Raw genomic sequence first — 142,969 nt, 5'->3', positions numbered from 1 at the left:
CGGGCGACGGGCGGGCGGACGTCCGCCATTGTGGAGTGGGTCGGACGTCCGGTAATTATGTATTTTTTTTTTGTTTTATTACTATGTAATTTTTTTTCAAATCATGTATGTTTTTTTTAAATGAAGTTGTTAATTTTTCCCGTTCGTATTCGTGTTGAAATTTTATTTCCGTAAACGTAAATTGTTTTATTTGTGAATTTGTGATTTTTTTTATTGCGGGAAGTCCTAGTGGGAAGGGCGGATTGTGAAGGGGATGTCCTAGTGACGTGGCAGTGGGATGAGAAGTCCTAGTGACGTGGCGGGAGGTGTTTTCGGGATGTCCTAGTGGATGCCCGAGTGGGACATCCGCCCACTGGAGATGCTCTAACTCCCTGCTACTAAAATAATCTCACAACTCAAGCCTAGATTATATATTGAAACTATTTTATCTAGGAAAGCGAACATAATCTTAGAACTGATACTAACATAGTTGACCAATTATTCAATTAGTAGTAGAATTTAAATAAAATGTATATTTACAAATGCTTACATAACCAAAGTGGCTTCGTCCCCATTTGGCATTTGTAATAACTTGAGGTCTGGGAAACAACAACGCGCAATATAACAATGTAACCGATTTTGTTGATTACTACTTAACTTTAATGTTTATAATAACAAAATGTCTAATTTAACATTTATCTCCAATCCATTCAAACTCTGATTACTCATTTCATATGAAGCAATCCATTCAAACTCTGATTACTCATTTCATATGCTTCATAGTTCATACAATATTATGTATTCCCACCGTACCAGTTAAGAAGATCCATTTCCGTCCCAGTTAAGAAGATCCATTTCGTTTTGACACGTGTTTTGAAAAATAATAGTACTGCCTCTGTTCTACAATAGGAGTCCATATTTGACTCGACAGATTTTAAGAAATGTAAAGGAAAGTGAGTTGGAAAATTAGTAGAGTAAGGGTCTCACTTTATTTATTAGTTTTATAATTATATGTGAGTGGAATGAGTTAGTGGAACGTGATGCCTACTTATCATTTATAGTAAAAGTGAAAGTGGACTCTTATTGTGGGACGAACTAAAATGACAAAAATAGACTTTTATTGTGAGACGGAGATAGTAATAAATAGTTAAAATGAAGAGAAAGTAAATTAAGAGAGAATAATATAGAGAAGAGTGTCTTCTATATTAATTATATCTCTTACCTTAATTTCTCTCCACTTTAAATAGTTATTGTCATTTTTTCAAAACACATGCAAAAAAGAAATGGGTCATCTTAACCGGGACAAAGGAAGTATTAACTTAAAATTTGGAGTCACTTTTAAATTCTTTCAAATTAATTACTCTCAAAAAAACCCAACACAAGACATGGAAATCACATGTACACATACCAAGTGGAAAACAACACAAACAAGCATATACACAAGAAACGATGAACCGCAGCTTAGTTGGCAAGACATTTCTCCTCCAATCAATTTCGACTCAGTCTCCTTCTAACGAACAACCGTCAATATTTTCTACAAATTCACCAAATTAAACAATTTACGAAATTAAATAAAAAAAATAAAAAAAGTACATTTCAACAAAAAAAATCTAAACAAATTACATTCTAAATATCAACGACTACCCATCCGCGTCCATATCTCTTTAATAATATCGTTCTGGAGTCGAATATGGGCTTTTCGTTGGCACATGTTGTTGAAATGAAGTTCAACGAGCCGTATTTATAAAGTTTTTTAATTAAAAAAAATGAAAAATCGGGACGTCCATCGGGAACCTGCAATGGCGGACGTCCCGACGGACGTCGTCGAAATGCCGCGGAACTCCGGTGTCCGCAGCGGACGTCTGTATCTGTCCCTCCCGCGCCTAATGGGGGCTGTCCCGAATGGACGTCCGGCACGCCGGTCGGACGTCCGCCGGTACGGCCGCCGTTGTGGATGCTCTTAGAGTGTCCACAATAGGGAGTCGGCGGCGCCGTGGCTCCCTATAGCGGAGGACGAGGGCGGATGGGCCGGGTGGGGGTGGACGGCCATGCGCCGCCTCCTCGGCGCGGATGTGGCAGTGGGACCTACAGCGACACCCTATTGCACGGCACGGTGCGACGGCTGCCGGTGAAAATGTTTTTTTAATTTTGTTTAGTTTCTTCTTTATTTTTATAAAGATACCCATTCCTCTCATTATTTTTATACCATTCCAATCTCCACTCTTCTAAATTTTTTTCTATTCCACTTTCAAAAAATAGATAACGACGATTATCAACAATTGTTCGATGAGACGTCTACTATTGAATTAAAATATGTCAATAATTGATAAAATAATGTAATTTGTGGATATGGACACGTCCACTATTGGGCTGGACAAGTTTTTTTTTTTTGTCGTGGACATGGTTTTGTGACCCGTGGAAGAATTTTTTGTGGCTGTGCCTGAACATGTCCACGTTATTGTGTAAGAGTACGTTTAGATAAGAGTGGTTTTCAAGAAATTTTCCCTCTCATTTTTTGTTCTTTTTCCATCTTCTGTTTCGAGGAAACTTACATCTACAATTTCCACAAAATTTTGGGAGTTCCATTTCAAACGGTGAACCACAAAGTCAGAGCTGTGTGCATCAGCTTCAGCTCTACCATTCGTTCTAACATAGCTAATAACCACATGATCACTATCTCCACTGATCACACCACCTAAATAAATTCAATTCCTATCTCCCATAGCCATAGATGAATCAAATATGGACTGCTACAGCCGGGAAAGTGAAGTAAAAGCTTTCGATGATGCCAAAACCGGCGTTAAAGGCTTACTCGAAAGCGGCATAACTAAAGTTCCTAAATTCTTCATAAACCCCCAAATTGATCCACAACAAACCCTCATCACCTCAGCCAACGCGCAATTCGAGTTCCCATTGATTGACCTAGATGGCGTCGCCGATGATCCGATCAAGCGCGAGGCCGTCGTCGACGCCGTTCGCGAAGCTTCCGAGACTTGGGGATTTTTCCAAGTGATCAACCATGGGATTCCGGAGGCTGTATTGGAGGATATGATCGATGGAGTGCGCCGCTTCTTCGGTCAAGATGATGAAGAGAAGAAGAAGTGGTATACGAGGGATTTGAAAGCGAGGGTTGTTTACAACACCAATTTTGATCTGTATAGCTCGCCGTCGGCTAATTGGAGAGACACTGTTTTCTGTGAAATGGCTCCGGATCTTCCTCAACCCGAGCAATTGCCCTCTGTTTGCAGGTAATTTGTCCATTGATTGTTGCAGATTTCCAATAATTGGTCTAATTTGATGGTGGTGATGATGATTGATGATGAAATTTCAGTGTTATTGTGCAGTCTATGCATGGTTTTAAGGACTGATTATCTTTTTGATGTTTCAATTGTAAAGTTTTGATGTGAATTTGAAACAATGACATATTTTTAGGGAAATGAATTGGAAATTTATATCAAGCTAGATATTGTGTTGAATAGTTTTGTGTGGATTTATGCAGTGATATAATGATTGAATACACAAAACAAGTGATGAAGCTAGGAAGAAGTTTGTTCCAAATATTATCCGAGTCACTCGGTCTCAAGGCCAATCACCTTCTTGACATGAAATGCGCGGCCGGGCTTACCATGTTGCTGCATTACTACCCGGAATGCCCTCAGCCAGAGCTAACACTAGGCACGAGCAAGCACTCAGACAGCGACTTCCTAACGGTGCTTCTGACCGACCAACTACAAGGCCTGCAAGTGCTCTACCAGAACCAGTGGGTTGATGTGCCCTTTGTGCCAGGAGCTCTTGTGGTAAATATTGGTGATCTTCTTCAGGTAGTTAAGTTAACCATTTTTTCTTCTCCACAATGCTTATGTGCAGAGTTGTATGGAAATATGTTATTTACATTTTCTTGGTTGGTGCAGCTTGTATCAAATGACAGATTTGCTAGTGCTGAGCACAGAGTAGTAGTGAATAGCTCGAGTCCGAGAGTTTCAGTCGCCTGTTTCATGAACAACACTGAAAAGTCCACAGAGATCTATTTGCCGATTGAAGAGCTGGTATCAGAAGATAATCCGGCCAGATATAGGGCAACTACTGCGGAAGAGTATGCTTCCCACTACAGGTCCAAGGGACTGGATGGGACTTCTGCTTTGTCGCATTTTCGAGTTTGAACTTAAGTTACTGCATTTTGATGGGGTTGGAGATGGTGGAAATGTTATAAAGATGAGGTAGAGTTCATGTTAATCAATGGTTTGGATAGGCTAACGTGCTTGCTTGGACAAAATATTGAGGATATCTGTAATGAAGAATAGTTAGTTTAACACAAAATGCGAAAAAACTTGGTGAGGTGTTAATAGTATATTTTAGAAATAGTCCACATTTTCATAATCAAATGCTAATATTTCTTGTAATGATATGCATATATATACATAGTGAAAGGCTCAGTTAATTATGGGACAAAATTTTCTAATTACTATTGTTATTAGATAAATATCAAATGATAAACTAAAATAGGTATACAACTGACATTATCAAAGCGATACAATACAACACAACTGACATTATTAAATAATTGACACCTATAATATATACAGATTGATATAGAGTAAAGATAAATTGAAACCTACAAATATTATCACAACGCTTATCAATATCAATATATTGATAAACCATTTTTAAACATGAACTCTACCTTGTCTTCATAACATTCCCACCTTCTCCAACCCCATCAAAATGGGGTAAATCAAGTTCAAACTCGAAAATGTGACAAAGCAGAAGTTCCATGCTGCCTCTTGAAGATGTAGTGGGTAATATACTCATCCAGAGTAGTTGCCCTATATCTCGGTGGATCATCTTCGGATACGAGCTCTTCAATCGGCCTGTAGAGCTCCGTGGACCTAATAGCATCGTTTCTGAAGAAACACGCGACTGCAACTCTAGAGCTCGAGCTATTCACCAATACTCTGTGGTCAGCACTCACAAACCTGTCATTTGTCACAAGCTGCAGCAACCAACAAAATGGAGTATAAATTAATAACTCTACATATATACATTGTGGAGAAGAAATATGGTTAACTTAACTACCTGAAGAAGATCACCAATATTTACCACCAGAGCTCCTGCCACAAAGGGCACATCAACCCACCGGTTCTGATAAGGACTTGCAGGCCTCGTACTTGGTCGGTCAGAAGCACCGTTAGGAAGTTGCTGTCAGCGTGCTTGCTCACACCTAGAGTTAGCTCCGGTTGAGGGCATTCCGGGTAGTAATGCAACAACATACCTAACCCATCCGCGCATTTCATGTCTACGAGGTGATTGGCCTTGAGACCGAGTGCCTCGGATAATATTTGAAACAAACTTCTTCCTAGCTTCATCACTTGTTTTGTGTATTCAACCATTATATCACTACAGAAATCCACACACAACTATTAAACAAAATACATGATCATATATGGTTTTATTGTATTATGCTTCCCCTAAAATATTCATTGTCTCACTTCACTATTTTCATTTCTGCCATAAAGCCCTCTTCCAATTCTTAAAAATATATGTAGGAGTGTTTGGGCCATGAAATTTGGGATGTGTAGATTTGGAATTGAATATAGATAATTTTTATTACAAATCCTCTCAATTCAACGATTAATTATATAACCAAAGTAGATATGTTTAATTTCAGATAGTTGTAAAATTGAGCACATCTCAAAATAATGATTTATTAGAGAGACAGCACGATGTGTAAAAATAAAAAATAAATCAATTAGTAAAATTCAATGTTAACTTTAGATAATGTTTTGACTTACCAAATAAAAAATAGAATTAAAATATAATTTATTCGGTTACTTAAGTCTACCAAATTAAATAAATAAATTTATTTGTTTACTTAAGACTATGTTTGGTAACCTTAAATTGGAATTGGAATTGGAATTGCTACAAATATTTTGGCTGGTAAAATAAAGTGAATTTAAATGAATGGTGCACACACATAATACACATGATGAGACGTAAAAATCATTGACTTATTCTTTGTAGTGAATTTTTCATGAAAATTAGTTTTTCCCAACCCCGTGGAAAATTCACTATAAATGGCAGCTTCATGATTTTTGGCAGTACTACTAAATATGTAGTTTACAGAAATACCAAATTTTGTCCTAAAAAAATAAAAATCATACATATATGACTAAATTTCGGAGTAATTACATTTTTCATACAAAATATTTTACTTTTATTTCAATTTAGTATAAAAAGTATTAAGTTTATATATTTTATACAAAAAGTTACATTAGTGTTTAAAATTAATATATTCCGTTAAATATTTTAAACACCGTTAGTTAGTTTATAATTTGTCAAACTTATCATCATAATAAGAGAATAATTAGAGATTTAATCACTCTAAAATATCAATTCTTCCGGGAATTGATCGTGGTTTAAAAAAAATCTGTCTCTCAATATATTCTTTCTTTTTATTGTATTCTTTATAGAACACAGTATAAAATAAGTCCATATTCCATCTTTACAAAATGGCTAATTTGAGCTTCAAACAGTCAATAAGTCGATGTTTTATTTTTACAAAAAAGATTCAATATCTTTTTAGTTGCATGTATTCTCCATTGTTACATGAGAAAGCTTCGACAATAAAATGCAATTCACTAATTTGATGGTGAAGAGTGGTGATTTTTTTCTGTGTATTTCATTTTTGTGAGTAATAAAAATAACTGTGTTTGAAATAATTAATGAAAAATTTTAATTTAAACTTTTTGTACAAATTTGAAATATTGATGAAACTTTTTGTATGTATGATGTAATTGGAAGTAACGGTGTTAGTAGGGACTTAACGGCATGTATTATTTTGAAACACTGAGTAATTTTTTTGTATGAAATATGTAAACTTAATATTTTTTGTATTAAATTGAAACCAAGATAAAATATTTTGTATGAAAATGTAATTACCCCTAAATTTCATCATCACCACCAACAAGTAATTACCCCTAAATTTCATCATCACCACCAACAAATTAAACCAATTCTAGAAACTCTGCAACAATGAATAGCCAAAATACCTGCAAACCGCGGGCAATTCCTCGGGCTGAGGAAGATCCGGCGCCATTTCACATTCAACCGTGTCTCTCCAATTAGCCGACGGCGCGATATACAGATCAAAGTTGCTGTTGTAAACAACCCTCGCCTTCGAATCCCTCGTGTACCACTTCTTCCTCTCTTCAACGTCTTGCGCGAAGAAACGCCGCGCTCCGTCGATCATTTCCTCCAATACAGCCTCTGGAATCCCATGGTTGATCACTTGGAAGAATCCCCAGGACTCCAGAGCCTCGCGAGCGGCGTCGACGACGGCATTGCGCTTGATCGGATCGTCGCCGACGCCTTCTAGGTCGAGCAATGGGAACTCCAATTGCGCGTTGTCTGAGCTGATCAGAGCCTGTTGTGGATCAATTTGGGGGTTTATGAAGATTTTAGGAACTTGTGTTATGCCGCTTTGGACTAAACCTTGAACGCCGGTTTTGGCATCGTCGAAGGCTTTTACTTCAGTTTCCCTGGTCTTGCTCGCCATGTTTGATTGGAAATTGATTCCTATGGCTATGGGGGATAGGATTTGAATTTTATAGTACTATGTTTGTGGGTGTGTGCAGTGAAGATAAGAGGGTGATTATGTGGTTATGAGCAATGGATGAACCGGTGAGGCTACTGGTTTATGGTTTAATCGGTCCGACCGGTTGAACCACTGGCCGAACCGTTTCACTATTGTAAATACATATAATTAAATATTCCCTCCTTCCCTCATCTGTAGTTGAGTCATATTCCTTTTTTGGTTGTCCCACATTAGCTGAATCATTTCCTATTTTGGTAAAAAACACCAACTTTTCTTCTCACTTACTTTACTCTCTCTCTTACTTTATTCTCTTTTCATCTCTCCACATTTTTCCTTTCCTACTTCATTCTTCGTTCACTTATCTCATTTTTAACACAATTTCTTCAATCTCGTGCCGAAAAGAAATGTCTCTACTACAGAGGGATGGAGGGAGTATATAAATACATCATCGAAGGATTTTACTTGAGTTTCCGTGGTGTTGCAGATTGGGCTTACCATATTTGGTTGGAAATTGATACATCTATTGGGATAGGATTTGAATTTATTTAGGTGAAGAAGGAAGTTGTGGTAGTAGGATTGTGATAAGACATTGGTGATATCGTGGATGAAGTATGAGCGCATAGAATAAATGGAGATGCTGATGCTGATGCTTCGCAGCTGGCGAATGATTGGAGGTGGTTATTATAGAGGAGTCTGGATCATCAATTTGTTGAGGTAGGACAAGAAAGGGTTTCAATATCGGCTATCTTATGCTAGAAAGTCCAAGCTTTTGGGATTTGGTGGCAGTGGGATCTTCATCAATGTCGACATAGAATTCAAAGACCACTAGAGTTCCTTTCGCCGAGCACCTGATTTTGTCAAAGTTAAGGGTGTTAAGATTGACCCTAAGAGCAACAGCAACACTGCCCGATCAGACGGGCTGTCTCGTCCCGTCGGAATTGCATTGCAGGTTACTCGCTGGGATGAGATGCCCGCCTGCGCGATCACCGCGCGATGCATCGGGACGATGCGCTCTGGGTCGTTCCTTGACGCCCACTCCTCCCCCGCGAGTGGGCGTCCTTTTGGAACATTGAAATTTAATTTTTTTTTTAAATAAATCAGAAAATTTTGAAAAAATATATTTTAAGAAATAATCTCACCTCCTCAAATATTGCCGCTTTTTAAAATTTTTTGTTTTTAAAATTTTTTTCACTCCTAATCCATCCATAAATCATCTATAAATACCCATTCATCACCATTTTTTTTACATCAAATAAAACTAGCACTCACTCGTACTTCTTTCTAAACATATTGCTTTGCATTCTCAATTGAAGAAATGGATTCGAATGAAATTGGTCGGTTGATTGCGCAAGCAGAGCAAGAACAACAAGATTATTATCAACATTGCATGTACTAAAGTTATTTTAAAATATTGCTTCTAAATTTATACAATGATATTTCTTTTATGATAATGATGTTTATTTTAGAAATTACAAATATACCAATAATATTACAAGTATATAAATATGGTTTACTACCACCCCGCCCAAGATTTTCTGCTTTTCTAAACCATTAAATAACATGAACTCTAACTCATCTTCATCACATTTCCAAATTCAACCTTCTCCAACAACATCAAGATGCAGTGAATCATCAAGTTTAAACACGAAACTGTGACAAAGCAGAAGTTCCATCCAGCCCCTTGGAGCGTACGTGGGTGATATACTCTTCCAAAGTAGTTGCCCTATATCTCGGTGGATCATCTTCAGATACGAGCTCTTCAATCGGCCAGTAGAGCTCCGTGGACCTAGTAGTGGCGTTTCTGAAGAAACACGCGACTGAAACTCTCGAGCTCGAGCTATTCACCAATACTCTGTGATCAGCACTAACAAACCTATCATTTGTTACAAGCTGCAGCAACCAACAAAATATAAATAACTCTCCATATAAGCATTGTGGAGAAGAAAAAGTGGTTAACTTAACTACCTGAAGAAGATCACCAATATTTACCACCAGAGCTCCTGGCACGAAGGGCACATCAACCCACTGGTTCTGGTACAGGACTTGTAGGCCTCGTACTTGGTCGGTCAGCAGCACCGTTAGGAAGTCGCTGTCAGCGTGCTTGCTCGCACCTAGAGTTAGCTCCGGCTGAGGGCATTTCGGGTAGTAATGCATCAACATAGCAACCCCATCCGCGCATTTCATGTCCACGAGGTGATCGGCCTTGAGACCGAGTGCCTCAGATAATAGTTGAAACAGACTTCTTCCAAGCTTCAAAACTTGTTTTGTGTATTCAATCATTATATCACTGCAAAAATCCACACACTCCACTACTTTCATCTCTACCATAAGACTCTCTTCTATTCAAAGAAAACTCAATACAAGGGACATGAAATTTCCAATTCATTAAATCTCATACTCTCCTATTACTATAGTTTCAAATTCACATCAAAACTTTAGATTTGAACTTTAAAATCATTCATAGACTAGAAAATAACACTAAATTTTTCAACAAATTAAACCAATTATAGAAAATCAATGGCCAAATATTACCTGCAAACCGCGGGCAATTCCTCGGGTTGAGGAAGATTCGGAGCCATTTTACAGAAAACAGTGTCTCTCCAATTAGCCGACGGCGCGGTATACAAATCAAAATTGCTGTTGTAAGCAACCCTTGATTTTTTCAAATCCCTCGTATACCACTTCTTCCTCTCTTCATCATCTTGACCGAAGAAACGGCGCACTCCATCGATCATATCCTCCAATACAGCCTCCGGAATCCCATGGTTGATCACTTGGAAGAATCCCCACGTTTCCGAAGCTTCGCGAACGGCGTCGACGACGGCATTGCGCTTGATCGGATCATCGCTGACGCCTTCTAGGTCGAGCAATGGGAACTCCAATTGCGCGTTGGCTGAGCTGATCAGAGCCTGTTGTGGATCTATTTGGGGGTTGATGAAGATTCTAGGAACTTGAGTTATGCCGCTATCGATTAAACCTTTAACGCCGGTTTTGGTTTCATCGAAGGCTTTTAATTCAGTTTCCCTTGTGTTGTAGATTGAGCTCGCCATGTTTGATTGGAAATTGATACCTCTATGGCTATGGGGGATAGGATTTGAATTTTATACTATGATTGTGGGTGTGTTTAGTCAAGATAAGAGGGTGACCATGTGGAATAATGGGTGTGTTTAGTCAAGATAAGGTGCTGATTATGTGGTTATTAGAGCATCTATAGGCGTCCTTCCCCAATAGCCACGGCCCCTTTTTTTTCACAGTACCAATTTTTTTGTCCATAGCCTCAAATTTTATAACCAATTTTCATTTAAATTTTTTCGTTTCGTTTTTAACTCAGCTGAATTGAAATAATTATAAAACGAGGTAATTGTGACCGAATATTCGTTGTATTGGCAAAGGTAAAATTATACAATGAACGTCCAAAAACAAATACAAATAAAAACGCCGCCACCGTCTAATCGGTGGCGAAGTCCGATTCCTCCTCCTCTTCTTCATCTCCTTCTCTGTCTCCCTCGCTGCCGCCGCTGCCCCAGGACCCTCATCAGCCAAGCGCAGACGGCGCTGGATCCGACGTATGAGGTCGGAGTATATATTCTTGATGTACAGGTCGGTTGCGGCCTCGTATTTACTGCAGACTTCATGCAATTCGTGCGTCAGCTGCACATATACGTTATCCCTCAAGACCTCGCCGGTATAGGGGCCCTTGACGCCGGTATAGGCGCAGGCTGCGGGGCGCGCGATCCAGACGCTGCCGACGATCGGCGGGAGGAACCACCAACTTCTCTAGTTCGTCGGATAGAGGCATGTTTTCTCGGAGGGCGGGCGCGCCTAGAGTGTGTAGCGGAGGGCTCTTCGGCTTGTTCTTCGTTCAGGTCGAACGATTGTGAGCCGCTGCCGCTGATGTAGTCCTCGGCAATGTTGTGTCTTGTCCGCTTCGGCACCGGAGCCTGCTCTTGCGCACAGATGGCCTTGAATTTCGGGCAGTCCTCGAGAACTAGATACTCCTCCCACATTGTGAACTTGGGATGGCCCAGCGTGTTGTATTGGCTCATCGAAAGTGCTTTCACGCCAGCCTCGGTTCGGCCACTCTCCGCATGGAGCAGGTTGTTCTGGTATATGCCCGCGAACTGCCGGGTGGCCGGCAGAATCCTAGACCACTTCTTGCGGAGCTGTTCCGCGTCACGCGGTTTAGCGCCGCGAGGTTTGAACTCGTTGTACGCCATCACGACGCGCTTCCAAAAGCTCAACTCATTCTGATCGGTGCCCACTATGGGGTCGGATGTGGCGGCATCCCACGCCCTCGCCGCAGCAACGGACTCCTCTTTGGTGTAGTGCGTGGCCTTTTGCCATCCGGCTTGAACTGATCCGCTGGCCGAACCGCCACCACAGGAGCCGACGCCGCTGCCCGATCTGCCACCCCCACCGCGACGGCCGCGGCCACCGCGTTCGGACCCCCCGACTCTCGTCGCAACGGGCGTATCCGGTACGCCGGAACTAAGCAGATTGAACATAGTATCCAATGCGTCTTGATCTGCCTCAGTGAAAGGAGAGCTGCTGGATTGGAAAGGGGTCTCCGGACGCGGATGGTGCAGGGCGTCGAGGTTGGGTCTGTAATCTCCAAACGCCGAGCGGCTCAGATTCCTCGGCAAAGGTTGGGGCGTGGGAGAAGACCTCCACGGCAGAGATGGTGGAGGAGTTGGACTCGATGCCCACGGCGGGGGAGATTGATTCCAACTCCATGGCTGGGACGGAGAGCCGCCATATCCCGACTGCTGAGAAGGATAGCCGCCATATCCCGACGGCTGAGACGAATAGCCGCCATATCCCGCCGGTTGGGAAAAATCCCCGCCACATCCCGATTCGTGCGAGCCGGGTGATTCGTCGTCTCCACCGTGCATTTTTAGAGAATGAAAGTGTAGATAGTGAATGAAGGGAGAGTGTGTGAAAATGATGTAAATGGATGGGGGAGGAGTGGTATTTATAGGATTAATTTTCGAAAAAATAAAATAAAATAAAATTCGAGGGGGCTATAGGCGCGCCGACCGCCGCCCCACTATAGACTGGCGCGCCTATCCCCCACCGCCCCGTCCTCGCCCCCTATCCGCCGGTACCTCGTCCGCCCCACTTTGATTCATCCGTCCCGGGGCGGATGTCCCTGCCACTATAGGCCACCCCGGAGTCGCCCCCTCCGGGGCTGTCGGCGCACCTTATGTCTAGTGGATGCTCTTAGCAATGGATTATTACAGCAAAATGGTTGCACTTGCACATATCAGACTTTGGGGATTTCAATCGTGTTCCGCGGCAATTTAGCTAAAATTCCTCCTTTTTCTCGATTAATTACTATTATTTTATCATACATTCATAATTGTCCAGTTGAACTTATAATCGATTTGAGAAAAAGATAAATGTAAATAGATTGCACATGTACATAATATCATTAAATTTTATTGAATTTAATTAAAAATTAGTTTTGTTATTTGTTGTATTATAATGTAGCATTAAAAAGAAGTGATATAGAAATTTTATGTCAAAGTGTAACATGATTTCAAGCTTGATTCAAATTAATTATATATTATATATTTAGTACTAAAATATACATATTTTTTTTCGTAAATATACAAATATTTAAGTTAAAAATTTAATTTTTTTGGAAGCGTTGCAAAATGATAAATATGAAATTTATTTCAAATCAATTAATGTTTATGAATCGATTTTCAAGGTTAAATGTTTAAAAAAGTTCGATTATGTACGTACAATTGCATACGTTTATCACTACTCAGAATGATGTTTATACATGTTAGAGCATCTCCAATGGCGGACGTCTGGTCGGACATCCGGTCGGACGTCGCGACGGGCGACCGGGACGTCCGCCATTGTGGCGTTTAGGTCGGATACGGACGTCCCGTGAGGACGTCGGGTGTCCTCGGACGTCCCGGCGACGGGCGGGCGGACGTCCGCCACTGTGGCAAGGGTCGGACGTCCCGGTCGGACGTCCGGAAATTATTATTTTTAAAAAAAAAAACTCTATATATACGGCTCGTTGAACTTCATTTCAACGCGGAGTGGGCCGGGGATGTTGGATTATGTAGAGGTTTAGGATGAAGCGTTGCATCCCTTCATTTCACAACCGAAAATAACTGATTGTTGGCGGGTTATAAAATTGCAATTTGGTCCTTCAATTATCAAAAATTTCATTTCCGGATGAAGATTTCTGCACAGTAACTTTAATGGAAATCCCAGCCAGGGGCTCTGCCCCTTGGACCCCGCTCTCGGGGGCGCTGCCCCCGAACCCCCGTCTAATCATAACGAATTCAAATAAGTGTGCACTCCGCACTTCCAACTTATTTGATGTCTCGTTATAATTATATTGATCAATCAAGTTAATCCAATTACACTAAAATATCCAACAGATTATGTATTTTTCTTTTTTCGAATGACTATGTATTTTGCTTTTTTCTAACTATATTTTTTTTATGTTTTATGAATATGTATTTTTGCCCGTATTTTGCTTTCCCGTATTCCGTGCAAAATTATATTTCCGTTTTTACGTAATTAAATTATTGTGATTTTTTTTATTGCCGGATGTCCTAGTGGGAAGGGCGATGGGAAGGGCGGATTGTGCAGGGGATGTCCTAGTGACGTGGCAGTGGGATGGGAAGTCCTAGCGACGTGACAGGAGGTGTTTTTGGGATTTCCTAGTGGATGTCCTAGTGGGATGTCCGCCCACTGGAGATGCTCTTAGAAATTACTACAAATGTACCAATAAAATTACAAGTATATAAATATGGTTTTGAACCAACTATTACCACCTCACCCAAGATTTTCTGGTTTTTGTGGTAATCAGATATTTTGTCCAAGCAAGCCAGCCTATCCAAACCATACCTCATTTTCACCACATTTCCACCTTCTCAAACCCAATCAAGATGAAGTGAATTAAGTTCAAACTCGAAAATGTGACAAGGTAGAAGTTCCATCCAGCCCCTTGGAGTGTAAGTAGGCGAGATACTCTTCAAAAGTAGTTGCCCTATACCTCGCCGGGTTATCTTCCGATACGAGCTCTTCAATAGGCCGGTAGAGCTCCGTGGACCTAATAGTGCCTTCTCTGAAGAAACACGCGACTTAAACTCTCGAGCACGAGCTATTCACTAACACTCTGTGCTCAGCACTAACAAACCTGTCATTTGTTACAAGCTGCAGCAACCAAGAAAACATAAATTAACATCAAATTGTATATGATACACCATTACATACATTGTAGAGAAGAAAATATTGTCAATTACCTGAAGAAGATCACCAATATTTACCACTAGAGCTCCTGGCACAAAGGGCACATCAACTTAAAATGGCCGGCCATCCATAAACTTAAAATATTAATTAATTAATACTAATTCAACAAAATCGATACACCTCAAAAAGAATAAATATACTGTGACTGTGCCCTTTAGTTGAAATATACAACTCCTATTACTATCTTTTATACAAATATAATTATAACCCATGTAGCTGTATATATTTTTTATATTTTTAATTTATTATACTTCGTAGTTCATAAATGCATCGGTTTTCATTTTCTTTTTTTAATTTTCAATTTTTAACCATATTATAGTTTGATTCCATATTGATTTATAAAATATGATACAAGTATATATAGTTCAACAAATATTATTTTTTTATTATTGCATCATAGTAACTTTATTTATGGAGTAATAATTAATTATAGGCATTATCTTAAAATTATTAATAATAAACTATTGCATTTTAATACATTTTTTATATTTGAATGATTGTGAATATTAATAATAAGGCTCAATTGCTCTCCGACTCAGTTTAGTTTAATATAATGATCATATATGAAATTAATCTTAATAATCATAGGTTTATAGTCATCTATCATCGGCTAGCTCATTTTGAGTATAGGTAATTAATTTATATTATCACTACTTATTTATAACATCGGCTAGATCTGTTTACATTCCCCAACTTTGTTGTTTTGGCTGAAATAACTTAGACATGTCATCAAAATATTGTCCTTATGGACTGCATAGCAATTCATACAGATGCCGGATATCTCTATATTCAACTAGATCGAAAGCAATAACAGATCGAGTTCTAACTAATTCGATGAATAGATATATGGTGTTTGTCTTGAAAATGAAAAAGGAAATTAATTTACAGATGACTATATAAATCATCTAAGAAGTTTCGGTGTAATTGAAACTTAAGAATTTAACGTAGCATTGTTCAGTTAATCTAGCTGGAAAATAAAGACGTGAAAACAAAATATCGAACTGATGTAGACATGATAATCCTACAAAAAAAGATAAGGTAAATTGCAACAAACCAAGTAAAGCTGATTATCCATTCATCCTAATTGGTTTTTGCTTTAGTGGCCACCTTCCTCTTTGATGATCGCCTTGGCAATGAGTTCTTCATCCCAATGAAGTAGAGAAGAGCTCCGAGCAATGCCAAACCCTAGAGAAAAGCATATGTACGTGTCACGACTCCACGAATAATTCAAATATCTTAAAAATTCAACGGTTTCAAAGCATACCTGTGTAAACTTGACAAAGAGCTGATTAAACTCTCTCTTGTCAGCTTCATAGTTGTAGAAGTCATACAGGATGGGAGTTGCAATTGCTTGATGCAGCAGCTGTTACGAGAATTGTAACCCATCAGAAACGAGGATGAAGCCCACGAGACCAGAAAATACGCATAGAGTGGATAGTTACACGTACCAGGATCACAGCTCCAAAAGTGCTGTCAAAGACAAATAGGAGGCTTCCAAGAGAATTCAAGACGATAGCCCCCAGTATCAAATGTTTCATCTGTAGTCATGATTGCCCATGTCAGTATGCGGCACAATGAGGTTTTTCTACACTGGATGAAGTAAATATAAGGTGCTTACATCTACGTGAGGGATTTGAATTCCAGTTTGGGTCGCGACATGCTTGGAGAAAACATCATATTTCGGCTTCAAACTCTTCGCAGCAGGACCACCATCAACTCCAAATTCGCTGAACCTGCAATCATGGGCCGCATAAGAAAAGTGTTTTGCATATGTATAGCTTACGATGATATCACAACTGCAACGGGCTAAACAAAAAGAGGGTTCAGAGGTTCAAGAACTTTACTATTTTTGTAGTACAATCAGCATACACAAATAAAGTGTATATATCATGGCACAAGTTCCACATCCTAATTACTTTCTTAAACTCCAATCACCTCATCTAAAGAGAAGTTGACTAGTCATTATTTGTCACAATCACCGCAGTCACTAAAATTCCCACGTAAAAATATTCAACAGACAAAACAAAGCGTGCGAGATATTAACACTTAATGTTAGATTCATGATCTACAGCTCAATAACAGCCAATACACCATAAATCTCAGTTCTAATCCTTCAAGCATGGACATCCAAGCTACAAAGCAATTTGAGCCAAGAATGGTAAATGAGAAAATGAACAGACTAGTTCTTTTTCTTAGTTCATACACAACATCTAAAACACATAATGAGAATACAAGTTGCTATACTGGTTGAAAAATGTTGGCAAATATACTAGTAAAAGTTTACTAGCTAAAGTGGCTGCCACAAATCCTTCAACAAAATAGGTTGGATATTAGCAGCATGCATATCTCTCCTCTTGTTAGGTACAGTGAAGAAACATGGATCAATAAGCATAACTCAAATTCGTACAGGGTGAACTAATTTATCCATTTTGTGATCCTAAGGCTGAAACATTCCATGGAATCCCAAACAACCAAGAAACAGTTTCAGGATTCAGCCGGCTCATGGTTCAATTTCATTGGACAGATAAATCCTGAAAATGTAGCTCAAACCACGAAATAAAAATCAAAGAGCCACAATCAACGGAATCATATCCGTATTCAGCAGCAACGGAGATTCTTATCTCACAAATCGATAGTGATATTTCAAATGCACGTGACGCAAAATGAAAAAAAATGAGACTCAAATCTACTAGTAAAATTGTACTACCACATAATCCACATCTATGTATAATATATAGAGAGCTGTAAAATGACAGAAGCCATTCCATTCCTAGTGTAAAACGTAAGAACATGCTTGTTTACATATCAAAAAATGTTTTTTAATACTAATAAATCTTCTACATTCATACAATAATGATTCTTTCACAACAATGGTTTGTATTATGCTACAATCATGCTTCTTTCATAAGAACCATAAGACATCAATTAAAACACAAATATCAACATTTTTTACTCATGAATAGCAAATCCAGTTCACAAAATAACTCTACACAAGCAAAATACTCCAAACCTAATTACTAACACGCAATAGTCAGACCGGAAAATCAACAATTGCGACAAAAAAGGGCATAATTACAGTGGATCGAGAGAAGAAACACAAATCGGGAGAGCAGATCTGAGTGAGAAAAAGAGCGGCAGGTCTTACTCTTGATAGGCGGAGAGAACGAAGAGGGAGACAAAAAGCAGTCTACCGAGGAAAGATGTGAACGCCATTGCAGCAAGGAACAGCTTCAGAAATGGAGGCGTCTCTCTCTCCGAAAATGGAGTTTGGTTTCTCTGTCTAGATTTGAGGAATTCAGACAGAGATTCAAATGGGGAAGGCGAGAGTGTACAGTGTCATTTGAGTTGCAAAATTGCAGTGCATTTATAGTTTTATTTTATACCTTAAGCTGCCCTTCATAAATTGAACACCCAAATAAAATTAAATAAAACGATGGATGATTTTGCTTTTTCTTCTTGGTTAATTTGCCTATAAATTTTTTAAGTTTTTTTACCAAATTCAAAATTTGCATAGTAACTTTAAAATTCATTTATAAATTATCAAGTACTTATTAATTTATTTTAATTTTGCAAATGGTACTAATATAGTCTAATGAATTACTTAAATCAATCAAAACGACGTCATATTTTAGACAATAATGAAACAACATCGTATTATATATTCAGTATTTAGAGTAGTAGTTGATCCTACATTATGATAGCTCTACTTTAATCTTTTGAGTTTGGAGTTTACTAGGAATTTTTATTGCATCTTACTACGAAAGATGGAAAACCGTAAGTTTTCATTTACTGAATCTGTTATTGCATCTTTACAATGGTCTTATTTTATTGTTATATTCTAAGCTTCCTTTCACCACGAGTCCACGACCAACTCTAATAAAATATACGAAGATATAGCAAAAACGAAATAAACATTTTTTATAATATCATCTTATTTTTAAACTCATACTAAAAATTATAAGTCAATGAAAGTGGATGCCTCATTTCCACTTGGTGAATTGCCATGCGCATGCGCTTAAGTATTCAGTCAATGCAAATGTGACTTCGAATTAATCGTAATCTTATTGCATTTGTATAATAATATCTCTTTTGTATTTTACGTTAGATACACAATAAAATTAATACGTCACTTCGTGTTAGACATATTAGTGACCCGTTTGACATATAAGTGCAAAGTATAAAATTTTCCAAGTAATTCATTAAATGATTTAAAAATTTTCATTTTACAATTTCCTTGGCATGATAAAATTATGGCTGCTAATTTTTGACATGATAAAAAATTATAATATGAATCCCCACAAAATTAATGGATTTATATCAAGCTTTGTTAGGTCATATTCTTATCAGATCGACTTGTTAAAATTTTCATAATTTCGAGTTTTAGCTCGATTAACCAATTAAAAATTAATATTATTATTTTACTTTACTTTTATATTTTTAAAAAATATATCTTTAGATTTATCCTATATGTATGTGTAAAAATTAAGTTATAAATTAGGTGTAATTGTGTGTTATTTTGTTTTAATCTTGTAATCAAGTTCGTATCATTATTGTATTGTTATGATCATACCGTGTCAACCTAGATTCTATGGGGCCACTAACGGGTTCGTATCGTGTGAGGATTTTAAGTAACAAATCAAGTTCGTGTTCAAATTGAAAGTTTTCTTAACATATCGAATTTAGATTATGCCTCATTGAATTAAATCAATATCAGGTTTTCGATAACGATCAAACCAGCATGCATACATAATCTACGATCACGAGATTATACATTCATGCAAGTTTCGAGCACTAGTTTTGGCAACTCAGACTCAATGATTAAGCGATAAATTGTCACGATCCTCTATAATTATCACAAGTTTTAAGTAAAGAATATGAACAAAGCCATGTGACCCACACTAGCTAGAGGTAATGAGACAGATCATAGATCTTGATACGGTCTCAATAATTAAGTATACGTTACAATGAACGTATGCAATCCAGATGCACGTTCTAATTGGATACCATTTGTCTTAATTTACTGATTATTAATTCAATATTTAATGAAATAAATGTTGGCCTACTACGACCTGAATGTGACATTTTTATAAAGCAAATATTAATAGCTAACTATATAGTATTCATTAATAAAGGGAGCCGCACATAGAGTTGTTCTTTCAATGGGATCGAATGCGATATCCATTATTTTCCAAAGATCGTACTTCATTCGGTTAGAGTACCGCCCTATTTAGACTATTAAAGTTGAAGTTGTGGGTTCGAACTTTATTTGTTTCGATGATCTAATAAATGTAAGAATCAAATTTTCATTTATATGCGTTAGAGCATCTACAACCGTGCTATTGCGAACGAGCACAGTTGTGGGCCCGGCCCCACTTTTTCTGCCTGCTCTTAGGCAAGAGCACAACATCCACAGCCGTGCTATTCCGCAATGACGAGCACAAGGGTCCCACCATTCCATTATTCAATTTAAATAAAAACATTTCCACAAAATTAAAATACATTAAACATACCCGGAATAATATTACAAAATACATTAAAAATTACATAATTAAAATCCTAAAAAATAAAAATTACATAATTAAAATCCTAAAAATTAAAAATTAAAATTTTCATAATTAAACTCCTAAAAATTAAAAATTACATAATTAAATTTGTAAAATTAAAAAAAACCCACTACTCGTTGCCGAATTTCGCCCACATGTGAGTGATTAGATCTTCTTGTAGCTCAACGTGGGTTCGGGTATCGCGCATTGTGTGTCTTGTTTCGATCCTCCCACCCACCGTCGTATGCACACCTCAGCGTGGGGGAGATGAATGAGAGAAGATTTGATGTGAAAAATGGATGATGAATGTGTGTATTTATAGATGATTTTGGGGGGGGGGGGAAATAAAAAAAATACAGAAAAATGGGGGGAAAACGACCATTTTTTTGGATTGGGATTTTTTTTATTTTTTGATATTATTTTCGATTTTTTTAAAAAAATAAAAAAATGAATTTTCAACGGATAAGCCGTTGGCCAATCAGACGCTGCCACGTCGCCTGCTCGCTGGCACGGACAGCGTCTCCGTGCCGCTGGCACAGACGGACAGACGCGGCGGTGCTCACCATTGCAGATGCTAGTAGCAATGAATATGAGGGAATATATTTGCAATCCTAATAACTCTAGCTAGCTCTACATTAAGATCACGATGAATGTTGTCACTAACATCAATATTATCATAAACTACAAAGAATTGAGTCAATTATTCAATCAAATAATATTGAGCATATATGTTGCTAAATGAGGTACACAATATCAAAGCAAATAAGTAAATCACAAGTCATTATGCGCTCGGATAGTGCTAAATTGCTAATGATAGACATTAGACACTAGACACATTCTCTCACCAAAATAAAACAACTTTCGTTTCATTGGGATGTTTCTCATTGGAATAAACATCGCAAACCAAATAAATTTTGTGAACTAAACCAGAGTGATGATGAAGCCCAAATTAAATGTTATCCCAAAGACTCACTACCTTGTGCACATGGTAATGGCCAACAAATTTCTTTTCATATGATCAATTTAATTAACATCGTTTCATGTGCTTAATATTTAAAAATATATCAAACAATTCTTTGTCGCACGAAAATTAATCAAAGTACACAAAAGAAAACACTCATTATAAAGGGACAATATTCACACATTCAAATTGAAATGATTAACATTAAACATCAAATTGAATCTATACATTTTAGATTTATGTTAGCATGCCCGCCAATTTTATGGTTAAATCGAAATCGCCGGTTTTTCTCAGACACTAGATCACTTGATTTAAGTTTTAGAATCATAATCTGCTCTAGTTATGATTGCAATTTTTTAAACCAAAGCTAATGATTCTTAAAGCGGCGACATCCCTACCCACGACAAAGAAAATAAATGTTTCTTTGATTATTAGTAATGAGATAATGATTCAATAATATTATAAATATTAGTACTATTTTTTTCAATCAAGAATAGTATTTAGGTCTTTGACATTATAGATTGAACTATTTTTGGTCCTAAATGCGACGATGCTGTTAAATTTGACAGTAAAAATGATTTTGTACTGATTAGTAACTTCAACAATGTCAATTAAAGACCTCAACATTAAATTAAAGTTCATTTTTGTTATACATATATCAGCTTTTTACGTCTGTTTGTCCTAAACATATGAATATTTGTGCGATTTTATTATAGTACAATGGGTTCGATCCATTCACGATGTGTATCGATGATTTTGCCAAAAATTGAGTTCTAAACATATTATGAATTTGCTCGAATTTTGCCAAGAAATGATAGAACCAATAAATTTTTACGCTTTCAGGTTTCCATTCATGATGCGTGACCATTTTAGCTCATAGTTTGGCAGATACAAGAAGGGTGCCAAACATTAGGTGTTCTAAAGTCCATTATCCCATCTTCGAAATATCGTGTAATGCTCAGTCATTAAATTTTTAGTCGACAAAAATTTCAAAGGTGAAGCTAATAACAAATTGGACAAAAAATCGTAAGATACTCACATGTATATGATGAACATAGTATAATGTTTTAGTATTGTAGGGATCAGACAATTCCGGATTCACTAATTACCGAGACCTCTTTGGTCTTGTTACAAGATGGCTCAGTCAAACCATCAACCAAACGACTGATCTAATACAAGAATTTAGCTATTACAGATAAAATCACAATAGCTATTACAGATAAAATCACAATAGCTATTACATAAGTAATCATTGGGCTAACTAACACCAAGATCAGCTTCAAGATACCTGCACACTTAATATACTCGTTACAACCACAAGTAAACTGATCCAACCGGATCAAGTGCAAAACAATGAAGGAATACAGATATAGTATGTAACGAACAATAGGTCGAAGAAATTGGCTCAGACACCCGCCAATAACAGAGATCTATTCACAAGAACACAGATCCAAGGGAGCACTGAAGGTTTCAACTGTGAATCACCTCACAAACCAGAAACCAACCACCAGCTTCTCCTATCACACCGGATCTATCAGTTCTACCAAAAGGAATCACCCAGAAACCCTCACACACCGAAACCCTAGCTCTCCAGAAAACAGGAAACCGAAGTGGTTACCCTTCACACCTTCCACTCAAGATTCAACACCACTAAACACAAAGAATCTCACAGTAGAACTCAAGAAATCATCACAAAGATGAAGAGAGAACTCAGAGGAAGAGAGATCGTCAGAGCGAAGAGAGAGAGAGAGAGAGAGAGTAAAGTGAGAAGTGAAACGGCGCAAGAGAGAGAGAGAGAGAGTATATATCTTCACAGAATTGGGCTAGGGCAAAGCATAAGCCCAAAAAACTCACCTGTGCCTAAATATAATAAAGCCCAAATGATGTCCACCAACTAACAGCCCATAATAACCAACATGCTCCACCTTGGACATTATTCAAGGAAACCAATCTCACTATTAGCTCAGGTTAAAATTCATCATAGCCTACAAGGTAGTTCCCACAGCACCAAGAACAAAGTTCACAAGCTATAGGGACACCACCAGGTCTGCCAAATAGGCTCCAGAGGGGCTGACACCCATTAGCCTATAGGACTTAGTGCTTGCAATCACTAGTCACCCTTACCACAGTAGACTAAGTGATTGAGGTCTTTTTACCCCGGGACATGCACTTATCCAAAATCAAAATGTAAAAACTTAATGCAGAAAATTAGTTTTTCAAGGGGTAAGCATTTAGTACCCATGTCAGCTGGGTTCTTATCTGTATGCACTTTAGAGAGAAAAACTTCATCTTTTTCTACAATATCTCTAATGTAATGAAACCTTACATCAATATGCTTAGTTCTATCATGGAAAACATGATTTTTACACAGTTGTATAGCAGACTGAGAGTTAGAGAATACAACAGGATGAGTTTTCACAAAATTGAGTTCAGAAAGCACTCCCTTTAACCACACAGCCTCTTTCATGGCTTCAGTGATAGCAATGTACTCAGACTCAGTAGTAGACAGAGCTACTATGTGCTGCAGCTGTGACTTCCAACTAATGCAAGATCTACACACAGTAAAAACATAAGAAGTGGTGGACTTCCTCTTATCCCTGTCATTAGCATAGTTAGAATCAACATATCCAGCAAGTTTAACACCTTCTTCACACTTAGAATAGCACAAACCATACTTTGCAGTATGCTTAAGGTATCTCAATAACCATTTCAAAGCTTCCCAATGCACAGGACCAGGATTAGACATATATCTACTCAAGCAAGACACAGCATAAGCAATATCAGGTCTAGTACTAACCATCAAGTACATCACAGATCCAATAGCATTAGCATAGGGAACTTTCTTCATGGAATTGATATCAAGTCCAGTTTGAGGGCAGAGGTCTTTACTCAACACAAAGTGACCAGCAAGAGGAACTGAAACATATTTAGCTTCATGCATGTTAAATTTTTTCAGAATTTTGTAAACATAGGGTTCCTGATGCAAGACAAGAGTATATGCCTTTCTATCCCTGAACATATTAATTCCCAGAATTTTCTGAGCATCCCCTAAGTCTTTCATGTCAAAATTCTTGCTCAAAGCAGCTTGCACAGCACTTATGGTTTTCAGACAAGGACTCATGATCAGCATGTCATCAACATACAACAACAGAAACACAGGAACAATACCTAGGTTCTTCACATACAAGCAAGCATCAAAAGTACTTCTCACAAAGCCCAAATTGTGCATACAAGTATTAAACTTAATGTTCCACTGCCTAGGAGACTGTTTTAGACCATATATGGCCTTTTTCAGCAAGCACACATGATTAGGAAACTTTAGATCTACAAAACCTTCAGGCTATCTCATGTATATAGGTTTATCAAGATCACCATGCAAGAAAGCAGTTTTAACATCCATTTGTTTTAATTCCCAATCAAAATGAGCACACAAAACAAGCATTAACCTCACAGTAGTAAACTTAACAACAAGAGCAAATATTTCAGTATAATCTACCCCCTCTTGTTGAGTAAAACCTTTAGCCACCAATCTGGCCTTATACCTCAGCTCCTCCACCCCATTCTTTAGCTTATACAACCACCTACAGTCAACTACAGAGGCACCAAGAGGCAGGGGTACAAGGATCCAGGTCAGATTTACTTTCAAAGAATTCATTTCCTCAATCATTGCATGATGCCACTTATCCCAGAATTTAGACTTGGTAGCCTGCTTGTAAGTTTGAGGCTCATCCCCATCAGATTCATGTACATTGAAAGCCAAGTTTATTAGAACAATTAGCCCTACATACCTAGCAGGTTTATTTACATTCACCCTTCTTGATCTATCCCTAGCTAGCACATAATTGTTCAAAGTAGAGGCATCAATAACATTTTGAACTCCAGAAGGACTGTTCAACAAGTTCTGAGCAGGCACATGAGCATTCCCCCTAATAGGACTAGCATGCACATCATCATGAGGTAAAGACACATTATTCACATCATTATCATGTAAGTTTCCCTCAAGGGGTGTATCACTAGGAGTAGAAACTGGCACAGAGTTCCAAAATGGTTGTTCCACCTCACTTGAAGCATCCACAGGATGCTTCACAACAGTGGGTATTTCTGTGGACTCCATCTCACTAGGAGGATCACTGTCCACATTCTCTAGAGCTAGGCTTTCAGTCATCCTCAGACATGGGAATTCAATCTCATTAAAGATTACATCCCTGCTGATTATGACCTTAAAACCAGGCTCATCTCTAAGCCAGATTCTATATCCTTTAACACCCTCAGGATAACCCAAGAAAATACCATTTCTAGACCTAGGTTCAAGCTTATCAGTTTTAGTATGCACAAAAGCAGAGCAGCCAAACACCCTAAGGTGAGAAAGATTCAAGGATTTTCCAGTAAACACATATTCAGGGCACTGCCCCAATAAAGGCACAGAGGGAGACCTATTTATCAGATAAGTAGCAGTTAATAATGCTTCACCTCAAAACTTCTTTGATAAACCAGATTTTGATAGCAAGCATCTAACTTTTTCAAGTAAAGTCCTATTCATCCTCTCAGCAACTCCATTTTGTTGAGGGGAATAAGGGACAGTTTTGTGTCTTTTAATACCATGCTCAGCACACAAGTCATCCATTTGTTGATTGCAAAATTCAAGACCATTGTCAGTTGTGATTCCTTTAATTTTCTTTCCAGTTTGGTTTTCAATCAAGGTTTTCCAAGTAGTAAATTTTCCAAACACATCATACTTATGTTTCATCAGAAAACACCACACTTTTCTTGAGAAATCATCAATAACAGAAAGGAAATAGACAGAACCAGAGTGAGATGACACGGGAGCAGGTCCCCAGACATCCATATGCAGATATTCAAGCACATTCTTACTAACATTAGCAGGAACAGGTGTAGTAAAAGTCACTCTATGTTGTTTGCCAAGCACACATGTGTTACAAAAAGGCAATTCACCACAAACATCAGAGTCAGACAATATGGCATGTTTTTTCAGAATATTTATCCCTTTTTCACTCATGTGACCTAGCCTATTATGCCACAACAATAATTTGTCAGATTTTACAACATTGGCAGAGGCTTTATCACAAGTAAGAGGGACAGCATTACAGACATACAGACCACACATTTTTTGAGCCTTAAACAAGCACATAGAACCTTTACAGATTTTCATACAACCTTCTCCCCACTTACCACTCAATCCAGAACTTTCAATAGCATTAGAGCATCCACAACCGTGCTCTTGCCAGCGGCACGGTTGTGGGCCCGGGCGGTACTATTCATGCCTGCTCTCTGGCAAGAGCACAACACCCACAGCTGTGCTCTTCCGCAAGGACGAGCACAATTAATTTAATATTCAATTAAACATAAACATTTCCATAATACTAAAATTCATTAAAAAAACATAAATAATATTACAAATGACAAATAAAATAAAAAACGACATAATTAAAATCCTAAAAATTACATAATTAAAATACTAAAAATTAAAAAAACCACTACTCGTTGCCGAATTTCGCCCACATGTGTTTGATCAGGTCTTCTTGTAGCTGAATGTGGGTTCGGGTATCGCGCATTGTGTGCCTTGTCTCGATCCTCTGGCCAACCGTCGTATGCTCACCTCGGCGTGGGGGAGACCTCGCTGTTGAGCTTCCGGCTTCATCCTCGTCGTAGAAGCTAGCCGCCCTTGGCCCTTCGTCGGCTATAATCATGTTGTGTAAGATAATACACGTAAACATGATGTCGGTGATATTATTCACGTACCACAGCCGAGCCGGGGCCTTCACAATGTTAAATCGGGCTTGAAGGACCCCGAAGGCTCTTTCAACGTCTTTCCGCGCGGACTCTTGACGCTGCGCAAAAAGAACCCGCCTCGGGTCGTGCGGGTTGTGGAGCGTCTTCACGAACGTCGACCACCTTGGGTAGATACCATCGGCGAGATAGTAACCCATGTGGTATGTATTTCCGTTGATGGTGAAGTCGATCACCGGTGCTACACCATTCATCACATCATTGAAGAGTGGTGAAGAATAGAGCACGTTCAAGTCGTTGTTAGCTCCGGCAACGCCGAAATATGCATGCCAAATCCATAGGCGGTAGTCGGCGACCGCCTCAAGGATAAGTGTTGGGCCGCCGCCTTTGTGACCGCTTAAGTGTTGCCCCCTCCAAGCATTCGGGCAATTCTTCCACCTCCAATGCATGCAGTCAATGCTGCCAAGCATTCCGGGGAAGCCATAGACTGATTCGTGAAGACGCAGCAACCGTTGGCAATCATCGGTGTTGGGTGCCCGAAGGAATTCATCCCCGAAAGCTGAACGAACGCCCTCGCAAAAATTCTTTAGACAAAGGATTCCAGTGGACTCACCGATATGCAAATACTCGTCGAAGATGTCGGCCGTTTGCCCAGTAGCGAGTTGTCGGATGGCACAGTACACTTCTGCAACGGCGTGATACTTTGCCGGCCGGCTGCATCTTGACCTGTTTGGAAGAATTCAACACGCGCGGACAATGTGTTGACAATTCGCATGAACAAGAGCTTTGACATGCGAAAACGGCACCTGAAGTAATCTGCCGGAAACCGCGGCTGGTCGGCAAAGTAGTCGGCAACGAGCCTTTCGTGGGCTCCCTCCCGGTCACAATGGATGTAGCGCCGATTTGATCTGGTTCGTTGAGGAGGAGGAGGAGCGGGAGTATTCGCCGCGACATATGCTTCGTAAGCGGCACGATGTTGTTCGTAGTATTCTTGTTCTTCGCGTTCCGCTTCCGCCATAATATGGGTGAAATCCATTTGAGGTTTTGAGTGAGGGATGAATGTGTTAATAGTTTGTATGAGAATTTTAAGAATGAGAGATGAATGGGAGATGGATTGATGTGATAAATGGATGATGAATGTGTGTATTTATAGATGATTTTGGGGGGAAAAAATAAAAAAAAAACTCAAAAAAATTCATAAAAAAACGTGAAAAACGGCCATATTTTTTGGATTTGGAAAATTTTTTTTTAATCATTTTATATAATTTAAAAATGATTTTTAAAATAAAAAAATAATAATAATTCAAAGGCAACGGCTATGCCGTTGCCCAATCATAAGCCGCCACGTCGCCTGCTCGCTGGCACGGCGCTGCTCGATGCATCGAGCAGCGCCGTGCCAGCGGCGGCGGTCCTCGTCCTCGCTACTGGCACGGACGACGGCGTTCACTCCCACCACCGTTGTGGATGCTCTTACATGACATCAAGTTATAGCACAGATCTGGAACATATCTAACATCGTTCAAATTCAGCACATAGCCATTGTTAAATTTTAAACACACAGTGCCAATTTCAAGAATTTCACACTTCTTGTCATCAGCCATTGACACATAAGTATTTGAAACATGCTTCATATCAGAAAACACTTCCTTGAAGGGGCTCATATGAAAAGTACATCCAGAATCACCTAACCAGTCATTTGAAGTATAAGGACACATATGGGAGGCATTGATATTCAACAAATCATGCACCATAAACACAGATTCATTGTCAGTTTCATACTTAACCATACTAGCAATGTTTTCAATCTGAGAATTGTGATTATTATGGTGAGGAGGCTTATTCTTCTTAGGCTTGGTACATTCCTTTTTATAATGCCCAGTTTCTCCACAATTATAACATTTTCTGAAAGAATTAGGGTCCCTACTGCTAGACCTAGACCTGTTATTCCTCTTTTTAGAATTAGATCTAGTATTTGAACCCCCACAAGACTCAGAACACCCTCTAGAATTAGGTCTGCCCCTAACATTGAAAACTTTATTAGCAGCTTTTTCTCCAGCCCTTTCCCTTAACTCAAGTTCCTTAGACTTAAGAGAGCTTATAATCAGATCTAGAGGAGCTTCATCTCTACCATACTTAATGGCAGCCTTAACATCACTATAAGTATCCGGAATGGCATTCATTAGGGCAATGTTAGTATATTCATCAATAGTCTTATCCCCAGATCTTTTAATATCTTGAACTAGCTTATGAAATCTATCCACATTATCATCTATATCCTTAGACAAATCCAGCTTAAATTTGAACAACTTTTCAAGCAAATACATTCTGGATGACATAGAAGTTTCTGTAAACAGAGTATCAAGTAGTTTCCACATTTCATAGACAGATTCAACATGATCAACTTTCCTAATCACAGAGTCAGATAAATTGAGAATAATAGTGGCTCTAGCCAACTCATTCATTTCATCTTGTTTTTCAGGAGAAACATCATCAGATAAAGTACCATCAACAGCTTTGAAAACCTTTTGTTGAATCAAAATGCACTTCAATTTTTGTTTCCAGATCATAAAATCATTTTTTCCATTAAAAGGGACCAAACCACTAGGTTGAGACATTTTTTAGACAAGTTCAGCAAGAACACAGTGAGCAAGGTAAGAACACACAACTTTGCACACAATAGAAGACAGAGACATGCAGGCAAGGACCAAACCACAAAATTTCACAAGAGGAGCACTCAAGAACACAGAGACAAGTACCTAGAAGGCAGAAACAGCTATCTCCACAGAGAATTTTTCCAAGAACACACAGTAAATACACCATACACACAGGTCAAGCCCAAATCCCTGACTGTCACGAGCATCACTGGCTAAGGCTATCCCAGTTCGCAAGCACTCACTCTTGGAGGGCGCAGGGGGTCACTTAGGCAGTATGTGTGCTTGGTGGCCAGGTAATAAGGGATCAGAGAGACAGAAAAAACAACAAACAAACACGGAAGCGAGGAAAACACAGAGAAAAAACACATAGAGAAGCCTAAAACCTTGCCAAGGTCAACTACCAGCAGCAAAAGCCCAAACCTAGGGTGGCTCTAAACAGAAAACTCAAAAAAATAAGGAAGTTATAGCCAATTTACCTGAGCAAACCCCCACTCGAAGGAGGGTTCCACTTGCCCACCTCCTTATAGCGACTCGGCGTGCCGGAATCGTCCCCCCTGGCTCTGATACCACTGTAGGGATCAGACAATTCCGGATTCACTAATTACCGAGACCTCTTTGGTCTTGTTACAAGATGGCTCAGTCAAACCATCAACCAAGCGACTGATCTAATACAAGAATTTAGCTATTACAGATAAAATCACAATAGCTATTACAGAAGTAATCCTTGGGCTAACTAACACCAAGATCAGCTTCAAGATACATGCACACTTAATATACTCGTTACAACCATAAGTAAACTGATCCAACCGGATCAAGTGCAAAACAATGAAGGAATACAGATATAGTATGTAACGAACAATAGGTCGAAGAAATTGGCTCAGACACCCGCCAATAACAGAGATCTATTCACAAGAACACAGATCCAAGGGAGCACTGAAGGTTTCAACTGTGAATCACCTCACAAACCAGAAACCAACCACTAGCTTCTCCTATCACACCGGATCTATCAGTTCTACCAAAAGGAATCACCCAGAAACCCTCACACACCGAAACCCTAGCTCTCCAGAAAACAGGAAACCGAAGTGGTTACCCTTCACACCTTCCACTCAAGATTCAACACCACTAAACACGAAGAATCTCACAGTAGAACTCAATAAATCATCACAAAGATGAAGAGAGAACTCAGAGGAAGAGAGATCGTCAGAGCGAAGAGAGAGAGAGTAAAGTGAGAAGTGAAACGGCGCAAGAGAGAGAGAGTATATATCTTCACAGAATTTGGCTAGGGCAAAGCATAAGCCCAAAAAACTCACATGGGCCTAAATATAATAAAGCTCAAATGATGTCCACCAACTAACAACCCATAATAACTGGGACGTCCGCGGAGACGTCAGTCGTGGCACTGCAATGGCCAACGGCGGACGTCGCCGGAAGGCCGCAGATACCTCACATCCGTCGGGGACGTCCGCGTCCGCCTCTCCCGATCCAATGGCGGACGTCCCGCGCGGACATCCGGCACGCCGGTCCGACGTCCGGCGGGAAGTCCGCCATTGCGGATGCTCTAAGCTGTAACCATAATACTGGGAACAAAAGCATAAAATGACATATATTTAATAAATTTTAGTCTAAAATTACCAAAAGCATAAAATGACATATATTTAATAAATTTTAGTTAAAATTTTTCAATAATTGGCACAATTAGTAAAGAATATACAACAACTGTAGAGGCAACATCAATTAAAATAAACTACCGTAAACATTAATTCAACCAAATCAATGAATGAAAATGTGAAAACCATTATTTAAAGAAGACTAGTGAATGAATTAAATAACAACTGCTTCAAATCAAAGCCCATCCATTCTTCGCAGAGCGAGAAGAAACACGCATTACACACACTGAAACGCGAAGGGCCGGAGAAATGGGTTTCTTTTCGTTCCTTGGACGTCTGCTCTTCGCTTCCATCTTCATTCTCTCTGCATGGCAAATGTAATCAATCCACAATCACTCTCTCATTTTATGCTTGCTGCGTCTGCTTTTTGGTCAGATCTGTTTTTCTATTTGATTTTGCTTGTGGAAATGTTTTGATTGCGCGGAGCATTTCTTAGATCTGGATGCGCCTTTTTTTTACTCGGATTTTGAATTTTCTGTTCTCGCGTGAACTTGAAGAGGTTGAATTTGTTGTTTTATTTGAATACGTTGTTTTTGTTTATGTATCTTGTGTTTTGATCTGCACTGAAGTGGTTTCATAATTCATGTGATATTCTAATTAGCGTGTTTAATTTTTAATTTTCCTCGGTTTACTGCGATTTTATGTTTTGTTTGCTGGATCTTATTAATTTTGCACTTTAGGCACGTAATTAATCATTTTGCTCCTGGAAATTTGATTTCTGTCTATGCTTTTGAACTCGAATTATTGGTTGAGGGCTTTTTACATGACAAAAAATGGTTATAAAATCGTTCAGACTCATTAATATGGATTTAATTTTCACTGTACTGATTAACTTTTTTAGAGGAGATTTTACTTTTAGGTAAGCATTGGTAGCTCTGTTTAGATTGTATAAGTGAGTGCATGGTCAAGTCCAACTTACTGAAACGGATAGATATGTTCTAGCAATTATTGCATCCGGTGCCTGTTCAGTTGTTCATGTCGTGGTTAATTTTGACTTGCTTTCCATTCACGTTGGAAGAATTACTTGCTTTATTTTCCTTGAGATAAGTAGAAAGATTCTAGGCATGTATTTTGTTCTGAGATGAATTTCTGTAAAAGGCTAATTAGAAAATTACTTAATCCGCAGTGCCTCCTGGATTTTGTTGTTTACATTGATGAGATTGGAAGATAGATATGCAAGAAAATTACTTAATCTGCGGTGATTCCTGGATTTTGTTGAGTTCAGAAGACATATGTGCAAATGATTATAGAATTAATGTTGTTACTAATTAACCATGGCTGATCTCCTGAAATTTTATCCTACTTCTAGGGTTGGGTGAGAGTTGATACTAAGCTGCTAGTCTGTACAGTGTAGACAAACGGAGGTGGTTGGGTTGGGGGTTTCAGTGCCATGTGTGTCAAAATACTTATATATCACATCACATGGAAACATACTTGTGACTTTTGAATTTACTTTATTTATGGCTCTTCATGTATGGCCTCTGGATAGTAGATGGCCTACCTTGGATATTTGCTAGGCCTTGCTTGTTGTATCCTCAACTGCCTAGTTTTTCAGCCACTTTTTCCTTATTTCGTTTAGCATCTATACTCGGTGTAATTGCCTGATATGTTTTCTATACTAGAGATGTTGGTTGCCATTATGTAAAGAAAATCACTGGATTTATGCCCGCACCCCATCAGCATGAGGGGGTTTGATTTGAGAGACCTAATGTCATACCCTCAAGTCCTATTCTGTAATTGTCTTTCTGAGCAGATTAATTAATTTGTTGCCGCATACCATACACGTATGACATAGCTCTTTGGTGGAAGTTTAGAAGTTTTCCTTAACATTTCATATTGCTATTAAAATTAAACTTGTAAGTAGATATGCAAGACAAACCCCTGCTATTTAATCCCCAGTTATTTTGGGGATCATAGTAATTTTCCTGACATATTACTTGCTCTTTTTAAGGTACAATGAATTTGGAGACAATGGTGGACCTGCAGCGGAAATGTGGGCTCCCAAATTGGCTCAGGTCAAGAAGCATATTGATGGAATAATTGGGAGAAACAATTTGCACATTGATGTAAGCCTCCAATGAAATTTGTATTGTTCTATTTTCCTCGATTACACGAGGTGTTCTAATTCCATATGATGTCTGGCTGATGAACTTACAGGCCAGGACTTTCGTTGCTGCATCCATCTTCTTGAATGGGTTTGGTGGACTTCTATTTGTCCTTGGCAGCAGTTTTGGTGCTTATCTTCTGGTGAGAAACCCTATCGTGTCTTGCTCTCTAATAATTGCCACTCATTCAATCTCTTAAAAGCAACGCAACAAAAAAGCTCACCTTCCCTGCGCATTTCCTTGCCACAGATGTATTACTTGATATTGACAACTCCTTTGATGTATGACTTCTACAACTACAAAGCCGGGAGGCCAGAGTTTTTCAGAGTTCTGTCCGGGTTCCTTCAGGTAAAACCAATACGAAAAAAAACTCAACGCTGCATGTAAAGTCCAGCTTGTGTAGCATTTTTCATGAATTCCCTGCAGTGTGCAGCGCTTGTTGGCGCATTGCTGTTCTTCCTTGGAATGAAGAACTCGATTACAAGGAAGCAACCCAAGAAAAAGATCATCAAATCGAAAGCTGCTTAAGTTCAACGACATGAGGCCCTGGGAAATTGTTTAGAGGAGGTTGGATTCAAAGAGAGAGGATTTAAATTAGGCAGAATTGATAAACTATTTAATGTCAGCTCCTATTTGCTAAGCCAACATTTGGTGCTGCATTATGTTTCCTTTTAAGTTAATTTTTGGATTGGAACTTTTTGGAGGTGTTTAGATGATTTTTGTCGCTGAGCAATCTGATGTGTTCATGCTCATTTATTCACATTGTAAGGCTCTCTGTGGAAAAAATTTCACATTTGGATCTTTTTTATTATAGTCATTCTAGCATAATAATTCGGTATCCTCCGTTGTCACTTGTAGTTCTATCTTATTCAAATCGATCATGATATGACCTTTAAAAATGTTGTCTATCTAGTGAACGGAGACTATAATTTAAGAATAACCATTTTTTTATGAAAATTATAAAAGTTAGTATTAATATCGGTGGATTGTCGTCTTCTAATGAGTTTATCACATTAATCTCAAATTAAGACCGAATATGGACCATTTGATCCAAAAATCAAAGGCTGTGATTGAATAAAAAAATTATCAATAAATAGTAGACAAAATATCAACAAAAGGGTAATATCGTCATTATTTTATCATATGATAATTTTCGTGGGTTATTTTTTATATCAACATGGTGTATTACAAATATCAACAATATGACATGAGAATATCAACACAAGTACCAGAAAATATCAACACAATTGTATTGATATTTTACCTACATTATATTGAGATTTTACACACACTATATTGAGATTTTTTTTGCATTTGTTGATAAAATCTATTTATCAACATGTACGAAAATTTAAATACTCCCTCCGTTCCATCTCATGTGATGGATTTCTTTTCGGCACGTGAATTAAGAAAATGATATGTATTGAGTTAAAGCAGAGAGAGTAAAGTAGAGGAAAAAATAAGAGAGATAAAGAGAGAATAAAATAAGAAAGAGAGAATAAAGTAAGAGAGAATAAAATAAGAGATGATTTCCTTTTTAACTAAAAAAGGAAATCAATCACTTGATATGGAACAACCCAAAATGGAAAGTGATCACTTGAGTTGGGATGGAAGGAGTATAATTTATCAAATTTCACCATCCGAACATCGTCAGAACATATGCAATGAGATCTCGTTGGAATCCTTATAAAATTATATTTAATCTGATATATTTTTTGCGAAAAATAATTTAAATCGAGAGAGCTACGTAAATTTAAAGTGTTAAAATGATTTTGATGAGAGAGAATTGACATTAATACCCTTTAAGTTTATTTAATAATTTTTTTAATTCCATGTGACATTATTTCAACCACTAGATCTCTTAATCTAATGATTAAGATTTAATCTTAATTTAAGATTGCTAATTAGTTATCAGTCCCCTAATATTGATAATTCAATTGTTTGATATAAATTGACAATGTCCAAAAGATTAGGTATTGAGTATTTTGCGAGCAAACATTTTTAATACAAAATTACAAAAATACTATATCATTGAGTTTCAATCTTTAATAAAAATAATGACTCGAATCCCGATCTATTTAACTTCAAGCGAATCAAATCCCAACCTATTGATTAGTGTCATTTTGTCTATCATATTAGTTTAAGGAGAACCGTGTTAATAACTAAATTGGCTTCCAAAGATAAAATTGCGAGTTGCAGATAGCCGTTTTATGCAATTTGAAAAAGAAAATCAAGAAATCGTGTTTGAAGGAATACACGATTTACAGTCGCAAAAGCGCGACGAGAATACTACAAAGAACAAATTCATCTTTTATCTAAATAATCTCAACAGCTGCTTCTCAGAGCTTTTCCAGCTCTGTTAACCATGGTGAGCACATTTATTTCACACACAACACGCACTAATGTACACCAATGTATTTTTCCCCCTAACAAAATTATCTATCAAGCTCCTTGATTTCGGGTTGTAATTTGATTCACGCAGGATTACCTTAAAACAGTAGTCCCCTCTCAACTCCTCGCTGAACGCGGCTCCAACCTAGTCATCATCAATCCAGGTTTTCAGTTACACGCAGAATCAGTTCCTTCTTTTTTCTTCTCAATTTAAGTTTTGGTTCATAAAATTCGTATGTTTTTGGGGGTTAATTTAGGGTCAGCAAATTTAAGAATAGGACTAGCGCAGCAGGATGCCCCGATTACTGTTCCGCATTGCATTGCTCGACGCACATCGCAAATGCCAAAAAGGAATGTTCAGGATCAGGTTAATGCCTTTTTCATGTTGAGTAGAGTTTCTTAACTGTGTGACTTTGGTTTTCATTTGAATTGAATTCAAGGTCTTTGAGCTTATCTTTGCGATTTTCTCTGCAGTTGCTTAATTCTCAGGTGACGACAGCACAGCATATGGAGCGAGAAAGGGCTTATGACATTGTTAGTTTAGTTTATTTGAACTTAAGCTGATTTATACTGTATTTGTTTGAACATTGAATGCATAGTGCATGCTATGTTATGCGTCCGAACCTAATCATTTGTGATTTATGTATATGTTGGAAATCAGATTGCTTCGCTGTTGAAAATACGATTTTTGGACGAGGAGGTGACAAACAATCAATTTTCACAAAAGGTATGTTTTGGGTTGTGAGTGGAGGACTGTTGTGGGATTGGAATTGGAAAGATCATCCATAGTTTAGCATTCTTGAAGATTCTTATGTTCACAACTTGATTGTGGAAATATTTATTTTTCCTTTTTGTAGATGGGTCGTGTGGATGCACTTCCTCCTCAAAACAATAATAAAAAGGAGACAATTATTCCATGGACAGATGTATTCGAGAAACAAACATCATCTTCGCCTTCATCTTCATCTTCAGAACATGGTATTTGCAATTTTAGGGCACTCCATTCGCATTTTTATGTTTGTCCGATCCTCTGTCATAGTAATCAATCACATTTCGTGGTGCATCTTCACTCCTAAGATTGGCAGCAGCCTTATCTGTTGTCTGTACCTACCTGTTGAGTGCTTTAGTGTACTGCAGCTACTGCCTCAGATAGAGTTGGTCTGTGTGTCAATAGTTATTTTTGAGTAGTTCATTTTGGTACCAAAGGATACCAATCCAGATTCATTAAATAATCAAATATCTCATGAAATTCTAAGCATGATTTGTTTTTTCTCTTATGTAGGATTTTAGTTTCTAGCTTATCATGGTTTACTATGAGTATTTACATGTGTGTAGTTCTCTTCCCAGGAAGCTTAGTTCATTGACTTCATTCCTTATTCTGCAGCATAATCGTTAGTTGTTTCTTCTCTTTATCTCATTTGATTATAGAAAGTTAGTTCATCTCTTAGAATGTGTAGAGCTAAGCTTGTTTATTTTGTTCTCTACATGTGTGCTTCTGTCCGGAGTTGTGCACCAGTTCTGGTCATTCATATTTGTGTTTATATATCTCCCAGATCATTTGACCTTGTTGTTACAGGAAGTTCACAGAGATCTGAAGAGCCTTCAACCGTGAAGGAAGGTAATAACAATGAGGAACCAAGTTCAATTGAACGTAGATATAAGGAGTACATATGTGGCGATGAAGCTCTCAGAATATCTGCAACTGAACCATATAGTGTGCGCCGGCCTATTCGGAGAGGTCACCTCAATATTTCTTTGTATTATCCTATGCAGCAGGTACTATTTATCATTTCATTGTCCTGATTTTGTTTGATATACGATACATCTGCTAATTTACAAACGTCTTTTGGGATCTATGACCTATCTTATCTCAGCAAGTCATCGATTTATGAAGGAGATTGGTTAAGTGTTGCCAGATATTCAAGCTCTCTTATACTTTTGACTTGCAGTTTAGCCCTTAGAAAATTAAGTTTCCATAGTCATGCTTAAGAATAGTTATAAAGATGATATAATTTTGGGAGAGCATTGAATGAGTTGTTCATAATTTACTAGATTTTATAGTCCCTAATAATTTTAATACATATTATCATCATTATTATTTTATTTCAGGTGATTGAAGACATTCATGCTATTTGGGAGTGGGTTTTGATTGAAAAACTACACATCCCTCGCAGTGAAAGGCATATGTATTCCGCTGTTCTTGTCTTACCAGAGACTTTTGATAATCGCGGTATAATAGCTTTTACAGTTTTCCAAATCCGTAAGGAATATATCTTCTGTTTTTGTCTTACCTGAGACTTTTGATTACTGCAATAGCTTTCACAGCTTAATCCACTTCGCCATTCGCTAAGTCCTTACATGGGGCATCTAGACATACTTATGGGCATAACAGATAGAATTTACCTTCCTCTAGTTATTACATTCATCCCGACATGTGTGAGCACACTCCTCGATTAAATTCAAAAGCTTTTAGTCCATTTTCTTTTGTACAACTTAAGTACTTAAGATACATCTTGATACATCTCCTGTGCCAGAGTGCAGGGATGTCTTGTTATATGCTCCTAAAAGTTTGCTTCTTGTCATTATTGAAGGAGGTGAGTTGACCTCAGTTTTTGGAATATGACATAGTCACATAGGTTTGAATCACCAATTAGAGCAGCAAGGAACCCTATTGGTATGCCCTTATCTTAGGAGAACCCTTAACCCCATAAGTGATGCTATATTTGTCATAGATACAAAAACACCCAAAAATCTCCTTATGGCTGATTTTTTAAATTTCTTATTCTTATACACTATATATTGTTCTACATTGGCTACTTGCATTTTTACATCAATACTCCAGCCTCACTGATTATATTTCATGAACTATCTCCCTTAGAACAAAAAAAAAGTAGTGGGATGAATATCAAAGAAAAAGGCCATTTCTGTCTAAATGAGCTGGCAACAAGCTCAGTTCATATTGTTATTCAGAATTTGAAGGGGCTTCTTTGTTCGTGAATATTTTTAAGTTTGGTATTTGTTTTTTGTTTAGTTTCATCCAAGGAGCTTTTACTTTCCTCTTATTTGTGTTGATAATGTTTGACATCTTCTATACCAGAAACTTGATATGCATATATGTACAAACACCAATGTCCCATATCTAATCTATATGCTAGGTAAAATGTATTGAGATCAAAGGATTAATATGGTTGACCTTGTGACTATTCCTTCAGCTTTGCAGTTCGTTTTTTCTGTGGTTACTGCTGTGAGCAATATTTTCTCAATTCATGAACTTGACAATTTTTTCATTTTGTGAATTTTTTGTAGAAATAAAAGAACTTCTATCCATTGTACTTCGAGACTTGTGTTTTAGTACAGCAGTAGTCCACCAGGTAGTACTTTCCCTCATCTCCTTAATCAAAACCTATATAATATTTTGGATGATGTTGATGTTACCAATTTTACAAAGGAACTTGCCTCTCTAGCAACCACCACATAAAAATGCTATTGACTCTTGGCTTTGTGTATAGAGACATAGTATTAGATATCACACGAGCTCTCACAAAGCTGAGTTGGTATTTGCTTTGCATTTTTTGTTTTCTTACATGGATTCTACTTAAGAAACTTCCTCCCCTTTTGATGCATTACACAGGAAGGTCTTGCTGCAGTTTTTGGAAATGGCTTGTCAACAGCATGTGTTGTGAACATTGGTGCTCAAGTGACATCAGTTATTTGCATTGAGGTGTTGTTTCTTTATCATCAGTTCTGCAGTTTAGTACTGCCTACCTAATTAATACTGATGTGCAGATAGACTTTATTATTTATACACAAGCAGTCTTTATTCAGTTGTGCAACTTGTGCTCCATCTATGCCACGACCCTCATGTGTGTGGTCAGGCTGTAAAATATTTCCCTTTTCCTGCATGTGAAAGAATAACTTATGTTGGTCTTTTTTTCTCTCTCTAAAGATTTTCTATTAATTATTGTCCGCAATTTTCTTCTGTATTGCCTGTGAAGACTCAGGGCATGCATGTTCGAAACTGTTTGATACTCCCTCCGTTCCTTGTTAATAGAGTCAGTTTTCTATTTTTGGAAGTTCCAAGTTAATTGAGTCATTTCTACTTTTAGCAAAAAGTAACTCTATCTTTTACTTTATTCTGTCTTCATCTCTCTTACCATATTATCTCTTACTTTATTCACCAACCATTTAACACACTATTCTTAAACTCCGTGCCGAAAAGAAATGCCTCTATTAACAAGGAACGGAGGGAGTACAATATTACATTCTCTATAACTTCTCTTGAGTCCTGACTACCTTCACTTGATGTTAGGATGGAGGTGCTCTACCAACCACTCAGATTTCTTTGCGATACGGTGGAGAGGTGAGGAATGTAGAATCTCAGTTACAGATTGTAATGAATGGAAAGACGGGAAAGACATATCCATCATACTAAGAATTGATTAAACTGTTACTTCATGAATATGCATGATTTCTCGAATAAAAGCTAACTTACTAATCAGTAGGCACATCATTCTTGGTTGCTTTCTTTTGTTTCCTGTTTTGTCTATCTCTCCCCTTGGTCTTGAGGTTCCATATTCTAGATACTTCTTGATAATTCACCCTAGATACTAGTACTCTGATTGATTAGATGTCTACGTTTTGTCGTCCTCCTCTCTGTTTTAAGCTTGCAATGCTTGCAACTCTTTCAGGATGTATCAAGGTGTCTTCTTTGGACTCAACGACATCATCAAACATGGCCTCCTATCCGTACTGATGCTCTGACGAAACCCATAGACTTGTTAATGCTGAATAGGCTTAAAGAGTCTCGCTGCCAGATTAGAGTAAGTTGATCAATTAGATATTGTTTTTGGAGTCCATTAATTTGATGTTAACAGGTACAGTTTGATATAATTAAATTGAAGTTATTATTAATATTGTTGTTGTTATTAAAGTGCACCTTGTCTCTTGGTCATATAAACTTCCAAAAGCTAATCAAGTTTTGGAAAGAAAGAGACTTATTTGATAACTCAGTGTAATTTAAAAAGTACCCAAGTAACAAAAACCATCTGCCGTTTGGCCCCATTTGGGACTCAGAGCTCATCATCCATGTAAATTTGCTGTTCCAATGCACTACTGGCCACTAAGCTCTTATGTTGTACTACTATTACTACTACTACATAAGTATTTCCTTTATGAACTTGGGAAGGAAATCCTTTGGTTTTTCAACCACAAAACTGTGAGAATGCTATAGAAAATATTTCCACACTTTGTATCCATGAGTTTTGTCTGACTACTTGCATTTACAGGAAATTTGATGATTATTACATTCTCGCTTTGTAATGCTCTATACAGCTTTGTTCAAGTGGAGCCTGCCTAATGCTTTAAACTCCTTCCCCGACCATGCTAGTTATTTTGCTTGTTCATCATGTTGCTAATATGCCTAAAATAATAGATTATGCGTTCTTGGTAGTTAAGCAATGGAAGTTATCTTCTGTTTTATTGAAGCAAATAATTTGTCATGTTCTATCTTCAGGAAGGAGAAGTTGAAGCTGTTGCTTTAGTTCACTCATATGAAGAAGGGGGCCCACCTGGTTCTCACAAGACAAGACTGACTGCTCTGAATGTATGCGAGTCAAAACTTATGTTTTATGGGATGACTATTGAACATTGCTTTAATCAATTGTCATGCCTATTTGAATAAACTATAGAGTACCTCTCCTGAACATTAAAATTTTTGTTGTCATTATAGATTGTATTTGAATAGTTGCAATTTTTGGTTATAGTAATTATAGATTGTGTTTCTGATAGTACTTTTATGTTAATGCTATGCATTTTAGGCAGTATTTATTAAGTTTTGTTACCAGCATCATGCATAATGAGTGCTTATGTGATTAAGTCGCTAATTGCTTCCAAATGTTGATTAACTTAAGTAGCAGTCTGTGTTATGTCTTGTTAAAATCTCACTCTGTGAATATGCTTATTAGGAGTAACTTTGATTCAGAACAATTTACTTATACTTAATGAGACACTAGTTCTATAATTTTGATTGCTTTTTTTTATGTGGAAGCAGGTTCCTCCTATGGGTTTGTTCTATCCTATGCTCCTGGTTCCAGATGTTTACCCTCCACCACCTAGGAATTGGTTTGTAGAATTTTTCTAGTTTTACATGTTTGGTATTGCTAGATCAGTTAATATATTCTTTCCTATTAATGAAATAAGTATGCACCCACAGGTTCAGTGACAATGAGGATATGCTGGAAGATACTTGGGACTTCCCCAGGAGACCAGACATGTCAGATGGTTACTTCCCTGGTAGTGGTGGATATTATCCTATGTGGGAAAATTACCCTGTATTTCAATCGAAACCTAAGAAACAGGACACTATTGGTCTTGCCGATGCGATTACTAAAAGTATTCTTTCTACAGGTATACATTATATCATCCTGCTAATATGATACTCCCTCCGTCCCACAATAATTGTCACTCTCATTGTGGGCACGGGTTTTAAGAAATGTAAAGAAAAGTTTGTTGGAAAAGTTAGTGGAATGTGGGACCCACTTTTTTATATTGGTTTTATAATAAAATGTGAGTGAAGTGAGTTAGTGGAATGTGAGACCTACTTACCATTTATGGTAAAAATGAAGTGTAACAATTATTGTGGGACGAACCGAAATGGAAAAGAGTGACAATTATTGTGGGACGGAGGGAGTAGTACTATACACAATGGATTTGCTTCTGCCTTATGTTTATATTTTTTTTCAGGCCGTATAGACCTTCAGAGAAAGTTGTTCTGTAGCATGCAACTGGTGAGTTCTATTTCCACCTTAGTAATTGTGATTAGTTCTTTTGTACCAGTCGGAGTTTACACCACTCTGTTCTTCAGATAGGTGGAGGGGCTTTGACTGAGGGTTTGGTTTCTGTAGTGGAAGAGAGGTTTGTTACTTTATATCTTGTATATAGCATTTTCCATTAATTTTTAAATGAGTACGCATAAAACAAAAAAAACTGCGAGTAGTATTTAATCGATTTCAGTTCCCCTGGCGGCCTGGCCTATGGATTTTAAGAGCTCATCCTGGAGCTTGTGCAAGGCCATATTCCATAACCAAACCAGTTGAGTTCCATGAATTTGACTTTTCCTCCTCTATTGCAGAGTATTGCACGCAATTCCTTCTCACGAGGCCATAGATACAGTGGAGGTCAGATTCTCCTGCTTCATGTAACTTTATAGCAAGTGTCTTTTCTGTTTACAAAATTGTGAATATTATAATCATGCTCGCAATGTTCTATAGAGACAACATCTTCAAGATCTCCCTGAAAGTCTGGAGTTTCTTATAATAATAAACAAATGTTGATCGGTAGCTGTTTCTGCCACTAATAATGTGTATTGTATGCTACTCTTCTACATCAAATTTTCACTATAAAAGGTGCAAAACAAGCACCTAAAAAGTTGACAATTTATTTACATTTCAATGGCTGGATCACCTATGGGAATATAGAAAGGAAAGGCTTCTATAAGTTTTTTTTTTGGCAATTTTGTACTCAAGGCGATTTCTTTTCAGTTACCAAAACTGGTTTGTGGTTTGGATTTTAAAGTAATCTGAAAGGCTTCCATCTCTATTCTCAACATTACGTTCAATTACTTATTATGTCTACTTTATTGCTATACTCTGTGCCATGCTGTTCTTCAAGTTTACGATCTTATTCTCGCTGTTACTTTGTTCTCATTGTTGGCTGTTGTTGGTTGATTCTCACTGCTATGTGTTTTTTGTTGGGCTAAATGTTCCTGTAATTTTGATGCACTGTGTGTTATCTCACTGGCTCCATTGCCTCAGAAATTGAACAAATTTCCAAGTATTTTGATGGTGATTGTTTGCTTGACATTATGTACTGCCATGGGTATGATGAGAGGAATGGAAGTGATTGATACTGGATCTCCTCTAAGTGTGACTTATTTTGTCTAACCTTACAGGTCTTGCAATCCAGAACAAGTCCCGCTTCTGTACCATGGAAAGGTGGAGCTGTAAGTATTTTCAATATGACGCTACTTCATTTAAATTTTTTCTATTCTCTAGAGAGGAGAGTAGTGTCTTTAAACCCCTTGCAAATTGAAGATAATATATGACATGAAAAGATAAAATGCACTATAGTGGTGGGAGTCATTACCAAGTATGAAATTTGAATGGGCTGATGTCTCTTGCTTTTCTGCTTCTTTTATATATGGAATGTGGATAACACGATAAAAGAAATTCCAAGTGACTTGCTCGAAATGTAGATTAGCAACAATCTATGTTGGTTAAACTTCTACTACATTTTCAATGCTGGCGTCATAATTCAAAACTACATGCTAGCTTCGTTATGTTTATGGACTCTCAAGGACTAGTAATCTTTAGTTTCTAACAAATCTTGCTGCAGATACTGGGTATTCTTGATTTTACACACGATGCATGGATAAATCGCGAGGACTGGATCAGAAATGGGATTTATCTTGGTAGTGGCAGAAAGTACAGGGACTCGTATTTTCTTCAAGCACAAACAATGTGTTACATAAACTCCTAGGTAAGAAGAAGCTGTACCGCACTTTTCTTATTGTTTATGTGATGTTACTAGTGTTTGTTAAAGTTCCAAATTGCCATTCAAGTTCTTGTCAAATTCATTACCATCTTTCCACAAGCTGCAAGTTCTGTCTATCGGCTTCAAGCCTATGGTTTGAAGTTTGAATCACGTTGATGATCAATAGAAAATAGTTTCACTCTTAGGCTTCTTCTCGCAGCGATACATAATTTCTGTTACGCACTTGGTTTTCCAAGTGCGGTTTACCCCTGGTTTATAGGCTCTAGCACGTAACGGGGTCTATCCAGAACTCACCTCGGTAGCAGCTGTGGGTTTCTGTCATTGTGGAAAAAAATGAAAAATGGAAACTGTGGTTGTTTCTTTTATTTGAAGTGATAAGTTACCTGTCTTCTTTATTTTCCTTGTAGGTTGGAGTTCCATCATTTTTGTGTCATGTGGCAGATAACAGTGCAGAGAAATCCAAAGATTGGAAAGAAGATTTCAATTAAATGACATATTATTAGTGTAATTTTATGAGTAAATGTGAAATATTTTGTCATGTTATTGAAAATGATGTTTGAATGGGAAAAAGACTTACTCGGACTGAATATGACTATATGTTCTATCAAATACTAACTAATGATGTTTGATTGGAAAGAAGATTTCAATCAAATACTAACTAATTTTGTTTGATTGGAAAGAAGATTTCAATCAAATACTAACTAAATTTGAGGTAATAACTAATAACTAATTTTAATTTTGTATGTTAAAAGTATCAATGACTTCTTCAGTCGGGGAACGCATTAGATATTTACCTAAGCCAGTAGGTCCTTGAGCAGATCCTACATTAGCCCCAAGACGTTGATCTCTAACTAGGAAAGTAAATGCTTGAGCCTGAGAAGCTTCTGGTCCAAACTACAATCCTCTCAGAAAGATCTAATGGAAAAGAAAAAAGAAAAAGATGATTTTTGTTTTTTAACAATTTGAGGAATGGAAGCGGAACTTCACATAACTTTATTAACCTTCTTGTATTGATAAACTTATGTATTTGTGTTGATATTTAAATTTACATGTTGTATTGATAAAATTATGTTTTTAGGTTGATAATTTTAATACTACATAAAATTGAAAGTTATTAATTATTACGGTAGATTAGTTAGTATTTTAAATTTCTTTTTACGTTTTTGACTAGATAAAGACGTAGGTGAAAAGAATTTGTAGTTATTTGTTAGTATTAATTTCATAGATGAATACTGGATATAATCAAATGCAAACTCTATATATTGTACAAAATTCAAATTACTGTTAGAAAATGTTGACAAATGAAAAAATAACATTAACAAAAAATATCAATATAGTATCAACTGTTGACATCGTGTTGACATTGTATCAATATTGTGTTGACATTAAAATTTTGAAATTTTATTCTGTGTTGACGTCGTGTTAACACTATATTGAAAAATTTAGAGTTTGTACAATATATAGAGTTTGCATTTTATGGAGGGATTATTCTGAACTCAAATTTCGGTTTAACATCCCTGATCTATGGCCCATCAGATCAGAGTCCCGAAAAAAGTTGCCAAATTCAGTAATGTAAAGATTCAATTTGCAATTAATTCTACAAATCATAACCTTAATAACTACATAAATATAAGCCCATCATTGAATATTAATTATTACAAACAAGTCATAGGTTTATTTACTTATGTTTATTGGTGAGAACTATTAATATGTTGATTTGATTTTGCGTATAATTTCCAAAGTTTCTCCCAATTTAAAATTGAACAAATTACCCTATTTTGGTAAGACACGTTAAGCCTAAATTAACATGATTTTTTGATACGAGTGGATATTAATTTTAATTTTGCAATACTAACACATGGGCACAGCCCGTTCCTGCATCCGCAGTTTGGGCTCAAAATTCCATACTCCACGAAACGACGTCGTTACCTCGCAAAGTATTAACCGCGGATAATTACACAGTTTAAACTCCTACCCGCCAAAAAAGGATAAAAATGGAGGTAAAAAATCATTAAACCGCGAAACTTTTTTCACCTTCAAATGCATTGCCGCCATTTTACACCGCTCTTCTTCCTCCAATATATACCCAGTTTTGCTTCTCTCCATTACTTAATTTCAAGCTGCCTTTCGCTTTCGCTCATTAACACTCTTTTTCCCTTTTCAAATCATAAAAAAATCCAATCTTTACATTTGCTGCGGCTTTTTTCTTTCGCTTTTGAGAGAAGCAGCCATGGATACAGCATTGACGGGGCCAGAGCCCATGGAGGCGAAGGTAAAGATGGTGAAATCGATGGTCGGCTCTGACGTGTCGGAACCCGACGTTCTCAAAGCTCTGTCGCTCTCCGACAACAATGTGCGCGAAGCCGTCGATGTCATTCTCGGTTCGCTGCATCCGCATTTAGCAGCGCGGGAAACTCTCACTTCCACCGGCGGGAGAAGAGTTCAGGTAAATTCATCCCGGGATTTCGGGGAAGGGGTTTCTGTGAATGGTTTGAATGTGGAAAAGAGGGATTGTGGCGTTGTTGAAAAATGTGATGCGGGTATTGTGAGGGTGAAAGAGGAAATTGATGTGGGGTTTGCAGTGGAAAAGAGGGATTTGAGTGAGGAGAAAAGGGAGGAGATTGGGAATGGGGCTGTGGCTGAAATTAGGGTTAAAGAGGAGCCTAATGTGGCCATAGATGATAGTATCGGGAGGGGTAAAAGGGAAGGGAGTGTTTTGAAAAAATGTGATGCAGGTGTTGGGGCGATGAAGGTTTTGAAAGTGAAGGAAGAACCAGAAATGGGTTTCGGAGACGAGAAGAAAGGTCAAAGTTGCGATGAAAAATCATTGATTTTGGTGGGAAAAGTTGAAGAAGAGGCTAGACACGAGCCCAGTTCGGTGATGGCTGCGATTAGAGTGAAGGAGGAGGTGGAGGCGGAGGCGGAAGTAACTGTAACGAGCCGGTTGAGACCGGAGTGGGAAGTGAAGCAGTTGGTCAGTGTTCAGCCACTTAGTGCAAGAAAATTGTCCGATGACGAATATAGAAAGATGCAACCGGGTTGTAACGGCCACACAGCTAAAAAGGCGAGGACTCAGGAGAATGCCTTGAGTTCTGTGGTGATTGAGGATGGTGATTTTCCAGAGGAGCTGGGGTGGTTGTTGGTTGAGAGGACGGTGGTCATGGGGTTGTCAACGACAAAGGGCAGGAAATTGGAGAATAATGAGATTGTGCATTTTATGTTTCCTGGACCTACCACAAAAACCAAGCTTAGCACCCATTTTATGAGTTCAAAGGCTGCTCATGCTGTCTCCAGCATTGTTCGTTTCTCGACAAAGAGATATGGAGAGGTACATAAGTGCATAACATGCATATCTAGTACTTCTGATTTATGAATTTGCTTGTTGGTATGGAAATAATCATGAAATTTATGCTGCATTATTGGTTAGCCTCATTACTTGATTGGTTACTTGAACATTTTGATATATGTGGAGTGACAATTTAGTGTGATTCTTCTGTTTTTGCTTGTATGATCAGATTGGTCGTTTGCCAATGGAATGGGCAAAGTGCCTTATTCCGCTTGTAAATTCATCAAAGGTGAAGGTTCTTGGCCGTTGCGTTGCTGCTCCAGTTAATCTTTGCATGATGCAAGAGATAATGTTGTATGTGAGGTAAAGCTATAATCTCTGCATGTTTCTTCTTACTATAATTGTCTATCTTTTCCATTTGACCAAGCAAATAGCTAACATTACATCTGCTCTTCCTTTTTTGGCTCTCAGCTTTTATATTCATGAATCTGTCTTTTCGGAAGTTGATAAGTCATGGAAGCTTGAGGCTACAAACATTGACACCACCATATATCCTCTCTTGAAGTTGTTTCAACTTCTAAAAGTCAGGCCATTTCAAAAGGTACCAGCTACCTATAAAAAGATGGCCCTTAATCAAGTGCCAAGCATTTTTTGTCTTCCCTGATTTGATATACGCTTGTTTTTTCATCGGCAGGCACAGTTCACACCAGAAGAACTTGACTCCAGAAAGCGCTTACTACAATTAGATGTACGTTGCATGTGCACCTAACTGTCATTCTTATCATTGAAGCTTTGCTTCATATTAATATGGATTATTTTCTCATAAAAAATTACCTTCTTTTTCTAAGAAGTTAGATTTGCTATTAGATCCTGCTGCATTAATTATGTTGTTCCTCACAACAGCTACCAATTGTTTCTGTTTTTGATGTGTTCATAATTGTGTTCCACTTTGTAAATTAGTAGGATGAAATCTTTTATACGTATGCATTAAATAAACTAAAAGCAGCTTGTTGATAATTGGTATCTCTTTCAGGATGATCCAGATAATACTGCATCTCTGTTGCCTTCATTGAAGACAAGAAAGGGCTCTCAAGATCAAAAGATCCACGAAAATCATGAGCAAGTTATTACAGAGGCATCCTTGAATAGGCTTGTTGGTGCTGTAGATACCTATAACTTACAGGTATACTAAAGAACTTTATCTTGGAGTGCATATAACTATAAAAACCAGCATGCCTTCTTCTTACATTATTTTGACATCGTAGGAGATGGAGCCTGCTGAGACTCTTGCTTGTGATTTGAGGCCGTACCAGAAGCAGGCTCTTTATTGGATGTCTGAATTGGAGAAAGGTGTGAATAGTGAGGAATCAGAGAAGACCCTTCATCCATGCTGGGCAGCTTATCGTGTGTGTGATGAGTACGTATTTCACTTCCCCCTCAGTTGTAACTTTAAACTACTAAAAATGAACAGAACATCTAATGTTTCCACCTCAACTGTTCTTCATAGGAGAGCTCCGGAGATTTACGTGAACCAATTTTCTGGGGAAGCAACCACAGAATTTCCAACTGCCATGCAGATGGCCAGAGGAGGGGTGAGTCTGACATCTTTTCATCCTCTGCTAGTTCACAATCTTGATAGTTAGGAAGCATCAGTTTTGTGCATTTGGACAAAGATGTATTCCGTTTATCTTATTTCCCAATTTGTGAGTGTCTGCAGATTTTGGCAGATGCAATGGGACTTGGGAAGACTGTAATGACAATTGCTCTGATACTATCAAGAAGAGGCCATGGCATCCCAGATAATCAAATGGTTGTAGCTGAACGGGGTTCAAATGATATCAATAATAGCCAGAGTTCTAACAGCCTGAGGAGAAAGAGAGGTGGCACCCTAATTGTTTGTCCGATGGCTTTACTTAGCCAATGGAAGGTGAACCCTCAACTAAAGAAACTCAATTTATGTGGTTGCAGTTATTGTTTTTATAAGCATAATGTAATTATTGTTTTCATGTTACGTTCACTAGGATGAGCTTGAAGCCCATTCGAAACCAGATAGCATCACAGTCTTCATTCATTATGGTGGGGACAGAACTAGTGACCCCAGGGTGATAGCAGAAGCTGATGTTGTCTTGACAACATATGGTGTACTGACTGCTGCGTATAAAAGTGTAAGCAATCCTTACAACTCCTAAAGTTGATCGATTGTTAATGTCTCTATTGGTTCTGTACTCGATTTTGCTCTTTTCTGAAACAATATCTTTCATTTCATGACACAGGAAAATACGAACAGCATTTACCACAGAGTAGAATGGCATCGTGTGGTTCTAGATGAAGCTCATACAATCAAATCATCAAAGACTATAGCTGCTAAGGCTGCATTTGCATTGACCTCATATTGCCGCTGGTGTCTTACTGGCACTCCACTTCAGGTAACTCTCCATAGCTACTGCTTAACTACATATTCCTTTCCCCCGTAAATTGGGTAATTTTGAATTGAAAATTACTATGCTACTGATTTCAGTATGTTTAATTCAGCTTTTCTTCAAGTATGTAACTTTATTGAACTCTTCTTGTTCATCTTTGCTTTTTGCTAACACATTCTATGTTTATTCACTGGATTAATGAGTGTTAATATTGGTGCAGAACAATTTGGAAGACTTGTTCAGTCTTTTGTGCTTCTTACATGTTGAACCATGGTGCAACTGGGCCTGGTATGAATGCTCGAAAATAGTTAAATTACATTCATCCCATGCATAAATCACCTAGAACTGCAATAACCCATCTCTTAATAATCAATGATGCACTATGCAGACTTTTGGTAAATTCTTCATGATTTCAAAGGCATGATGGGCTTACAGCACCCTCGATCTAATTTCTAACTCTTGTAGGTGGAACAAGCTGATTCAGAAGCCTTATGATAATGGTGACATGAGAGGGTTGCAATTGGTGAAAGCAATCCTCAAACCCCTTATGTTGAGGAGAACAAAGGAGTCTAAGGATAAACATGGAAGGTGATCATCAATCTCCTCAATATTGCCTTTTCTTGCATTTCTGGTTCACATTTGACAAGTTTTGATCACTATTATGTTACTAATGCGTGCGTGAAATGTAGGCTCATACTTGTTCTACCACCTACTGATGTCCAAACCATTGAGTGTGAACAATCTGAAGCTGAGCAGGACTTTTATGATGCTCTTTACAAGAGATCTAAAGTAAGTGCTTGTCGCATGAAATTTACGTTGCAAATGGCAACTGATTGCTGCTATACATGGTGACAATTGTTCATACATGGTTTATGAATTGTATCTATTTGTGTGAACAAACAGGTACAATTCGACCAATTTGTTGCTCAAGGAAAGGTTCTCCATAACTTCGCAAATATTCTCGAGCTGCTACTTCGACTGAGGCAATGTTGCAACCACCCTTTCCTAGTTATGAGGTAAATACACCGAGTTATGTCAGTGCTCCTCTATATTCTCTCTCATACTAAGGATTATTGTTTGCTCTTACTTGTCTGCAGTCGAGGTGATACAGAAGCATATGCAGACTTGAACAAACTGGCAAGGAGGTTCCTCCAGTCTCAGTCTGACGGAGGCTCCGGAACTGGTCCTTCTCGAGCTTATGTTGAAGAAGTTGTGGAGGGTATTCGCAATGGTGAAAATACTGAATGCCCCATTTGCCTAGAGTCTTCAGATGACCCGGTGTTAACCCCCTGCGCGCATAGGATGTGTAGAGAGTGCCTTCTCTCTAGCTGGAGGACTCCAGCTGCCGGGCTCTGCCCCATTTGCAGGCAGGTGATCAGTAAACCTGATCTGATCACATGCCCATCTGGAAACAAATTCAGAGTTGATGTTGAGAAGAACTGGAAGGAATCTTCAAAGATAACCAAACTCTTGGAGTGCTTAGAAGATATACGCAGCTCGGGTTCTGGTGAAAAGAGCATAGTTTTCAGCCAGTGGACTTCGTTCTTGGATCTCTTGGAAATTCCACTCAAGAGAAAGAATATCAAATTCTTGAGGTTTGATGGCAAGTTGGCGCAGAAACAACGAGCGAAGGTCCTCCATGAGTTTGCAGAGACTACTGAAAAAACAGTAAGCAGTCTTTATTCTCTAGTTCAACAACCTCTATGAAAACAGTTGTTTTGTCGATTATAAACATCAATTCCATCGATGTTTAGGTACTGTTGATGTCGCTTAAAGCAGGTGGTGTGGGTCTGAATCTGACCGCAGCTTCAAATGTATTCCTAATGGTATGCATCTTTGTTGAAACTTTTATGTCCCATTTTTGGGGTTTGTTTGAGGCTGAATCTTGGCATGATGCAGGATCCATGGTGGAATCCTGCAGTAGAGGAGCAAGCAATCATGCGAATTCATCGGATTGGTCAAAAGCTGACTGTTCGTGTTAGAAGATTCATTGTCAAGGTAGCATCTGCACTTCTATGTCTTCATTGAAATCTATTTCTTTGGTAGAGATTATACTATGAATTAGGAAAGTAGTTTTATCAGAAGCAATAGTACAAAAACAGATACTGATGAAACATTCAGTTTGCAACTGATAAATGTAAACTTAGCTGAATTTTTACAATTTGACAGGACACTGTGGAGCAGAGATTGCAGCAAGTTCAAGCAAGAAAGCAACGGATGATCGCTGGAGCACTGACCGATGAAGAAGTCCGATCGGCCAGGATTGAGGAACTTAAGATGCTCTTTAGATAGACTTAGTTAAGTCATATATGTGTATCCCTGTAGTTCCTCCATTAAGTTAGTTTTGGATCTTTGAGGGAAACATGTGATTTTGTAGAGGGTACACAATTTCTCTAGCATGTTTTGTATAGCATCTGCCATCTATCTATCAAATTTAATGTTAGCATCGTCAATTATTCCATTGTTAAATGGAAACAAGTGAGAGTATTTTAGATTTTGACAAAAGTATGACTATAAATTTAAGTATAATTATCCCCATTTATTCCTGAAACATTTATAAGTTATGAGGCTTGTTTGATTAATATTTACCTTAATTATATATACACGCTACAGATTAAGGGCACAACTAGTTGGCATTTACATTCATTAACAGATTTTAGGCAATGTTTCATCATCTCATCTTTCTCAGTATCATGGGGCTGCATACGGCTTCGAGAGGTACTGCTTCCACTCCTCCGGCAACCCCTTTCGTTTCATCATCTTTATTGCATAGTGTGTTAGGGGTATGGCCAGTAGCTCATAATCCTTGGGGGCCTGCCAATATTGAGAGAGAGAGAGACAGGGAGGTTAACTAGAGCTTTCTGGAAATTTCAGTTCCAAGATGCCTAAATTAATTACACTTTCATCTCTGCTCTTTCTGGCCGTTCAGTTATTAGACACATAAGAGTACCTTAGGGACCTTCAGCAATTTCATACTAGATTCCTCCAATGTTTTCTGACCTTTCCTCGAGTTACATCTCGCACACGCAGCTACCTGTTTCGAACATAAGTGAACTTATGGTACAAAAAAACTATGGCTAAAACCTGTAACTTTTTTCACTACGGAAAAAGAGAGAAATATCTGTCAGGCTGCTGTTTTTGATAATCTCTACTTAGTAATAATGTTTAATTCTAGCATACTAATTAAATTTATAATTGAGCCATGCACAAACTTTGATTCTGATGCTGTAATATTTTTGGGAAGAAGGCCTATTATCCCTGGGGGCCTATAATATTACTTGAGAACATTTACAAATTTTTGAATAATTCTCATTATTATAGGTGAAGTAACCATTAGGCTGGAATGAGATAACGAATTCTCATCCTTTAAATGTTATCTTACCAGATTTTCCCATGTCCACTTCCCCCCTCTTGCAATAGGGAAAACATGATCAATGGTCAGGTTCTCAGTAGAAGAACAATATCTGTCAAGTGGGGAGATAACGAGTCAAGTTACGGGACTCACTTAGTGCTAAATGTTAACAAGAGAAGTTGGCCACAAGCATCATTCAGTTATAAAATGAATTAGAGCATACAATCAAAAGATTACAGAGAAGATTTATGTTAGGTGAGTCTGTAATAGATGTTTAGTGATTAGTATCTAGTCCAACTTCAACCTACATAGGAGTAAATATTTTTCCAATTGAAGAGGCAGTTTGAAGAGGGAATTCATAGTGTATTTTCTCTTAAAATGTTAGTAAATAAGATCTTAGCTACTGCAACTACTAAAATGAACTTGAGAAAGACCATGATTTATTTTTTTAGAAAAAAAAAACTTAATGCGGAGATTTTCTGCAACAATGTGATTTGAAACAAATGGATTACAAAAACCAAAGCATAAGAGAAAAAAATGAGAAATGTGTTTAGAACTCACTGACAAGTGTAGTTATCACGTTGAAAAATATTTTTTCGACTTAGGCCTCTTTTCACCTTTCTTCTTTTGACTATTTGCAGTAAATGTGGAACCTGAGAGAGTAATGCACAATTATCAAAAAAAGTTAAAAAGAGAACTAAACATTGCAAAAGGAAAATGTGCTGCCACCTGAAATAGTTAAATCACCAACGATATCCCCCACCCCCCATCCGTAATTGTATATGGAAGAGGGAGGGGGGAATTTTTGGGTAACTTAGCTCTTTCAAATGAGAGGTAATTATTCTTATATGATAGATAGAATTGGAAAAGCAATATGAAAAAGCGTTATTACGGCACTTAATCAGTGGCTCATACCCTCAACACAGCAGGAATATAGAAGGAACCACTAGGAGAGTTTATAGTTTGGTCATAATATTCTAAAACATCAGCCTGCAATTTAAGAGGAAAAGAATGAAATCAAATGGTTACAATTCAGTGATAAAAAAAATCAATTTACTAATGCAATGAACTACAAATCAAAACCAAATTTCGCACTACAGTTAAAGTCAAAGTTTCATAGCTAAATTCCTTACAACCTAAATTTTTATAGCAGTATTTTCTTTTGATAATGGGTCCAACAAAATATTTGAAGAGTTTAAATATGTTCTTGAAGTAATGGAAACTAGCCACTGTAAGAAACCAGGAAGAGGTCCGACCTTATCCATGAACTCCAAACATATGGCACGTTTCCAGCAGACGACATTAACAGGCCTGGCATGACCAAAATAATCATTCAAATAGTTTTCAAAGTAATTTCATAATGCTTGTCAATTTAACCCAGGCCTAAACTAATTTTCAGCAAACATGACAAGGAAAAAACTGCAATAGAAACAGAAAGATAGATAATGAGTACTAGTACTTGTAAATAAATGACTTCGTGAATTAGATATGATTAACTTAGCTTTAACAGGATGAAATATCAGAGTGGTATTTTAATGAGGTCACAAAAGCTAAAAGCCAGTGAGATCCTGAAATAGTTCTCTACTCAGATTGTTGCAGATCCATGCCAAAGTTTTCATAATAATGTGATTTAATGTCAGAGAACCCCTTATCAATTCAAGCAACTTGAGACCTTTTGCAGTGTAAAACCATTCAAGCCTGCTTATTGATCAAGAACATTCCAACAAACACCTGAGAGGCTTCTTTGGAATAGGCATTTTACCCCTAATTTCACAGGCTTCAAAACTAAAGCAAATAATTAACCAGAATAAAGCCACTTAATACAAATCAACAGCTCAAAATTCAGCGATTCACAATGCGTAATCAGTGTGTTGATTTTGAAAATTGAGGGCATACCTGTAAGAAATGTCCAATACTAAGCCTCTAAATCCAGACAGCTCATCAATCTCAAACTCTGCATCATCCTCCAACACTTCATCAAACACTCCACCACCATCACTCTTCGCCGGCGGCGACGATCTGGAGGCGTGCGCCGTAGAAACGCAGAGCTTGCGCCTGTGATCTCCCGAAATCGAGCAGCTGAAACCTCCGCTGCCGAAATACTTAACTCTACAGCGGCGGTGAAATGCGTCGAACCCCACCGACAACCCGTTTCCCGCAACGAAGGGTTTCAGACGATCGCCGGCGATAAATCGCGCCATCAATCCACCGCTCAATTCGCGTCCAGTATAGCAGATTCAAACACGATCACGCACCTAGGCTGCAGTAATAGGTGGATTTTTCGAAAGCGGGATCGGAGATAATAGTAGGAAGATTGAATAGGAAAAGGAATATCCTTTGCATTTGCGTTGCTTGTATTCCAACAATTGTGAATTTGATCACGTAAATCTGGTGCCACATATTCTGATCTGGGGTCTCCACCATCTCTAAATATCTCCTGCTAAACGACGAATCTGCGCCACCAATATCTTCTGAAACCATGAATTAGTCAAAAATTCGGAGCTTAATTCAATTTAATCAGAGTTTCAAACCTTGAATTATAATTAGTTAGAAGGATTTTGGTGGCCACTGTGAATGAGGTAATTTTTTTTATCATTCGTGGATGATCTTCTTTATATATTGAAGAAACGAATTGGGGGATCTAATTGTTGTAATATTATTGCTTGAATATTGACTACAGCCTCGTATGGTAACACAATTAAGGAGATCCTATTCTATTTACGGAGAATGATAATTAGAATAAATCACATCAATGCTATGATTCTTTTCAACATTCCCCTCAAGTTAAGTAACATGATTCCCAATACTTAACTTACCCAATACTTCTCTGAACGATATCGAGTTCACTGCTTTAGTCAGAATATCTGTCAGCTGATCTTCTGACTTAACAAACGACAACTCAACAATCTTAGCTTCAATTTTCTCCTTGATAAAGTGCCTATCTACCTCCACATGCTTAGTTCTGTCATGCTGGACTGGGTTCTCGGAGATGTTGATGGCAGCCTTATTGTCACAAAATAGCTTGCACGGCTTGGGTACGTCAAGATCAAGTTCTATCATGAGCCTTCTTAGCCATAGTATCTCAGTGAGACCACTCCTGATTCCTCGGAATTCTGCTTCAGCACTTGAGAGTACAACCACCATCTGTTTCTTGCTTCTCCAAGTGACAAGATTGCCTCCAACAAAAGTAAAGTACCCGGCAGTGGATTTTCTATCATTTGGGTTTCCTACCCAATCTGCATCAGTGAAACCATTAATCTCCAAATGCCCATGTTTCTCGAACAATACTCCATGTTCGGCAGTTCCATTTAAGTACCGAACGATCCTCAGTGCAGCTTCCCAATGGTCTTTCTGTGGTGAGTGCATAAACTGACTTACTACACCTACATCATATGCTATATCTGGCCTAGTATGAGAGAGATAGATAAGCTTCCCTACTAGTCTCTGATATCTCCCTCTGTCGGCGAGTCTTGCTCTTTCTAGTATCTGTAGTCCATAATTCTGTATCATTGGAGTGTCTGTTGACTTGCGATCTATCATCCCAACTTCAGCTAGAAGATCAAGAATATACTTTCTTTGGTTGATGAAGATTTCCCGATCTGATCCCAGAACTTCAATCCCCAAGAAATATTTGAGGAGTCCAAGGTCCTTCATTTCAAACTTCTTGAACAAATTCTTCCTTAGTTCACCGATCTCTTCTTCATCATCCCCTGTGATGATCATGTCGTCAACATAGATGATAAGACATGTGATCTTCCCATTCTTCTTCTTGATGAACAATGTATGGTCCGAGTTACTCTGTTTGTAGTCATACTTCTTCATTACTTCAGTGAATCTACCAAACCAGGCCCTCGGAGACTGCTTCAATCCATACAATGTCTTCTTGAGTTGACATACTTCCCCGGGCTGGAACTCCTTAGTGAACCTAGGGGGGACCATGAATACTGGCTTTGGCAGCTCACCGTGCAGAAACGCGTTTGTCACATAAACTGGTGGAGGGGCCAATATTTTTTTTCGCAATGGAGAAGAGAACTCTCACTGTATTGATCTTAGCTACTGGCGAAAAGGTCTCTGCATAGTTAACTTCATACGTCTGAGTATACCCTTTTGCCACGAGTCGTGCCCTGTATCTTTCAATCGAACCATCTGGTCTTCGTTTGATTGTAAACACCCATCTACATCCAACGACTTTGACTCCTTCTGGCAGCTTTCCCTCCACCCATGTATTATTCTTCATTAATGCTTTCATTTCAGTGAACATAGCCTCTCTCCAATGTTTATGTTTCATTGCCTCTTCTGCGATTTGTGGAATTTCCTCTTCCTCATACAGTGCCGCTTCAAAGGCTCGTGCCATCTTGGTCAGATTTCCCTGCACAAAGTTTGTCACTCCATATTTTCTCTTTGCACAATCTTCTAAGGAGAATATCTCTTCGGGGGAATGCCTCGAGTGCTTCTAGATGGAAGAATGTATCTCACAGTGTCACTATCCACAGTGTTATCCTCACTCTCTACACTGTTAGTAACAACTGTAGTAATCTCCTCAGTTTCAGATTCAGGGTTTACCTCGGATATTGGTGGAGAAAGATCGGGAGGCAATGGTTGAGGAGACTCTTGTGGAGAGGCTTGCTCGGCGGCAGTGACAACTGACTCTGTTTGATCCTCAATCAAAGGACTTGGAGGTAGCACAAACCAACTTAGACCGTCCCTGTAATTATTTTTAGGATTTTGCTCCCCCTGACTGCTAAGGTGGTGAGGATAAAAGAATTCGGTTTCTAAGAAATGGCAATTTATGGTGGTGACAATTTTCTTAGTGGACGGATCAAAGCATCTGTACCCTTTCTGATTTATCCCATGCCCGACAAAAAATACATTTGGTTGCACAAGGTGAGAATTTGGTTGTCTCGTGTTTAGGAATGTGGACATTGATTGTACACCAAAAAACTTTTGGTGTCATGCTAAGAGATTAGGGTATTATGGATTGCGTGGAGAGAATATCGAGGGAAGTTTTCTTGTTCAGGATTTTTGTGGGCAATCTGTTGATAAGGTAGACAGAGGCAGCTATAGCTTCAGGCCAAAAGAAAGTTAGGACTTTAGATTCAATCATAAGGACACGAGTAACCTCTAATATGGTTATGCCTTTTCTTTCAGCCACCCCATTCTGTTCGGGTGTATAAGCACACGAGGTTTGGTGAACAAGACCTTTTTCTCTAAAAAATTCAGACATGGTGTTGTTGACAAATTCCCTCTCATTATCAGACTGAAGGATTTTTATGGTGGTTTGGAACTGAGTTCGAATCACATGGAAGAAAAGGATAAATTTATTGGTGACTTCAGATTTGTGTTTCAAAAAATAAATCCAAGTCATCCTAGTGCAATCATCAATAAAGGTAACAAAATATTTGTAACCATTCCCCCCAATAACAGGTGCAGGACCTCAAACATCAGCATGTACTAGATCAAACATAAATTTCATACGAGTATCTAAAGGTTTAAAAGATTGTCTGTGGCTCTTGGCCAAAATACATGTTGAATGGGTTGGCAGCGGAGCGTGCTTACGAATAAATCAGATAATGAAAGCGATCTATTTAGCAGATTATTTAGACAAATTCTATTTGCGCAATTATCACATGTATCATGCTCATAACTCAAATACATCATGCTTTAAGAATAATTGAAACCTAAAACATGCTTTTCTACGGATTATCCATTTTACCTTGATGATTCTCCAAAGAATCGAAGATAGCTAGCGCATTCTCCACGTGAAGATCTTGAGTACTAAACCACGGATCTTCTGACTGGTTCCCGGACTGTAAACTGATATCAGGGTAGGCTGATCTCACCAGAATACTAGGACTTAAATAAAGAAGACAGAAACTGATCTCACGGAGGAAAGCTGAGAGGAAATTTTCGTCCTCTTCAGAGAATGAGAGGGGGACGAAATTTTATGAAGAAAATTAAGTGTGTTTTCTGTCTCATTTATTCTCCTATTTATATTAAGTCACATATTGGGCCCAAACAGGGATCTTTGGAAGGTTTTGGATATAGGCTCCCCCAATTAGCTTTTTCTTAATTAAATTGAACACACAATTTAATATAAACTTTAATTGGAATATTACGAGCATCCACTACAGAAGTAATATTGAACTCCCCATCCAAATCCGAAATTATAAGTAATCCGGGTATCCATTGTTTGTCATTTATTTCTCGCGCTTAAGATAGAAATATCTATTAATTAATTAGTGTCTGCTATAGACTTAATTAATTAACATCTTATTAATTCCAAGAGTGTACTCAACAAGAAACACTTATTTATTATTCATAGAGTAATCAAACTCCAACTAGCTAGGTTCCGAATAATAAAGCCTTATTTCGAGATCCTCTTGAGGACGTTATCAAACGAGACTCACTTCGCGCACGATTCAACATAATAGCAATCCTAGCACCGCTAGATATAAATCACCACTACCCAATATACCGGGACTATTGGGTTGCGAAAAATCCGCACCATTTGGTAAGTCAAAGTAGTGCATAATCAATACCGTGTGTTCAATGCTAACGTACATTGATTAAGAAATAAATAATTATCAAGACCTCGTCTTTCAGTAGATAGCATAAAGACTTGTCTTGCTGTTAGATCCAATTCAGTGCTCTACCACACCAATGTCATCTTATTTCAGTAAGGCTTAGAAACACGCGGACTGACATTGCAACCTTTCACGATAGGTAGTCTAAGCCTATCTGGGTTGTGAAATTCTTATTTTTTCTTTGTTCAGAATTGACGGTGTTATCTTAAAGTGGACGACGCCTACAACCGGTCTACTAAAACAAAGACTTAGACTTTGTTAAGTTACTTATACATTTAAACATGCAATAAACATCCATTAAATGTAAAACATAACAACATTATGACAAAAATAATCTGTTTTATTCCTTGGAAAATAAAATAAGAGTTTTTACAGTGTTCAATCACTCGAAAGGTGATTTCTAGTATACAAACTCTAACACATGTCTCGTCCGTCGGATATGGCGCTAGTCTGCCTCCCGACGGACTAGCGCACGGACTAGTGATTTTTTTATTTTTTATTTTTTATGTAAAATGGTTGCATTTTCCCTGTATTCGTATCGAGATTTAATTCCGTATGTGTGAATTTGTGAATTTGTGATTTTGTTTGTTGGGATGTCCTAGTGCTAGTTCTAGTGTTAGTCTACTATTGTACAGTGAGATGTCCTAGTGATGTGGCAATGCAGTGGCTAGTCCTAATGACGTGACATGCACTGGCGGATTCAATTAAGAACAAGGGAGTACCATTGTACCCGCAAATTATGGAAGTAGCCTAGTGGTAATAGCATCATCTTTCTACAACATTAACTCCGGATCAAGTCCTCCATGGTGCGATTTTTGGCTATTTCTCATTTCTGTCTATTTATACTTATAGTTTCTAATAATGTTTGACTAAATACAATTATTTATTAATTGTTTGCTCATTTACTTCGTAAAGTTCATAATAAAGCATGTATGGTTGAATATAATCTTTAGTATTCATAATTTCTATTATGCTCATATTTTTAGATTATATAGAAAATATAATGCATTTTATTTTTAGTTTAAATATTTTGAACTTTCTATAAACTAAAATAAATTCTTGATTATATAAATATCTAAGACTTTTTTGGCTATTTCTCATTTCTGTCTATTTATACATATAGTTTCTAATATTGTTTGATTAAATACAATTATTTATTAATTGTTTGCTCATTTACTTCGTAAAGTACATAATAAAGAATGTATGGTTAAATATAATCCTTATTATTCATAATTTCTATTATGCTCATATTTTTAGATTATATAGAAAATATAATGCATTTTATTTTTATTTTAAATATTTTGAACTTTCTATAAACTAAAATAAATTCTTGATTATATAAATATCTAAGACTCCCCAATTTAATGGTGAAAATTTTCCAGTAATAACACTAAAAATAATTTTTTTTATTTAATGAAATGACTTAATAGAAAATTTGAGATAATAAAAGAAAAAAGATCGATTGGATTTTACATTTTTAAGTCAATATAATTATTTATCGTACCCCCAATATGAAATGTCTGGATCCGTCACTGGTGACAGGAGGTGTTTTTAGCTTAGTCCTAGTGCTAGTCCGCCTGTAGTCCGTTCTATTGTGGATGCTTTTATAGTCTCCACTTAGAGTTTAGTCTTTCCTGCAAAATGAACTGATCATAGTTGTGCTCATAATGCGACAATATTTTTTCATGCTATCTTTCAGTCATGGTGTTCGTTGCTCTCTCTTTCCAGGATGAGTATTGCAAACATAAAAATCAGAAACAATTAACAAACTTGATTGATAAAAAGCCCAATCCTAGTATCTCAACCACAACTCTTACTCCCAAGCAAAAAATTCCTTTCTACCCAAAATCCTAATACTCCTATATATCAATATTGTAATCCAAAATTGTAAATTAATTAAAAGTTTTATAAATTGATTACTAATAACAAAAATGCTGGTTTTCTTGATGTTGATCTATTAATGTTGCGTTGGGAAGTACAATTATTTTTTGTATGATTTGGAGTATCTTATGATACTGGTGTTCAATAAAATATGCTATAGGTTAGATACTGGTATTCAATAAAATATGCTATAGGTTTAATAATGTAAAAAACCATATAATTTATGTGATTTAAACAACATTGTTTTAATTGATCTTTTGAAAAACAAGAAAAATAAAATTTTAAAAATATAGTACTATATAAAATGATTTTTCTTCCGTTCCAAGATAGTTGAGTCGTCTTTTTACAAAAAAAAATTGTTTCCTCTCCTACTTTACTCTCTATTTCTCTCTCATTACTTAATCCTCTCCTTAGTACTCCCTCCGTCCCGCACTACTTGCACTTATTTCCTTTCTGGGCGTCCCAAGTTATTTGTACTCTTTCCATTTTTAGTAACAATTTATACCTACAGCCGTAATTGTTGACTTTGTCTATCACTCATTCCTTAATCTCCGTGCCCAAAAGGAAAGGTGCGAGTAGTGCGAGACGGAAGAAGTATAACTTTTAGCCATCAATTTCTTAAATAATGTGTGTAAATGAAACACATCAACTAACTTGGAAAAGATGAAATATTATTTTGATAACCTGAAATATCTAAATTTTCCTGTCTATTCAGTTATACTTTCAGCATCAAAAGTCATTAATGGGCTAAAAATGTGATTAATAGGACTAAACCAATATTGTATTTTACCGTCTGTTTATATGTTAATCTGAAAATTATTTGAGTGCTATTTGAACAATTTCATAAGTACGTCCTTTTCGATTGAGGAAATTAAATTGCCATAAATATGAATGGAGTATTAATCAGATAGTTACACTACACTAACCCAATTTCCTTAATTAAACAGTCTTATATCAATTTTTTTTTACTCGTTATGGGTGCATGTGCAATAGCCACAACTTGACAATGGTGGTGATCATATATGTAACAAATATCGACCTAACATGCATTAAATTCCCACCTTTGTTTATAAAGGTCCCAAAATTGCCACGTTAGTAAATATTTGACGTTCGATTTCATTTACTGCCTCGGTCCTACTTATAATGACTTGAAACTTTCAACCAAAAATATTTAGAAGAGTTGAAAGATAAATGTGAAAATGTGTAACTAACAAATCACTAGTAGTTGGACAGAGAGAATATTATTTCTAGACAATTCCTATTATTTTTACCGTCGAAACTAACGTCTGCTCCCATGTCATAACGTGTCAATATAATTTTTTTATATAGTAACGCTGTTACTAACTAGTCATTTCACCTCTAATCTCAGTAAACAAATTCAAGACTTTATGACTATGGAATGCAACTTCGTTGATAAGATTTTTTTTTAATCCAATAAGTTGAAGGTTCGAATTATTATTAGAATAAATGAAGAGCTATTATCGATCTTCTTTAATATACAAGAAAAAAGAAATTTCAAGACTTAGTATTCTTTCATTTAATTGATTATATCCTCATATCCTTCACTATACGTCACATTTCAATCCTTTATTATCAATTCATTGTAGCTTGACGCATCTAATAAAGAAGATAAATTTGGTAATATTTTAAAATAATGAATCCGAATAGCGATACATCTTATAAATTGTTTATAAGAAATTATATGAGAAGTAGCTTGACGCATCTAATAAACAAGATAAATTTGGTAATATTTTAAAATAATGGAACCGAATAACAAATAATATAAGAAGTAGCTTGACGCATCTAATAAACAAGATAAATTTAGTAATAATTTAAAATAATGAAACCACTAAATTTGGTCATAAAATCTCACAATTTTAAAAAAAGTTGATTACATAACTTTAAAAAAAATTCTCCATCTACCCCATTGTTTTAGAATGGAAGAAAATTATTTATGATCTGGAAGCCAAAATACATTAGCCTAATCTTATATTCCATGTTTTTCAAACTTCATGAGTTTCATGAGTAAGATAGTACTATAAGTCTGCATAAATGTCATGAATTTCGATTTTCACCTCATACACAATTTTCCCAAATCTAATTCAAATGACAATTAAAAAAATTAATAAAAGTCTTTTGAATAATGAAGGTTGGTCAAATTTTAGTCAGTTCTATAACCTTTTAAACTTAAATAACCAAATTTCAATTTTCTCATTTATCCAATTCTGGTACAAATCGACGTCTTTTGGTAATGTTAAAAACGACATTTATCAATACAATGAGAAAAAAAAGAATATAAAGGAAAATAAAAGAAAAAGTATTTATTTTAGTGACACACGCCGTTTCGAACATCATCAAAAGACGACATTTTGTGCATTAATGAGACAACTGAGAAAATTAAAATTTCACAATTTAATACATATATATTCCGATTTAAAAATTATGAGATTTACTGAAATTTGACCAAACTTTATAATTGTAAATGAGTGCAATTAAAAATATATTAAAATTATGATATAATTAATTTTAAAATATGAAATTAACTAAAAAATTGACCAAAATTTATGATATTTTTGCAATTTGCCATTGAGATTACATGTGCAAAGGTTAAATAGTAAATTAAACTTTGGACCAATTAAAGGGGTGGTCAAAGAAACTTTATCCATTCTGTTGGAAAGTAGTTGAAGCTTTGGTCCAATTGGTTGGCGTGGCGCTTTCATCCTATTATTATTATCCTTTTTCTTTCATTTAATGACACGCACGTGAACCTTTTTCATTTTGTAAAATCGAATCATTTGAAGGATTAATGATTTCATTTAATATTGAGGAGAGGAGTGTTAATGTAACAACAAGGACAGGCTAAAAAGGTTAATTATATTCTTTGAGATAAAAAAAAGTTGTATATTTAAGATCTAGATCTAAATACTACACATTAATAATATTATAAATGAATTATCATATGTATATTTTAAGTTGTTTAATCAATGTTTTGATGTTAAATAGTGTTGTAATAATTTTTTGAAGAGTAATATTCAAGGTTTTAAAAATTAGATGATATTGGCTGGTTTGATCGGGATTGATGCATTGTCCAGTTTGGTTAAGCATCTGAAAATTGGATGGCTGGTTTGATCGGTATTGAAGAAGCATTGTCCAATTTGGTTAAACATCTAAAAATTGGATGGCTGGACTTGAATCAATCAACAGTTGAATCATTTTTTAATTATAATTTTTTTGCAATGTAATTCTAACTTCTAACAATTATTTGAGAAACATTAACATTCAAGAAATGAGAACTAATATGATTTGGGTATATAACATTCAATATTTGTACTACTAATGTATAAGATTACGATAAAATATTTTTAATTAATTTGAGCTTATTTGTACTTAGTAGATTTATTGGAATTTAAGGTTATTGAAATTCAAGACTTGTGTTATAGTACTATAATTGTCTTTTTTTGTTTATAGTATTTACTAATTTTTGACTCAACCATCGATAAAATCATTTGAACCTTCACCGATTAGCTTTATGGTCCAGTTTTTAAGCAATGCCTAATTGAACACTCAAATCAAATTTCTGAAAATTAATTACCACTCCTAACTAATCAAATTTCAAAATAATTGCAACAATCTTCATTAATAATTAAATTATACTGTACTTCTAAAAAAAGAAAAGTAATTCCACTAATTACCAAAAGTAAATATTCCTAGCCAGTTCAGCAACGGCTCATTGGCTATTCTAGTCAAAGGAACATTAACAACCTTTGACCAAAAATCATGAAGCGTGCGAGCCACGTGCCGCCTATATATAACCCTCACCCCCCCAATTCCAATTCTCCATCACCAATTCTTCACTCACTCCCAAAAAAGAGCTTCAGCAAAAAGAGAATCGATTTCTAAAATTGCTTCCATTCTTCGAAAATTTTAATTAATTCAGCTGGTATTATGGCGGATTCAGGCAATAGGAAATCATCGGCGCGGCGACAATCGAACAGGTTGCAGAGGAGAGCGCCGGCGTCGTTGCAGATCGGTCCTGCGCCGGAGTGGAAGGCGGCGATACCGCTTCTGTCGCCATTGATTCAATCGCCGACCTCCGATGATGCGGCGTTGGAGGTTAGATCTTGTTCTACTAGTGGTACTGAGACGTCCGCCACGGCGGTGGCTGAGAAGCCGGTGGTGGTTATGAAGAAGTGGCAGCATCCAGCTGCGCCGTTCGGCTATGAGCCGGCGCCGTTTATGCCTTTTGTACAGATTGGAGTTTCTGAAAGATTAGGATAATTTCTATATACATCTATTTAATTTTTTTAATTACCTGATTTATTTTTTGTTTTTTTTACAATTAATTGTGTTAATTATTCATATGAAATTACGGTAAATATATAATTTAGGAATCGAACAACATTTATAATTGAGATAAATATGGGATCTGAAAATGCAAGTGAAAGCATTGAGATGCGATCTATGTCACGAAGGCACGAGAAAAGACTCAAAGCTTCGAGAGAGGGTCAATAGGTTTTGAATTTGAATCTTCATAGATTTAAAATGGAGTATTGTTTGACAAATTTTACTTGGTAGTATGATACTCCCTCCGTCCCGCACTACTCGCACATTTCCTTTTGGGCACGGAGATTAAGGAATGAGTGATAGACAAAGTCAACAATTACGGCTGTAGGTATAAATTGTTACTAAAAATAGAAAGAGTGCAAATAATTTGGGACGCCCAGAAAGGAAATAAGTGCAAGTAGTGCGGAACGGAGGGAGTATTTAATTATGTCAAACAAATTATATGACGGCAATAAAGTTTTATTGAAGAATTATGATTGGGGCTTTTCAATAGAATTAATAACATAACTTAAGCCCATTTCATTGTGTTGCATTTTTAAGGTTTGAATCAACCTTGTTTATTTGCTTTTTCGAGAAGAAGGAAACAAACGCACTCTTTGTTATAACATGTATTTGAGCATTGGAATAATTAAATGTGATACATGTACGCACTAAACGTGAGGGTAGATTTAAGAAACATAACTCATGAAGTTGAGCACAAGAAAGAAGGCAGTTGTTGTCGAAAAGCAGAGGTCAAGTGACGATCATAACTGACAATGAAAGACAGACGAAGAACGAAAGTAAAACCTCAAGCTCAAAAAATTGAGACACACTAAAGGGTTGATGGAGCTCCAAATGCCAAATTTAATAAAGTTTTCCCGAGGATCGATGGTCGGATTGATTGACAAGATGTTGAGGTTGTAGGTCACTAGAGAGGTAGAAAGAAAAACGATGGGAAGGAAAAGATTAGGGTTGAGGTATAAAATAATTTACATTTCTTAATTAAACCCTAATAACAAGACTATTACATAGACTCTAAACCTATTCGGTTTCACTCTTTTATGTAGGAGTTGAGAAAAATCCAACAAAGAAAATTCGACAAAAAAAATCTAACATGCTCGACTCACTTATGAGATCAAACATAATCCCGTAGATGTCGGGACGATCCGACATTTCGCTTTGGGCGACGTTGGGCTTTATTATGACAATGACTTCATCTTCTATTGGGCTTGTTGTATTTTGAGGTAATGGGCTCGTATCAAACCAACAATATTTGAAATGGATATGCATCACTATTTCAGGCGTACATACATAGGCGTAACGCCATTTAATTTTATTTCTTAATTTTGAGGTTCCTTCCACCAGGCACCAAGTATATATCCATCGTGATTTTAAATATATGTCTATCGAATTACAATAGGGTAGGAAGACATGTACTTTCTTATGGTGAAATTTTAAATACCAATGAATTATTTTCTAATAAGTAAAATTTGTTGGAAACCAAATTCTAAGTGCTATAAGGGTGAATTCAGTAGATGTCAATTTATATTCATTTTGTTTTATACAAATATAATCTAAAATGCTAGTATTGGCCATGTTGTTGGACATACTTTAACAATCATAAGTAATTGCAATAAAAGAATACAAGTCTATCAGTCTATCACCACTCAAGAGTGAGATTAATATGGAGAAATACAAGTAACTTGAAAAATGGTGATACTTTTCGAATTTGGATATATGATTTGATATGTAACAGAAAAAGAAAACTGTAGTTAAAAATTATGTCTAGAAATAGGGGGGAAAGATAGTCAAGAAATTGTAGAATCACACGTGATTCGGACGACAAAATAATCATGAACAATATTAGAAGTATTAAACACCACACATAATTGATATATGTGGTCACTTCTTGTCCTGATTTTAATGAACAATAGTAATAAATTTAACATATAATTATTCAGTCATGCATAGAATATAGGACATGTACCACATGATCCGTTCCACAAAAGAGAAACCATATGAGAATCCACCAAATTTGAAATTAACAAACTCAATTTTTAAAAATTCTCCATTTCTTTTATTAGTGTGCCCACATATTTATCATACAAAAACCCTATTCTTATACTTTTTAGGCCAAAAAACCCACTATAGTAACATGCTAGATTGCATCAAGTTTTGAACATGGTGAATAGTGAAAGACAGTTGTTGAGCCAAATCCACAATAATAATACTATATTATTATCAAAAGTTATAAAAGTATATGTGTGTGAGGTGTTGTAGGTATTTTATTTTGGTCATTTGTTGTTTGTCTTGGGATCTCTTTTGTCATATGCTTCCATGGGAACATTATTTTGTTATGACAACTAAAGTCACCAACTCCAACAATTGCTTATACTTTTTTACAATATTAATCCATTATTTAGACTAGCTTTCCATCCAAAAGGTTGTCTTTTTTCTTGTAATAAACCACTAAGTCATCATCTAATCCAATCCATGTACACCCATTTTATTATCTAGTATTAGTTGAGTTGTGAAAGAGATGTTACCATGAGATGATGATTCTTTATCCCTTTTTGTTTTGTTTCCATCCCTAATCCATAAAAGTCATGTGAATATTTTTCAAAAGTTTGCAAATTTGTGTTAAATCGGTTGTTTACACTACATTCACTGAATCATGATTAATGTAATTGAGCTAAAATTTATGAGAAAATTAAATTCATTATTAAGTTTATCCATACATGTGAAAAATTAGACTTCTTTGGTAAATAAAGCAAGGAATGCCCGACTACAAAAAGAAACTATACAATCTAAATTATTCACTATCTTCGTTTTCCCTATTTGGTAAGTCAACATCAAAATCTTAAATAATAACTAACGGTGTGACAAAATTGTAATTGGCCATAAAACTTAAATTTTCAAAACCTAAAAAAATTCAATATCAAGATATATGTTACTCCGCATTGATGCATTTATATACTACTAATAAATAGAATGAATTTGATATCAGTGATCTTTAACGATACTGACCGTTAAATGATAAGTTAAATATCATTTCAATTTCAAATTTGATTTAATGAAATAAATTATGTACACCATTTAAACTTAACGAGAAAAAAGCCTTGTTTAAAATAATGAGAGATCATTTGATTATTTATTTTGACAAGTACAATACCCACTCCTTCATATTCATCTAAACAATTGTAATACACATTTTGTATATGGATATTGCTCGATTATATACAGAGAACTGGTACATCATCTAAAAATAATGTTATGTAGAGTAGTTTTGATTTGTGGCAAAATTAATCTCAAGCATTTGAACTGTTTGAACTGAGTGTAGACAAATCGTGCGGGTTTGGTCGTTATAGGTCAACATGATAACGTCTCAACTCAATAAAATCTAACTCAACATGTTAAGAAAATTCTCAGCCCAAAACCAACTCGACCTGCTACCTTTAAATCCGAACATGATTCACATACAACATGATGTAATATAGGTTGGCATGACATAATAACAACATGATAATATGCTACACGACTAAAATCTGATCACACGATTAAGTCTGATTTATACTATTAACTTGGTTTATACAATAAAAGCTTGATTTGCACTATTTAAAATAAAAAAAAGTAAGAAATTGGTAAGACACATTCATTCCATTAAGTTGAGAGTTCGGGAATTTAAACTTTTTCTTTTTTAAAAGAAAAAAGCAAGAAATGTTCATATTCTTAGAGCATCTCCAATGGCGGACGTCCGGTCGGACGTGCGCGACGGGCGACCGGGACGTCCGCCATTGTGACAGGGGAGGTCGGATACGGACATCTCGTGAGGACGTCGGGTGTCCTCGGAAGTCGGCGCGACGGGCGGGTGGACGTTCGCCATTGTGGCGTGGGTCGGACGTCCGATTTTTAATTTTTTTAAATTTTTTAAAACTCTATATATACGGCTCGTTGAATTTTATTTCATTCGCACCACTTGTGTTAACAAGTTTCTCTCTCTACATCTCTAATTTCAAGTATATCTAGAATGTCTAGTGACAGTGATAGCGAGAATGAATTGGAGGTCGCTGTGGAAGGTGTGATAGATAGGCTGCTACAGCAGAGGGCGCAGCGGCGGCAGCAGGCTGCGGTACCTCGGCCGATCCATCGTCGAACTACAGTACCCCGTAACCACATTGCTGCACATATTCGGTTGTATGCAGACTACTTCGCTCCGCAACCGCGTTTTGGGGAAGCCTTATTCCGGCGACGCTTTAGGATGCATCGTCCGCTGTTTCTGCACATCGTGGGTGATTTAGATAGCAGATACCTGTATTTTAGGATCAGGGAGGATGCAGCTGGCAAACCCGGACTCACGCCCTTGCAGAAGTGCACTGTCGCAATCAGACAACTGGCGTACGGAGGCGCGGCCGACATGTTCGACGAGTACCTCCACATTGGCGAGTCGACAGCCGTCGAGTGTCTGCAGAATTTTTTGCGCGGGCGTGAGAGCGATATTCGGTGAGCGGTATCTTCAGAGTCCGAGCCCTGAAGACTGCCAGAGCCTGATAGATATGCATGGGTCGGTGCACGGGTTCCCTGGGATGTTGGGCAGCATAGATTGTATGCATTGGGAGTGGAAGAACTGCCCCGCCACCTGGAAGGGGATGTACACTACTGGCTTCAAAGCCAAGCATCCCACGATGATCCTAGAAGTTGTAGCTGACTACCGGCTGTGGATATGACATGCTTATTTTGGAGTCGCCGGGTCGAACAACGACATCAACGTTCTCCAGTCGTCGCCCCTGTTCAATGCTCAATGCGCGGGCGTTGGTCCCGCCATCAGTTTCGTCGCCAACGGCAACCAGCACAATATGAGATACTATTTGGCGGATGAGATATACCCAAACTGACCAGTCTTTGTAAAGACAATCAAGCATCCGCTCGGACAAAAGAAGTCATACTTTGCGAGCCGTCAGGAAGCAGCGCGCAAGGATGTGGAGCGGGCATTAAGTGTGCTCCAGAGTCGATGGGCGGTAGTCAAGGGTCCTGCACGGCAGTGGTATATTCCCAACATCGGCGATGTCATGTACGCATGTATCATAATGCACAACATGATTGTCGAAAATGAAGGTGCGGAACTGACTCAGTGGACCAATGAAGATGATACGGGTGCAGGTCCAAGTCACGGCGTGGCCACCGCGAATGTGAATATGGGGGTACCTCATGGAGAGGTCGAGCGGATGCGTGCATTTGCCGACATGCGGCAAACAGATGCCCATGTTCGACTTCAGAACGATATTATCGAAGAGGTTTGGACGCGGAATGGTTGACGTTGATGTTAGTACTTTTTTTTGTTTTATTACTATGTACTCCCTCCGTCCCGCACTACTCGCACTTATTTCCTTTTTGGGCGTCTCAAGTTACTTGCACTCTTTTCATTTTTAGTAAAAAATTTCACCTACAGCCGTCATTTTTGACTTTCCTATACACTCATTCCTTAATCTCCGAGCCGAAAAGGAAATGAGCGAGTAGCCCGGGACGGAGGGAGTAATTTTTTTTTCAAATCATGTATGTTTTTTTTAAATGAAGTTGTTAATTTTTCCCGTTCGTATTCGTGTTGAAATTTTATTTCCGTAAACATAAATTGTTTTATTTGTGATTTTTTTTATTGCGGGAAGTCCTAGTGGGAAGGGCGATGAGAAGGGCGGATTGTGAAGGGGATGTCCTAGTGACGTGGCAGTGGGATGAGAAGTCTTAGTGACGTGGCGGGAGGTGTTTTCGAGATGTCCTAGTGGAGGTTCGAGTGGGACATCCGCCCAGTGGAGATGCTCTTAAGTCCTCATAAACATAGGACCATCATCATCGCCTTCTTCAAACCTTTTCCAAATTCATCATTACAAAATCCATCTCCACAGCATTTGCAAAAGTGGCCTTAAAATCCCAATCAAAACACAATACTCCTTTCTCCCTTTTCCCTCCATTCTTCTTTTGCTTGTGCTCATCAATCAATTGCAGCTCCACTCCCTCCTCCAAAACCTCTCATTCCCCTTTCTTCACGCTTGCTCAATACCTCACCCACGCGCACGCACGCACAATTCACGCCTCTCTCAACCTTTTCTAGCATATCACTCCCCCAATTTGCACCAAAAGTTTCAATCTTGGCCGCTGAATTTCTCCAATTGAGAATCTCCCATGGCGGGCCGGATCTGAATTGGAGACACCGCCGAAGTCGGATCTTCGCGGCGGAGATGGTGGCGGAGCCTTGGTTGCTCAAGATGGGGAATCAGGTGAGCCACAATTTAAAGTATGCTTTGTATCTCGAGAATTTGACAAAATCGCCCAGCGCAAAACAGGGGCCTAGTGATAATAAGCAGATTATAGGTATACTCTCGTTTGAAGTAGCTAATGCCATGTCTAAGATCATCCACTTGCACAATTCCCTCTCTGAAAACGAGGTTTTTAAGCTCAAAAATGAGGTTTTGAAGTCTGAGGGTGTTAGGAGTCTAGTTTGTGGCGATGAGAAGCATCTATTGGAATTGGTTGTGGAGGAGAAGCTGGATGATCTGAACAAGGTTGCTGGTGTGGTGTGTAGGTTAGGGAAGAAATGCACGATCCCCGCGCTGCAGGGTTTCGAGCACGTTTATGGGGATATTGTGTGTGGGGCTGTGGATTTTAGGGAGGTGAGTTTTCTTGTGAGGGATATGGAGGGTATGGTGAGGAGGATGGAGAGGTATGTGAACAGCACGGCGGCTCTTTACGCGGAGATGGAGGTGATGAATGAGATGGAGGCGGCCGTGAAGAAGTTTCAGCACGAGGAGACGAGGAGGGCTTATGAGCAGAAGCTGGCGTGGCAGAAGCAGGATGTGAGGCATTTGAGAGATGTCTCTCTTTGGAACTTGACTTATGATAAGGTGGTTGAGCTGTTGGCGAGGACCGTGTGTACAGTCTTTGCTCGGCTGTGTTTTGTGTTTGGAGATGTGTGTTCGAGGAGGGGGAATGTTGATGGTTCCACAAAGTCTGTAGCGGATAATAAGAGCGATGGCTGTTCTCATTCGGCCATTTCAGGACAAGTTGGAGATGAGAGGGTGGAGAAGAAAAGCCCGAGTTTAGGTGGTAAACTTGGGATCCGAGGAAGCCAAGGAGGCCTGTTTTGTGCAGAGGTTTACAACGCTGCCTGCTGCATAGGGCGGGGGAGGCTGTTGATGGAGTGTTTGAGTTTGAGTAGTTCTGCTTCCAAAGTGGATGATGATGATGAGCGTGTCGTTTATGATGATGGGATCGATCAAGTTTCGGAATCTTTCACAGCTGCAACTGATTTGAATAGCACAATTCATGCCATCCATAGTGGAGATGAAACCGAGACGAAAGGAAGTTTGTTGAGCAGTTTAAAGTTCGGGAGAAAGAGTAGGCTCCTTGCTCGTGGACCTCCTAATAGTGTCGGAGCCTCTGCATTAGCCTTGCACTATGCCAATGTTATCATCGTGTTGGAGAAGCTTCTCCGTTACCCTCATCTTGTAGGGGACGAGGCTAGGGACGATCTGTATCAGATGCTTCCGACGAGTCTGAGAATGACTCTGAAGTCTAGTTTGAAGTCTTATGTAAAAGACTTGGCTATCTACGACGCTCCTCTCGCCCACGCTTGGAGGGAGAGGCTCGACCTGGTGCTCAAGTGGCTTGCTCCTCTCGCGCATAACATGATGAGGTGGCAGAGCGAGTGCAACTTTGAGCAGCAGCAGATTGTGACGAGGAAAAACGTTCTTTTGATTCAGACCATATATTTTGCTGACCGGGAGAAGACAGAGGCCGTCTTGAGCGAGCTGCTCGTCGGTCTGAACTATATCTGTCGGTACGAACAGCAACAGAACGCGTTGCTCGACTGTTCGAGTAGTTTTGATTTCGAAGAGTGCATGGAGTGGCAATCACAAGTTAGGAGTGGTTCATTTTCTTGATTTTTGTTTTGCTCTTTGTTTTTATTGCAGTTTTTTTTCTTTCTAGTATTCATGATTATGGTAGGTTTATTACCATCTGCAGATGTATGATAAAAATGTAGGTGATAATACTACTACCATTGTGACTAAAAAATATCCCTATTGTGAAAACAACTTTTGAGTGTTGTGTTGATTATCATACATTGTTGAATTTACTATTGTTACTTATAAATAGACCAATTTAAATGTTCTTGAATTTACTATGATCCTAGAATTAATCTGTCAATTTTATAATTTAAAAGTAAAAAAGAATGTAGCTGTAACGTTTCTTTCATTTTTAAGGAAGTGGTTCAGCTATCTATTTTTGCTAAGATCTTTATCTGATATTTTCAGTGGTTGAAGAAGTACTGAAATGGATGTGGCTAGCGTTGTATCTGAAAATGAAGTAATTAGGCTAACGTTGTATATCTGAAAATGAGATAATTAGGTTATTTAGTTATATGTTAGAATTTGTTTCCTACAAAAATATTACTTAAACTTTGTTCTGTCAATATGAATATATAACCACTGTCAAAATATAGATCAACATAATCTTAATCTAGATTAAGATTAATTAATTATCATAAAAACTAGTATTAAAATTTTAATCAAATTAATCTTGAAATTCATATATGCTATTTGGGCTTCAAACAAATCGTTTCGGCCCATATACCTTACAAGGCCCAGTAATTTAATTTTAGAAGTTTTTTTTTTCATCAACGTGTTAAATTTTAGAAGTCTTATTAAATTTGGCCTAACTAAAAATTACTAATATATTTAAAATACAAGCCAGGCTTATCACTCCAAAACTCATATATACATAGAATTCATATAATTTCAAATAAATATACTACACTATGTCCGGGAGTATAATTAATGAGGCAGCCCAAAAAATTAAGAAGCTTTATAATGAGAAGGAAGGAGTATTAGTATTATCTACCCCATTGCATTCATTTAATTTCGAAAAAAATAAGGAGCTTTAATTTTGACATTAATGGAATGATTTTGATTCGATTTAATTTTATTACATAAAAAAACAAAATTTGAATTTTTTGAAATTAATTCAGTCTCTAATAATTCCGTATCGATTTATTTTAAAAAAAATACTATCTATATTTAGATTAAGATTTTGTTGATCTATTTTCAAGGGTTTTGCTGAAATGAATTCATAGAAAGCAAACCCTATGAAATGCTAAATAAACTCATTTCTTGGCTGGTGTTTGAACTGATAAGACTAGTTAGTGGATGAAACTATAAGGTTTTCTAATATTTGCTTTGATATTAACCATTTCTTGAAAGTCCAAGTTATGGGCTGTCGCCCGCAGAATAAATGCAGATAGTGATGGTTACCATTTGTTCCCAAAATTGGCGGATATTCTCTCCGCCCCTATGTAGCTGAGTCGTATTCTTTTTTATTGTTCTATTGTAACTAAGTTATTTCATTTTTTTTGGCAAAAATAATCTTACTCTCTCTTACTTATTTTTTTCTGGCAAACATGCATAATTGTAGAATGTATGTAACAAACCACCAATTAAAACACCACATATAGATAGGAAAAATAAAAAATAACACTTTATTTTAAGAATTGTTTTAATTTCTTTTCTTTAGAAATGATAAAGGACAAATCAATCACTTCCTAGAAATGAACAGACCGTCATACTCAATATAGACACACCATACAACATGCAACATTAGGTGCACGCAAGGGTGGACGCAGAAAAATTATTGGTTGCACTTGATTCCTAAATTCTACTACAAAGGAAATCAACTTCTAATTTTATTTAATTTTTTAATTTACCAAACAAAAATCTAAAATTAAACATAATTTTGTATTAACTACTACTTAATTTTACTAAACAAAATTTTTTAAAATTTTAAAATATTTAAGCTTCAAATTCAGTTCTAATTATAATCATACAATTTAATTAATAAGTACCAAATACCTCTCAAGATAAATTGTAAATATAGTGATGCTAATTAAGTGGGCAAGTGATGCAAGAGCTTCCCAACCTCATGAAAATGGAACAAAAGTAGATAACCCACCGACCAGTCTCATGCAAAAAGCAATAAGAGATTGACAGCTGATTATGGAAAGGAATTCTAATGGTTAAATTTTGAAGACATTTCCAATCAGCAACCTTTATTTGAGTATTCAACCCAACAACAACTACTATCATTCTGCATTCTTATCTCAACTATTTCAACTAATTACTTTTTAATTCATTGCTAATTGCAGAGTTTTTCTCCTTTTTTTTTGTTATTCCAATTCTCCAATTCCACAAGTGTTCAAAATATTACCTTGGCAAATATAGGACTCATGACTCATCCTTATGTCTTATTCGACTTGGTTTGTCTTCTTTTTGTATAATCATATTTCTTTTTAAAATAATCACTTACTCTTCTACATATATAATTGAGAAACATGCGAAATTAACCGTAACTGTAAAACATAATGAACATTTGAGAGATTTAAGGGGAGCGGTGAGAGTGCTATCCCATCCATACATTTTCCGACAGTCAAAAAGCCTAATTTTCTTTTAGAATCTATCGAAAATGTTACGATTATTCACTTCAACCTATAAACTATTTTCACGAAAGGAAAATTTTAAAACTATATATATATATATATACATAGAGTTGTATTATATACCAAACTAGTTTTAAACACTAAACGCCAAACACATCATTATATAATAATGCGGAGTTTATTACAACTTTATTTGTAGTTCATTATAGGGAATTCTGAGATTTAAAAACAATGACATAATCATGCATAATTTAGAAATCTGAAGTTCATTACATGTTTGTTATTAGTTAATTATAATGAACTCCATGTTATCATATAATGATGTTGTTCGGCGTTTAAGGTTTAAGAGTGGTTCGGTAATATATATAGGAAAATGATCAATACAAAACTTGATCTTAATACAAAATCCAGACCATGAGATTTGACAATCCAATGGTCAATAATTAAACAAAAACACGGAGGGTCATTGTAAAGCAGTTTTAGGTCATATTATAAACTTTGGGTTTGAGGTCATCTTAAGATCATTTCATGTCATCCTTACTATAATGACGTAAAAATAAGCTTACAATGACCTAAAAATGACTTTTGTATGCTTGGTTCTGCATTTTTGTATTAAGAATGGTTTTGCATGGATCAAAACCCTATATATATATATATATATATATATATATATATATATATATATATATATATATATATATATAGGATTGTATTCAAATCCTTTTCCCCTTATTAATCCAATCTCCTTCTTAATCTCATCCATGGATTTGTAGTGATCGGATGGTTAAAATATTTGGCTGAAATTAGTTAATTCTCTTAATATTTAACGTGTAAAGGGCTTAATAGACATTAGCATTTGGAGTTAGTTATGAAATGCTCCATGATTTCAGCGGTAGAGTATTCCAGCAGTTTAGCAAAATATTTTATGCAGATTTCGTTGAATTGTTACTCCATTCGTCCGGGTTTAATTGAAGAAGGTGAAGCAGCCGATTTCCCCCGGCGGCAAACTCGCCGAATTCCTGAACTCGCTCTTCGCCGGCGGAAACATGAAGAAGAGCAAAATCGGCGGTGACGTGTCGCCGTCGCTGAAATCCACAAACGTATCGACGTGCTCCTCCGCTTCGTCGTTCTCCCGATCCTGCCTCAGCAAAACGCCGTCGTCTAGAGGCAACCACTCCGCCGGCGCAAAGAGATCCGTGAGATTATCTCCGGTCAGCGTGATTGTCGACGACGATCGCCGCCACAAATCACTACAATCAGAAATTAGCAACAAATCATCACCAAATCGCGACGTTTCCACGAAGAATCACAACAACATGAACAACATCAGAAGCGTGATCAACGAAGAGCTCATGGAGCCCGTCATGGATCAAAACCGCCAAGTCAAGGAGGTGGCGAGAGATCTGCTGAGGAATTATCAGAGGAGAAATCAAAATCCTCACGTCAAACACGAGGTTGTCGATCGAAATTTCGATGAAGACGAAGACGACGATGCATTATATGTGATATACATAATCTACATATTGTATAGTATAATGCAGAGTGTAGTTTCTGTAATGCATTATATGTGATATGCAATGAACATTTATCTTGACCCATTTAATTTAACTTATGTCGTTTTTTGATGTTTGGCGCACGTGTCTTGTTTTCTCTAGGGGTTTAACAAGCCTAGGGGCTAGGGTGTAGTATGTTCTAAGTCTAATTAACGTTGTCCAAATACACGAGCTGCAGTAATTTATCTGGGGTTGCACATTCATAGCGCGTAGCTTTATATTGAAACATGATTGCCAATTTTTGAATGTGGGGTTTATGGTTCATTCATTCCCCTATGGTTGCCCAATTATGAGGGCTAGGTGTGTAGTATACTGTGAGAAACACAACCTCTACGAAGGACCGCGAGTATGAGGCATTCCTTTACGATTTAATTTTCGGTATGGCTAGGTTAGTAGTTTAAACCGCTACAAGTAATGCGTCAAATGTTATTAGATAATGGATGGTATTGATTATATAATGCATGATATGCGAACGGCAATGTATAGGTTTTATGAGCGGGTTTGTTTGTATATGTTATAGAATTTCATGAATAGGTCAGTCGTTAAGGGTTTAGGGTTCATTCACTCCCCTAGGGTTGCCCAATTCTGGGGGCTAGGGTATAGTATAGTGTAAGCAACACAACCTCTACGAAAGGCCGCGAGTATTAGTCTGTCCTTAAGGGTTTAGATTTTGGCGTGGCTAGGGTAGTAGTTTAAGCCGACACACATAATGCACCAATTATTTATAGATAATGCATGTTATTGAATATATAATGCATGATATGTTAACTGCAATGTATTGCTCTTTTAGTCGTTTAGTCTGGTTTTGATTATTTGGGGTTTAGGGTTCATTCATTCCCCTAGGGTTGCCCAATTTCGGGGGCTAGGGTGTAGTATATTGTAAGTAACACAACCTCTACGAAAGACCGCGAGTATTAGTCCGTCCTTAAGGGTTTACATATTGTAAGCAACACATAATGCACCAACTGTTTTATAGATAATGCATGGTATTGAATATATAATGCATGATATGTTAACTGTCATGTATTGATCTTCTTAGCCGTTTTGTCTGGTTTTGATTATATGGCGTCGCTGTTGTTTTTTATATAAGCAAACAAAGGATGCGGAAGGTGGACAATGTTACAACATGGTATTATGTTGTATGTAATAGCGATACAACATAATGTCTAAAAACTAATACATGATGTACTAATAAATAATGCATAGAAAAAGCCAAATAATGTACAGATTCAATCAAGTAATGAACATACAAATAATGCATTTACTCTTTGCACCATGTAGAACAGCAGTCACATAATGGCTAAACCATGATAAATAATGCATCGAAATATCAACATTATGTACAGATTCAATCTAATAATGAACATACAATTATTGTATTGACCCATTGACCCATGTAAAACAGCAGGTTTATAATGCCTAACACATGATAAATAATGCATAAAAGGTAAATAATTTACAAAAAGGTAAATCCTGCCCCGTTTCATTTAAGTTGTGCCGTGTTTCGATGTTTGGCGCACGTTTCTTGTTTTCCCTAAGGGTTTAACAAGCACATGGGCTAGGGTGTAGTATGTTTTAAGTCTTAAAAACGTTGTCCAAATACATGAGCTGCAGTAATTCATCTCGGGTTGCACATGCATAGCGCGTAGGTATTTTTTAAAACAGACATATATAAAGAACATTTTAGTGTAGTATAATGCGTAGTTTAGTTTCTGACATACATTATTTGTAATATGAAATGAATATTTATCCTGACCCGTTTAATTTAAGTTGTGTCGTGTTTCGATGTTTGGCGCACATTTCTTGTTTTCCCTAAGGGTTTAACAAGCCTAGGGGCTAGGGTCTAGTATGTACGACAGCAACCACGTGATGCATAAAACATGATAAATAATGCATTCAAATAGTCAAATAATGTACAGAATCACTCAAGTAATGAACGTACAAATATTGCATTCATTCTTAGAATAATGTACAACAGCAGTCTAATGATGCATAAATCAAGATAAATAATGCATAGAAATAGCTAAATAATGTACAACGGTCAGAAATTTCAATCCCTAGAGATGGACGACGTTACAACCTCGTATTATGTTGTATGCAATAGGGAAGGCAAGAAGAAGTCGAACAAGGATGACCAATTGAATGCACGAGTTTCACTTATTCATCTAGGGTTCAGATATCATCTCGGCTAGGGAGTAGTTTTTACCTATACACATAATGTACATATAATGCACCATTCACACATGTACACAAGCAGTCAATTAATGCATAATACTTGGTAAATAATGTATAATACTTGATAAATAGTGTACAGAAGCAATCAAATTATGCACAAAGGAAAATGACTTTCACCCATTCACATATGTACACAAGCAGTCAAATAATGCATAATATTTGATACAAAATTTATACTATTAGTTAAATAATGTACAAATTCAATCAGATATGCACAAAGGAATATTATGCAAGCAGATTTGGGAATTCTGGTTTTCACTCATGCACCTATGTACACAAGCAGTCACATAATGCCTATTACTTGATAAATAATGTAACGTACTAGATATATTATGTACAACTTCAATCAAATAATGCACATAGGAATATTGCATTCACCCATTCACCCACGTCCCTCAGCAAACAGTCAAATAATACCTAATAATTGATAAATAATGTATACTACTACATAAACAATGGACAGATTCAATCCAATAATGCGCACAGGAATATTGCATTCATCCAATCACCCATGTACACAAGCAGTCAAATAATGCCTAATACATGATGAATAATGTATACTACTAGATAAATAATGCACATATTGAATCAAATAATGCGCACATGAATATTGCATTCACCCAATCACTCATATACACAAGCAGTCAAATAATGGACAATACATGATAAATAATGTGTAATCATTAATTAATAATGTACCCAAACAATCAAATAATGCACACAAGAATTTTACATTCACCCTTCCACCCATTTACAAAATTTGTCGACGAATGCGCCAACGAAGACTACTTGATGTAGATCCTAGCCAATGCCATAAGCGAAGGCTCAATGATACCTCCCCTAAGCCCCAATACCAAATGCAGAGTCGGCTCTACAGAATTATTCATCACTCCGCTAATCAGAATACAGAGCGTAACAACATAACTAAATCTAGAAATGGAGAGAGAGAATTACCTTTCTGTATGTTGTAATCAGCAATTGTTAGGCCATCTTCAAGCTGCTTTTCGGCGAAAATCAATTGCTTCTGATCCGGTGGGATTCCTATACATAATTTCAAAAGGAAATCGCATCAATTTACCATCAACAATTCATCACACCCCATTTTCTTCAAATTAACATCGAACACCATAGAAACCTTTTGCAACCCTACCTTGTCAACGCCTTCAACAATTTGTTCGCGCGCTACCGGAGTGAGAGTTGGAGAGTGAAACCGACGAAAACGATCACTTTCTGGAGATACCCGATGAAAACCAGTGGCGGCTAGGGTTTGAAGAGTGGTGGAAAATGGGAAGACGAATTGCAGAGACGTAGAGAGAGGGATAGACGTTTGGAGTGAGAGAGAGAGTGAGTAGATGGGAGGTTGTATCAAAATCTCGCTGAAAATTCGCTCCTTCCGTTTTGGGCAGTTTTCAATTTGGTTGTTTTACTAGTTTACCCTTATAATGCACACAATCCACCATATAATGCAACACGGGATTAAAAAATGGGATTTCATCCTGTCCCTCCATCCACCAAATCCAACGACCCACATTAAGAAGGAACTTAAATCTAAGGGAGGAAAAGGAGATTAACACTACCATATATATATATATATTCTAGAACACTTTGCCAATGTAACTCATAATTACTTCATCTGAAACTAGATTTGGATTAATCTACAAAACTACATATCTATACATACAAGTGCAATAAGTGGACTTTTGAAACTAGATTTGGATTCAATCTACAAAATTACATATCTATACATACAAGTGCAATAAGTGGACAAAAGTGCGATTCTCTCCTTCATAAAAAAAGGAAAAAAAATAAGGTGCCAGTACTTATTTAATTATGAAGTCAATGTACAAGAAAACAAAACAAGAGATAAAATGAATGGGCCCAAGTTGAATAAGGGCTGGATAAAGTGTCCACATCTATTCATGAATGTTTATTTATAATAATTAAATTAAAAATACTATAAAAGACATGCTTCCACTCTATTTCAATTTTCAACCAACTTCTCAACCTAAGACACATGTCTCTCACATGATAGTCCACACACACACATCATATAATAATATTATACGCACAAGTCACAACTACTACACAAGTATGTGTCTCCAAATTAAATCACAAATTTTAAATATTTTTACTTATGAAAACTAACTTTTAATACTATTGTAATAATCTCACAACCTTCCCATTTACAACAATTTTGCCCCTCCTAAGCTTTTACTCATTCTATACTACTAAAATCACACAATTTTTTTTCCACAAAGATGTCACGTTTCACATTAAAAAAAAAGAGAACAATAATTAACACACTCAATCACTTTTTCTCTATAACAAAAATCTAACCCGAACCAAATTTCGGACGTCTATCTACAAAATTGACGATACTAACAACCGAGATAATTTCCTTCAAAATCCGTCGATTAATTTTGAGTTTCGACGGCTCTCAGTGTCGAATTCGTGCATAAACTTAAGAGGCACGAAATTAGTTATAAAACATAATGGTGCAAAACGAAAGAAGAAATTATATGTAAACCAGATAGTTTTTCTATCTGATTGTATTATATACTGTGAATCCATCGATAATATTCGCTACACAACAGTAAAATTGTGCCTTTGCGTTTATTCTAAAAGGCAGAATTAGGTTAGTTCATTGAATCAACTAACACTATATATCCAGACTTGGCCGCAGTAAAATACACTCGAGCTCACGCGCAAGATCATGAGACGAACCTGGTTTTGCCAAAACACCATTCATCCCAACCTCCAAGCACTTCTCCCTAGTCTCTTTGTCGTCGCTCGCAGTAAAGGCGACGATCAGCAGCCAGTCCCGGCTTTCAACCTTGCGCAACTCCTCAGCAACTTCGAAGCCATCCAAGTCGGGGAGGTGAATGTCCAGAAGCACGACTTGGAACGGGGGCACGGACGGACCAACGGCTCTGAGGCATTCGGATCCAGACGAGACTGCGGTCACAACGCACCCCAGCTTCTCCAGCAACCTCCTCGTCACGGCTCTGTTCCCAGCATCAGCATCAGCTAGGAGAATTTGCAGACCTTTGAAAATGGAGTTGGATTGCACGCGCTTAATAGATTGCTCCTGTTCTAATATGTCTACTGCAAAGGATGGCCGCGCCTGGAACTGCAAGACGAGAACCATGCTTTGATCGAAGCCCTCTGGATTCGGTACCATCCAGATGTCTCCTTGCATCATCTGTCTCAAATAATTAGATTAAGGGAAATATTAGATTGATCATGCAACAGATCATGCTAGGATTTGAGTGAATTTCCATAAACAAAAAAATGACAATCTTCATGAATGCAATAGCAGACGTCGCGCTATGATTCCATAGATAATCCGATCCTTTATTGCATCACGTGCAACATTTTCTATTGTATTTACGGATTAGGGCCACGTGTCAAGATATCGACCAAATTTTGCATATGAAAACACTTGATGATAGTCTATACATGCAAAACGTCTCCATTTTCGTTAATTTCCATATACACAATGACAATCATTGATGAATGCAACAACATATGTTGTGCAATGATGCCACAGAGGATCCGAACCTTTATTGCATCACCGTGCAACATTTCATACTGTATGTATGAATTAGGGCAACGTGTCAAGATATCTACCAAATTTTGGGTACGAAAACATAACCATTTATACATGCAGAAAATGTCACTATTTTCAAGAATTTCCATAAACTAAAAGAACAATCATTCATGAATGCAATAGCAGATGTTTAGCAATGATGCCATAGATGATCCTATCCTTTATGGCATCACCCTGCAACATTTCCAATTGTACGTACGGATTAGGGCCACGTGTCAAGATATCTATCAAATTTTGCGTATGAAAACACTTAATGACAATTATTCATGAATGAAATAGCAAACTTTGCACAATGATGCCATATAGGATCCGATCCTTTACTGCATCGCCGTGTATCTACATCTACAGATTAGGGCCACGTGTCAAGATACCTACCAAATTTTGCGTATGAAAACACTTGAACAAAATGTGTATATTTTTGTGAATTTCCATAACAAAATTGACAATCATTCATGAATGCAGTAACAAATGTTGCGCAATGATGCCAGAGAATCTGATCCTTTATTGCATCACCGTGCAACATTTCATACTGTATGTATTAATTAGGGCAACGTGTCAAGGTGTCTACCGAATCCTACGTATGAAAACACTTAATAACCGTCTATACATGCAAAATGTCTCAATTTTCATGAATTTCCATTAACAAAAATGACAATCATTCATGAATGCAATAACAGACATTGCGCAATGATCTGCCATAGGGCCACGTGTCAAGATATCTGCTAAATTTTGCGTATGAAAAAACACTTAATAAATGTCTATACATGCAAAATGTAATAGCAGATGTTGTGCAATATGATATAGAGGGTTCGATCCTTTATGGCATCATCGTGCAACATTTTATATTGTTGGCATGGTTTAGGGCTGTGTATCAAGATATCTACCTTGCGTACGAAAACACTCAATAACCGTCTATACATGCAAAATGTTACCATTTTTGTTAATCTCCATTGACAAAATATGGCACTCATTGAAAGATACAATAGAGGATCTGACTTGCAGGACTCTAGCACCATCAGTAAACGAACGGTATGTACTCATAAAGTAATGAGGCTGAGTGAAAACCTGAACGATTTTTTTACACATGTCAAAGCTCATGATTTCCTTGCCTCCACCCGAGCATCTCTGGCCACTGTATTGAATCACAGAACTGTTGCCTGACTGGGAATCAGAATTGGTATGACGAATACCGGCTTCAAGCCTAACATAAGCATATCTATCCGATGAATTCGACCTCCATCGGCCTCGTCTCTGGTCATTCCACACCTGACTCCCACTCGCTGAATGCACTCGTAACAAAAGAAATCCACCTCCTCTGCTTGCATTTAACAGATTACCAATCATATGCAGAATCACCTGAAACACTCTTGTCTCATCACCTATCACATATTTTGGCATTGACTTATCCACTTCAATAGAAAAATTGAAACCCCTAAGAGCACACATGCAATTAAAGAGGCATACAGCTTCTTTTATCATAGAGTGAAGTTCGAAGGGCCTCATATGCAAAGGGAATCTGCTATAATCCTTTCCTGCAGTATCCATGACATCATTTATCAGTGTCGAAAGAACATTACCAGCCTTGAACGTCGTGCCAATGAGAAGAAGCTGCTCGTCACTCAGCGGTTCATCCTGTAGCACTGATAGCAGGCCAAGAATTGAGTGCATTGGCCTTTTTAATCCGTTACTCATCACCTTTTTAAATTCATAGCGCGCTTGACTTGCCATTATTGCGTTCCGGTTGGCCTGCTGCAGTGCTCGTTTTTTTTCCTCGAGCGTTGCTGTCAAGGATAGGGCTTCTTCAACTACAGCTGCATGTGAGAGAGCCACAGCAACTTGATCAGCAACCACCTCCACCATCTCGAGTTCTTGCTTACTCCATGTTCGACCCAGTCCACTGGGAAGGACCAAGACGAGAATAGCATAACAGGCTTGAACCATCTCAGGAGTGCCGTTTTTGAAATGGGAAACCTTCAATATTGGCATCCTGATTGCAGCCACACATCCCGGTTCACCAACTTCCCTACTGCTTGCAAGAGAAAGTGGAGATTCAGGATCAAGTATCTTCACCCGTTCACTTCCCTTGACCCTTCTCACATCAGGCTCACTAGTAGGGATAACCGAATTATGTGTATTTGGGAGGCTTTTCTCTCTCAACTCATGCGTTAGGTTAATCTCCGTTCTACCCGAGTTTGGCATCCAAACAACACAGTTTTCCAAATCCAAAACCTTTGACAGCTCAACCAGAGTTGTGTAAAAAATAGTATGGCGATCAAGATACTTGCGTATCTCACGTGTCAGCATCCTAACACGCATGCCAGCTTCCTTCTGCTTCTTGATAGTCAAAACTTCCCTATCAAGATCCCCTGTCTTCTTCCTCAGCATGATCTCCCTCACCTTCACCTTGAGCAGCTGGGGGATGAGGGTGAAAAGGGTTATAGCCGTTGCAAATGAGACGAGGGCAGTGAGAAACTTGAAAATGGTGAGGGACAGCATGAGTTGAAAGGTGTGAGGTCCATAGGTCCAACCATTCAGCAAATGAGTCATCCCACACAGGACAATGAACAAGATGAACTGAACCAGCACCCATTTGAAAGGAAAGGTGGAGCAGCTAACGAAGTAAATGAGTTCAATCGGGATCGAGAAGTAAGCAATTGCAATCAAAAAATCACATGCCTTTTGCCAATCCAAGATGTTCTCAACACTCCAATACCCTTCCTCATCGCAGCCACAGCCGAAACCACTATATGCAGCCGCGATGGATACAAACAACGACAGCAGCAGCAACAACAACAACAGCCACGAATTTATTAATGCCTTCAACATTGCCATTCAAACGTATGTTATGCTTCTAGATACACAGTTGAGATGAAAAATGGACCACTCCAATCACAATTCCACAACAGAACCGCAGGCACTCATTCCCTGTTGGAAAATATTCGATCGAATCAAAACACATAAATAAGTGAAACCCTATGAATTCATAATATTAAAATACAAGTTCACATATAATATTCAACCAGCCAATAACTTCCAAAAAGGACGACTATAATATTCAATTTCTGCCTTTTTACAATTGTAATTGAACTAATCACATAAAGAAATTTCTTACGGTAAAGCAAATAAGAAAACTCGTAACTGAAAAATCACACTCTTTAGATCTTATTTCTGCATTCAAACAGAAAAAAAAGGATTGTAGACATTCATCTGTGTTACCAAAAAAGCTTAAATTGCTGCTCAAGGAATTAAATCAGAAAGCCAATTGATAAAAATCATTGATAGAGAGGTCTCGACGAAATTTAGTGAAAAAATTAGCTAGCTGTTAGTATCTGAATTTTGATATGGAATCTACCAAAATGCTGGTTCATTTCAAAAAATTTCTAACCGATCTGCTGGAAAAGAAATTTTGCAAAAACAAAAACACGATTAAGCTCCTGTAGACGCATGAGAATCCGTACGTAGTCGATTCGGCAGAAAGCTCACCGAGATTTTTGAAAAAAGTTAGCTATCATTTTGTTCCTTCTTTTCTCTTTGTATGCGGAAAGTTGTAAAAGAGAAGAGTTGTGAGAGTCGCGGCGAGAGCGAGAGGGGCGCCGGCGTTCCTTCCGGAGGGCGGAGCAAAAACAGGTGGCGAAGAGAAACGGAAAAGAAGAGAAAGTAAGTGGAAATACTTCCTATTTGTATTTGTCGAGAGAGGAGAGAGAAAATCTTAGAGGGTGGGTGGGACCCATACCTTAGTCATTAATAAATTAATTTTGTAGTTTTAAATTACTCCTTATTTATAAAATATTGTCGTAAATATTTACTACTCCATAAAAGAAAATTACATTTTTTATCCGCAGTCCGTATTCTATAAAAATATCATTAGACCTTATAGAACATTGATATAGGAGTAATATACTAAAGGGACTTTTGATTTTTTTAATCAAAATATCCTATTCCCTACTTCTCAAAATAAGTGAGCACAAATTTTTCGGCGTGAGATTTAGAAAATGGAGTTTTGTTAGTAAAGTGGAAAGTGAATAAAGTAAAAGAGTTAATAAAGTAGAGAGAAAAAGTAAGAGAGAGAATACAAAAAAAAGGAAATGTCTCACTTATCTTGGAACGTCCCAAAAAGGAATGTGAGCCGCTTATCTTGGGACGGAGTGAGTACAAATTATAAGGGTATTTATATTGTTTTGTGAGACAAACTTATCACTTTGGTTCATTCAGTTTCCTTCAAGTATGTGCCGTGACGAGCAATTATTTTTCACTTACTTTGACGATTTCTCTTGGGAGAATACAACTGAAATGAATGAACCAAGTGTTGTCGAAGTGACAATTCTCTCTCTCGTGAACATGACCTAGTTTGGGGTTTTTAGTCCAAAAAGTTTTAAAATGTTAAAAAGTTTTCAATGTCCAAGAAATGTATAATGATATTTTTAAAAAATATTGACCACAGATATTACTAGTGCAATTAACCTGAACTACAAATATAATTTTCTCTATTTTAAAATTGAAAAATAGGAGTACTTCATATTGATTCTTATTTTTAAATTTGCCTCTAAAACCCTAAGAAGGTCAATAAAGACTTTATTTCCTTCAATTTAAATTTTTAGACACTATATTTATTCACTGGTAGGAGTATAACTTTTCACTTATTTTATTTCACTATATTTAGACACTATATTTATCTTATTTTATTTACTAATAGTATGAAAATTTTGAGATTGTAGTAGCTTTCAAATGATTTTGAATCACAGTTGAACACAGCGTGACCAAAATGAATCCGGAATGATGACGTGTATAGTGGCGTCTGTTCATTGAAGAATCGTATATACTTTTTGTATTTATATCAAAGGGAAATGAACTCCTAAATTGTCTATATTCCTTCTCTTTATTGGAGTATTTAAACACAATTTTAAATTCGGTCCCTACTTTTATGTTTAAGGTTTTTATATCTTAAAGTGTAATATAACCCAAAGGATTTATTAAATTTTTTTATATTTTTACCTTTTATCTTCTTTCTTATCTCTCTTTTTTACTTTTTCTCACTAGTTACACTTTCCTCTCAAATCTATTCTACTTGTTCTTTTCCAAAGTAGTAATGAATTTCTACCTCAATACACGCGAGTGATGTCACAATCAAAATTCAATATCTCTTCTAACAAATTCTTAACCAACATTTTAATTGAGATTTGTTTTTGTCTCCAATTTTGTCGATGCCCTATCTTGCTTCAACTATGGCATGTTCTTTACACATCGAGTAAATCATTACTACTATAACATAATTAGCTCTTCAATTTTTTTTTAAAAAAATGTGATTTATACATTTTATAAGGTTTACATTTGTTATAGACTTATAGTAGCATTACTCATTCGTTATTCAGTGTTTTCATCTACAAATATAAAGATAGCAAATGTACAGAGACTAAATTTGCAATTTTCTGTTGTATTTAATGCTCTCTTTTTCCCTCTTCAAAATTGCATTTATTTTTTTCTCTCTCCGTCTCACCTACGCTCCACTTTTTCTCTACTTTCTTCTACTATGTCATATTCTTCGTCATTTTTCTTCTTATTCTCTGAACCTAATTAATATTCTCCTCGTATGTCTGATGTAATTAAAAATTTTAACTTGTCGATACTACTACTTGATAACTTGTCCCATCATTTGAATTTGATACAAATTTAATAACACTGTTAAAAACTAGAGACTAGATGAGATCCCTAACCACTTAATTTACGTCATGCATAATCATACATTTAATTTAATTATTTACAGCATAGATTTTTTCGAGGATGATGAGATAGATAACAATTTTTAAAAAGGGAAGTCTGCCAAGTTCATCAACAAGAAAAATTAGAATTAGTCAATTCATGAGTAATTCATTTTTAATATCAAGACCTTGTAATCCCAACATTTCAATTTTCAACTATTGCACTAAGCGTTGCATCAAACTTACGTCGGTCCCTTTCAATTTTTACAAAATATCTATCAATAATATGTTTATGTATTTAAAATATAAATCAACACTTTGTTTCAAAATTCAAACATAAATCAATTTGTATAAAATTAAATAAAATTTTCATAACGTGAGAGGTGCATTGTAGATGTAACAAAAATATTTTGAATTGTTAAAGAGTGAATTATCAAGATGCTAGCTAATTGTAGTAACTCTAAGTTTTCTTGAATTATGATTGGTCAAATTTAATTTATTACAACTGTAAATAAGTCAAATAATAATTTATCTTTATTTTAAGAATCATCAAAGTACGCATAATTCAATGACGAAACACCGTCAAAACACTTTGCACTATTATATTGGAAATATACTAAAAGAAAGCTTTTATATACGAGTATTTATGAATCCATGAACCATATAGTGATTTTTTTCGTGATCTTATATAATCGGTTGACGTATTTGGATTTTGCATGGTTTTAGAGAGTTGTCTTGGATGATTTTGATTATATTTCCATATTTTGGTATGTTTACATGTTTGTTGAGAAATGATAGAAAATTGATTAGAAAATGTACACAAAATATGTGGATGTGCAGCAGCTTTGTTTGAGTCAATGTTTCTCGCGATTTTGAAGCATGATAAACCTCTAATAAATATCATTCTCTTCGTCTTCGAAAGAGCTTCGCGTGGATATATAGCACGCCTCAATCGGAGCTTTGTAGAGAAAGTTATGACCGTTACAAAAACTGCTCGCTGTGCAGATGCCTTCAACCCGACGGGCCGACCCGTAACCCGAACGGGTCAGCCCGCCTAACCCGACAACCCGAACGGGTCAGCCCGAATGGCCCGATTTTAAATTCGGGCTGCGAAATTACAACCCTAACCCTGTATTTTTATCGGGTTATCCGAGCCAGCCCGCGGGTTCGGGTTACATTGACATCCCTATCCGCAACCCTCCATCTCTTAACCGTCTCTTAACCATCTCATCCCTTAACTATTCATTCAATTTCATTTTTTGTTTTTTTCCAACAAATTCAATTAATAAAAAACACACTTCATTAAATAAAATAAAAATACAACTTAAAATTTAAAACAAAACATATAATTAGAATCCTAAAAAAAATAAAAATTACATAATTTAAAATATAATTTTATAGAAATTAAAAAAACTACTCCGTCGGCGAATCATCCCCCCAAAGGCTGTGGCGGTGCACTCAAGCTACTTGGAGGCGGAATACCAATTTGTCTTGACATATACTCAATTCCGGCAAGATGGACTAGATATTGTGGAGACGTCATGCGGGAAGTGTCCGCCACCGTGGCGGTCAAGTACATGGACAATAGGGTGTTCGAGCCCGAGCCCGAGCCCGCCTGGCTTGATTCGCCTCGGCCCCTCCCCCCTCTTCGCCGCCTTGGTCCCTTGCGGCCGACAGCGCCCATGGAAGGACCCCCTGCATCGGTGGTCGTGCCCTCAACCTTTTTGAGGCAACCTCTTGTGAGGCGCTGCCTGACCCGCCCTCACTAGACGAGTATTGGCCACCCGTCGTGTGCTTCGTGCACTTCGAGCTCGAGCCCTGGCTGGACTAGACACCGCCGGCCCACCATTCAACGTCTTTGAATGCCTCCCAAACATCGACATGTTTGAATTCTTTGTCGTTGTCGTCAAAGAAGACTCGCAAAGCCGCTCTCATAATGTCGGCTCCACTAGCTCCGCTTTGGTATTGAGCTGCTTCATTCTTGTAGATGTCGTAAAATTTTTTGACATCTCTGTCGATGCGGTCAAAATGACTGCAGAGCATCTTCAGGGTGCGGCAGCGGGATCGAGCCGGCTTGTTCTCGTTGTAGGCGGCGATGACCTTTTCCCAAAAATACTTACGGGTTTGTTGATTCCCGACGATGGGATCGTACGAGACGCTAATCCAAGCGTTGAACAGAGTCATCGTGTCCGCCCGGCTGTATGGATGACGGCCTATATCCTCCTCCTCCTCGGCCGCCTCCTCCTCTTCCTCCACGGCGTCGAATGTGCGACCCCTGGAGCTTCCACCGCCGCGTCCTCCTTCCGGATTGGGTTCATCTGGAAAATCCTCCCTAATTGGGGATAATCCTTGCGATTGCCCATACCTCGGGGCGGAGGGACGAGAGTATGCATCCACATCAAAATAGGGTGGTTGGTACGCCGCCGGCGTCGACGAGCCTTGGGTGCCCGGCGTCGACGAACCGGAACTGGCAGCACCCAAGACATTGTACATGGCCCCCAGTCGCCAAACGTGTTCAAGTCATATCCGCCGGAGCCACCCTCGTTTCCGTCGCCAGACATTTTGAGATGAAAATTGGAGAGGAAAGATAGATGATTTGAGAAGAATAAATGTGTGATTGTGTGTATAATGAGGATGAAAGAGGAGTATTTACAAAGTAAAAAAAATAAAAAATAAAAAAATACCGTTGAACGGTAAAAACGGTAACATTACCATTATAAATATATTTTTTTATTATTAAAATCGATTTTTTTAAAAATCACGCCTAGCGCCAGCGCGCGCCACGTGGAGCTGGCGCGTGGCGAGCTGTCGCGCCAGCCGTCCCTCCGGAATGAGACGCTCGGCGAGACGGGACCGGGACGGAAGGCTGCAACGCTGTCTTGCGGCCGCCTCGTCTCTCCAAGACGAGACCGAGACACACGCGAGATGCGTTGCAGATGCTCTAAGCTTTAGAGATAAGAAGAAAAATTGTTGGAGAAAAGAAAATGTAGAAGAGGAAAAGAGAGGAAAAGTTAAGTGAGGTAAAATTAAATGCAATATAAAAGAGGGTGAGAAAAATTAAATGCAATATAGAAGAGGGTGAGAAAAATTAAATGCAATATAGAAGAGGGTGAGAAAAATTAAATGCAATCTAAAAGATAGATAAAGAGTATCAAATACAATGTAGAAGAGAGATATAGTCCTTTTCAAAAAGTTCAAAAACGGTCTCCAATGGTTGCAAAAACTTATATGCTCATAGCCAGTTTTTGCAGATGTTTAAAATAAGTTCTAAATAGGAGTACCATATGTGATTCAAGTTTTTTGTTTTGTCAATAATAATTTTTATAATTATGAGAAAGAGCGAATGGTCTCAACAATTACTATCGTTGACCGAAAATATGATATTTCTCACTAATTTAAATTTGGTAGTAACAATTATGAACATTGATCTTGTAACTAATTTAATTTCCCACAATTTAAGATTACTTGTATCGAAACTATACCATTTTGAATATTAAGATTAAGACTAGTGACAATGGTGTATAAAATTAGGCTAATTCTAGTATTTTCCACGAACTTAAAAATTGATCGCAATAGTATTAGATGATCTCCTAAACGAACCAAGCAAATTTAGTGGTGTAGTAAATTATTCGAACATCCCTTTAGTTACATGCCAATAGCAACACTTGGATTTCTAGCTCAACATTGTAAACACAAGAACACCAAATTAAATGTAAGGAAAACCAGAAAATTCATGGTGTTTCTGGGTTGAAGATCATGGCCCGTTGCTATCCTTCTTCATCTTCTGCGTTGTCTTTGTTTCTTCTCCTCTTTTCTCTGTGTTTTCATGTTTCTCCACAACAGTCTGTGCGAAGGCTGTGGGGCTGAGGCCGAAAAGGCTGGGCACAAAGGCACGGGCCATGTGGAAGGTAGGTCCTTGCGTTGTAGTTGCCTTTCTAATCTAATCCACGACCTAGCTAAGAAGAAAAATAACATATTTGTAAGTCTAAAAACACATAAAAATGCATAATACTAAATGCGAAAAGATTGAATATTTGATTCGCATCAGTAAGGTGAACCTCTTTTAAGTAGAAAGATATAGGACTCCAATTAAAACCCTAACCATCCCATCCCCCAAACTCAAAAGTAATTAAATTGATTAATCATGATATTATAGTACTAGTTAACAATAAGCAATAAATAGGGAAATATTTCCCTAGTGATTCATGACATTTCCAGTAATTATGTTCTCCCATTTCGGAGTTCAAATCATCACACATCAAGAATTAGAAAATGTGTAAGCAATATATAAGTGCAACTACTACTCATTAGTACGAAACCATTTGGAGAGTATCCCAAGAGCAAAATTGTGAGAGCTTAGCCAAAACGGATAATATCATACTAATGTGGAGTTCGAGTGTGCATCGACGAACCCTCATACCACCTGTACATGACAATTCAAAGGAAGTAAATAAACATAATTACTTCTCGATCTTCTCTGCAAGAACATTTCATGGCAACCTCAAATATGCATCAACTAAACTGTGTTTGTGTACGTCTAATTAGAGAGAGTGATCCTGGTTTTCAGACAACAAGTATTTTCCCACAAATTAACTATTTACTAATGTTTAGCTAAACAAATTTAACTCTTCGTGTCCCCACACCTGCAATTAGTTGCTTCACACAAATTAAATTTTATGAGTATGGAAAGTAAGAGAAAACAAGCAAAATAAATTATACTACAAAAGGATTGATGAAGCAAAGGTAAGAAATTAATCAATAATTTGACCATGAAATTAATAAAATGAAATGTCTTTAAATGAAAAAACAACTGAGGTGAGGAGAAGCAGTTATGCTTATCCCCTTTTATTGAACTCAATTTCTCTACAATAAAAATCCTCTTACACACAGTATAAAACACCATGACTTATCAAGATCATCGTCGAAAACTTGATGATCGGTCACTTGTCGTGGCCAAGGCGGAGCTCCAAATCCACTTCAGTCTCCTCCACATTGCTACCTCCACCACCACCAGCCGGCGAGGCTCCCATCCTCAGCCACAAATCCGCCTCTTCGGGCCTTGAAAGAGGCGAATAACTGTTCCTGGCTCGAGAACTAGGGTTTGATGAGGGCAAGTAGACTTGATAATTCATCTGCTTGTAGTGATGATGACGAGGATAATCAGTGGATGATGATACCTTCTGCTGCATAATCATAGGATTCTCCTTGGACTTATTCGAGGTTTCGTGTTGTTGTTGAGTCTTCTGCTTGGCCTTGGCCTTGTCCTTCCGGTGGATGTTCATGTGGCCGCCGAGGGCTTGAGCGTTGGTGAAGCCGCGCTTGCAGAAGCTGCACTCGTACGACCTCCCCACGCCCGCGTCCTCGTCCTCGTCCTTTGCTTTGGCCTCCTCATGCTTTGGTGCATCGGAATTTTCTCCATGTTTTTCTATGTCATCCATTTCTTGATCGGATTTCATTGGGAATTACTAGAGCAAGATATTCTTCTTCTTCTTCTTTTTATTTTTTGTTTTGAAGGATTGAGATAGGGAAAGGGATGGAAGGAAACTAGTAGTGAATTTAAGATTATTGGTTTTTGTATTATGTCTCTTCTCTAATCTTCGGATACAGTTGTGTGTTTTTTTGTTTTCATATTATATATTGATTGATTGATTTTATTTATCTTGGCCGGCAAGGGTTGTGAATATTTGTTTTGATTTTTAATGTTGGCTGTCTCCTGGATTGCCTCCCTATATATAATATAAATCTTGGATTAAATTTAATGGAAATAGAATCTTCGAATTAGTTTGGCTATGTGGAATTATGGACTACCTTTTGGGCTTGGAATTAATTCGGCTGGGTCGTTTTAATTGATGGCCCGTTCTAAGTGTAATGAGTCCAACTCTTCTTGGCCCATTACTTATGGAGCGATTACCCGATGGCTGGCACGTGTCATCTTCACCCGGATTATGGCGCTGAGCCGTTGGATTGTGAGGTGTGTTTCCTCTGAGTCTTTAATCGACTCTCAACTTTTGAACTCACTCATTCTATTCACTATTCTCTCTCTCTCTTCTCGAGCTTTCGCTCTGCCTTCTCTCTAAGAAACTCTCTCTCTCTCTGAAACTCTGGCCGATTTTCTTCTCCGATGGCTTCGATCTCTTCTTTTTGGTGAGGATCGAGTGTTATCTCTCAACCTCTGCGTTGATCTGGAGATTTGAGTGAGTTCAAACGGTTGAGTTTGTCCCTGTGTGATTTCTGGGAGGTTTATCGGTTGGTTTCTTAGATCCGTGAGATCCGAAGGTCTTGAGGCCTTGTGGCTGTGATTGAGTCAGATCTGTGGCGTGAGGTGGCTGTAAGTGGTAGCAGTCGGGTAACCCTAGCTCGGGGTTTAGATTGGTTCCACGGTGCTCCCTTGTGACTTGTTGGATAAGACAGAGGAGGTCCTTGGCCCTGGTGTAGTCGTGGTTGCGACCTGAGCCATTTCTCTGTTCCTTGTGTTCTGGTTTTTTGTGTTTACAGGTTTAGATCCATTCTGGATCTGTTCCTTATATTACTAACTGATTTCTTGAGTGTGCAGGTGAATTGTGGTGAGAAGCCTGGTACTATTGCAAGAGGTTAAGTCTTGTAATAGATTAGGGTTTAGTCTACCAATTCTTGTACTCCCTGAATTGTTCTTGTTTGTAATATTTGGTGTTGTACTTGGCTTGTACCTTCTGAGATTAGCCATCTCAGTCTCTGTCATATAAAAAGAGGTCCCAGTAATTAGTGAACCCCGAGTAATCTGATCCCTACAGTGGTATCAGAGCCACGGGGGGATTACTTGGGCACGCCGGGTCGCTAAAAATTAAGGAGGTGGGCTCGTCAGAGTAAAGCTCGGCCTCCGGTATAGGCCCAGAGGTAAGACGGTTACACCTTAACGAAAGGTAACCGCTCTGGTAAATTGGCTGAAATCCTTAAAACTTTTACTGCTTTCTAGTCTAGGTTTGGGCAGTTGTTTCTGGTAGATACCACTGGCCGTGGTCTAGGCTTATGTGCTTCTGTGTTTCTGATTTGCTTCTTGATGCATTCCTGCTTAACTTGCTTCCGTTGATTACAGTCTGTTGTGTGTTTTCTCCTGTCTTGTGTTCTAAATTGGTCTCTAAGAGCCCAAAATCTGTGTCTTGAGTGAATTACCTATCCACCCTGCACTGGTAACCGCCTTGAGTGACCCCCTGCGCCCCCATACATTGGGTGATTGCGAACTGGGAAATCCTCTTGCCGGGGTGTACGTGACAGATAGGGAGGAACTCAGTTTTGACATTTTCTGTAGGGTTTCTGGAACCACTTGGAACTGTGTTGGAGTGCTACTTGCCTGTGTGTTGTGTGCCTGGTTTGCATCTGTGTTTTCTGCATGAGAAATACCTGTATATCTGTTTTAAGTGGTCTCTCTAAGTCCTGTGTTCTTAAGTCCAGCTTCTGTGACAGTAAGGTTGTTTGCTGTGCTTTCTGGATTGCTGGTACTGTTTTCTGTGTGAAAGTTTTCTTAAAAATGACTCAACCAGTTGGTATTGTACCCTTTAATGGAAAAAATGATTTTACTATCTGGAAACAGAAAATAAAATGTATTTTAATTCAGCAAAAAGTTTTCAAAGCTGTGGAGGGAACTATTCCCAACACTGAACCTGCTGAAAAAATTTCTGAAATGAATGAATTGGCCAGATCAACCATTATTTAAACCTTTCTGATTCTGTGATTAGAAAAGTTGGGTCTATTGAATCTGCTTCTGAGCTATGGCAGAAACTTGATACTTTGTATATTGAAACCTCAATGTCCTCCAGAATGTATTTACTTGAAAAACTTTTCAAATTCAAACTTGATCTTTCTAAGGACATTGATGATAACATTGATATTTTCCAGAAACTTGTTCAGGACATTAAAAGGTCTGGTGACAAGACTATTGATGAATATACTAGTATTGCTTTGATGAATGCTATCCCTGACTCTTATAATGATGTTAAAGCTGCTATAAAGTATGGTAGGGATAGTGTTCCTCTGGACCTAATCATCAGTTCTTTAAAATCTAAGGAATTGAAATTAAGGAACATAATGCCTTTAAATCTGCTCAGTCTAAAGCCCTGCATGTTAGGGGTAGATCCCAAACCAGAGGGGGTAATGGTAACAATAAATCTAATGATCAGGGAAAGAAGAAAGGAAAGGGGAGGTCTAGATCTAACAGTAGAAATCCTAAGGCTTATAGAAAGTGTTTTAACTGTGGTGAGGTAGGCCACTACAAGAAAGAGTGCCCCAACCCTAAGAAGCAGAAACATGGTAATAATAATCTGGATTCTATTGCTAACCTAGCTAAGAATAATGATCCTGAAGGAGTGTGCTTCATGACTCATGATATTCTGTCTGTAAATTCTTCTATGGGTTGCTCTTTTACTGAAAATGATTGGCTGATTGATTCTGGATGCACCTATCACATATCTCCTTTTAAATCTGTGTTTTCTGATTTTAAACCTGTAGAAAATACTTTTGTTTCTATGCCAAATGACAAGAAGTGTCAAATTCTTGGCATTGGTACAGTGTGTTTAAAATTCAGCAATGGTTATGTGCTAAACTTGAACAATGTGAGATATGTGCCTGATCTGTGTTACAATTTGCTTTTCTGCACTTGCTTGGAGCTTGATGGGCTAGAGGGTAAGTGGGGGCAGGGAGTTATGAAGATCTGTAAGGGTGCTATGTGCTTGTTTAAAGCTGTGAAAAAAAGTAATCTCTATGTGTGTTCTGCTCAACCTTTGGCCTGTGTGAATAATGTCTCAAGCCTGGCTCGGGTTAATAAAGCCATGTTGTGGCATAATAGACTTGGTCATATGAGTGAAAAAGGTCTAAATATTTTGAGGAAAAATGAGCTGCTTTCTGAAAATGATTTTCAAAATAGTCTTCCTTTTTGTGACACTTGTGTCTTGGGCAAACAACATAGGGTGTCTTTCCCAATACCTGTCACTGAAAATATCAGTCACAGTGTGTTAGAATACCTACACATGGTTGTGTGGGGTCCAGCCTCTGTGTCAACTCATTCTGGGTCAGTCTATTTTCTGTCCATAATTGATGATTTTTCAAGGAAAGTTTGGTGTTTCTTAATGAAAAATAAGTCCGAGGTCAGTGATAAGTTTTCTGCATGGAAAAATCTTATTGAAAATCAAACTGGAAAGTCTATCAAAGTGATTAGGACAGACAATGGTCTTGAGTTTTGTAATTCTCAAATGGACTCCATGTGTACTCAGTTTGGAATTAAAAGACACAAGACTACCCCCTATACCCCTCAGCAAAATGGAGTTGCTGAGAGGATGAATAGAACCATCCTAGAAAAGGTTAGGTGTCTCCTGTCTAAGAGTTGTATGTCCAAAAAATTTTGGGGTGAAGCCCTACTGACCTCAGCCTACCTTGTAAATAGGTCTCCTTCAGTCCCCCTAAAGGGAAAGTGTCCTGAGTCTGTTTTCACTGGTAGAAAAATTTCTCTGTCTCATCTTAGGGTGTTTGGCTGTAGTGCCTTTGTTCATACCAAGACTGACAAGTTAGAACCTAGGTCCAAGAAAGGAGTCTTCCTAGGTTACCCTGAGGGAGTCAAGGGTTATAGAATTTGGAACAGAAGTGAGCCTGGCTTCAGGGTCATTATAAGCAGAGATGTCATCTTCAATGAAGATGAGTTCCCCTGTGTTAGACCTGCCCCTGATACCACTCCTCTAAGTGTGGACAATGAGCCTCCTAGTGAGGTGGAGTCCACTGATAACCTCACTGAGGTGGAGGTAACTGAGGATACTCCAAGTGAGGTGGAGCAATTTTTGGTTCCAAATCCTATCACCACTGACCCTGTACCTGAGCCTGACCCTCAACCTGAACTTGAGCCTGAACCAGCTTTACTTGATGACCAAGTTGTTAACCCTGGTCCAGACTTGAGTGATTATCTCCTGTCTAGAGATAGAGTCAGGAGGCACATTAGTCTACCTGAAAGGTATACTGGTTTGGTTAACCTGATTTCTTTGGCTTTTAATGTGCATGAATCTGATGGTGAGGAGCCTCAGTCTTATAAACAGGCTCTTAAATCTAAATTTTGGAATGAATGGCAAAAAGCCATGGAAGATGAGATGTTGTCTTTGAAAGTCAATTGTACCTGGTTACTTGTTCCTCTACCTGTTGGTGCTTCTGTTGTTGACTGCAGATGGTTGTATAAAATTAAAAATGAGGTAGAAGGTCTTAGGTACAAGGCCAGACTTGTGGCCAAAGGGTTTACTCAACAAGAGGGGGTAGATTATACTGAGATATTTGCTCCTGTTGTTAAATTTACAACTGTTAGACTTATGCTTGCTTTGTGTGCTCATTTTGACTGGGAACTTAAACAAATGGATGTTAAAACTGCTTTCCTGCATGGTGACTTAGATAAGCCTATCTATATGAAACAACCTGAGGGATTTGTAGATCCTAAGTATCCCAGTCATGTTTGCCTGTTAAAAAAAGCCTTATATGGTTTAAAGCAATCCCCCAGACAGTGGAACATCAAATTTAATTCTTGTATGCAAAATCTTGGGTTCATGAGAAGTACCTTTGATGCTTGCCTATATGTGAAAAATCTTGATAAAGTTCCTGTGTTTCTGTTGCTATATGTGGATGATATGCTGATTATGGGACCATGCATTAAATCTATTAAGTATGTGCAATCTGCTTTATGTGATAACTTTGACATGAAGGATCTTGGGGATGCACAAAAGATCTTGGGTATTAATATCCATAGGAACAAAAAGGATTCTGTGCTTGTGCTTCACCAAGAACCATATGTGTTTAAAATCTTGCATAAGTTTAACATGTCTGCTGCTAAGTCAGCCTCTGTGCCCTTAGCTGCTCATTTTCTGTTGAGTAAAGATTTATGTCCAAAGTCTGAAGCTGATATCCATGCTATGAAAAAGGTTCCTTATGCTAATGCTATAGGTTCTGTGATGTACTTAATGGTTAGTATTAGGCCTGACATTGCTTATGCTGTTTCTTGCTTGAGTAGATACATGTCAAACCCTGGACCTGTGCACTGGGAGGCCCTGAAATGGATTTTGAGATATCTGAAACATGGTCTGTGTTTTATGAAGAGTGATGATGGTGTAAATCTATGTGGTTTTGTTGATTCCAATTATGCAAATGATAGGGACAAAAGAAAGTCCACTACTTCTTATGTGTTTACTGTTTGTGGCTCTTGTATAAGCTGGAAGTCTCAATTGCAGCACATAGTAGCCCTCTCTACTACTGAGTCAGAATATATAGCCATCACAGAGGCTATGAAGGAAGCAATTTGGTTAAAGGGAGTTCTTTCTGAACTTAAATTCTTAAAATCTGTTCCTGCTTTATATTCTGATAGTCGACTTGCTATACAACTATGCAAAAACCCTGTTTTTCATTATAGAACTAAGCATATAGATGTTAGGTTCCATTTCATTAGGGATGTTGTTGAGAAACAAGAAATATTGTTGCATAAGGTGCATACTGATAAGAACCCTGCTGACATGGGAACAAAGTGTTTACTTGCTGATAAACTGTTTAGTTGCATTAAAAGATTGCATTTTGATTGTGGTTAGCATGTACATGTGCATGTCCCGGGGGAAGAACTTGTTGGTCCTCTAGACCTTGGTCTACTGGAATCCCAAGGCAAAGTTAAAGACCTACTTGACTAATGAGCTTTGTCTCTTTGGTGTCTTGTTAGGCAACCTGGTTAGTTCTTGACTAATGAGCTCTGCCTCTCTGGTGTCTTGTTCTAACCTTGTAGGCTGTGATGAAGCAACACGATGACCAAGACTCTCCTCTGTTTACCAAAGGTAGTCCAAGGTGGAGTATGTGGAATTATGGACCACCTTTTGGGCTTGGAATTAATTCGGCTGGGCCGTTTTAATTGATGGCCCGTTCTAAGTGTAATGAGTCCAACTCTTCTTGGCCCATTACTTATGGAGCGATTACCCGATGGCTGGCACGTGTCATCTTCACCCGGATTATGGCGCTGAGCCGTTGGATTGCGAGGTGTGTTTCCTCTGAGTCTTTAATCGACTCTCAACTTTTGAACTCACTCATTCTATTCACTATTTTCTCTCTCTCTTCTCGAGCTTTCGCTCTGCCTTCTCTCTAAGAAACTCTCTCTCTCTCTGAAACTCTGGCCGATTTTCTTCTCCGATGGCTTCGATCTCTTCTTTTTGGTGAGGATCGAGTGTTATCTCTCAACCTCTGCGTTGATCTAGAGATTTGAGTGAGTTCAAACGGTTGAGTTTGTCCCTGTGTGATTTCTGGGAGGTTTATCGGTTGGTTTCTTAGATCCGTGAGATCCGAGGGTTCTTGAGGCCTTGTGGCTGTGATTGAGTCAGATCTGTGGCGTGAGGTGGCTGTAAGTGGTAGCAGTCGGGTAACCCTAGCTCGGGGTTTAGATTGGTTCCACGGTGCTCCCTTGTGACTTGTTGGATAGGACAGAGGAGGTCCTTGGCCCTGGTGTAGTCGTGGCTGCGACCTGAGCCATTTCTCTGTTCCTTGTGTTCTGGTTTTTTGTGTTTACAGGTTTAGATCCATTCTGGATCTGTTCCTTATATTACTAACTGATTTCTTGAGTGTGCAGGTGAATTGTGGTGAGAAGCCTGGTACTATTGCAAGAGGTTAAGTATTGTAATAGATTAGGGTTTAGTCTACCAATTCTTGTATTCCCTGAATTGTTCTTGTTTGTAATATTTGGTGTTGTACTTGGCTTGTACCTTCTGAGATTAGCCATCTCAGTCTCTGTCATATAAAAAGAGGTCCCGGTAATTAGTGAACCCCGAGTAATCTGATCCCTACAGGCTACATGGTTGAAAGGAGACGACTGAGACAGGGAAGATATCATTATTATCTTCGCTTGTTACGGCAGGTTTAAGGATTAAGACGGATTATAAAGTCTTTCTTCACATTAGTCTGTCTTGATTTCTTGAAATAAGACGACTGAGACAATAAGTATATGTTTTTTTAAAATTTTTAATTTATTTAAAAAAATTAGTGGAGTACTATTATTTCGTTTATAATAATTTCTTTATAAGATGGATTTTATTTTGCACTAATATAAAGACATTCACAATGATAGTGAGGGGTCCCATTCCTATGGGACGGGTTGCATTGCGATTTGCGAGGGGTTGAGGGACGGGAGTTATGCGGTGGCTCACCACCACCCCTCTCTCGGCCAATGTCATCACACTGCGAGTGAGCTTATTTTATAGTATGTATTTTAAGTTGTTACTATTATTTTAAAAATCAGTGAAAAATATTTTTCTCAAAATATTCCTATATTCTAACATATCCGTTACTTAACAAATTTCTTTTCATTTTTTAAGAATTTAATTAGGTAATTTTTAAAAAAAATTTCTAGGCTATTATAATTAGTTTATTATGTAATTTAATTAAAATACATAATGAATAGATTAAAATAAGATAGAAAATCAAAATGTGAGATCCATGAATAGTTAATGGAATGAATGATGAGTTGTGAGTATTATTTCGTAAATAAAGAATGAGGTAAACAATGATGTGTGATCTGTAAATAGTGAATGAAATGTGCAATATATTTTTTTCTTCTCTGTCTTACTTATCAGTTTTATAATATTAAGAATAAGATTTATGTTATAATATCAACACTATTTCCAAGTGTTATAATCTCGTACATGAAGCCGTGATACAAAACGTTTTGTTTTGATTATATGGAGTCTCTGAGTCTAAGAAAAATGTGAAAAGAATGAAAATATATACTAATAGATTGGCAATTTTCAAGTATCACATCTCATAAGTAACTTATGTCTGGTTATGCTTTTAATTAAAAATTATTTATAGCTGGTTCCCTGAAGTGTGACAAACGAAAGAGACGACTAAAGTCATCGCTGTACTTGCAGTCGGCAAACGTTCTAGAAATTAATTTGTTAATTTAATAAGATTAATTAACAACATTCTTCATTTAAAATTTCAAAATTAATATTTTTCTTTTGGTTCGGACAAATTAAAGCATGAGGGGAAACAACATTAGCGTACGTAGCTTCCGCGTTGCTTCGAAGGCAGCTAAATCATCCCAAAGCATAATTAATTAGATTAACAGAGTATTAATTAATTTTAGTCGTAACACAATTGGACTTGATCGAAACAATGCATTATATTATATAGCACGTACGGCACCAATGCTGGCATTTATACTATACTGATCACTAGTAGTCTGTCATTAAATGTTTCGTACGGAATCGACGTCGGTTTTAAGAAATGTGAACAAATATAGGTAAAAAATTAATGTAATATTCCCCGTCCCATAGTTAAATGTCACACTTGGGGATTGACACGATATTTTAGGAGGTGTTATTTTGTGTATTAAGTGGAAAGAGAAAATAATATATTTATATTAATGTGTGAGATAACCTTTTTCAAAAAAAAGGAAATGCGACATTTTTTGTGGGACAAACTAAAAAAGAAAGTGTGACATCTATTATGGGACGAAGGGAATATAAATATTACTTTTTATAATTTTGTAATAAAATGCAAGTATAATTAATGAATATAATAAAAGTAAAATGAAATATATGACGATATCTCGGAATGTCAAAATCAGACATTTAATGGTGAATAAATGAAGTGTGTTTATATAGAGATAAATGTGTATTAATACAGAAAATATTAATAATGGGAGTAGTTAAATATATTAATAATGTAGTTTACTTTTTCAAAATAAAGAGTATAGACGACATGAGGATTGATCTGCTGGGCGACAAATATACGCGCTTTGTGAGCGACCAGTGACGTGGCAACGTCATTATCAATTTTCTCTCTTCATTTTTAATTCCCTCTCTCCTGTATCTCCTGTATCTCCTCCTCGCCCCTTTTCTCCTCCTATGTCCATCTTCATTTTCTAATCTGTGATCTGCCATCAATTTTGTTGTGCAATTTTAGAGTCATATGAAAATTCCCTCATTTGATATGCTTTATCGTCCCGACAAAATCTCGCCGTCATCTTCCCTATTCCCTTATTCCTTCTTGTAACTTACTTTTTCTATTTGCAACCTTTTTTTGGATCTTGAAAACAATTTCTCAGTCTTTAGCTTAGACTGATAATGGATTACTATTGTAGTGGATGTAATTGTGAAATCTAATCTTCGTGTTTTAGTGAAAGAAAATATATCAATACGAGTTTAAATGAAGAGCAAGAATTTTTTTCTTACAGAGATCTATTAAATGAAAACATATGTAAAAGCTTGATTTCGCAAAATCTGAGGAAAAATTGGAAGAAACCTGTTTTGATGAAAACATTAAATGCATAAATTCTTTGACAGATGCAAAAATAAGTCCATGGGAATTGTAGGAACGATTTGTATACATTAAATAGTTAGAAGTATTGATTTTATGGTGAAAAGCTCCTTGATAGAGTTAGGAGAATTTGGTGAGAAAGAAAAATTACAGACGAGAGAGAATGAAGCCATGGTTCGAAAATTTTACTCTTTAAAAATTATAGATAGGTATGAGATGATTTAGAAGTCGGTTGAATAAAAAAATAGAGATTGCTATAATTGAGTATACATGAAATTCGAAAAATAGATATTGAGAAGAATCTTGATTTTGTTGAATCGTAGTGAGAGAGGGGGATAGAGAATGAGCAGAAACGATGAAGGAGGGGCGGGGAGAGGAGAGAGGAGAGAGGAAATTGCCGATGACGATTGCCACATCATTTGTCGCTCACCAAGCGCCCACGTAGGGCACCTAGCAGAACAATCCTCTAGACGACATTTCTATTATGACATACTAAAAGGAAAATGAGACATATTAGTGATAAGATAAAGAGTAAAAGTCAATTTTGGTCCTAAACATATGGCCAAAATACGAATTTGGTCCAAAATATTCACTTTTTGAAAAACAGGTCCATAACAAATAAAAATGTTGTCAAAGTAGTCCTTTTTTAACGGCTCTATTAAAAAACTAACGATCAACACTAATTAACCTCATTTTGACCTAATTAGAATATTAATCTATAATTAAGTAAAAAATAAAATTAAAAAAAAACTAGCCACCTTCTTCGTAAAAAAACCTGTCTCCACCAGCAAATCGCAGGCATAACCAGGGTACGCTCCCTTTCGGAAACAGATTTTCAGCGCCCGTCGCGGTGCTTAAGCCTCTCACTTTTCAACTCCATCTCTAAAAATCAGAGACAAACTCCAAATTCACGAGTCCCATCTCTCTCTCCCTCTCCTTTGTTAAAATCCTCTCCCCACCGGCGAAATTCAGCCCCTTCGCCGCTACCGTTGCGGCGCCGCCGGTTCTCTTTCTCACGCTTATCCTCTCTATCTCCTCAATCCCAACCAATTCACCCTCTTTTCTGTCTCAATTCCAGCGGCCGCCTCCGTTAGTCGTCAGCCCGCTCTTTTCCTCCGTCGTAGCCAGCGTGTGATGGCGCCTTACCGTCGCCCTCACACTGTTCCAGATCTACCTCCCTCTCTTTCTCTCTTTTCGTTACGGCTTTCCCTTGTCTTTCTCGTTCGTTTCCCTGCTCACCGCTACACCCTCTTGGTCATGCCCCTGTGCAATCAGCACGACCACTTCCAAGCTTGCTCTCACTTCGTGACGATTAGCCGGTGTGGAGCTGTTGCTTTCATGAAGATTCGCAGCTCACCGTCGAGCGGCTCCTCCAGACTGGGCTTCTTCCACCGTCGTCAGAAAATGATTGTTAACTCAGCAATCGAGACTCGTAGGAGTCAGAAAATGGGTGTTTAGCTTTGAAGGGTGGTTTTGCTGGGCGATTTCTTCATAGGGTTTTCAATAGTGAATTGGAAGAGAATTATGGGAGTTGAGGTAGTGTGGTCTTGCAGAGAAAATTAGGGTTCTTGAGATGAACGAGAAGGAGAAAGAAAGATGGTTTGTACTAATTAAAATTCACTAATACAGTAAAAATATCACTAATTAGGAGTTGACCGTCAGTTTTTGACGGAATCATAAGAAAAGGACCACTATGACAAGAATATCATTTTTTATGGACCCGTTTTTCAAAAAGTGAATGTTTTGGATCAAATTCGTATTTCGGCCATATGTTTAGGATCAAAATTGACCTTTACTCTAAGATAAAAAGTTGCAACATATATACACTTTTAAGTTTCAACCATGGGATTAGAACGAAGCACTGCTAGGAACAAAGGCTTAATTACAAAAGTTAAGTTTTATCACCAACTTTTAACTTTAAACAACTTTTGAAATAACCTACCCAGATTGTTAACATAGTTGAGTCAATAATTTTTTGTTTTTATGTTAATTTATAATTAACATAATATTTGTATTTTATATAAACAATTCAATCGTATTAAATGACAGACATATATATTCAGGTGGGTTCAGGGGGTTAACCGACCCACCTTCGGCTATGGGGCCCATTACGTAGCCCATTACTAATTTAACTAAAGTAGCCCAAATCTAAATAAATGAGCCCAACACCATTTTTCTCCTTCAACCCAACTTTGGTGCGAACACCTAAACTAGGGTTTAATAAAGTACGATTAAAAGTCAAGTAATATATACGATGAGTCATTAATTTTTAATTAGAGTTCATAAATTCATTCATTTAATTAATTATAAATAAATAAAGTACATGTGTGTGCGAACTAACTACCTCGTCGCTAGACACAGAAATAAGGTTTATGGAGTACTTTATTTTTGAACTTTATAGACGTTCGATGCATTTAAGCATGCTCTTAGTTTTTGCTAGACATTTACTTGCACATAAGCAAAACATAACTATAGGAATTTGATAGGGTACTAGATTTAGTAAATCTCGCCGAAAATCATCTACAATATATTTTTTTTAATTCTATTTGATTTAACATATCTTTTATTTGATTTAGTTATATTTATTTATTTTTCTTATCTTTTGAAATTTTTTTATTTATCTTGCTTGATTACCAAGATACGTTTCAGGGTTTAGAATTCTATATATAATAGAATTAAGTATTTTGATTCATTGAGTAATAAAGTATAAAACTTATTCTCATTCTGGCCGAAATCGCAATGTTGTTCTTCTTCTCATTACAAACGTCCGTGCTCTAAAACTTGTAAAAATCATGGATTAGATATGCCCAGTCAATGGATTTTGATCAAATAATAAATGTGACGAGACATTTAATTTTGTGAAATTAAATGATATAACGTCGATCTACATTTTACGTAGATAAATGTAGTATATTCATTTTCTCAAATCCGATTTCTGGTGAGTGAGAAATAGTGGATTAAAGTTGGGCATAATTAGCTTTTAATTAAAGCCTGGAGTTTGAGCTTAGGGAATAATTAACTTAACTAGTGTTAATTATCCCACATTGGAGAAGTAACACATCTTTTAATGTGTTTAAATTAAGTGACTTTATGCTACTTAATAATTATAGTGGACCAAGATGGGTGAAAGAGCCCACACGCGCGCCGCCGTTGCCCGCCCGCCCGAGCTCGTGCCCGTGCTCGTGCTCGTGCTCGCGGTCCCGATCTCGGACTTGGATCTTGGATCTTGGATCTTGGTCTTTAGGTGGTCTTTGGGCTCGGGTCTGGACCCGCAATAATCTTTTTAGACCACCTCTGAGTCAGCAATCCAAGTGGCTTGACACGTCGTCAAGCGTGGCACAGTCAAAGCTGACACGTGAGAAAAGCACACGCGAATGGCACACTCCTGCCACACGCTTGTAACCGCAGACGGTTACGAATCTGCCATGATGAGCCTTCATGGCTTGGTTGACCCTGCATGGTGGCTTGGCCTATAAATAGGCTAGCCATTCCACTGTATTAGTAGATACCATTCACAAGCATAAGCTCTTTCCCTCTCTCTGCATTGTCTTTCTGTCGAAGCTCTGCCCTCTCCTCCATCCAGTTCGCCGGAGCTCTGCTGATAGCGGTGCTGCTTCACCAGAGACGTAGCCATTTTACATTTGGGGACGACACGCCAAACCGAGAGCACTACCGGGGCGTATCTCGTCTTGAGGGAAGAGACCTCCTCGACTCGGCTAAGTTCTTCTTTACAGTTTCGAATTCCCATTGTAATTTTCGTTTCTGTTTTTCTTTTCTCTTCTCTCGGGTTGTATTACGCCCGGTTAGTGTTGCTTTTTGTAGATATATCTCCAACAAAACTATAGATCAAGGGTCTATTAAAGGTTGTTTTCATTGATTTACTCTTCTCTCATCACCACAAACAATCTGTCCAAGGCTCTCTCAAAAAAAAAGTCATGCCACATTTTTGTCTCAAAATCTATCTCATAGAAGAAAACAAAACCCACTCGCTGCACCTTCTCTAAAATCTTCATCTCCCTAATATTCCCCCACCATCACTAATCTAGCTAGGGGCGTGAGTTTTTTGTTTGAGAAAATTTGAGACCGGGCACGCCGTAGTGTTTTTTTTGAGAGATTTGAGAGAGCTTTTGAGGGATTGTTTGTGGTGGAGGAAGAGTAACTCAATAAAGCTTCAGTTGATAGACCCTTGATCTATCGAATTAGAGCACCAATGATTTGTAGTGAGAAGAAGAAGACAAACCCTAGTTGGAGTTCTAGGAGGCGATTTCTGCCAGAACCGAGAATGGGAATAAGTAATTAACTTTATTTCTCAATCGTCTTGATTAACATATCACACTTATTGGTTGACACGAGATTTTATAAATATTGTTTAGTGTGTTTATATAGAGATAAAATGTGTATTAATAGAGAAATATTGTTTAGTTTACTTTTTTCAAAATAAAGAGTATGACGGCTGTTCTGTTATAACATACTAAAAGTACTGAAAGGGAAATGAGACCTTTGTGGTAGGATAAAAAGTTGCAAGCGTCGTAAAAAAAATTAAAAGATTAAGATAATTTGCCCTCAACTTTAAGTTCTAAATTATGGTTATTTTTAAAATTTTCCAAACGCCACTAATTATGTTTCAATTTTTGTGTCTCTAAAAGATATGTTTTTCGTAATGACACCTGCGTTGTCACAATAAAATGTGAAATTAAAAAGGTCAACTTAAATATATGTACCTCGTAAGTTATTTCTTATATCACTATATAATTTTTTTACCTACGGTTAATGATAAGTCACATTAACCCCTCCTCCTATCACCAGATACACTTTACCTACACCAAATTAGTCATTTTCTAAATAATCAGGTACGTTTAAATGAATGAAGTGGTAACTAGCCCCGTAAAATCTAATAACTTGAAAAAATAATAAGAAATGATGGTATGAGATTGCATTTATATCTCCCACCAATTGCATGATTAAGGGTAAGCTGGGAAACAATGCATTTAGACCATCCGCAATGAGCGGACGACGGCACGCCCGATGGCGCGCATCGTCCGCGCCATTCATCGTCCGCCCCCACTGTGGGTGTGTGGCATAGGCCGCGGACGATAGTCGCGGCCTATGCTTCGGGCGCGACTTAAACCGCGGACGATGGCCATCGTCCGCGCCATCGTCCGCCTCATTGCGGACGCAGCGGACGATGGTCGCGGACGATGTCCATCGTCCGCTGCGTCACATCGTCCGCCCCATTGTGAAGGCCGCAGACGATGGCACGCGGACGATGGCACGCGGTTTCGTTTTTTTATATAAATCTCGTTTCTCATTCAGTTGTGCATACGAACATATCGACTATCTCTCAACATATTCTCTCTCAATATCCAACGAAAATGAATCCCGGCGAAGACACCAATAGTTCTAGTTCGTCTGATTCCGGTCGTTCGATTGACGAAGCATTAGATGCAGCCGTTGAAGAGGCCATGGCGGCATGCTATTCGCAAATGCAGCGCGAGAAGGCGGCGGCTGAGCAAGTCCATCGTCCTATTCGACCTAGGACGTATGTCCGACGCAACCACGAGGAAGCTCACAGGCGTCTGGTTGAAGACTATTTTGCCGATCAACCAAGTCAATTCGTATTTTAAATGTATTTTAGTTTTTTTTTTAATTCGTATGTATTTTGTAAATATTACAAAATTGATGATGTGGCGCGCCTTAGGGCGCCCACTGCAGGTGGAGAAGGAGGAGGATAAAAATGCTGACGTGGCGCGCCTTAGGGCGCCCACTGCAGGTGGAGAAGGAGGAGGATAAAAATGCTGACGTGGCGCGCCATAGGGCGCCCACTGCAGGTGGAGAAGGAGGAGGATAAAAATGCTGACGTGGCGAGCCATAGGGCGCGCCGTAGGGCGCCCCACTGCTGATGGTCTTTTATGTATAGTTGGGTAGATGATTCCTTGCACTTTCTACACAAATTATTACACACACATAGATGACAAATATTTGATGGTTCCTATGTAGTTACTGTTCTCTTCAACCCCTTTCATTCAATTTCGACGTAGACTAATAAAACATAAAAACTTGACAGAGACAAAGAGACAACAAGATTGATGGAATTATGCTTTACAGAAAAGACAGCAAACCTTAATGCTAAAGTGAATCTTTCATTGCGTGCTTATTAAAAGGGGGCCAGAATAAATCCTCGTTTTTCAGCCTATAAAAAGCTTTTAGCAAATGCATAATTATACTTTCATCAATTAGCTCTTTCTGTCATATACACAAATAGTAACCCTAGCATCAACCACCACTAGCCTAGCTAGTTCTTGATCCTTATAATTTTTAAGTATTTTTAAAAAATTTAAAATAGGAGTAGGATAAAACAAAAAGACAAATTTATTAAGAGTATATTTACATTCATAAATTAATTATGCAGCTACTTATTAAATTTTTTTACTATATATGATTAGAATATTTTGGTAGTTTCCAATCATAAGAGTTCTACTTAATTTGTGAGTCCTTGACATAAATATTTGAGTTGTAAATTACATATTATTCAACCAATAAAAAAAATACATTTAATTAGGTTCTTAATGAAAGATCGAGGAAAATGGCGTACGTTTCTCCAATTTCCCCGATTTTTCGAGAAAAAAATTACTGTCCAGTAAACCCTCAAACTTACAATTTCATATCTATAGACTATAGGCTTCTCCAACTCCAAGGACTCACAAATTAAATAGATCTCCTTTGATAGGAAACCACCAAAATATCCAAACCCTAATCAATAATTGTTGGAATCGTGCTTGGTCAAATGACTTTTGACTAATAATAAATATTACAAGACATTTAATTTTTTGAAATTAAATGCAATAACGTCGATCTACGTTCCGAGTAGATGACCGTAGTATATTCATTTTCTCAAATCCGATTCCCGGTGAGTGAGAAATAATATATTAAAGTTGGTCACAATAAAGCTAGAAATGAGCTCTGTGAAAAGACTAAGGGATTAATTAACTAAGTGTTAATTATCCCACATCGGGGATGATAAACTTCTTTGACGAAGTATTTAATCAGATGAATTATTATGTGTAATAATTATCGTGGAATAAGACGGGTGACAGAGCCCACACGCGCGCCCGCGAGCCGCGAGCCGCGCACCGCGCATCGTGTCCCGGGTGCCTAGTGCCTTGGACCTTGGTTCTTGGTTCTTGGCAATTGGTCTTTGGGCTGTTCTTTGGAGCTGGTCGTTGAGCGTGGTTCGAGCCCCGCTTGTTCTTTTTAGACCACTCCAAACTCCACGCTATCCCCGACGGGTCCTGGTCCACGTCATGGTCCCGCTGGACCCCGACGCATGATGGGAGACACAAGGTCCCCGCTGGACCCCAACGCACAACGGGAGACAAAAGGTCCCGCTGGACCCCGACGCACAACGGGAGACAAAAGGTCCCCGCTGGACCCCGACTCACAACGGGAGTCAAAAGGTCCCCGCTGGACCCCGACTCATAACGGGAGACGAAAGGTCCCCGATGGACCCCGACGGTCCATGGTGTATCCCGTCGTGTAGCATGTCCAAGTGCGTCGTGTCTCTTCAGCTCCCACTGGCTAGTGCACCAGTCAGTAACCCCCGCCGGTTACAGTCAAACCATCATGGCACACATGATGGCTGTTGACTCCATCAATGCTCCCGCGGGTGGACTTGGCCTATAAATAGGCAGTCACTTCATGCATTGCATACTATTAGACACACAACACATTTGCATAGCTCTCTCCCTCTCTCTGCATTGTCTTCCCGTCGAAGCTCTGCCCTCGCCATCATCTAGTTCGCCGGAGCTTGTTCAGTCTGCGGTGCTGCAACGAACAAGACGAAGCCGTTTTATCTTTGGGGACGACACGTCAAACCGAGAGCACTACCGGGGCGTATCTCGTCTTGCGGAAAGAGGACTCCTCGACTCGGCTTACATCTTTACGGTTTATTGTTTCGAATTCTTCTTTGTAATTTCAATTTAGTTTATTCCGTTTAATTTCTCCATTCTTCATTGGGTTGTATTGCCCGATTAGTGTATCTTTGTATCACAGTTGATCATTTTTCAACCAACAATAATATACAATTAAGAAATATCATACTCCTACTAATTAATTATATCACCAATTGGATATCTCCTTATTTTAATAGTGTTTCTGCGTACGAAATGACATGAGCAGTACAGAGACAATGCAAATTCACTGCATCAAAAATAATTTGTAAATATATATAAGTAGAATTCTTTTTATTCAAAAAAAAATTGTCAAGATTATAAACTAAAAGTAGAAAGGGTAGGGATGATGCAATTGGCCACCAGTCATTCATAAAATCTGAGCTAAATGAAGCACAATCTTTTGCATGTTTCTGGAATCTGAAAAAACTTGCCATATTTTATAGAGAGGAAAATGGAAAGAAAATCTTGCACTCAGATATAGTTTTCTAGGATATCTAAGGGGGTTTGTACTCTTCTTCAAAATGTAGAGAAATTTTAATGAAATTTTGGCTGGCATGAAACAACGTGAATGGCTACGTACCTTATTAGTAATCATTGCTATTCATTTTAGTGCTTTCTGATCTAAGCACAAACTAGAATCAAATAATGAAGAAAGAAAGGTAGTAGTAATAAATAATTGTTACCCTTTTCTTTAATCACCGAACGAAATAAATGAGGATAGATGAGGCGTATCAAGATTCAAGTTTGTCTAACAATAACGGAGTTATATAAAAATATACTACTTGAGTTGGATTTAAATAAAAATATTAGAGTATTTTAGTGCACGTATAAGTGACTTTGCTATTAATTAAATTCATAACTCACTTGCATTGAATGTATATACTAAATGGATTATTTCTTTCACAATGCATTTTATACATTCAATACTATCGATTCACATTCTCACTTTAGGAAGTTTTTTATTCTAGACTTCTCTCATACTACTACAAAATATAGAAGCTTCTCTTTTCTTTTTAGGTGCTCCCAAAATTATGGTCCATTTTTCATTAAACAGGCGTTAGATTAATAGTTTTCTAAGTATTTCCACATTTAATAATAATAATGAAAATTATAATTTTCATTTTATCTGGGTAGAGATGGTAATTTTTTTTTCTAAAAAAATGTATTGTGCAATTTACAATTCGTGCGACTATTTTACTTTTTGTTTGAGGGTTTAGGAGTAGGAGACTAATTTTCTGATTTTTGAAGTCAAAATATGAGTGTTCATTAGTTTTCCTAAATTACTTACATTTATCTATTTAACGGATAAGTGTTTACTCATCATACCTTTAATTTGCCAAAGTTTCAACATGCTTAATTATGTACATAAAATAATGTATTTGAAGACTAACAAAATTTTTAATTTTTTTTATCATCATTATTATTGACGTATACCCAAATATTACGAGTACCGAGCAAGTTTCTCGATCCCTATTTCACATAACCTCTTTTATACAATTAAATCTAATTAATAAAAAGATCATTCCACTAGTCATGACACCAATATATAAGTGAAATTTTAGATCCGAGCATGTTGTAGTTCAGTGACTAGCAGGAATATCAATCCTCTATCCCTCATCTACAAAAGTTAAATCAAACTTTCTAATCTCTAAAAGAGTTAAATAGATCCCCACTTCGGAATATTGTTGAGATCATATATTCTATCACACCATTTAATTTTTTTTTATTTTTTTGATGACATTAATCATGATAACGTATTTTGGTAGCAAGCAAATGAGTTCCAATTTGTAGCTGTGAACATCCCTATAAAGAGCAATCTAGCTTCAATAGTTATAATCATCATCCAAGTTGCAATCACATGTGCCCCCCTAAACTAAATTGAATATGCATAACACACACATTCACCAAACGCAGAGCACACATTAAATATTTTTCTTGAATTGCAAAAATGTGTGACACAAAAATGTGAGGAGGAATAAAGAAGATCCAGTAGATGACTTTCCTAAAATGGCATTGATTGGCAGGACGAGGTTCCACAATTAGTAAGCAATGACCTAACATAGGGAAGTGGAACTCACACTTAATTCCACCCAATTCCCCTTTCTCTCTCACACACTAACCCTCTTTTCATCTCTATATCACCTCCACAATCACCCATTCTTCCTTCTCCATCTCCTTCTCCATCTCCATCTCCATCTCCATCTCCATCTCCCCTTTCTCCCAACAATGGACAAGGCAAGCAACATGAAGCAAATGCATCATTTCAAGTTCAAAGTTCCGTCGTTCGACTTCGCGAGCGACCGCAACAACAGCAACCCTAGCTCGGTAGACGGAGAATTGGTGGCGGTCGGGTTCTCGTGGCCGCCGAGGAGCTACGTGTGCAGCTTCTGCAAGAGGGAGTTCCGGTCGGCTCAGGCGCTCGGGGGCCACATGAACGTCCACCGGAGGGACCGGGCTAGGCTGCGGCAGTCTCCGCCGAGAGACGGCGGAGGTAGCGGCGGTCAACTTTGTCCGTTAAACCTAAATCTTGAGCCAAACCCTAGTTTTCACCCAAACCCTAATTCGATGAAATTCCCCAATTTCACTTCCAAATTGCCCCCGCCCACGCCCGTAACCGCGGATTTCATGAAGGTGAGGGCGGCAAGAGGGTTTCTCGGCTCGTCGGAGATTAAGAAGCCGGGGTTTGTGAGGTTGGATTTGGAGATTGGGCTGATTAGTCCTTCTAGTAAGGAGGAGCTTGATTTGGAACTTCGACTTGGATACACTTAGCTTTTAAGGATAATATTTTATTGAGAATTAATGATGAAATGTTTCATCACTTTTTATATTATGTGCCCTTTTTTTCTTATTCTATGTTGTACTTTCATATATATTAGGTTTTCAGTGGTCATGTATGATATATTTATTTCTCTATATTATGTTAGTTTTGGAATTATATAGTTTGAAGTAGCATTTCATGATTTTCTTAGGCTGCAATAAAATGAGACAAATATGATGATTGGTGAGGAGCGATTTGCATAGAGATGTATTTTGTCTTCGGAGAGAGATGGAGATTGAGAGAAACAATTGATATTCGTTTTTATTCTTTATAATTATTTCTTTCTGAATCTATTCGGTGATTATGAATAAAAGAAGATGCATTGTTGTTAAATTTTACTGGTCTAAGTATAGTTTCATCCAGCGTAAACGTTGCGAATTAGTTCAATTACAAGTACTATTTTAATAGCAATTTGAGATTTCTCTACGTAAACATACACATACACATACACATACATACCCATTAAAAATTGATAAATATATTGGCATCTTTATGTGGATTGGCAAGATTAATTACGTGTTCTTGATTCCATTCTTTTGCAAGTTTAAACAATAGATTTCAATGAAGCACGGCTGTAGCCTATTCAAATTGTTCTCTCAAATCATTAGATCCTTTGTGGACCCTCACAAGTAATTACTGTATCAGGGCTTATGTATTGAAAGAATTTTTTTTTATTATTCTCAATGTCCTAACTAAATGTGTATGTAAATGAATAAAAAACAATACAATCATTCAGATTTATTCCCGTAATTAACTAAGGCAATTATAGTTCAAGTGTATTCCACGCATATTTATTACTCCATTCGTCCCACAGAAATATACCATATTTCCTTTTTCGTCAGTCTCATAGAAATAATCCATATCCATTTATGGTAACCTTTTTTCTTCTTCTCTTTTACTTTATTTATTATTTATGGTCTCACCACCCACTACACAATTTCAACTATTTTTTCTCATTCTCTCTTACTTTACTAATTACACATTAAAACACGTGTCAACCCTAAAAGACCTATTTCTGTGGGACGGAAGGAGTACTTTGTAAATAGAACCCACGTTACACTAATTGTTTCAACTCACATTTTAATTAACTTTCTAGTTTTCTTGGATTGAGCTATGTATTAACTACATCAAATTGACATACTCATGAATACAGAAAATAATTACTAATTCATATGCAGAAGTCGAACAAATGATAGAAACAAATATGCAATAAGTAAATTTCCTAATTATTGCGTTTAATTACTCCACACACACTCTAGAAATGAATCTAGATCTGTTTGATTATAATTAGATAAATAACAAAAGTGGATAACATCATATGCTTACATAGGTATCAGAAATCCCTGTTGTAGTGTACAAACAATACACACAAAGTCCCACACTGACAAACATAATTAGCCAGCAATCTAGCATGAATATTACTCCCTCCGTCCCACATAATTTGACCCAATTTTCCATTTTTGGTCATCCCATATAATTTGACCAATTTCACTTTTACCATTTTTGATAGTAGACCCCACATTCCACTAACTCATTCTTACTTATATTTAATTATAAAACTAATATATAAAAGTGAGATCCACATTCCACTAACTTTTTCAACTCACTTTTTATTACACTTCTTAAAACCCGTGCCCGGTAAAAGTGTCCCAAATTATGTGGGACGGAGGGGGTATTTTTACAATATGGTGTCATCGAATGATTCTAAGCAATGGAGTTAATTAAATATAGTGGGGCCTTACCCAAAACATGATAGTTTGCATGTTCCCGACAACGTCCAGGTGTCGAATGGCATCATCACAATCCCCCAATTGGAAATTGATTTCTACTAAGTTTCAAAAGCTTTGCAGACTACTGAATGACCCTCTTTTACTTCCCAAATTAGAAACAATATCATTTATTTAAAAAATACTTTAAATATTTTAGTCATTCACTCTAGTAGGTGTTCCGGTAAATTAAAACGGTCAAAATTTTAAGTCATCCACAAAAAGGGTGATAGCTAAGTTTAATTATGCATTTCCTTAGTTAATTTTTTAATTTTGAAAATTAGACAGTAGTAGTTTTTTTAATTAATTCCTTCATTAATAAAATTTGGTTTTAGTTTTTAAAATTGTTTTGTATAAATAATAAAAATTGTGGAATTCCTTAATTAACGAATATTTCATGTGTAAATATATTTTTAAATTTGATTAAGTATTTGTAATTTTTAATGTTTTAATTACTTTCGTGTTATATATAGGTGCATATTTTAATTTTAGAACTAAAACAATGAATAGTGTAAGTGAAATGTTTTGGCTGGGCAAAGAAGGTGGGAAGAGAGCGTCCATTGTGAGAATTATGACCTGTGTTAGGCAAAGAGGAGAATGATGACGTACGTGGATTGCATTCAAAACTAGCGCTGAAAAGTTTGGTTTAATAGCAATTAGTGTAATTAAATTTCAATTGTTAATTATGATCCTTGGTGGACATTTGAAATTTATTGTAATAATGAATTCATCCATTTTCTTCCAAATGCAGCACAAATTTAATTTTGAATTTCTTTGTACAAGATTTCATTCTAATTAGAGCTGAAAAACAATATAATTATACTTTATTTCCAACTTCTCTTGCCCATGAGGCGAGTTTTCACACAACAAAATTTTGAAAGGTACAATTGAACTATTTTCTAAACTAATATATGAATCTTAAATTTCCTTTTTTTTACTTTATGCTGGATTTACCGATTCGCACAGTTTAAGTAATATCCATAGATTTTACTAATATTAAGTAAATTAAATGGTTAACTCGGCATTGAGAGAGTCCGTGCGGTATTTTTGTTAAACATAATTTACTATACTAAATTATTTAACAAAATTGTAAAACTATACTTACCCTACCCTCCATAGGTCGGAAACTAGTGTAGTACTCCCTCCGTCCCAACTAAGTTGGGTCACTTTTTTTTGGACACGAAGATTAAGAAATTGTATTGAATAATAAATGATAATAAAATAAAATAGAAGAGAAAAAAAGTGGGAGAAATAAGAGACAGTAAAGTAAGTGATGAAATAAAGTAAGAATGATTATACTATATTTTATTTTTTTGTCAAAACTGAAAATGATTCAATTTTGTTAATATTACTCAACTTAATTGAGATATAGGTGCTATTTAATATGGAATTATGTTGGAAAAAAAATACTAATACTTGTAAATATTTTGATACAGTTATCATATATAGTGCATTAATGGATGTCATTGTTATTCCCAATACCAAATTGAATTAAGCACATGATTCCCTAGCTATACTATGCAGCTGCCTCCTATTTTTCAAATTATTTGACTTGCAAGTTTCGGACATGTTGTCATTTTATAACACTCTACAAACTAGTTTGTGATGGAAAAATATACATTATCATCACTCAATAGTCAATACTACTAATTAACGAGCAATTAGGGCTGCATAAGCCGAAATTAGAGAGGAAATTACAGTAGAAAGAATCGAAACCAATGGAGAAACTCTTCCCACATCCTTCCTCAACACCATCCCCTCCATCAAAGGATAATGCATAACTACACCAAACAGTGGTAGAAAAGCCTGCATCACCATCTCATTCATCCTCCCATTCTGCAAAATCCTCCCGAACCCGACGACGAAGGAAGCAAGATTTATCATGTAAAGGGTGCACAATATCACCATGAAAAGGGATGGGGCTTGAAAATCAAATTTCCCCATTTGGTAAAGCTTGGCAACTTCATTATCCATGATTTTGCTCGTTGGCACAAAGCTAGCTTTGGTCAAGCCGATTTTCTCCAAGATCGCGTTCACGGAAGCGAACAAGTAAGATGTCAATGACTTCATCACCCACACCCTTTGCTCGTTCACCCAAGTCGTGAGCGAATCCCCAGATGCCATCACCTCTTGCGCGTGCTTGAGCTGCGATGAGACGAAGATAAACACAAACACCGCGAAAAATGGACTTGAAACCTGTGAACACAAGTATAGAGCGTGACGTTTTTTTAAAAATCAGACCGGTAAGGGAACTGGCGAAGATATTAGTTCATAGTTTAATCAGTCAGACCGGTCTAAACACCAATCGAGCCGTTAATATGTAAAACACATTGTTAAACATAATTCTTTAGTAAATGTCAAAAAGTTAAGTACACAAATAAGTTGAAGGATAAACAATTTTTTGTGACAAAAATATCTTAAACAAAACAACAAATTGAATGTTATAAACCAAAGCATTATCATTTCATGGTAAGATAACATTTTCCTCTGTTTTCTCATATTTACACATCCCTCATTTTCTTATGATAACTTTACAACGCACCTCGGGATACAGAGGGATGCCGGCAAGGAGGCAGAGCTGAGGGACGAGGGCGAGGATGAAAACGGGGAGGAAGTAAATTGCATAGTATGCCAGTTCTGCATAGACCATGCTTTGCAGAAGCGACATTCGCAGCGCCCCATAGACTAACGGGGAATACTTGGACAAAGCGACCTGGCTGAGCCCGAGAAACCACCGCGTGTTTTGGACAAGAGTATCCCCGAGGCTCATCGGAGATGAACCTAGGAAACATGGCCTTGAAGGATTCAAATACACTGAATTCCACCCCTCGCAATGCAGATTGAACCCTGTGAAGTAATCTTCAACTACTGCAAAATATCTGTATCCCACCTACATTTTGATTTATATCTATACATTTTATCAATGTTGTTGCAATAAGTAATTAATGGATTGATTTGAAAAACACAGGATGACTTGCCTCTTGCCCCCATTTTGTGCCAATGTCGTAGCTACAAGAAGCTACCAATTGCACCTCTTTTTGCAATGCCTCATTGGTGAGCAATGCATTGGTTGGGTAATTTGGTCTATAAATTTTGGGAATCGATTTGATGAAATCGTTGGACGAACCATAATACTCCTTGAGCTGGTTAGGGTTAGCATCTACACAAAAAGGGAGAAAGAAAAATTTATTAAATTATGTGTGAAAAAAAGAGGGCAAAATACACTTGAAATTATGACTTAGCTAGTGACATTAGAGAAATTTAGTTCTGCAGTTGTTGCAAATGAAACAAACAAATTTCTTGATGCATTGGTATATAAAAGATAATTGAGCTACTAAATAAATTTCATGACCTACTTTACTCATTATTGTGGGATGGACCAAAATGACAAAATGTGACTCTTATTATGGGACAGAGGTAATATGACATTACTTGGTTGAAGTCTCCGAATTCCATAGAGTGCTTCTCTCTTTATATAAAAGGCCGTCCCTGTCAAGCCTGGCCCATTAAGCCCATTCAAGCCGTCCCATTTCGTCTGAAATATATATTAATGATGAAATTAAAATTATCCATAACTAGTTGACGTGACATGAATCAAAAAAATGTATTGTTACCCAAATAAATCTCATGGCACCATCGTAGATATCGTGGTAGCGTCTGATGTTGTGAAATATTTGAGGGAACTGAACAAATGCAAGATTCTGCGAGAGTTTAGGGTGGAGATGGAAGCACATTGCTTGACGGGCCGACGTCGGATCGTTACAGTACATGTCACAGTCCAGCGATAGAATGTATGGCGAGTTGCTAATCATACCTGATACTCGAAGCTACACACAAAATTATAAAAAGAGATCAACTTAAATTCCTAGTGGATCACTCATAAATTATTGAAAAAATTCAGATATTTAAAAAAATTAATTACAAGAACGTTGAGGGATCCCGCTTTGAAATTGTGGGGATGAGACGGCCTTTTCTCGCGAGCAACGTACACGACAAGTGGCATCTCATCTTCATTGCTGGAATCCGTACAGTTGGAATTTCCATCGTTGATCACCTATAAATATAAATATAAATATAAATATAAATATAAATATAAATATAAATATAAATATAAATATAAATATAAATATAAATATAAGTATAAATATAAATATAAATATAAGTATAAATATAAATATAAAAGATAAATGTGTGATAGGCTTGACTTATAAGAGATATCAATATGTGGAAATAAATTAATCATGTGATTCATAGTGTCTACTTATTTGTATTTTTCAACAATTGGTCCATTATGATATATACAGATCATATGGGCGACGACATGTCACACGATCAATAAATTAGTTTAAATATGGCTTAAACTAGCTAGGAGAGTGAAGCATTATTTTGTTATAACGACATTTAATTCATTTGTTGCGAGAGTTAGGTTGATACGATCCTAACTCTCTTCTATTATAATTATTTTGTTTAGATATCATAGGGATTTAGCATATCTTCATTTATTATTTTGTTTAGATATTATAGGGATTTAGCATATCTTTTTTGTATCCACACATATTATAAATATGTGTGAAGTCTTCCATAATATTTATTCAATGAAATACAATATTATTTTGGCCAAGTCCACGTGTGATTCTTTGAATCCCTAATTCCTTACGCTACCTGCTGCCCGACGGAAGGTCTCCGCGCACAGCCGGAACGTATATCTGATCTGTAGCCGTTGCCCGACGGGTTGGAACCCGCGCACAGCCGCCTAGATCTTTATCTCCGCCGACCCTCACGGGCGCCGAATTATCTTTATCTCGTTATTGTCCGTTTTATCGGATCGTTAGGGATTTAGGTCCTTAACAATTGGTGCTTTCATCGTGATCTCACCCTCCCATCATCTCGAACCGAAGCTACACCGCTGCCCGACGGAAAACATTCCGCGCACAGCAACTGCTTTGGTTGCCGAGTCCAGCCTGTCCGCCGAGCTCTAGCTGCCGGACAACTCTACTTCTGCAACGCCCGACGGGAAAGATTCCCGCGTGCCGCGTCAAAGTCAGACGCTCATCATCCACCACAGCCACGCTTCAGTCCGTCGACATGTCATACGACTACGTCGGCTATCGCCGTCGTCAATACGACGTCTCTCAGGCCACACAGCCATTCCGTCCCTACCAGCTGGCCCAACCTCGGAGTGTAACTTGTTGGGACCCTCCGAGCAGCCGGGTGGAAGTACTCCGTTCACCGTCGTGGCCTGATCCAGAATCACCCTACGTCTCACACCACTTGGACCCACCTGATCGTCGCCCACGATCGAGATACCAACTCCAGGATTTCGATCCCTATGACCCTCCACCGACGCGGCAGCCCTCTTGTTGGGAACCACCGCCTCACCGGGCATCGCAGGGATACTCGGATTATGATCAGCCACCGCCGCGTCCACCTAGTTGCTGGAATCCGCCCAGACATCGAACCAATCGCCGCTGTCCACCGGCGCAACAGCAGGACTGCGGCTACCTGCCTTTTGACCGGCCCCGACGCTCGGAGACGTGCTGGGATCGACCTCACCCTCAGGAGGAGGTGAGAGCGCTGCGAGTCCAGCCCCCTCCCACCGGCCCCGCTACTCCACCGAACAGCCACCGCAGGACCTATACAGTCAGCCCACGCTTGTGACCAGTCAAACTTCTGACCAACCTACGCACTCGCCTACCTGTTGGGATTCACCGGAAGAGTTGCACACACAGCCTATGTACCAGCCACCACCGCGCGACCGATCGTTGGGTCACCGCACAACGACGTTGTCTGTTGTTGCCCCCAGTCTCAAGGTTCGTTCGCCTTGCCCCGCCCAACTAGCTGCCGTAAGTGATTTCAACGAGAAGTTACGTAGTTGTAGATTGGAGCAAGCCGTCCTTCTCGCCTGTGTGAATGCATTGTTTGAGGAGAATATTGATGACGATAATCTAGCTGACGATGTTCCCGACAATGTTGCTCACAATGGGAGTGCTAATCTTGTTGTACCAAATGACGAGTCCCTGGAAGAGATCATCAAGACCAACAATACGCCACTGCAAGTGCTTGTCGGGGCATATGATGAGAAGATTGATGATATTAGTGTTCCAACACATAAGGAATTGGAGATGAAAGATGATGTAGCGACTTTGCGGGAGAAGGGAAATAAAACCGAAGCCCTTCGATCTAGTTTAGAGCAGAAAGAAAAAGATTTCAGTGTGTTGAGTGAGAAGCCGAACAAGAGAGAGAGCATGGAGAATCAGAGCCTTGTTGATGGCATCGAGGCTGGATTGGATATGAAAAAATAGGACAGTCAAGAGGAAATGGAAGAGAAGCGAAGGTTGTTTGAGGATGAGCTTAAATTAAAAGCAGAAGAATTGGGTAAGACAGGTGATGCTCACTCCGGTTCGCAAGCACTTGTTTGTGTCTATGTGGATTTGAATGTCAGTAATGTTACAAGTATGAATCCTCGATTACCGTCGCTCGCCGCCGATGCAAGGTTGATTCCTCCGGGAAATGACACGCCGTGTTTGAGCATTCATGGAGGTGTGGCAAAACTTTTCATTTTTGCGTTGAATTGTCACGACAACAATATGGCGGGGGTGTCCACCATATCTTATACCCAACACGGTTCTCTATTGGTGATTTTGGGTGGAAATGATGAAGGGAGACGCACAACTATTCGGTGGGCGTTTGATCCAGGAGGAGATACCTCGCCAGAGCTTCTACTTTCAACTCTCTTCGTGGTTTTATGGTTCCTACCTTGAGGACAAGGTGGATTTCAACCGTGGGGGAGTTGATACGATCCTAACTCTCTTCTATTATAATTATTTTGTTTAGATATCATAGGGATTTAGCATATCTTCATTTATTATTTTGTTTAGATATTATAGGGATTTAGCATATCTTTTTTGTATCCACACATATTATAAATATGTGTGAAGTCTTCCATAATATTCATTCAATGAAATACAATATTATTTTGGCCAAGTCCACGTGTGATTCTTTGAATCCCTAATTCCTTACGCTACCTGCTGCCCGACGGAAGGTCTCCGTGCACAGCCGGAACGTATATCTGATCTGTAGCCGTTGCCCGACGGGTTGGAACCCGCGCACAGCCGCCTAGATCTTTATCTCCGCCGACCCTCACGGGCGCCGGATTATCTTTATCTCGTTATTGTCCGTTTTATCGGATCGTTAGGGATTTAGGTCCTTAACATAGGTGAAGTAGAGTATCTATTTCTTATTTTACATCTAAAAACACAAACTATAAATCTGATTTTTTTTCTTATTTAATACTCTCTTCATTCCTTAGAATTAGAAATTCTTTCTATTTTGGTCCGTCTTCTAAAAACAGAAACTTTCGATTTAAGGAATTTTCTTTCTATCTAATAAGGTCGGACTCATTTTTAACTAACATACTTTTCTTTCCATCTCTCTCTTACTTTAGCAATTTTGCATTAAAGTTTATGTCTTTTCAAAAATTCATGGTTTTAGGAGACGGAGGGAGTATTTTAAATTTTAAATTATTGTTAAATTAGTAAAATGGAACAATAAAATAATACCTCTAAATAATTTTGATGGGAACATTTTAGAAAAAAATAAATTAGTAGTCATAGTCACTATTTATAATCAGTGAAAATGGCAAGTGTATATGTGAGCATATTTAAATATTTATAAAATTATAATTTTTTTAAAATAGGATTTTGATCTATACAACACTCAATCTTAATACAAAAACGCAGAACCGAGCATACCGAGGTCATTTTTAGGTCATTGTTAGTTTATTTTCTGTCTTTTAGTAAGGATGACCTAAAATGATTTTAACAAGACCTTAAATTTGAATTTTATATTATGATTTAAAACTGCTTAATAATGACCCTCTGAATTTTTGGTTAATTATTGACCATCAGATTGACAAATCTTATGATCAGAATTTGGTCTGAGTTTTATATTAAAATCGTTTTTGTATTGATCATTCTATACAATATATATATACTTAAACAACTTTGCGTGACAAGTTATTATACGACTAATTAATAGTTTTATAATTTTTTATACATTCCAAATTTCCAATAATTAATGATTTAACTTTTCGGATAAAACAATGAGGCTACTTCATAAAAAAAGTCATAATCAGGCATGTCACTCTAGATAGTAAGAAATCACCACTCGTTTTAATATTTTTATAAAAGTATTTCATTAACTGTTAGTTTAATTATACTTTTTAGTACCCATTTATTCTCTATTTATTCCAGAGTGAATATTGTAATAAGATTACTTCAATTACGTAGAAATATATTTAATTTTATTCTATAATATAATTGATTATTTTTTAATTATGGAAATTAATTTTATCATATCACTTAAAATTTAAATGATATTCAAATAAGATTTAGTTTTTGTCCCAAAATAATTCCGATGGGAAAATGAGATAACATAAATTAAAAATTGGTGAAAGCTAAGTGTTATGTTAAAATATTTAAATGTTAATTAAACCTATTCATTTGTTATGAACAATTAAAACAAATTTTATGTGACAAGTCATTATAGGACTGAGTACTTTATTACTATTAATTGTACATTCCAATAATAAATGATTTACCTTTTCGTATAAAACAATGAGCCTACATAGAAGAAGTCATAAGCTGGCATGTCACACTCTAGTAGATTAGTGGGTGTACACATTTCAACTTATTAATTTGTTTGAACTCTAGAGTATGAAATCTGTTATACCTTCCTTGACCTAATATTGGTACTATCGTTTTAATATATTTCCTAACTATAGTATTTTTGAAGAAAAAATGGGTGAATAGGGAGTAGGGTTGGTAATTATCCCCATTTTCAAATGATTTTCTTAAATTTTACTATAATTGATCTGTAATTAATAATTAAATTAAAACAAATAAAATAAATAAAATCATAAGTGATTAAATCAATGGGTGAGTACACCAATATATCGAATAGAGGATTCCAAGTCAAAAATCGTACTACTGCGACTATTCCAAAATTTTCTAATAATCAATTTCATGTTAATTAAATTTATTTTGTATTTTACTAATGGACTCACATGAAATCTGCAGGCCGTATATAAAATACACTATACTCCACTAATATCTTCTAATAAAAGATTCATACATATACTGCAATCTAAGTACTACCGAAAATGGAGTAGCATATAATTGCCTGCATCTTTTGTCAGTCGTTAACATGAAATTTAAGTATTACTGTGTTATTATATTAATTTCTATTTATATCTAGTTATCAAAACTCCTAAGTATTTAAATAGTACTTCTACTAGATTAAGTAATTTCCGATACCTCGATTATTGGTGAATGGTCCCTGCTGGCCTTAACGTCTGCTTCAGCAATAATCTTGTCCAAAGAATTCTTGAAATCCTCATATGCTTTCTGCACCATACAAAATATTTCAATAATCTTAGCAACAATGATATATTATGCTCGAATCACCATGATCATGTACCTATCAAAATTCAACACTACTACTTATATATGCACCTATACTATATACTCCATCCGACTCACGATGTCCATATTTTTGAGTGACACGGGATTTTAGAAGGAGTTGTTAGGTGGAATAAGTAGAAAGGAAAAAAAGGAAATTGAATATTTCGATGAGAGAGAGGTGAGAGAAATTTATTTCCAAATATAGAAAGTGTACATCTTGAGTAGGACAAACTAAACAAGAAAGATGACATCTTGAATGAGACGAAGAGAGTAATACATTTTTCAATGTAAATTTTACTATATACTATGATTTATAGATTAACTAAATTCATAATGAGCCACATACTATTAGCTAGTAAAATAAGTGGTTGGTAAATAATTAAATAAATGGCCATGCATAGAATATACAACATTGGACATTCAATTCCAAATCCAGTGACATACGTTCTATAATCCACCAAAAATCCTAAATAGCTTTAGGTGAAATTCTAGATCCCTATTAACTATCAATATCGTGATTTATATATACATTTTTCGCAATTTTCCCACCTTAATAGGTGGGGAAATGCCTCCCCTCACCCTCTCTAACTAGTCTATATTTACATACAAATTTCTCTATAACACTAGAGATATTCATTATTCGCATTTCTTCCTAAATTCTCAAAATTATATTTTCCTGGCTAAGCCCACGCTGTTAATTTTAAGACACTATGCGTCGCGCTAATGGTTTAATTAGACACCTAACCCATAATCATTTTTGGCATGGGACAGTATCATGAAAAATGCGTATTTTCAAACTTGCAGGACACAATCAGAATTTGACCAGATTTCATATTTTATCGATAATTGGCACTACCATGTTTTGACAATGGCTAAAAAAGACAAACCTCAATAGCCTTCTTCTCAACCAAGAAGTCTTGATCACCACTCTCAACACCAATCTCTTCTCTCATGAAATAAACCCCAGGGCACCTGTCCTTCACCATATACTTCCTACAAAACGGAATCCACACCTTGGCAAACTCCAGCGCCCGTCTCAGGGCGCGGAGCGTGACAGGGGACCCCCCATCGTCAGAGACATAGAGGTGAAGCTTATCGGGAGGATAGTCGAGCGCCATGGCCGATATAACAGTGTTCATCACCTCCAAACTCGGCTCCTTCGCGGGATCAGCAGTGCACACGAACACGTCCACGGAGGGCAGGTAGTCGTCCCCGGGAAGCCTCTCGGGATACGCGGTTCGAGCCACCGGGTTCCAGAGCGAGGCCTGGCTAAGGAGCCAGAGGCATGAGAGAGTCAGCTCGGCTGTGAAGATGAGAAGGTGGGGGAGAATCAAAATAGGGATCTTGGTTTTGGCTATGGAAGTGATTCTGTAGTAGAATAAGGCTGAGAGAGCAGTGCCATGGATGAAGGAGTGGAGTCGGTTTATGTTTCTCTGAGTTTTCATGGAATGCCATTCATTTAGAGGGAGTGGTGACTTCTCCATTCTCTTTGATGTATCTTTTCTCCTTTTTGTTTTTGTTTATAAATGAACTAAATAGTACTCCTCTCTATTTATAGACAATCACAGGTCTCAACAAATTTAAAAAGAAATGAAACATTTCTGATGGATCCGCGAATTTCTGATGTTAGTAAATGCTGGTAGAGAATAAAGACTACGACACAAAGAATTTACGTGGTTCGATTTACTGAAGTAAATCTACGTCCACGGGAAGAAGGGAGGGCAAGATTGTATTGCTTGATCTGGGATTACAGCTTACAACACAGACTTGCTATATGATTTTATCTCTAGAGAGCTTAACCCTGTCTATCTGATCTAAGTCCTATTTATACATTGAACTAGGATCGTGGTTTGCAGCCCCACTAACAAGATCGTGGGTGAGCAATAACTGCTCAATAACTGCTTCGTACCACTAAATAGATCGTGGGTATAGTGGAGGTCGTGGAGGCCTTTCATGAGTCCACTAACTCCTAGTTCGGTCGAATGCTGAGACCGAACTGCTGGACTTTACCGATCAGCTCTTGCCGATCTGAGAGGAGAGCTTGACTGGTCGGCTTTTACCGAGCTGTAGGCTGAGTCCGAACTCTTTGGTCATGCCGAACTCTTTGGTGCCGAACAGATACTCTTTCTTAGGCTCTGGGCTGATGGGCCGTCACTGTTATTGGGCTTGCCATTAGGGTTTAGTTCGTACCCCATCACTACCCCCCCCGAAAAGCGAAGTGAATCACTTCGGCGAGGTGAGTCACTTCGGCATTCTGGATAACGGTAAGGGGGAGGCTGACGTCAGGGGACGTGCCTTGCGCGTGCCTGCATTAAATGCGACAGTAAAATCCGGCCGTTGAATCCTGAAAAGGTGGAATTCGAAGCAGCGCAACGATCTCGAAATCTTTCCCGAATCTGATAAATATGCTCTTTCTTCCTCATTTGAACACTTTTGCTGTTGCGTCTTCTATACTCTCTCTTTCTCGAGAAATTTTCTTCCGCTTTCAAGAGCTTCTTCAGACTTTCTTCACCTTCAAAAAGTAAGGAAAATGGCTTCTATTTCTTCTTCGGAGTCGGGTAGCAGTAGGAGAGGCGGTAAGGGGTCTTCTGGCCGGAAAGAGTCCGGGGAGAAGACCGTAGAGTATTTCCATAGTATTTTGAGTAAGGATACTGTGATATCCCTACCCGAAAAATACTTTTTTCCTGGGGGGAGGGCGGTGGTACCTGACGGTGATCATAGGGCTGACTCCCCGCCGGAGGGTTACGCCACCGTGTATGAGGCCTGCTTAGAATGCGGGCTTCGTTTCCCCCTCCCTTCTGCCTTTATAGATTTACTAGATTTTTTTCAGCTTCCTTTAGGCCAGGTGACTCCGAACTCTTGGAGGCACTTGTCGGCCTTCGCTGCCGAACTCCGTAGGTTAGGAAGGGATTTGTCTTTGAAGGCGATCCTTAAATTCTTTCAATTTAAGAGGAAGGGGTCTTGGTTTTACTTGATCCCTGTACAGCCCTTTAGGGCCTTTTGTAAAACGAAGTGGCCGAAGTGGCAAAACCGCTTCTTCTACTATGATAGGACCGCGGCTCCTAGTTTTCCCTGGAGAGGGCCGAAGTCCGTTATCCGTCATCCTCGGCCTGAACCGTTGGACGAGCTCGATGGCGAGCTCAACAAGATTCCCATAGTTAGGAAACAATACACGGAGTCTGAGCTCGTCAAGGGCGACGTCGTGTTCGACATCTCGTCTTCGGACGAAGAGGCCGAGGGTGAGGATTTCTCTTTATCTTTATGCTCTACTGCTTTAACGAAGAAAACTAACCTTGCTTTCTTGCTTTTTGGCAGTGTACATGCTGAACAAGGCTATCCGAAAGTCCTCCGAGCTTGTGGAGCCGGAGAGGCAGAGAGCCCCTCGCTCGGCGTCTGAAGCCGAGAAGAATCCGAAGAGGCAAAAAACCTCTTCTTCGGATCCGAAAGTGCCGGAGTCGTGTTCGGTTAAAGGGAAGGGGAAATTTCATGAGTCCCCAAGAGTGCCGGGGAAAGACCTGGTCATCTCCGAGGTGGTTGCAGACATCCCGGAACACGTCCCTGAGCCTTTTCAATGGCCGACGAATTTTGTGGAGGTAAGCTTTCTGACTTGGCTTCTTTTCCACATTTTTTGATGGCCATTCTGTTGAGTTTTTTCCTTGTTCATCTTCAGAGAGCCAAGCTCGTCTCCGTGGAGCTCTCCAAAGCATCCCACGACTACGAGGAGATGCAGAAGGAGTTGCATCTTGCTCGTAGTCTGGCCGAACAGGCTGAGGCCAAATTTGAGAGGGCCCGAGCTGCTAGGATCTCGGCTCAGGATGAAGCCCGGTCAGCCAAAAACCAGCTCATCATCCTGCAAGAGCAGACGAAGCACCGGGAGGCTCAGAAGGAGGCTGCCGCCGTGGCTGCCCAGGGGGAGGCTCTCCGTGTTTACACGGAGAAACTCTTTTTGAGCAGCCAGTTCTCGGCCTTTGTCGGTAGTCTGGTAAGGCTAATTACCGATAAGGGCGAGCAGGGGGCCGACGTCGTGCTGCCTCTGTACAGCCGAGAGATAGCAGCTCGGCTTCAGAATCTGCCGCTCCTTGAGGAGCTCGCTTCATCCTCGGTCCTGCTTTCTGCAGACCGAGTCCGGAGTTGTCGAGCTGATCGGGACGAGAACCTGGAGGCTATCTTTGCCTCCGTGGGACCCGTTTCACCCGCTTCGACTTACAACGGAGAGGGCGAGGCCGAGTCGCTGGAGCTGGAGGCCGAAGTCGAGCGGGCCGGGCATCCGGAGAAGGAAGCCGATCAGGAGGCGGAGGCGAGGCCGGCAGGATGCGAGGCCGAGGCTGAGGTAGCTCAGGAGAAAGAAGCTGAACCAGACCAAGGAGCCGGAGACGAAGCTGGCGGAGTATGATTTCGTCTCCCTTCTCTTAGTCTAGTTTCTTCCTTGTAAAATGGCCTTGAAGCCCTCCTAGTGTAAAAATTTTCCTTGTGAATGAAAAATTCTCTACACTTGTCTTCGTATAGCTTTTCGTACTCGCCTTTATTCCTGTTGTATTTTACTATATGCTCGGTACAGCTGCCGAACTAATATAGCTGCTTTGTACTCAAGGAGATGGAGATACTTCACTGGAAACGGCTGTACTCTTCGGCTTTAGACGAAGCTGAGAAAAGAGCTATAGCCGATCAGACGAAGAATGACGAGCTTCTGGCTCGTTTAGTGAAGCTGGAGGCCGATAATAAGGACTTAGAGTCCGATAAGAAGGATCTGGAGGCCGAGCTGAATACAACCATTGCTGAGAGGACTGCGTACGAGGATTACATCCGTGTGCGCGGGGGAGTGACCATATCAGATGTTCAGAGTCGAGTTGACGAACTGTGGGAGGAATATCATGTACTCCGGAGGAACAATGCGCTGGAGAGCTCGGCTTGCCAACAAGTTGTGAAATCATTGCGGCGCTGGGCTTCTCGGTACAACATTGTTCTTTCTCGGCGCCCCTCCATAGAAAGATTCCTTCGGCATATCGTGCCAACAGATGCTCGCACTCCAGATCAAACCTCTGGTTCCCTTGTTCAAAATCCTACTCCCAGTCAACAACGAACTCCGGAACAGCCGGAAACGTCAAGACGAGAACGGGCTCAGGAGCAACCGGAATCGTCAAGACAGGGACGGACTGAAATTCGCCGAGGAGTTGTGACTATGAGCGAGCAAGATCAGCAGATGCTTATTGCAGAGACTCTTCATCGCCGAGGTGTTAGGACTTCTCGGGCTCGGGGAAGAGGCGTTGGGTCGAGGATAGCATCTCGTCGACCTGCTTATTCTTCATCTGCTCGGAACAACCGAACTCGGCTTCCAGAGGATTTCGCAGATAGGTGGCTTAACTTCAGCAACCCTGGACAGTAGAATAGTCCTTTGTAATAGCGTAACGCCATTTTGTAGGGTAGCGGAGTTGTATGCCGAACAAGATTTGAAAAATGAAATTTTGTTTTCGCTTCTAACACTGTATTTACAGCTTAGCGAAAAAATTTCATCGTACTTGTCCTCGGTCTTATGAAGTAAACTTCTTTGACCGGACTTGGTCCTTGGTCTTATGAAGTAAACTTCTTTGACCGGACTCGTCTTTGGTCTGATGAAATAAACATCTTTGACCGGACTCGTCTTTGGTCTGATGAAATAAACATCTTTGACCGGACTCGTCTTTGGTCTGATGAAATAAACATCTTTGACCGGACTCGTCTTTGGTCTGATGAAATAAACATCTTTGACCGGACTCGTCTTTGGTCTGATGAAATAAACATCTTTGACCGGACTCGTCTTTGGTCTGATGAAATAAACATCTTTGACCGGACTTGGTTTGTGTTCTAATTTGGCGATTTTTGTCGCCGGGATCGAACTTTCCCTTGTCCTAATTCGGCGAGTTTTATCGCGTGGATCGGACTTTCCCAGTTAACCGAAGTGGTCTTATGCAGTAAACCTCTTTGACTAGACATGGTCGTCCCCGGTCTTATGAGGTAAACTTCTTTGACCGAACTTGGTCGTCCTAATTCGGCGAGGTTTATCGCGTGGATCGGACTTTCCCTTATTGCAGTTCGTTTCAGACGAAGTGCTTATTTCTTAAGCCGAATTGTGGTCTTGTATCTTCCTGAGAAGCTTGGACTCACAATCGTTGGCTTATTGCAGTTCGTTTCAGACGAAGTGCTTGTTAAGCTGAATTGCGGTCTTGTATCCTCCTTGGAAGCTTGGACTCACAATCGTTGGCTTATTGCAGTTCGTTTCAGACGGACTGCTTGTTAAGCTGAATTGTGGTCTTATATCCTCCTTAGAAGCTTGGACTCACAATAGTCTTTAATAATCGATCTAAAAAGGGGATCAGTCTTTAAAGAACGATATACCTTGGTACCATTTGTAAGAGACGACAAGCACATAGAGACAAAACACATAGAGAAAAAATGAAAAAGATGAAAGAAAAAAACTTTAAACTTTTTATAAAACGACAAGTAAAAGGTACAAGTAAAAAACAAACAAATAAAAACATGTACCCCTATGACCGAACTAGACACAAGACAGACTGACCGGACTTTGTCTCTTACAAGTGGAACTTCTTGAGGTTGGAGACGTGCCATGTTCGGGGTACTTGTTCTCCTGACATGTGAGTCAATTTATAAGACCCTTTGCCGAGGACTTCTGACACCCGATATGGACCCTCCCATGTGGGTTCGAGTTTGCCCAGCTTTTCTGCTCGGCTTACTTCGTTGTTTCTCAAGACGAGATCTCCCACTTGAAATTGAAGCTTTTTCACCCTTTGGTTATAATACCGGGCTACTTGCTCCTTATACTTGGCTGCTTTTATGCACGCCAATTCTCTTCTTTCTTCGGCGAGATCTAGTTCTGCTCTCAGTCCGTCGTCATTCATTTCTGAGGAGAAATTTAGAGTTCGGGGACTGGGTACGCCGATCTCCACCGGAATTACGGCTTCAGTGCCGTACACCAGACTATACGGAGTTTCACCGTTGGAGGTTTTGGGTGTAGTTCGGTAGGACCATAGGACTTGAGGGAGATTTTCTACCCATTGTCCTTTGGCTTGTTCTAACCGAGCCTTTAACCCTTTCACCAGAATCCGGTTCGTTACTTCCGTTTGTCCGTTTGCTTGGGGATGGGAGACCGAAGTGAACCGCTGTTGAATGTTCAGCTCTTGGCACCAATTCTTGAACGTCTTGTCGGTGAACTGAGTCCCATTATCCGAGATGAGGATGTGGGGAATGCCAAATCGGCACACTATGTTCTTCCAGACGAAGTCCAATGCCTTTGAGCTCGTTATCGTAGCTAATGGTTCAGCCTCCACCCACTTCGTGAAGTAGTCCACGGCAACGATAAGGAATTTCATTTGCCGAGGAGCTTGAGGAAGTGGTCCCACTATGTCTATGCCCCATTGCATGAAAGGCCAAGGGCTTTGCATAGTGTATAGATCGGTCTGCGGCATCCTTGGGACATTTGCATGAATTTGGCACTTCGTACACTTCTTGACGAGCTGCACTGCCTCTTGTACCATGGTTGGCCAATAATATCCCCATCTCAGAACTTTTTTAGCCAAAGCTCTGGCTCCGATGTGGCTACCGCACGATCCTTCATGAACTTCTCTGAGGATGTAGTCCGTCTCTTCTGGTCCTACGCACCGCAATAACGGCTGGAGGTAAGACTTTCTAAAGAGGACTCCTTCATGAAGTTCGTACCGAAGTGCTCGGCACGTGATCTTCCGAGCTTCTCTCTTATCCTCGGGCAATTGTCCTTGATCCAGATACTGCAAGATCGGCGTCATCCAGTTCGGCGAGCTGGATACTGAATGTACCTCGGCTTCATCAATGCTTCGATGCATTAATTCTTCTGCCTTTGAGCTCGGATCTGAGGCCAACTTACTTAAGGTATCTGCTCGGCTATTTTCCGCTCTAGGAATGCGGATTATCCGAAAATAGGAGAAACTTCGGCTGATGCTTCGCGCTTTGTCCAAATACTTCTTCATTCTCTCGTCACGAGCTTCACTTGTACCCAACATGTGATTTACTATGACTTGTGAATCACAATGGACTTTGAGAGATTTGACGAGCAGACTTTGCGCTAACTGGAGTCCGGCCAGGAGGGCTTCGTACTCGGCTTCATTATTAGTAGTGGGGAATAGGAACCGAAGTGAGTAGGTTACCTCGTGTCCGTCGGGAGCGACAAGTAGAATACCAGCTCCACTTCCCATCTTGTTTGAAGCTCCATCTACGAATCCGCTCCAGCAGTCCGGCGGCTCTACTTCGGATTCCAAGGGCTGTGCTAGTTCGGCATTGGCAGAATTCTTCTGTTCGGCAATAACAGGAATTGCTTGATCGAACTTTGCTTCCGCAAGAAAATCTGCCAAGGCTTGTCCCTTGATGGCTTTCCGAGGTAGATATTCAATTGTGTGCTCTCCCAACTCTATAGCCCACTTGGCGATTCTGCCTGATGCTTCTGGTTTGGTCAACACTTGCCGAAGTGGCAGATCAGTTAAGACGCATACCTTGTGAGCATAGAAGTATGGCCGCAGTCTCCTTGCTGCATTTACTAATGCCAGAGCAATCTTTTCCAGTGGTTGATACCTGGTTTCTGGACCTCTTAATGCTCGGCTTGTAAAATAGATGGGAAGCTGCTTTAGGCCTTCTTCTCGTACAAGCACCGCGCTGATGGTTTGATCCGATGCCGCTAAGTATAAGAATATTACTTCGGCTTCGGTTGGAGCAGAGAGAATAGGAAGCTCGGCTAGATAACTTTTGAGCTCGTCAAAGGCCTTTTTCTGCTCGGCTCCCCACTCGAATTTTGGTGCCTTTTTCAACACCTTGAAGAACGGCAGTTGCTTTTCGGCTGCTTGGGAAAGGAATCGATTCAGTGCGGCTAGACATCCGGTTAGCCTTTGCACGTCATGTATGGACTTCGGCATTGCCATGTTCTGAACGATTTGAACTTTTGAGGGGTTTGCCTTGAGTCCGTCCTTTGAAACCCAACAACCCAGAAACTTTCCCGAATCTACCAAAAAGGTACACTTTTGGGGATTAAGTTTGAGGTTGGCTTTCTTGAGCACGTTGAGAGTGGACTTGAGGTTGTGCTCGTACTCCGAAGTGCTTTTGCTTTTGACGACTATATCGTCAACATACACTTCGACCTCCTTTCCAATCAGGTGCCGAAAAAGCTTGTCTACCATCCTTTGATAAGTGGCTCCGGCATTCTTTAAACCGAATGGCATCTTTTTATAAGCGAAAATGCCGAAATCAGTAATGAAGGCCGTTTTTGAAGCGTCAATCTCATCCATTAAAACTTGATGGTATCCTTTGTACAGATCAAGAAAACAAAAAATTTCAAAGCCTATCAAAGCTTCTACTTTTTTATCTATGTTCGGAAGGGGATAGCAATCTTTGGGACAGTGCTTATTTAGATCGGTGAAATCTATGCACATCCGCCATCCTCCTTCCTTTTTCTTGATCATGACAGGATTGGCCACCCACGAAGGATACTTCACTTCGAATAACACATCCGCCTTCAATAATTGACGGACTTCGTCATGGATGACTTGACTTCGTTCTGCCGCAAAGAGTCTTTGCTTCTGTTTTATCGGCCGGACTGAAGGATCAATATTTAACCGATGAGTGATTACCTCGGGGGGCACTCCGGTCATGTCCAACGGAGACCATGCAAAGACGTCTTTATACTCCTTGAGGAGCTGGATGGTTTTTTCCCGAAGTAGGGGCGTTCCCGCGAAGCCGATCTTAACCGTTCTGGATGGATCGTCTTCGTACAGCTGAACTGTCATCGAGTTCGGCTCCGGTATGACTTCGGTCATCGCCTCTGACTCCGGCTGCTGTGATTGCTATGCTTGGTGGTGCCGATCTGACTGCTCGGCACTTCTAAGCGCAATTTGCAGACATTCCTTTGCTCTCTTTTGGTCACCTCGGATGACCGCTATCCCTCCTTTAGTAGGGATCTTGATGGTGAGGTGATAGGTGGAGCAAACGGCCCGAACTGTGTTGAGCCAGTCTCTTCCCAGGATGACGTTGTACGGGGACCGAGCTTTCACCACGAAAAACTCAATCATCGTACTGGAGCTAGTAGGCGCTTTCCCCACCGTGATCGGAAGGCTGATAATACCTTTAGAGCGGGTGTCCTCCTGGGTGAAGCTCTTCAGGGGAAGCGGAGCCGGACTGAGCCGAGCTGGGTCCACTTCTAGTTTGTCGAAGCACTCTTTAAAAAGAATGCTAACCGACGCTCCTGTATCCACAAACACCCTGTGGATCAGTTTGTTTGCCACTCCGGCTTGGATGACAATGGCGTCTTGGTGAGGAGAGATGGCCGGGACGGGATCAGCAGCCGAGAACGTAATCACTTCGTCCTGCTTCAGCCTTTTATGCGTTGGCTCCTCTCGATTGGAGCCTCTGCGTTCTGACTTTAGGGACGACTTGGTCTTCCCGGCAGGGAGCGCGTCAATAGTCTGGATTACTCCATCATATTGCGGCTCGTCATCGTCTTCGGGATCCGGCTGCCTTTTCGGATCCTGAGGAGCGCAGTTCGCACCACTCTGCTTTTTATTCTTCTTTGGCTGCTTGCTTCGGTATTTTTTCAATGTCCCTGCCTTCACAAGAACATCGATACCTGCAGCCAAGTTTCTGCACTCCTCAGTATCGTGACCGTGGTCTTGATGGTAGGAGCAGTAGCTATCCTGTGGTCGGCGCGCGGCTGATTTCGTCATCCGCTTTGGCTTTTCGAATAGGTCAGAGTGCAGTTCGAAAATTTCCGCTCTCGGCTTGTTCAGCGGTACGAACTGAGCGGGCGGCTTCTCGGGATTGAGACGAGGTCCCAATCTGTCTTGCACCGGAGCCCTTTGAATTCTTTCAAATGGAGTCCGGCGAGGATGCCCCTGATCGCTATGATCGGGCTTCCTTCTGTCTCCTCGGGTCGATGAGCTGTCTAACGACCGTTTGCGACGGTCTGCCTCATCGGCCCGGGAGTACTGGTCCGCAATGTCCCACATTTCCTGAGCTGTCTGCGGACCGCACTCAACGAGCTTCCTGTAGAGAGCTCCGGGCAGGATTCCATTTTGGAATGCCGAGATGACAAGCAGATCGTTGAGATCGTCTACTTGCAGGCATTCCTTGTGGAATCTTGTCATAAAGTCGCTGATTTTTTCGTCGCGACCTTGACGAATGGAAAGCAGCTGAGCCGAAGTGATTCGGGCTTCCGCTTTCTGAAAGAACCTCCTGTGGAAGGCATCCATTAGATCTCGGTAAGATCTGATGCTGCCCTGGGGGAGGCTATCGAACCACCTTCTCGCGTTCCCGATGAGCAGCTCGGGAAACAGCTTGCACATGTGGACCTCGTTGAGACCCTGGTTCGCCATGTTATATTGATAGCGCCCCAAGAAATCGTGAGGGTCCACGAGCCCGTCGTAAATCATCGACGGAGTTCGGTAGTTCTGTGGTAGGGGAGTTCGGGTGATGTCGTCCGAGAACGGAGTCTTCAGTGCTCCGTACACGGCGAATCCGATATCTCGTCGGTATGGAGGAGATTGAGTTCTCCTGTGATTCCGGTACCGAGGAGGAACTGGAACATGTTGGGGACGGGGATTCTTTCTCCTGGGAGATGCGACACTACTGCGGTAGTGACTTTCTTGTGCGGAGGGAGAAGGAGAATCCGTCGTTTTCGTCTCCGGCTGCTTTTGGCTTTTTCGCAGGAAGGTTAAGAATTCCTCCTGCTTCGCCGCCAAAAACTGCTTGACAGCCTCATTCAAATCGGGCTGCTGGGAAGACTCAGTGGGACGATTTTTGGAGCGGCTTGTTCCTTCGCCATGAGAACTGGTGGTGGATTTATCCCTAGGCTGTTTTCCCGACCTATGGGATGGATTGGCTTCCTCCTGGTTCTCACGGGCAGGAATACGGGTACTCTGCGATCTGGTATGCATTTTTTGGGTGGAAAAAATGGATCAAAAATTCGCTTTATCACAAATTTTGTTCTCTGTTTCCCACAGACGGCGCCAGTGATGGATCCGCGAATTTCTGATGTTAGTAAATGCTGGTAGAGAATAAAGACTACGACACAAAGAATTTACGTGGTTCGATTTACTGAAGTAAATCTACGTCCACGGGAAGAAGGGAGGGCAAGATTGTATTGCTTGATCTGGGATTACAGCTTACAACACAGACTTGCTATATGATTTTATCTCTAGAGAGCTTAACCCTGTCTATCTGATCTAAGTCCTATTTATACATTGAACTAGGATCGTGGTTTGCAGCCCCACTAACAAGATCGTGGGTGAGCAATAACTGCTCAATAACTGCTTCGTACCACTAAATAGATCGTGGGTATAGTGGAGGTCGTGGAGGCCTTTCATGAGTCCACTAACTCCTAGTTCGGTCGAATGCTGAGACCGAACTGCTGGACTTTACCGATCAGCTCTTGCCGATCTGAGAGGAGAGCTTGACTGGTCGGCTTTTACCGAGCTGTAGGCTGAGTCCGAACTCTTTGGTCATGCCGAACTCTTTGGTGCCGAACAGATACTCTTTCTTGGGCTCTGGGCTGATGGGCCGTCACTGTTATTGGGCTTGCCATTAGGGTTTAGTTCGTACCCCATCAATTTCTTTTTTGGACGGTCTCATTAAAAAATAAAATATTTTATAAAATAAAGATTACTATTTCAATTTTTTCGTCTCTCTTACTTTACTATCTCTTCATTAATTCATAAAACAACATTACATAAGTTCTCGTGCCAAAATCCAAATGTTTCTTATTTATTGGGACAGGGGGAGTATATTACATCTGTCCATTTAAAAATGAAATGTTTCTCAATTTGGGTTGTCCCACTAAAAATGACATATTTCTTAAAATGGAAACAACACTATCTCTGTTTTATTATTTTTCTTACTTTATTCTCTCTCTACTTATCTTACAAAGTAACACTACATAAAATCAAGTGTCGAAAACAAATACTCCCGAGATTATAAGTAATTTTTAGGAGTTGAGGTTATATATTTTATTTCTTTAGATAAATGAACTGTATTTAAGTTTTATTTATTGAATATTTGTAATATAATTTTTATTCTTATTTAGATTTAATTTTATGTTAAAATTCTATTTGGACCATAAGAGCAAAAAATCTGGTTCCACCCTTTGGTTGATTGGAATTGTTCACAATAAAAGATGTGAGGTTTTAAGTATATAGATAAAATCTTATTATTGGAGTTATTATACATTGATTGTTTTAAATATACATATGCCAGATTATTCAAATCTCCATTCTATTAATAGCGCAATTGACATCACGGAATTGTGGTGACCTTGAGGTCACACGTTTAAACTCCTTCACCCGCTGGGAGACTTTCGGCCTTAATCTGCTAACCAGTTCCGTCAAAGGTGGGCTTGGAATACCGGTGGTAAATCCAAAATAAAAACTCGTAATCAATTGTGCTCGTTAGTTTGCTTTGTTTCATCATTTATAATTTTTATATATAGTGAATTTTCAATTTTCTTCTATTATTATGTAGGAGATAGCCACGGTCAAACATTTATAAGCGAAAAAAATCATAAACTATTTTAAAAACTCATCTTTGGGTAACCACTAACGTGGATATGACGATGAAGAAGAGAACACATGATCTGTGTGGCATCTATAGATAGAAAGTTCAGGATTTTTTATTCTATAGTGTTTTCCAAAATTTGAAATCATATAGCATCAAATTTTCTTGAGGTATACGGCATGCAATTTGATTTCCACATAAATTTTCACGTTCACAATCTGGATAGAATAAAGGAATAAATTTTGTACAGTTCTATTTTAACAATTTCCTTGAATTCAAGATTGTCCCAACTTTAATTTGATTACGAGGAAGTAAATATTTATTTTAAAGTAATTTTAAAATTTGTAAAAAAAAATCCAATTTAATTTGTAAAAGAGAGACCTTTATCAATTTTACAACGTTTACCGTTGTTGGTTGAAGTGTCGAACTTGCAATCTACCAGCTCCAATAAATTATTATAAGGCGTATGGAGATATTTCAGTTGCAAAATATTGGCAGAAAGATTCTAACTTGATATTCAAGTTTATTTTTATTCACATTAAAAAAAAGAATCGTGTATAAACTTGCATTCTCTTGAATCGCAAAATGTGGGTTTGCATGTGACTATGTAAATCTATGATTATTTAATTTCAAAACATCGCAAATGATTTTGAAACTGTTTATATTAGTTTCCTCTTTCCAATACATACCAAAGAATAATACTCCATAATGGATCATTTGATTTTATAAAAGTCTAAGTCCAAAATAAATTTATATTAGATCATATATATGGTGAATATTATTCAACTTGATGGACCGATTAAGAACATAATTTGCATGATTGACATTTAAAACGAGTCAAATCCAGCCCTTAAAAACATGCACAATCCGTGTTTGTCAGTATGTCTGGGAAAAGTTGTCTATGCATTTTTCACAAGTAAGCACACTACTTTTCTTTCTACCTTATCTCTCCAACTCTTTTCACAAAATATAAATTAAAATTCACCAAGAGTGTATGAATATTCCCCTTTATTTAGCTTCCAAGAAAAAGGCTTTAAAGACTCAAAGTGGCTAGTTAGGGAAAAATATTTTGAATAAGGTCATAAATTTGGATATATGACCTTATTTACACCTTGAGGACAAGGTGGTTCTCGTCGAGGAGGGAGTTGATAGAAACGTCGACACATCTACAAATCCGACCGACGAAGGGAGCGTGCATGCATCTGACAACAATGATAAAGAGAGTGATCAAGAACCGGATCGTGAAGAGCAGCAGAGGGAGGGTCGACCGAAAAGGAAAGGAATTCACCCAGCAAAATATGTTGACTTTATTACCTATTAGCTAGATTTGTTATTTTTGGTTATTTTGTTATTTTTGGTTATTTCCTTTTAAAACAATATTATTTACTAGAATAGATTGAGTCAAATCTTCTTGGGTTTTCTTCTTAATTCATTCTTAAATCGTATAGTCGAATCAAGTAGGGGGAATTCTATGAATTATAGAATTCCCAATAAATCGAGTCATTGAGAAATAAGAATAAATTTTTTTTTTGTCCTTTTTGTTCTCTTTTCGTCAAATTCTCCAACAATCAAACTAGAGTTCTTCAACCAATATTCATCACAAACGTGCGCTCTTCCATCGATAGGATAACCGGATTCTATCACAACCCTTGCAAAACAAATAAACAATTAAAAACTATACAAAATATTACACTCTAAATTAGTATTATCAACCGTTTTACAATATCAGCTTAAGCAATAATGGTCCCCGGCAATGACACCAAAAATTTGATGCACTATTTATTAGCACTAAAAATACCTGCAAGTTTACAAGGTAGATCTAGTATAGCTAAAGGTCAGTACCGGGATATTGAACACATGGAATAAGATTGCAACTGGCTAGCATATACTGAGCGTCATATACTATCTAGAGACAAGGAATTTTTTTGGTTTTGGTTTTATAAACTAGACATAAATAAACAAGTATAAAAATAAAATAATGTAAAGCAGGCTAAAGAATGTAGAGTTTTAGGATCCAACTACTACGATCTAGTGATAATTAATCTTACAGAACCTTTACCTTTACGTATCTCCAGGATTATTAGGAAAGTCGCGATTTTCAGATAAGCCGTCCCTCAAGTGCACATATCCAGTAGATTAGACTCTAACTATCAAAGTCTCCTTCCAATAGATTAGATTCTAACTCCTTAAGTTCTTAAACTCAAGTCCTCACAAAGGGTCCCCTCTCTCGAGTGCAGATAAAAATATGTGTT

The 142,969-nt window shown here is 38.2% G+C and overlaps 13 protein-coding genes and 1 pseudogene across 15 annotated transcripts; 7 read left to right on the top strand and 7 right to left on the bottom strand.

Annotated features, from left to right (window-relative positions):
* Positions 1 to 2,510: 2,510 nt before the first annotated feature.
* Positions 2,511 to 4,212, top strand: LOC121774820 (1-aminocyclopropane-1-carboxylate oxidase homolog 1-like). The gene is made up of 3 exons (XM_042171676.1): positions 2,511 to 3,227; positions 3,479 to 3,800; positions 3,891 to 4,212. Exons 1-3 carry the CDS (start codon positions 2,722 to 2,724, stop codon positions 4,137 to 4,139), a joined length of 1,077 nt encoding a protein of 358 aa, XP_042027610.1. The 5' UTR covers positions 2,511 to 2,721; the 3' UTR covers positions 4,140 to 4,212.
* A 276-nt stretch (positions 4,213 to 4,488) lies between these two features.
* On the bottom strand, positions 4,489 to 8,468 carry LOC121774819 (annotated as a pseudogene).
* A 524-nt stretch (positions 8,469 to 8,992) lies between these two features.
* On the bottom strand, positions 8,993 to 10,710 carry LOC121774818 (1-aminocyclopropane-1-carboxylate oxidase homolog 1-like). Its single transcript, XM_042171675.1, has 3 exons — positions 10,103 to 10,710; positions 9,536 to 9,857; positions 8,993 to 9,460 (listed from the first exon to the last, which is right to left on the bottom strand). The coding sequence occupies exons 1-3, from the start codon at positions 10,618 to 10,620 to the stop codon at positions 9,209 to 9,211; spliced, it is 1,092 nt and encodes a 363-aa protein (XP_042027609.1). The 5' UTR covers positions 10,621 to 10,710; the 3' UTR covers positions 8,993 to 9,208.
* Positions 10,711 to 15,728: 5,018 nt separating this feature from the next.
* Positions 15,729 to 18,205, bottom strand: LOC121773645. Its single transcript, XM_042170541.1, has 5 exons — positions 17,997 to 18,205; positions 16,470 to 16,584; positions 16,300 to 16,389; positions 16,116 to 16,214; positions 15,729 to 16,036 (listed from the first exon to the last, which is right to left on the bottom strand). The coding sequence occupies exons 1-5, from the start codon at positions 18,062 to 18,064 to the stop codon at positions 15,932 to 15,934; spliced, it is 477 nt and encodes a 158-aa protein (XP_042026475.1). The 5' UTR covers positions 18,065 to 18,205; the 3' UTR covers positions 15,729 to 15,931.
* Positions 18,206 to 31,580: 13,375 nt separating this feature from the next.
* LOC121775086 lies at positions 31,581 to 34,367 on the top strand. The gene is made up of 5 exons (XM_042172057.1): positions 31,581 to 31,741; positions 33,376 to 33,490; positions 33,582 to 33,671; positions 33,779 to 33,877; positions 33,956 to 34,367. Exons 1-5 carry the CDS (start codon positions 31,674 to 31,676, stop codon positions 34,055 to 34,057), a joined length of 474 nt encoding a protein of 157 aa, XP_042027991.1. The 5' UTR covers positions 31,581 to 31,673; the 3' UTR covers positions 34,058 to 34,367.
* Positions 34,368 to 35,770: 1,403 nt separating this feature from the next.
* Positions 35,771 to 45,059, top strand: LOC121775438 (actin-related protein 9-like). Of its 2 annotated transcripts, XM_042172519.1 has the most exons (21): positions 35,773 to 35,897; positions 36,012 to 36,084; positions 36,178 to 36,287; positions 36,395 to 36,454; positions 36,582 to 36,647; positions 36,778 to 36,898; positions 37,497 to 37,696; positions 38,030 to 38,150; positions 39,227 to 39,291; positions 39,552 to 39,641; positions 40,230 to 40,280; positions 40,609 to 40,740; positions 41,433 to 41,522; positions 41,970 to 42,040; positions 42,132 to 42,325; positions 42,662 to 42,705; positions 42,783 to 42,832; positions 43,050 to 43,095; positions 43,869 to 43,919; positions 44,312 to 44,455; positions 44,878 to 45,059. In XM_042172519.1, the coding sequence occupies exons 1-20, from the start codon at positions 35,895 to 35,897 to the stop codon at positions 44,453 to 44,455; spliced, it is 1,782 nt and encodes a 593-aa protein (XP_042028453.1). In that variant the 5' UTR covers positions 35,773 to 35,894; the 3' UTR covers positions 44,878 to 45,059. The 2 variants fall into 2 exon arrangements, with proteins under 2 accessions (XP_042028454.1, XP_042028453.1); XM_042172520.1 differs by lacking the exons at positions 43,869 to 43,919; positions 44,312 to 44,455; positions 44,878 to 45,059 and having other exon boundaries at positions 35,771 to 35,897; positions 42,932 to 43,052.
* A 1,506-nt stretch (positions 45,060 to 46,565) lies between these two features.
* On the top strand, positions 46,566 to 52,645 carry LOC121774897 (DNA repair protein RAD5B-like). Its single transcript, XM_042171797.1, has 18 exons — positions 46,566 to 47,798; positions 47,986 to 48,119; positions 48,228 to 48,357; positions 48,451 to 48,504; positions 48,790 to 48,939; positions 49,022 to 49,173; positions 49,264 to 49,348; positions 49,474 to 49,683; positions 49,778 to 49,921; positions 50,030 to 50,182; positions 50,397 to 50,464; positions 50,642 to 50,764; positions 50,866 to 50,965; positions 51,080 to 51,192; positions 51,274 to 51,844; positions 51,931 to 52,002; positions 52,076 to 52,174; positions 52,346 to 52,645. The coding sequence occupies exons 1-18, from the start codon at positions 46,701 to 46,703 to the stop codon at positions 52,466 to 52,468; spliced, it is 3,579 nt and encodes a 1,192-aa protein (XP_042027731.1). The 5' UTR covers positions 46,566 to 46,700; the 3' UTR covers positions 52,469 to 52,645.
* A 49-nt stretch (positions 52,646 to 52,694) lies between these two features.
* LOC121774898 lies at positions 52,695 to 56,078 on the bottom strand. Its single transcript, XM_042171798.1, has 7 exons — positions 55,425 to 56,078; positions 54,785 to 54,839; positions 54,444 to 54,518; positions 54,090 to 54,181; positions 53,559 to 53,640; positions 53,127 to 53,210; positions 52,695 to 52,990 (listed from the first exon to the last, which is right to left on the bottom strand). Exons 1-7 carry the CDS (start codon positions 55,727 to 55,729, stop codon positions 52,868 to 52,870), a joined length of 816 nt encoding a protein of 271 aa, XP_042027732.1. The 5' UTR covers positions 55,730 to 56,078; the 3' UTR covers positions 52,695 to 52,867.
* A 9,765-nt stretch (positions 56,079 to 65,843) lies between these two features.
* Positions 65,844 to 66,301, top strand: LOC121774004 (uncharacterized protein At4g14450, chloroplastic-like). The gene has a single exon (XM_042170924.1). The coding sequence runs from the start codon at positions 65,939 to 65,941 to the stop codon at positions 66,269 to 66,271; it is 333 nt and encodes a 110-aa protein (XP_042026858.1). The 5' UTR covers positions 65,844 to 65,938; the 3' UTR covers positions 66,272 to 66,301.
* Positions 66,302 to 72,181: 5,880 nt separating this feature from the next.
* LOC121774986 lies at positions 72,182 to 74,400 on the top strand. Its single transcript, XM_042171919.1, has one exon. The coding sequence runs from the start codon at positions 72,547 to 72,549 to the stop codon at positions 74,245 to 74,247; it is 1,701 nt and encodes a 566-aa protein (XP_042027853.1). The 5' UTR covers positions 72,182 to 72,546; the 3' UTR covers positions 74,248 to 74,400.
* An 8,696-nt stretch (positions 74,401 to 83,096) lies between these two features.
* Positions 83,097 to 87,823, bottom strand: LOC121773433 (protein EIN4-like). Of its 2 annotated transcripts, XM_042170293.1 has the most exons (4): positions 87,675 to 87,823; positions 85,656 to 87,116; positions 85,257 to 85,547; positions 83,097 to 83,783 (listed from the first exon to the last, which is right to left on the bottom strand). In XM_042170293.1, exons 2-4 carry the CDS (start codon positions 87,021 to 87,023, stop codon positions 83,241 to 83,243), a joined length of 2,202 nt encoding a protein of 733 aa, XP_042026227.1. In that variant the 5' UTR covers positions 87,024 to 87,116; positions 87,675 to 87,823; the 3' UTR covers positions 83,097 to 83,240. The 2 variants fall into 2 exon arrangements, with proteins under 2 accessions (XP_042026227.1, XP_042026226.1); XM_042170292.1 differs by having other exon boundaries at positions 85,257 to 87,116.
* Positions 87,824 to 94,827: 7,004 nt separating this feature from the next.
* On the bottom strand, positions 94,828 to 95,325 carry LOC121774528 (transcriptional regulator TAC1-like). Its single transcript, XM_042171388.1, has one exon. The coding sequence runs from the start codon at positions 95,323 to 95,325 to the stop codon at positions 94,828 to 94,830; it is 498 nt and encodes a 165-aa protein (XP_042027322.1).
* Positions 95,326 to 115,310: 19,985 nt separating this feature from the next.
* Positions 115,311 to 116,047, top strand: LOC121774161 (transcriptional regulator SUPERMAN-like). Its single transcript, XM_042171073.1, has one exon. The coding sequence runs from the start codon at positions 115,345 to 115,347 to the stop codon at positions 115,885 to 115,887; it is 543 nt and encodes a 180-aa protein (XP_042027007.1). The 5' UTR covers positions 115,311 to 115,344; the 3' UTR covers positions 115,888 to 116,047.
* Positions 116,048 to 119,288: 3,241 nt separating this feature from the next.
* LOC121773987 (cellulose synthase-like protein G3) lies at positions 119,289 to 128,660 on the bottom strand. Its single transcript, XM_042170896.1, has 8 exons — positions 128,051 to 128,660; positions 127,017 to 127,106; positions 121,625 to 121,756; positions 121,317 to 121,529; positions 121,135 to 121,237; positions 120,681 to 120,862; positions 120,245 to 120,592; positions 119,289 to 119,898 (listed from the first exon to the last, which is right to left on the bottom strand). Exons 1-8 carry the CDS (start codon positions 128,645 to 128,647, stop codon positions 119,353 to 119,355), a joined length of 2,211 nt encoding a protein of 736 aa, XP_042026830.1. The 5' UTR covers positions 128,648 to 128,660; the 3' UTR covers positions 119,289 to 119,352.
* Between the last annotated feature and the right edge of the window lie 14,309 nt (positions 128,661 to 142,969).

This window comes from Salvia splendens, chromosome 17, assembly GCF_004379255.2.
Source record: "Salvia splendens isolate huo1 chromosome 17, SspV2, whole genome shotgun sequence".
NCBI classification, from domain to species: Eukaryota; Viridiplantae; Streptophyta; class Magnoliopsida; order Lamiales; family Lamiaceae; genus Salvia; species Salvia splendens.
Note: the sequence above shows the minus strand (reverse complement) of the source record. Positions and strands in the feature narration are given on the sequence as shown.

Excerpts from the sequence above, each read along its gene's own strand:
- LOC121774897 (XM_042171797.1), top strand. The coding sequence starts at position 46,701 with ATGGATACAGCATTGACGGGGCCAGAGCCCATGGAGGCGAAGGTAAAG. Across the intron at positions 47,799-47,985 it reads CGACAAAGAGATATGGAGAG|ATTGGTCGTTTGCCAATGGA; the intron begins GTACATAAGTGC and ends TTGTATGATCAG. Across the intron at positions 48,120-48,227 it reads GAGATAATGTTGTATGTGAG|CTTTTATATTCATGAATCTG; the intron begins GTAAAGCTATAA and ends TTTGGCTCTCAG.
- LOC121774986 (XM_042171919.1), top strand. The coding sequence starts at position 72,547 with ATGGTGGCGGAGCCTTGGTTGCTCAAGATGGGGAATCAGGTGAGCCAC.
- LOC121773433 (XM_042170292.1), bottom strand. The coding sequence starts at position 87,023 with ATGGCAATGTTGAAGGCATTAATAAATTCGTGGCTGTTGTTGTTGTTG. Across the intron at positions 83,784-85,256 it reads TGTGTAAAAAAATCGTTCAG|ATGATGCAAGGAGACATCTG; the intron begins GTTTTCACTCAG and ends TATTTGAGACAG.
- LOC121774818 (XM_042171675.1), bottom strand. The coding sequence starts at position 10,620 with ATGGCGAGCTCAATCTACAACACAAGGGAAACTGAATTAAAAGCCTTC. Across the intron at positions 9,858-10,102 it reads GAATTGCCCGCGGTTTGCAG|TGATATAATGATTGAATACA; the intron begins GTAATATTTGGC and ends GGATTTTTGCAG. Across the intron at positions 9,461-9,535 it reads ATATTGGTGATCTTCTTCAG|CTTGTAACAAATGATAGGTT; the intron begins GTAGTTAAGTTA and ends TGGTTGCTGCAG.
- LOC121774820 (XM_042171676.1), top strand. The coding sequence starts at position 2,722 with ATGGACTGCTACAGCCGGGAAAGTGAAGTAAAAGCTTTCGATGATGCC. Across the intron at positions 3,228-3,478 it reads CAATTGCCCTCTGTTTGCAG|TGATATAATGATTGAATACA; the intron begins GTAATTTGTCCA and ends GGATTTATGCAG. Across the intron at positions 3,801-3,890 it reads ATATTGGTGATCTTCTTCAG|CTTGTATCAAATGACAGATT; the intron begins GTAGTTAAGTTA and ends TGGTTGGTGCAG.
- LOC121774004 (XM_042170924.1), top strand. The coding sequence starts at position 65,939 with ATGGCGGATTCAGGCAATAGGAAATCATCGGCGCGGCGACAATCGAAC.
- LOC121774528 (XM_042171388.1), bottom strand. The coding sequence starts at position 95,325 with ATGGATGACATAGAAAAACATGGAGAAAATTCCGATGCACCAAAGCAT.
- LOC121773987 (XM_042170896.1), bottom strand. The coding sequence starts at position 128,647 with ATGGAGAAGTCACCACTCCCTCTAAATGAATGGCATTCCATGAAAACT. Across the intron at positions 120,593-120,680 it reads GCACAAAATGGGGGCAAGAG|GTGGGATACAGATATTTTGC; the intron begins GCAAGTCATCCT and ends ATCAAAATGTAG. Across the intron at positions 119,899-120,244 it reads GCATCCCTCTGTATCCCGAG|GTTTCAAGTCCATTTTTCGC; the intron begins GTGCGTTGTAAA and ends TTGTGTTCACAG.
- LOC121775086 (XM_042172057.1), top strand. The coding sequence starts at position 31,674 with ATGGGTTTCTTTTCGTTCCTTGGACGTCTGCTCTTCGCTTCCATCTTC. Across the intron at positions 33,491-33,581 it reads GAAACAATTTGCACATTGAT|GCCAGGACTTTCGTTGCTGC; the intron begins GTAAGCCTCCAA and ends ATGAACTTACAG. Across the intron at positions 33,672-33,778 it reads GTTTTGGTGCTTATCTTCTG|ATGTATTACTTGATATTGAC; the intron begins GTGAGAAACCCT and ends TCCTTGCCACAG.
- LOC121775438 (XM_042172519.1), top strand. Across the intron at positions 36,648-36,777 it reads ACAATCAATTTTCACAAAAG|ATGGGTCGTGTGGATGCACT; the intron begins GTATGTTTTGGG and ends TCCTTTTTGTAG. Across the intron at positions 42,326-42,661 it reads TAAAAGTATTCTTTCTACAG|GCCGTATAGACCTTCAGAGA; the intron begins GTATACATTATA and ends ATTTTTTTTCAG.
- LOC121774898 (XM_042171798.1), bottom strand. The coding sequence starts at position 55,729 with ATGGCGCGATTTATCGCCGGCGATCGTCTGAAACCCTTCGTTGCGGGA. Across the intron at positions 54,840-55,424 it reads GTATTGGACATTTCTTACAG|GCCTGTTAATGTCGTCTGCT; the intron begins GTATGCCCTCAA and ends TGGTCATGCCAG. Across the intron at positions 54,519-54,784 it reads GTTTGGAGTTCATGGATAAG|GCTGATGTTTTAGAATATTA; the intron begins GTCGGACCTCTT and ends CTTAAATTGCAG.
- LOC121774161 (XM_042171073.1), top strand. The coding sequence starts at position 115,345 with ATGGACAAGGCAAGCAACATGAAGCAAATGCATCATTTCAAGTTCAAA.
- LOC121773645 (XM_042170541.1), bottom strand. The coding sequence starts at position 18,064 with ATGGCGTTCACATCTTTCCTCGGTAGACTGCTTTTTGTCTCCCTCTTC. Across the intron at positions 16,215-16,299 it reads CTTTTGGAGCTGTGATCCTG|CTGCTGCATCAAGCAATTGC; the intron begins GTACGTGTAACT and ends TTCTCGTAACAG. Across the intron at positions 16,037-16,115 it reads TCTTTGTCAAGTTTACACAG|GGTTTGGCATTGCTCGGAGC; the intron begins GTATGCTTTGAA and ends GCTTTTCTCTAG.